The sequence below is a fragment of the Mustela putorius genome, unplaced genomic scaffold (genome assembly GCF_011764305.1).
Source record: "Mustela putorius furo isolate JIRA1106 unplaced genomic scaffold, ASM1176430v1.1 tig00000056_pilon_pilon_pilon, whole genome shotgun sequence".
NCBI lineage: Eukaryota > Metazoa > Chordata > Mammalia > Carnivora > Mustelidae > Mustela > Mustela putorius.
The window spans coordinates 4,274,058-4,407,111 of record NW_025421263.1 but is presented as its reverse complement, the minus strand read 5'-3'; the positions used below and the strand labels follow the sequence as shown (position 1 = coordinate 4,407,111).

At 38.8% G+C, this 133,054-nt stretch overlaps 1 protein-coding gene and 1 pseudogene across 2 annotated transcripts; one reads left to right on the top strand and one right to left on the bottom strand.

Moving 5' to 3' along the window:
• Positions 1-37,229: 37,229 nt before the first annotated feature.
• Positions 37,230-101,916, bottom strand: LOC101686159 (annotated as a pseudogene).
• Positions 101,917-115,522: 13,606 nt separating this feature from the next.
• Positions 115,523-124,037, top strand: FGG (fibrinogen gamma chain). 2 transcript variants are annotated; one of them, XM_004772013.1, is made up of 10 exons: positions 115,523-115,698; positions 115,800-115,844; positions 116,046-116,229; positions 116,336-116,429; positions 118,068-118,198; positions 118,561-118,694; positions 119,624-119,808; positions 121,503-121,780; positions 123,140-123,309; positions 123,818-124,037. In XM_004772013.1, the coding sequence occupies exons 1-10, from the start codon at positions 115,621-115,623 to the stop codon at positions 123,830-123,832; spliced, it is 1,314 nt and encodes a 437-aa protein (XP_004772070.1). In that variant the 5' UTR covers positions 115,523-115,620; the 3' UTR covers positions 123,833-124,037. The 2 variants fall into 2 exon arrangements, with proteins under 2 accessions (XP_004772070.1, XP_004772069.1); XM_004772012.2 differs by lacking the exon at positions 123,818-124,037 and having other exon boundaries at positions 123,140-123,703.
• The last annotated feature ends 9,017 nt before the right edge of the window (positions 124,038-133,054 follow it).

Here is a 133,054-nt window from a genome sequence, read left to right as displayed (position 1 = left end):
ATGAAATGTTGGCCAAGACTGATTCCTATTTTTTAAAGTTGAATCGCTTTAAATGTATTAGTACAAGATGAAGGTGAAGTCTCGAGCCCACATGTACCACACATCCCATTATATCTTGGAAGCAATAATGTCCAACTCTAAGAAAAGAAATACTGCAAAAGAGGGATACATTGTTGCAGGCAGGGAGATCCTGAATAGGGTCAACAATTACAAAAATAACTAAACTTCAGATAATAAAGAATCAAAACATTAATTTTAATATTTAAAAACAATAAAAACATTCTACCAGATACTTAAAAAAATATGTTTCAATATCCTGTTCAAACCAGCATCAAACTAAGCTCATGATATTCACAGTATTAAAATTTGGATCACTGGAAACATGTCAATGCTAGATCAAGGTAAAGCCTCAAACCCACATGTACCATACATCCTGTTACACCTTGGAAGCAAAAATGTCTAACTCTGCTAAAAGAAATAACGTAAGGGAGAGTGTCACCTCCTTGCAGAGATGAAGACTGTGATGGGCATGGCTTTGGGAGGGGTAGGGTAATGTAGTCTTGTCATCAAAAGCACAGACCTGGGAGCTACACTGCCTGGTTGAATCCTGGCTAGACTACCATGACCTTAGGTAAATTATTTCTTCATTGTGTGCTGCACCATCTTCCCAGTATCATTAGGTTATGAGGAGGAACAAGTGAATTAATAAGTGCTGAAAGAACCTCAGTGGGTCAATTAGACTTTTAAAAATAATGCTATTGAATCAACTGATATGGCTCAAAATATGCTAATGAGGTCCGTCTACATGCAGGACATGGTGCTTGGGCTTAGATGCTACCTCCTACAAGGATCTTTAATGTGGCTGATGTGAAATTACCTGGAAGGCTTTATAAAACCAACTCAATGACCCTTGTAGATACCAGCTCTTGTATGTCCTATGTTCACTTTCACTTATTTAATCAATAGTAAGTTGGGAACATATATTATAGCAAGTGTTGGAAATATGAAGAGGTGTGAGACCTCATCTCTGCCTTGGAGGGCCTTCCATGGTAGTTGAAGACAGGCCATATGCAACCAATGATTACCAAAAGGTGGTATGTAACAAGCAATGGCATAGATGGAAACTATGTATGTATGGGTACCGATACACAAATGAGCAGTTATTAGCAAGGTCGTTCTTTTCTCAGTTAAGCATGATTGACTGAACCATTTCCCCTTGAATTGCTGTTTCAATTTTGTACCACTACTCGAGGCTTGATGTTTAGAACTGGTCCACTCCAGTTCTAAAAATTCTATTTCTCTGTGATTTTGTTTTGTTGTCATACTATTGTTTTGTTTAATATTTCGAAAGAGCTTCAAAGCAACTCAAGTGTTAGATCCATACGTTAAATATTTTGTATCACAAGCTCACTTTTCACAGTATATTGGATGTTGGTGCCCCCCCACACCCCTACATCTACATTAATAAACACAATACATAAAAGCTACATACCAAAAAAGTTAACCCACATACCAAAGTCTATATTAGACAAGTCTCTTTTCAATGTAAACACTATGTAGATTATTAAGTTAGCTTTGCATATCTTCAACTGGAGGATGATGCAGATCACTGGTAGGAGAAATGAAAGAGAGCAATTAACATTGATGAATGATTTACAGCATTGATTTTATAAAAAGCTGAAGAGTTTTGTATTTAGCCACAAGAAAATAACCTAAGGACTGAATGCCACTCTACAGGGATTGTCTAAAGTTCATTTCCAAAGATAGAAGAATACAGGGAGTTGGTGTGAAGTATCATTTAAGTTAGAGATTAGGATTCTTTAGAGATTAGAAAAATGAAAAGAACCGCAAAGCAGTGCTCCTGCAACAGTGACCTGTGACGGGGCAGCGTCCGCCTAGTTAGTCAGAATTGCCAATGTCCAATTTCCATTGCAGAAAGGGGTGCGCTTGGCAATGTGTTTTAACAAGCCCTTCAGGTGACTGATGCAAGCTCAAAATTTCTTAAGCACTGCTCTAAAAGAGCTTTGCTGGGAAGAACGTACTTGAAATACTTATCAGAGAGAGTGGGCTTTTATTTCTCACAAAACTGCGAATCTGAATAGCAATCTAACTGACTGAGAGATTATCTCTGGACCTAAACTGGCACGGTGCACCATTCATTGCAAATGTTCCTTGCAAGCCCATTAGATTTCTGCCCCCAAAGAGATGGGAACAAGTGCGTGGCTCAGGCTTCGATATCCTGAGCACTCACTCTCATACCTTGAGAGCTCAGGGCCCCGGAAAGATGGCCAGCTAAGGATTTTAGGAAAGGTAAACATGCTGGAAAAGGGGGATAGAAGAAGGGAAAAAATGGCAGAAGATGGAGTGGTGACCCAAAAAGGGGACTAGGGCAGAAAAAGAAAAAGAGTAAAAAGGAAGCATGGAGATGAAAATATAAGAAGAAAGAGAGGAGATTCATTTAAAGTCAGAGCTGAGTTCAGTGAGAAGCAAGAGAAGAAAGGAATTTAAAGGAATATTCAAGAGAGTCGCTCTAAGGGTTACAGGAATCAGTACATGAAAAGTGCAGCAGTGCTTGGCAAATAGTGAGCACTATAATAAAGGCTGGTTATGACTAGGACTGCAACAAAGAAAAACAAAGTGTAAGAGCAAGAGATAAGAAAACCATGTTCCAGAAGTAATAATAGGAGCAGCCCTTTCTGAGTAAGGTAATGAATCAGATGACCTCTAAGTCTTTCTCAGTTAATGGTTATTACGTGGCTGGTATGTTATATGGCCTTTGTGTGCATGTGCACACGCACACACACACACCACCCACAGTTAACTGGAAAAATACCTGTGATATTTATTCTCATTATTTTTCCAAATTGAACAGGTATTTTACTGGCATATCTAGGCCATTTGTTTCAAAAAGGCATCTTAACTGACATGAAGAATAATTAAAAATATATTAATAGAGTAATGTTTCCACTAATAAAGTCTTTTAAATTTCTGTTTTAAAATGTAACATACCTTAAATTTGACAAAAGCTCATAAAAATAGAAAAATTCTCTGTTTTAGCTGACCTAAACACATATTAGTTAACATCTCTAAACACAATGGGGTGCCTTCTTAATTACTTCCTTTAATATGCTGAGCTTAGTTTCAGAATTCATTAGAGATCAGACTTCCAGAAGAATTTCCTGTTTGTTTTGGCTAAATTACTATCGGTGAATTTTAGAGAAAAAGAATTGTATCAATTGATCATAGATAGTCTTTGGAAAGTATGAAATGAAAATACAAAAAAGGAAATGTATCTGCACAGAACCTAGCTATAGAAACAACAGATGATCAGAGCACATCTCAGAATACACTAGTGAAATCCAACTCTCTCATTGGCTAGTATTAGTAAAGACTGGCAGCATATGGGTTTGTTCAAAGCAACTAGAAACATATTTACTCCTTCCTTCTTAGGTTACCAGATGACTCCAAAGAAAGGATATAATTTTTCTTCAATTTTACTTGCCCAGAAAATAAAGATCTTAAATTGAATGTATTCTAACTTTTAGGATTTCCTGGTGATTGAGCACACCCAGGAAATGAGGTTATACAAAGAAAACCCTAACCCTTTATGAACCAATCTAAGCATGAAGTCACTCAAAAACATTCAGAGAGATGCTTTGTGTGATGTTCCCTGTACTGATAGGAAACATGAGTTTATTAGGAAGAATGACAAAACAGGTTCTTTGTTCTCAGGAAAATTGCAGCACTCTTTGTGTGTGTGTGTGTGTGTGTTGAGGGAGCTGGTGAGTGACTGTATTACTGACCATGTGGTGGCCATATGCTTCTCTGGTTCACGGAATCAGAAATCGCTTTTCGACGTCTACACGTTTCCTAGAATTTGGTTCTTCAAGTATAGATTCCATTATCCAATACTGATAATGGCCATACTATTTTAAAATCATTGTATTCTGGAGTGATGTTTAAAGTTGGCAACCCATGCTACTGGTGTTAGTTAGTCCAACTGATTAGGGAAATTTTTAAATGAGTACTAAATTGGAATTACACAAGATAATTAGTATTTTAGTCCCTAGTACAAATGGCTCTTATCTCAGGCATCCTACAAATAACAAAGGGGGTAGGATGAGAGGGTGAAGATGAACTGGGAGATCTAACAACATCCTTCCAGATCAATGAATATAACGCATCTGCTTAAATATTCGAAGTGTGGGTGGGTTTAGGTGGTGCAGGCTTCAAAATAACTACCTCCTATAGAAAGACAGATGTGAGCATAAATCTGTAACTGTGTCTGACTTACACCACAAGATTAAATTTGATTTAATGTTGCATATTTAAGGAACTATTACATTCTTAGGAAATGTACTTTATTACTTTATTTAAACACTGAATATTCACTGAAGAGTGAGAATATATAAGGCTTGCCTTTTCTGACTAAACACTTCCATTATGATGCAAATTAATTTCTTTGGTGCCAAAAGTTTTGCTTTGTTTTTCTCAAGGAATAAAACTAAAAAAAATTTAGAAACCTGAAAAATGTAAATTTTCCTAAAATACGTTTATTTAATTACTATGAATAACTATTCATAAATGACATTCACAATGTGTGCGAAAAGACAGCTGACTGAATCTTTCCACCTAACACAAAACTTAAAAAGTATAGTTTTAGAAACTAAGACTTTTTTTTAAAGATTTAATTTATTTATTTGACAGACAGAGATCACAAGTAGGCAGAGAGGCAGGCAGAGGGAGAGGAAGGGAAGTAGGCTCCCTGCTGAGCAGAGAGCCCTATGCGATATGAGGCTTGATCCCAGGACACTGGGACCATGATCCGAACCAAAAGCAGAGGCTTAACCCACTGAGCCACCCAGGCACACCTAGAAACTAAGACATCTTAACATAATCTCTTTAATTCTCATAGATTAAATAAAAAATTCTAACTTTTCCTCCAGTAGCTTTTACTTTCCATTCTCAAAAATTTATTCTAATACCAATAAAAAACAGATTCCAAATTATGCACTTTAATAATTCAAAGTATTTTTAAATACCCCAAAACAACTCTCAAAAAGAAGTGGTTTTAATGATTTCCTTTGCTAAAGATATTTTCTTATTGTAAAAGATATTCTGAAAAAAAAAGTATTCTGGGGGCGCCTGGGTGGCTCAGTGGTTTAGGCCTCTGCCTTCGGCTCAGGTCATGATCTCAGGGTCCTGGGATCAAGCCCCACATTGGGCTCCTGCTCAGCGGGTAGCCTGTTTCCCTCTCTCTCTGCCTGCCTCTCTGCCTACTTGTGATCTCTCTCTGTCTATCAAATAAATAAATAAAAATCTTAAAAAAAAAGTATTCTGTTTATTACTAAATACTAGCTTACAAATTGATACTGAAAATCTGTGAAAAAGTGATAAAGGGTCACAAACATTTATTGAGCATTTGCTATGTGCTCAGTGCCCAGAATAAAAGAATGTAAGGACATTAATAGAGGGAGAACAAAACATACTCCTTATCCTTCAAGGAGCTGACGGTGCCAGAAAGTGTCTTCAACAACATTAATACAAGGTAAATAGACACATGCCAAAGCAAAGCAGAAGGGGATTAAAGAATAAAAGTGATGTTTCTGCTTGGGAGAATTAGGGGCAGTTCATAAGGGAAGAATCCCTTGAGCTAAGATTTATAAAGGTAATAGGAGTATCTGGCTGTGAAAAGATGGCCAGGAAGAAGAGCCAAGTTGGTAGAAAGAAATACTGAGATCCAAGACATGGAGCTGGGAAAGCAGAGGTTATATATTGGGAATGGTAAAGTCTAAGCTCTTTAGTGTGGCAAGGAGGCCCTCCATTCCTGACTGAATTTCCCATCCTCAGACTCATCTATTCCTATTTCCTACTTGCAAATTCTCTCTGATCCCTGAGCTTGGAATGCCTTTTCTCTCATTCTCTCCATTACACTGTAGGTAGTCTATTAAGTACGCAATACAATTTTGTCTAAAGAAACAATGTACTTACCTTAATTAAAAAATAATTTATTGTTAAAAAATGCTAACCATCATCTGAGCTTTCAGTAAGTCCTAATCTTTTTGCTGGTGAAGGGTCTTACCTTGGTGTTGATGGTTGCTGAGTAATCACGACAGTGGTTGCTGAAGGTCGGGGTGGTTGTGGCACTTTCTTAAAATAAGATAGCAATGAAGACAGACCACATGGATTGACTCTTCCTTCCACGAACCATTTCTCTGTAGACTGCGATGCTGTTTGATAGCATTTTAGCCACAGTAGAACTTCTTTCAAAATTGGAGTTAGTCCTCTCAAACCCTATCCCTGCTATAGCAACTACATTTATGTAATATTCTAAATCCTTTATTGTCATTTCAACAATCTTCACAGCATCTTCATCAGGAGGAGACTCCATCTCAAAAAACCATTTTCTTTGCTCTTCTATGAGACGCAACTCACCTGTGAAAGTTTGATCATGAGCTTGCAACAATTCAGTACCATCTTCAGGCTCCACATCCAATTCTAGTTCTCTTGCTATTCCCACCTCATCTGCAGTTCTTTCCTCCACTGAAGTCTTGAATTCCTCAAAGTCATCCAGGAGAAGTGTAATCAACTTCTTCCAAAGTCCTCATAACGTTGATATTTTTGACCTCTTCCCATGAATCAAAATGTGCTTACTGGCATCTAAAATGATGTTTACTTTGCCCAGATCCATCAGAGGAGTCACTATCTATGACGGGTATAGCCTTAAGAATTGTATTTCTTCGGGGCACCTGGCTGGCTCAGTGGGTTAAGCCTCTGCCTTTGGCTCAGGTCATGATCTCAGGGTCCTGGGATCAAGCCTGGAATCGGGCTCTCTGCTCAGCAGGGAGCCTGCTTCCCCCTCCTCTCTGCCTGCCTCTCTGCCTACTTGTGATCTCTCTGTCTGTCAAATAAAAAAATAAAATATTTTAAAAAAAAGTATTTCTTAAATGTTAAGACTTGAATGTCTAATACTCCTTGCTCCATGAACTACATAATGAAATTTATGTTAGCAGGCATGAAAACATTAATCTCATTGTTCATCAGATCTCCTAGGTGACCAGATGCATTGTCAATGAGCAATTAAAGGACTTTTTTCTGAATAGTAGGTTTCAATGGCCGGCTTAAAATATTCAGTAAACCATGCTGTAAACAGATGGGCTGTCACCCAGGCTTTGTTGTTCCATTATAGATCCCAGGCAGAGTAAATATAGCATAATTCTTAAGGGTTCCAGGTGTTTCAGAATAGCAAATGAGCATTGGCTTCAACTTAACGTCACTAGTTGCATTAGCCCCTAACAAGAGAGTCAGCCTGTCCTTTGAAGCTTGGAGGCCAGGCACTGACTTCCTCTTTCTAGCTACAAAAGTCTTAGACGGCATCTTCTAATAGAAAGCTGTTTCATTTACACTGAAAATCTATTGTTTAGTGAGGCCACCTTCATGAACGATCTTAACTGGATCTTCTGCAGAACTTGCTGCAGCTTCTCCATCGGCACGTGCCGCTTCATCTTGGACTTCACGTCATGGAGCTGGCTTCTTTCTTTTTACCTCATGAACCAACCTCTGCTAGCTTCCAACATTTCTTCTGCAGCTTTCTCACATTTCTTAGCCTTTATAGAATTGAAGAAAGTTAGGACCTTGCTCTGGATTAGGATTAGGCTTTGGCTTCAAGGGAATGTTGTAGCTGGTTTGATCTTGTACCCAGACAACTCAAACTTTCTCCATATCAGCAATATGGTGATTCATGCATTCACTGGGGTAGCACTTTTAATTTCCTTGAAGAACTTCTCCTTTGCCTTCACAACTTGGCCAACTGTTTGGCACAGGAGACCTAACTTTCAGCTTATCTTGGTTTTCAACATGCCTTCTGCACTAAGCTGAACCATTTCTAGCTTTTGATTTAAAGTGAGAGATAGGCAACTCTTCTTTTCATGATGAACACTTAGAGGCCATTGTAGGGTTATTAACTGGCCTATTTTCAACACTGCTGTGTCTCAGGGACGTGGCGGCCAAGGAGAGGAAGAAAGACAGGGTAATGGCAGTCAGAACATGCACAACATTTATTAAGTTTGTTGTCTTATATGGGCACAGTTTGTGATTCCCCAAAAGCATTACAACAGTAATGTCAAATACCACTGATCACAGATCTTTCTAACAAGTATAACATTAATGAAAAAGTTTGAAATATTGCAAGAATTACCAAAATGTGACAGAGAAACACGGTGAGCAAATGCCCTTGGAAAATGGCACCAACAGACTTGCCACAAATGTGGCAAAAAACGCAATATCTGCAAAGTGTAATAAAGTATAGCACAGTAAAATAAGGTATGCCTGTAAAAGGGAATATTTAAAATATTTGAGGGAGACTTACCAGACTTGGCAACTCTTTGAATTTAGTGACTGTGGAAGGGTCAGGGAATATTGAGTTTTGCAACCTGGATAAGTAAGGAAATGCTAGTATCATTGACATTGATAAGAAAGAAACTAGAAGGTACTGGCTTGGAAGAAGAGAAGGCACTCAAAAGGTATTTGTGTAGTTCTTTGTGCTAAGCACTGGCCCAGGCACTGGACTATAGATATGAAAGACACAATCTAATTTTCTAAGGAACCTCAAGTCTTCGCTCACTCATCAATTTTCTTACTATCCAATTAACACTTTTGAAGCACTAGATATTAGGGCCAAATTAAATAAGAAACCATCCTTGTCTTCAAGGAGTTCCTAGGTTGGTAGGGAAGACAGTCACCTATAAAAATGATCACCAAACTTAAAGTGCTCTAAAAGAAATACACCAGAATGTTTTAGATTTTATCATTTTAAATTTAGAGAGTGGCAGTGGACCAGTCATATGGAATTATTTGTTGGGTAACTAATAGTCTGGCCTGAAGTTGAAGAGTGGTGTTATAACTAGGAATGTTGGTAGATTTGAGGATTATTCACTTGGTTGAGAAGAAGGCCAATGACACTGAGTGGAGGATGGCTAACACCTGCAAACAGTGTATGGCAAAGGGAGGAGGAAAAGGAGCCCCAAAGACAGAATAGCCAGAGTCCTGGACCTGTACAAACAGGGGAAATGCAGAAACACTATAAAGGAGCACAGGAAAATGAAGAACCTCATCTCCTGTGGCTGACCCTACCAAGTGGCAGACTGAAGACAAGTGGGGAGGGGACGCCTGGGTGGCTCAGTCAGTGAAGCTGATGCCTTTGGCTCAGGTCATGATCCCAGGATCCTGAGATCGAGCTCTGCATCGGGTTCCTTGCTTGGCAGGGAGCCTGCTTCTCTCTCAGCCTCTGCCTGCCACTCTGCCTGCCGTGTGCTCTCTCTCTCTCTCTCTGACAAGTAAGTAAGTAAATACATAAATGGAATCTTAAAAAAAAAAAAAAGCAGGATGTATGACAATCTTTGTCTTTAAAAAAAAAAAAAGAAAAGTGGGGAAGAATGATCTTTAATAAGTAATTTATCAAGGATCTAATTTTGCAAAGAAATCCAAGGAATTTGAAGGGTGAGCGGTCTGGCAACTAGACATTGAAGTAGCCTTCAGGAGAGCAGAATTAAGGGAGTGGATATTACTTTATGAGGGTTGTAAGAGCCAATAGATGATAAAGAAGTAGAACCAGTCAGTGAGTGCTTAAAATGGTTTATAGACACTGGGCCCTTCATGGAAGAAATGAAGTGGGATGTTAATTTGAAGGGGTAAGTAGTAGGTTTAACAGTTCTGTTTTTGCTTTTATTTGATATTTGGGACAGAAAAACTCAAGTACTTTTCTAAGTGAGGAAAGGACTAGAAAGGCATTAAAGATGCAAGAGACAGAGTTGGAGATGGGAAAGGACCAAAGGCTTGGGTGGAGCTGTTGTGAACCTTGGAGAAGAGATGAAAAATTCCTTTATCTGAGCGGGCAGGAAGGAGAACAGGGTGGGCATGAACAAGCTTTTGTCAAGTGAAGAGTCTGAGGAAACAAGAACATGAACTGAGGGTGGTAACTGAGTGGTTTTGAGAAGAACAGAGATAGTTTGGGACAGTCACTAGTGGAAATACAACTGGGAGTCAACTAGAGATCACTACAAGTATTGTCAGTCCTGAGGGTGCTGTGGGAATTTTGTGCAGGGTAGTTCTTGGTTGTGCAGGATTGTCATCATGTGCACTGCAGGAAGCTTGGCATCACGGGCTTCCATCGATTCAATGCCAGAATTGCTGCCCTGTCATTGTGATAACCAGAGAAACAGCCCAATTCATTTCCAGATCTCCTGGGTTGAGAATCACTTAGCCCAACACCGCAGCGGGATCAAATCACACTAGTGTATAGCTTTCCCCAGTAACACTTAGGAACCTGAGATCAGAGGTCAGTAGTTTTAAAAGCTTTGACAAAGAGACAGTAAAAGAAAGGCTTCTAGATGATTTTCCTCCATTGGTGGAGAATGTTTCTATCATCCCCAACCCAATCTTGGTAAATCTGGTTCCAGTAAGAGCAATTGCTAAAGACACATAGCACAGTGTACACATAGCACATAGTACAGTTGCACAGAGATTAATTATTGCCAATTCAGGGACATTTTTATAGGCAATGTATGTCTAAACCCTGATCCAAAGCCTGGTTTTATAAGCCTGGCCCTTGGCCCAGAATGTAGGGGTGGGGAGGGACTGGAGTAAAAGTCTCATGTAGGAGGCTAGGCTAAAAGGAAATTCGAGGATTTAGCTTCGTGAGGGAGCTGCTGCTGACGTCTCTGGGCAGAGCACTGCTGTCCCATGCAAACATGGCTCAGGTTGTGGGAGTTTGAAGATATAGCTGCTGATTTTCCCCAATAGTCTTAGCAATACCAACACAGTAGCAAAGTTATCTGCCCAGAGAAAAGACAAGTTAAATGTAGCTAATCAAAATAATTGACAGGAACTGATCCATATAGTACTATTTCAGAGCCAGAATTCAGCTTATTTGGCTGTCTTATGTTCCTTAAGAAATTTTCAGTATGCCTTGCTAACTTCTGTGATCATGACCTCAGCCTTCCCTGGGGAAGGCTAAGCCAATGGGTTTCAACCTCTTCATAGTTGGCCTTACTGTGACCCCATTCTACTGGGTCATGGCCTTCAATTAAGCCTTGCCAGGGTAATTCTTCAGGTTGCAATGCCAGCCCATTTCACACACTCCCACTCATAACACTGATGGTGATCTGTCTTGTTTTGGTCCCTGCCTGCCTTCTCAAAACTCTTGCATAAGCCTTCTAACTGCAATGCCCTCCCTTCTAAACTTGTTTATCAAAGTGTAGTGGCAATGATAAGCTCTAATAACTATTGATATGACATATCCAAATATCTAAAATAGGTCAAAAGTGAAGGTACCTGGGAGGTTCCCTCAGTTAGGTGCCCAACTTTTGGTCTCAGCTCAGGTCTTGATCTCAGGGTTTTGGGCTCAAACCCCATGTTGGGCTCCATGCCGAGCGAGGAGACTACTTAATGCAGAGTCTCACTATTGCTTTTAGTAAGGCCTAAAACACCAATAAACCAAAACAAGAAATGTGTTTAAGGAGGAACATATTCCAAAATCAAATATGACAGAAAAGATAATTTTTTAAAGATTTTATTTATTTATTTGACAGAGAGAGATCACAAGTAGGCAGAGAGGCAGGCAGAGAGAGAGGAAGGGAAGCAGGCTCCCTGCTGAGCAGAGAGCCCCATGCAGGACTCGATCCCAGGACCCTGAGATCATGACCTGAGCCGAAGGCAGCAGCTTAACCCACTGAGCCACCCAGGCACCCCAGAAAAGACAATTCATATAGTAGTAGAAATATCTAGTATACCAACTTTAGCTTTGATTGTTCTGATTGTTGATTTGGGGTGGTAAATAAATTCATCTAATTATATATTATAATCCTCTGATCTTAGACTGTTAAGATATATGAATTTCTAAATGTTTGCTATCAGAAAATGAATGGAACATAACAATGAAATGGTAAACTAATCTGATTAAAAGAAAAAAAATGTTTTCATTAAAAATGTTAATCATTACATAGGAAACAGAACATAGTCATGCCAAACAATACAGATATAATTTAGGGTTTTAAAATGTATATACCATCCCATATTTTTGAATATATTTCTTTTACTCTTTAAAAACTCTTTAGTTTTAAGAAAATTAGACTATTCACATTTTATTTAGAGTTAGCAGTCAAAAGAAACTTGCATTTCATTAGTAAACTTTCTGTGGTATGTGATTCAAAATTAAGATTTTTGACACTGACCGGGCACCTGGGTGGTTCAGTTGGTTAAACTTCTGACTCTTGACCTCGGTTCAGGTCCTGATCTCAGGGTCACGGGATCAAGCCTGGCTCTGGCTCCACTCAGAGCAAAGTCTGCCTCTCCCCATCCCTCTCCCTCTGCTCCTCCCCCTGACCTCTCTCTCTTTTGCTCCCTCTCTCTCTCAAATAAATAAATAACATCCTTAAAAAGAAAAAAAAAATTTGACACTGAGGCAATATCTAAAAGCCTATTACTTCTAAATCAAGTCTTTCCCTAGCTCATGTCACACACCTCTTTCCCATCCCTACATTTAGTGTTTGGATCACCCAATTTAACCTATGTCAAAGCGTCTCCTATTGACCTCTAGATGCTCCAAATCCTGCCAGTTTAACAAGCATACAAAGAGTGCCGATTTAGTAAGACTATTACTTCCTTTTGAAGGATGACAATCATGTACTTTTTTTTTTTTTGGTACTCCTATAATGTGGGCAAAAGTCCCAGAATCAAAATAAAAGCTATTGATCTGCTAATTCAAAATTAACATCCTTAACTACTTACAAGCCCCAGATATAAACATGGCAACCTAATCAATTAAATTGAACCATACCTTATTACTGAATTCCCTTCTGATTGTTCTTCACACAAAACATGCTGGAAGTAATCTTGACTGCTTGAGCAGTTAGATATATTTTTAAATATGGGTAGTAGAAAGGTGCTATGTTATGATGTCTATCTGTATACAAAATGTCACCCTAATAAGCATATATGCTCAAGACCGATCAAGATAACTAGTTAATTTGAAGTATCTTAATCTGATTCTGTAAGGATATTGTGTAGTAGTTGGCGGTGGGAGTGGTAGAGATGGTGAGGGATTCACCAGGCAAACTGTTGCCATTGAAGTGAGTCACCTGGTGGTGAAGGTCATTCTCACTGCTTTGGCCATGTCCAGAGTTTCTCTAATTTAGTTTTTCATATTTAGATATGTCTAATTTAGGCCATAACTAATATTCCATGGGACATATCTATACTAAAAATTATTCACTGTTTTGGGGCACCCTGGGTGGCTCAGTTGGTTAAGTGTCTGCTTTCAGCTCAGGTCATGATATCCAGGTCCTGGAATCGAGCCCCATATCCAGCTCCCAGCTCAGTGGGGGAGTCTGCTTCTTCCTCTGCCTCTCCCCCTACTTGTTCTCTCTCTGTCTCTCTCCCTCTCAAATGAATAAATAAAATCTTAAAGAAATCCTTCACTGCTTATGTGAAATTCAAATTTAACAAGGCATTCCATATTTTATCTGGCAACTCTGCCCTGATTATCTCAAGGTATATTATAAAATTCTAAGAAAATATATTTCGTTCCTTAATATTGGAAACTAGGCATACACCATATAACTGCAACTTGCAAGGAGAGGACAGAAGATTGATGTAAAATCAAAGCAAGGATATTAGGATACTACCTCTAAAAGAGTATACATTTTAGAGGTCAAGGACCTTGGCTAACATGCTCAGTGTTCTATTCCTGTCCACAGCTGATGTTCTAGGGAATAGAAGGTGCTAAATATTTTTTGAGTAAAAATTGGCAGATATAAATGTCTCCATTCATTTTAAGAATGTAAACTCTTCTTTCTTATCATCAGGAATAAACAGCTGTTAATCCATTCCTTTTAGTCACCACAGTTCAAAGAGCTCAAATAAATACAACAGGTAACAGTGAAGGTGAAGTATACAAACTGGCTATGGCTATAATCCAGACAGCCCGCCAAGTACAGACAGAGTGTCAATGGGGTCACTGTAAGATTTCAGATACAGGCATCTTTAACAGGAAGGTGCACACTTGCACTACAAACTCACTTGACAATAGAGATTTATATATAATATATTATATACCATATTATATATAATAGAAATAGAAATATATAATATATATTATTACTAATATATATGTTTATATATATTAGTATATATTATTAGTTATATTTATATATATTTTAGTTATATTTATATTATATATTTATATATATTATTAGTATATATTTATAGTAATATAAATATATTATTACTATATAATTATTAATATATATTCTTGTAATAGATATTATTATATAATATGTACTGTATAATTATATGTATTATATTTAATATATATCATTCTGATATATATATATATTAGTTTTACTAAAGGACAATGATTTTATAGTCTATTTTAAGGCATTTATTTTAAAATATTCTAATTATTCATAGGATTTCAGTAAAGCAATGAGTCAGCGGCATTCTATGTGATTAAAAGGAAAAGAACTAGGATGATCATTCTATGGAGAAGGAGAAGATCCAACAATTTCTAGAGAGGAAAAAAGTAGAAAAAAAATTTGCAAGTGAATAGATATTCTTTAAAGATACATAAATAAAGGAAATATATATGAGTAAGGAAAAGCAGAAATATCGTGATAATAAAGTATTGTCCTATTTAGAGAACATTAGGAAAAAGAAGATTGAAAGGAAGCTCTTGGCAAAAGGCCAACTCATAGAATATGTGCATTAATACACTATAAAACAGGAGTGGATTTTTCCGGCCCAATGTTTAAAATATGTATATTTTTGTAGAAAGTAATTATTATATTGAGAGACATAGCTTTTTCAAGGCACACAGTTTCATTTTTTATGTCAATAAATAAAAACTATATAGCACTGAAAAACCCAACTTAACCAATATAGTACACAAAACCTTATTTAATTGTTTAAATGCAAGTGAAAACTAACTAAATGACTGAATCAAGTTTAGAGACACAAAAAAATGGTATTTATAAGCAAAAAATTGTCCCCATTTGTTGTAACAGGCCAGACGTTCTAAGTGATATGTCAGCAAGCTACTTGGTAGATCTACCAATGGAAAAAACTGAAAAGCTATATTTTAAAAAAAGTTAAAACATGTCAAATGGAATGTGGTGGTTCTGACAAGAAAGTTGCATTGAACAGCTTAGCTGGTCAAAATTAGGTAACCCCTTTGTGGAGGAATCTTAGCACTCTAGGTTGGATAGTCTGTGTGTTTCTTTAGTCCTCTAGGAACGCTTAACCTTTAGGAGACATAAATATATGTTTTCCCTAAAAATTTCCCAATTTTTATGTAAAACCAATAATAAAAATGAAAGCAGGTGACAATGTTAGTTGAATTGTTAGAAAAAAATTCAACTGAGTAAATTTGAAGATCTAATTGGCTTTATTCAGTGATTCATGAACTAAGCATTAGCCCATTTAGCAAGAAAGGAGCTCTGAGGGACTGTACAAAATGGAGGATTTTATAGAAACAAAAAACACAGGACAAAAATGTTAAAAGAATGGATTATTTTAGGCAAGGTTACTTTCCTTTAGGGGAAGGCAGAGGTCTTATCAAGGAGGTTACCTCACTAGCACTGATCAGGAACTTCCATACTGACTGGCTTAAAATTCCACTCCCAGGAAAGGCTGAAACTGCAATTAGATTGGGTATTAACTCTTGGTGGGGTTTAGCAAAAGTGACTCCATTTTGGGCCTATTTGTTTGTTTGTTTCTTTCTTTCTTCCTTTCTTTCTTTCTTTCTTTCCTTCTTTTTTTTTTTTTTTAAATATTTTATTTACTTATTTGACAGAGAGAAACACAGCGAGAGAGGAAACAGAAGCTGGGGGAGAGGGAAAAGCAGGCTTCCTGCTGAGCAGGGAGCCTGATACAAGGCTTGATCCCAGGCCCCTGGGATTATGACATGAGCCCAAGGCAGACATTTAATGACTGAGCCACCGAGGCGCCCCTGTTTCTTTTTTTAATTAATTAATTCAAACACCAACATTTTTACAAAAAAGGTAAGAATCTTAGCCCTGGGCAGAGAGGAGTTTCTGTGAGGCTCACTCTGAGTTTCTATTGTCCTACTCTCCAAGCTCTGCTGGTTGGCTCCTGTGGTTGTCCCAGCAGCTTTGGTCCTAACTCAGTTGCCTTGAAATGATGTTTTTTTGCATCAGGTCCCCACAAAAACAAAGTGCACACTGACTGAAAATGGTTTTGAGTCCCTGAAATGCTAACTTCAAGGGACACTTTGTATTACCTTATTTTTCAGAGTCCTGCCAGGAACTGAAGCTGAGCTGCACATCCCAGAGTCTCAGTTTTTCTCTTCTCTGTGGTCATGAGGGTCTGTGCTGCTGTGTAGTTTTTGTGATTGTGGGGTTTTTGTTTTTATTTTTTGTTTCAAATTTTTATTGAAATTCTGATTAGCAACATATAGTATAATATCACTTTCAGGAGGAGAATTGAGTGATTTATCACTTACATATAACGTCCAGTGCCTATCACAGTAAGTGCCCTCCTTAATATCCATCACCAATTTAGCCCATCCCCCCACTTTCCCTCCAGCAACCCTCAGTTTTTCCTCTACTGTTAAGAGACCCTTATGGTTTATCTCCCTCTCTTCTTTTTTCTTCCTTCCACTATGTTCACTTGTTTTGTTTCTTAAATTCCACATATAAGTGAAATCCTATGGTATCTGTCTTTCTCTGTCTGACTTATTTTGCTTCATATAATACATTCTAGCTCCATCTACATTATTGCAAAGAGCAAGATTTTGTTCTTTGTGGTAGCCTAGTAATATTCCTCTGTGTGTGTGTGTGTGTGTGTACCACATCTTCTTTATCCATTCATCAGTCAGTGGAGACCCCAGGAATAAGTCGCACTTGATTTTGACGAATAATTCTTTCAATGTACATTGGATTCTATTTGCTAGAATCTTGTTGAGAATTTTTGCATTCATGTTAATCAAAGATATTGGCTTATAATTCTCCTTTTTAGTGGGGTCTTTGATTTTGGGATCAAGGTAATGCTGGCCTTGTAAAATGAGTTTGGAAATTTCCCTTCCATTTCTATTTTCCAGAACAGTCTGAGAAGAATAGATATTACCTCTTCTTTAAACTTTTCATAGAATTCCCCTGAGAAGCCATCTGGTCCTGGACTTTTGTTTGTTCGGAGACTTTTGATTACTGACTCAGTTTCTTTGCTGATTATGAGTCTATTCAGATTTTCCATTTCTTCCTATTTCAGTTTTGGTAGTTTATATGCTTCTAAGAATTTGTCCATTTCTTCCAGATGGCCCAATTTCTTAGCACATAATTTTTATAATATTCTCATAATTGTTTGCATTTCTATGGTATTGGTTGTGATCTCTCCTCTTTCATTTGTGATTTTATTTATTTAGGTCCTTTCTCCTTTTCTTTTTGATAAGACTGGCTTATCAGTTTTATCAGGGGTTTATCAATTTTATAATTCAAAGAACCAGCTCCTGGTTTCATTAATCTAGTCTATTGTGTCTTTTGTTTGTTTGATTTTATATAATTTATTTCTGCTCTAATCTTTATTATTTCTTTTTTCAGCTGGATTTAGGCTTTATTTGCTGTTCCTTTTTTAGCTCCATTACACTGTTACGTGTAAGGTTAAGTTGTGCACTTGAAGTCTCAAAGAAGTCTTGCTTCTTGAGGTAGGGCTATATTACCATATACTTCCCTCTTATGACCACTTTTGTGGCATCCCAATGGTTTTGGACTGGGCCTATTGTTTTCTTTTTAAAAAGATATCCACACCATTCTAAATGAATGTACCTATATAATTGCTAAGAAGTTAAATTTCTACAGCTTCAATTAGCAAGAAGTAAGCAGAATATTTCAGTTTTTCTTTTTATGTTGTGGGAATAATAACTCTTTGTTTAGACTCTAAATCCACATCTCATTTTCATGGGAAACCAAAATTTTATAGACAGTCACTAAGGTCAAACAGCATTTAGTTTAATACAGGGAATCATGCAATACAGTTCACCAAGATAAAGGTAAAGAAAAACAAAACCAGTAAGACCTCCTTAAAACGGATTAGCAAGAAAACCATTCCAACAAGCGGGGGAAAAATTCCTCAAGTTTGAATTATCCTTAAAGCACATTTCATAAACATGCAAATATGAAAACTGGGCGAAGTAGCACATAGGCAGTTATAAGGTAAACCCTTTGAATATGTAGGAAGTCCTCACCGTGCACATTTCCAATATGCATGAAATTTGGTTACCAAAATTTAGGTGACTAACACCACTTCCCCAACAATACAGTTCCAATTTCAGTTACCACGATATGTCAACTGAGTATAATTACATCATTAGTATTATTTTCACACACACACATGGCAAAGTGCAGTTGTGTTGCCTCCTTATCTCCCATGACATTTTGCAAAAATGGATCCTTGAGAGACTTGGCCAAGGAAGATGAAAGAGTAGTAAAGAAGCCATAAGTTACAGCAGGGCAAGTAAAACTGAATCAACTGTAAATGGAATTTCAGAAGAGAATGCTGACGGTGAGAAAATTGTCACTGTGGATGTATATGTAGTCAGAGGGGATGAGTGAGGGCAAACTTATCATCATAAATGGAGAAAGTGACGGTGCCTGAAAGATGGAGAAGTCCCAGAGGAAATGATGCCAGCTAAAAGCAAACCTTCACCCAAAAGGCCTTCTCGGAGATATTTCACAACATTTGAAAGTGCTGAGGATAAAATGTTGGAAGCTGCTCCAAACTCAGAGGAGCATAACAAGTCAGAGTAGACTTCTGGATTTATTTTAGCTTCCTGAAGCTGAATCTGTAAAAGGCTGAGAACTTTCCAAGGCTGTCCCTCTCTTTCTGATTCAAATATTCTGTTCCTGACTGTTTTCCGTGACCATGACTACCTTTTGTATACTCTTCCTATCTTCCCTCCAGTGTTAGATCTCCTCCCTACTAGGATAAGATTCTTTTTCTGAACAGTTATCTCTCCAGCCTTCTCCTTTGCACGCCGTAGCCTTGATTTATGCAACAATAACCTTTACATTTGCTTGGATTCTCTTATTAAGAAAGAGAAGAGAGACCAAGTGCAATTGTAGGCTCACCATTTTCACCATGAATCTCAGCTCACAATAGTCCCCACTTTATCCCTGGTTTCCCTTTCCCTGGTCTCAGTTACCCGAAGTCAACCCCACCATCCAGCAGGTGATTCTCCTTCTGATCTGTCTTCAGAAGGTCAATAGTACCTCATGCTACTTCACAATGCCTCTGTCATGCACCTCGTTTCATCACATCACATAGCATTTTATCATCTCACACCATCACAAGGGTGAGTACAATATAGTAAGATTTTTGAGAGAGGCTACATTCACATATTTTATTACAATATAGCATTATTATTGTTGTTGTTAATCTCTTACTGTGCCTAATTTATGAGTTAAAATTTATCACAGGTATGTATGTACAGGAAAAAACACAGTACATAAAAGGATTCAGCACTATTTGCAGTTTCAGCCATCCACTGGGTATCTTAGGACTCTACCCCATGGATAAGGGAAAGACTATTCTATTCAGTATTTTTCATGAACTACACCCCAGGTATGTCACATCCAGGTCTTTTCATGTACTGACCTCAAATAAACCACAGTAGTACTTCCTGCCATAATGTCCTACATACTTGTCATGTCATCTTTATAGATACCAAGAAGAAAGAATAAGTAATGAAAAACAGAAAGAACAACAGCTTTGGCAGAAAATACCAGATAGAGAGAATGAACCTACCTTTTGGATCATCATCTATCTTGGGTAAACTTGATGAAGCCAATGTGCCCAGTGTATAAGTGAGATCTTTGTGAAATTGTTAATATGGAGAGCAACCTGACAAACATTTTCAAGCCAGGAAATGAGAAAAAAAAGATTTTATGAAAAGGAAATTCTGTAGTTATAATTTCTTTTAATTAGAATACTAATTGGTCAGCTCTTTATTCCCACCTTAGAAGCTCGGTTTTTAAAGTTTTAATGGAACTACATGGAGCATATTGCTTTGTCATTCCTTAGTAAAAAAACAAAACCAATACCAAAAAGCAAGAACAAAAACCATATAACCTTCTTCCAACTTCTCTGCTTCTGGGCAAACACTTGTCTCTCAGGAGTTCCTGCTTCTGCTTGCTGTGGGAGAAGAGGAGAGTGGCAATGAACTTTATCTGGTAGTCTGGGCAGTGTAAGTTGCAGCAGCACGAACAAGTACGAACAAGTACGGCCTTGCAGCTGACACTGAAATCAAAGACTCTTTGTTCCTTGTGGATTGATGACTGGTGGCTGCCTCATCGGACGGTCTCCCTGGAAAAGCATTTCCAGCTTCCTCTCCCCGTCTCTGAGAATTGAATCTGGTGTGAGCCACACCTTTTCCCGACTGCCAGGACCTCACAAAGGAGCTTTCTGTGTCAAAACCAATGCCAGCCTCATTTTTTTTTTTTTAATAAGGGTGTGGCAAATCTGGCTCACACACCAAGGTACAGTCAACATGCAGTGTGGCAGGAAATGTGGAGTAGCCATGTCTTAAATTGATTTATATGACTGCATGGGTTCGCAGGATTACATGAGAATGGAGCCATGCTTTTTTCTTCTTTGTTCACAACGCGGAGCACACACCGTGCCTGCAACATACACGCTCTCAGTAAAGGCTGTGTTAAATTTAAGGGCTGTTCTTGTTTGTTGCTTTCCAAGGCTGCCCTTGCAATTACTCTTGATCCTTTTTGGGACCAATGCAAGTGCTATGAGAACGGGAACCAAGGTGCACAGAGTAGGTCGGCAATAACTCTCAGCCGGAATGGCATTCTGTTTGTATTCCAGGATTATTCCGTCTTCAAGCTGCTCCATGCAAGCAAATGGCACCCACACTCTCCTCCCATTCTGTCCAGCCTGTTTAAAACTGCGGATTAGTTCTTCTCGCTCAAGGTTACTAAGGCAAACGTAACTGCCTGCCCTTTGCCACTGATTTTTAATATACAGAGGGTTCACACTTGCCCATGCTTCCTACTATTGCAAGTTCTTGGCAAAACTGAGATCTCTGGCAATACCAGGCTTCACTCATTTTACAAGGTGATCTGGCAAAAAGAGACACAGCCATAGCGGTGCTCTTCCTGGGTACTCACCTACAGGTTCCCACTCAGGATATGTTCTTTCTAAATGTTAAGAAATACACCAAAGCAGAGGCATTTGAATATTTACTCTGATAAACAATCTTTCAAATATTTCCAGATGGGGACTTTCACTAGCTACAAATCAGATTATCCACTTGCCTATTTTTTATGACTTCACAGGTCTATGACTAGCAAATTAGTCATCTTGTCTCTTTATTAAGGAGTGAAAAGGAGGCTTTTTAAAATCAAATAATAAATGTGAATTGTAACCCTTTTAAAAATTAACTTTATACTTATACCATTCATTGGCAGTCCTAGGAACTCCTTATCAGTTTGTGATGGTCCAAATTCCCAGCAACTACATAAAAAATCTGCAGACAGCATTGACTGGTGATACTATCCACTCCTTTTCCATCATGGAACATTTTCCATGACCAAAAGGACTGGATCATTTCAAGTTACAATGATATTACAGATAATCGAAAACTTAGCCATATTGCTAAAATCAAGTTGCCATGAATATCACCAATGAATTCATCAATGTAAAACCTTATATTGTGCTACTTTATATTTTTTTAAGATTTTATTTATTTGACAGACAGAGATCACCAGTAGGCAGAGAGGCAGGCAGAGAGAGAAAGGGGAGGAAGCAGGCTCCCTGCTGAGCAGAGAGCCTGATGCGGGGCTCGATCCCAGGACCCTGGGGATCATGACCTGAGCCGAAGGCAGAGGCTTTAACCCACTGAGCCACCCAGGCGCCCCCCCCCCTTTTTTTTAAACTCTAAGCAATTGTCTTGTCACAATGGAGGACAATTCTGGAAGGTCATAGTCCAGGTGGATTTTAAGGGCAAGTCCAGAAATTCCTCCACAAAATATATTTACACTATGGCTTTTGGTAAAGAGGAAATAACTGGAAGAAACTTATTTTGGTGAAGAGTAAGAATCTCAAAACTTTCACTTGGAGCTAAAAAGGAAAGTAGAAAGAGAAAAATTATTCAAACAGAAATTATTCAGACAGGAAAATAATTATTCATTTTTTCTGGAAAGAGTGAAAGAACTAATTCTCTGATATAAGAAATCCAGTGGATCCCAAACAAAGTAATCCCAAACAAGGTAAGAAGGAAGGGATGGATACCTAGACATAAACATGCTGAAACTGCAGAATACTGAAGGAAAAGAGAAGCCAGAAAAGGACTGCCAAACGAACAGCTGATTTTTGGCAGAAACAGTGGAGTAAACAAGTGCTACAACTTTTGGCCCATAAATATTCCTCATAAAATTACCTTTGAGACATAAGGGAGAAAAACACTCTTTTTTTTTTTTAAGACTTTATTTTTTAGGGCAGTTTTAGGTTCATAGTAAAATTGAGCAAAAGCCCCAGAGATTTTCTCTATATATTTTACCCCCATACATGCACAGCCTTCTCCACTATCAATATCCTGTCCTAGAGTGGTACATTTGTTAAAATCTTCAAACCTACACTGACTGACACATCATTATCATCAAAATTAATAGTTCACGTTAGGGTTCACTCTTGGTGTTGTGCATTTTATGGGTTTGGACAAATATATAATGACATGAATCCACTGTTATGGTATTATATAGAATAGTCTTACCGCCCCCCAAATTCTTTGTACTTTGCCTACTCATCCTGAACCTGCCTCTCCATGAAGCCCTGGTAACCACTGATCTTCTTCCTGTCTCATCGTTTGCCTTTGCCAAATGTCATATACTTGGAATCATACAGTATGTGGCTCTTGCAGACTGGCTTCTTTCACATAGTAATACGCATTTACGTCTTTTCATGGCTTATTAGCTCATTTCTTTTTGGCACTAAATAATATTTCATCGTTTGATATACCATAGCTTATTTATCTATTCACCTATTAAAGGATATCTTGGTTGCTTCCAAGTTTCAGCAACTATGAATAAAAGCTACCATAAATATCTGTGTGCAAGATATTATATGGACTGTAAATTTTCAACTCATTTGGGTAAATATAAAGAAATACAATTGTTGATTCATATGGTAAGAGTATGATTAGTTTGTAAGAAACTGCTACACTCTCTTCTGAAGTGGCTGGACCATTTTGCATTCCCACCTACAATGAACAAGAGTTCCTGCTGCAGACAACCTCACCAGAATTTAGTGTTGTCAGTCTTCTGGATTTGGGCCATTCTATGAGGGGTGTAGTGGTATGTCATTATTTTAACTTGCATTTACTTAGTGACATGATATTGGTCATCGTTTCATATGTTCATTTGCCATTTGTTTATCTTTTTTGGTGTATCTTTTAAAGTCTTTTGGTCATATTTTATTTGGGTTCTTTGCTTTATTGTTGTTAACTTTTAATAGTTCACTGTATATTTCAGATAACAAGCTTATCAGACAAGTTTTTTGCAAATACTTTCTCTCAGTCTGTGTCTTATCTTCTGGTCATCTTGACAGTGTCTTTAACAGAACAGAAATTTTTAAGTACAGCTTATTGATCATTTCTTTCATGGACTGTGCCTTTGATGTTATCATCACCCTACCTAAGGTATCTAAGTTTTCTCCTGTTATCTTCTAGGAGCTTTATACTTTTGTATTTTATGTTTAGGTCAATAGTCTATTTTGTCTTATTTTTTGTGAAGGATATAATGTTCTTCTGTGTCTAGTTCATTTTGTTTGTTTGTTTGTTTGTTTTTCATGTGCATATCCAGTTGTTCCAGCACCATTTATTGGAAAGACTATCTTTTCTCCATTGAATTCTTTGCCCCTTTGTCAAAGATTAGTTGACTCTATTTGTGTGGGCCTATTTCTGGGCTTTCTATTCTGTTTCACTGATCTGTCTATTCTTTCATCGGTACCACACTGTTTTTTTAAATTTTTTTTATTTTTATTTTTTATAAACATATATTTTTATCCCCAGGGGTACAGGTCTGTGAATCACCAGGTTTACACACTTCACAGCACTCACCCAAAGCACATACCCTCCCCAATGTCCATAATCCCACCCCCTTCTCCCAAACCCCCTCCCCCCAGCAACCCTCAGTTTGTTTTGTGAGATTAAGAGTCACTTATAGTTTGTCTCCCTCCCAATCCCATCTTGTTTCATTTCTTCTTCTCCTACCCACTTAAGCCCCCATGTTGCATCACCACTTCCTCATACCAGGGAGATCATATGATAGTTGTCTTTCTCTGCTTGACTTATTTCGCTATACTGTTTTGAATATTGTTGCTTAATAGTAAGTCTTGAAGTTGAAGTCCCCAACTTTGTTTCTTCCTTTCAATATTGCCTTGGTTATTCTGAGTCTTTGGCCTCTCCACATAAACTTTAGAATCGTTTTGCCCCTATCCACAAAATAACTTGCTGGGATTTTGACTGGAACGGTGTTAAATCTATAGATCAAGTTGGGAAGGTCTGAGAGCTTGACAATATTGAGTCTTCCTATCCATCAACATGGAATAGCTCTCCATTTATTTAGCTTTGATTTCTTTCTTCAGACTTCTATAGTTTTCCTTGTATAGATTGTCTTTTTACAAAATGTTGTATTTTATTTTGTTAGACTTACTTGAGTGTTTAACTTTTTTGCATGCTAATATAAATACTAGTTTTTTTTTTTTTTAATTTCAAATTCCACTTGTTCATTGTGGGAGAGAGGAAAGCTATTGGCTTTTTATATTAACCTTGTATCCTGCAATCTTGCTACAAATGCTTCTTAGTTTCAGGAGTTTTTGGTTGATTCTTTCAGATTTTCTATATAGCCTGTCATCTCATCTGTGAACAAAAACAATTTTATTTCATTTTCCCCCAAATGTATACCTTTTATTTCCTTTTCTTGTCCTATTTCATTAGCTAGGACTTTCACTATATTAAAAAGAAGTGGTGAGTCATGACATCCTTGTCTTGTTCTTGATTTTAGCAAAATCTTATAGTTTTTAATAATTCTACTTTTTTAGAGATTAAAAACTCAAATTGCCACCAACAGAACTGCACCAAAAGTTTTTTAATAAAAGTTTGAATTAACTTTTTAATGCAAGTTCTTTTTTACCCTACATGAAAGGATTAGCTAATTTTGTCTTGGTTATGCATCTTAGTTTTATCTAACTTGCTTCCTTACCAAAACTTGATAGTGGTAACTGAAATAGTTCATTCATTCCTGGATGCTTATGTGTTTTCTTATTTTTAATTTTTATTTTAGCTTAATTTTTAAAAAAGATTTTATTTATTTATTTGACAGAGAGATCACAAGTAGACAGAGAGTCAGGCAGAGAGAGAGGGAGAAGCAGACTCCCTGCTGAGCAAAGAGCCTGATGTGGGGCTCGATCCCAGGACCCTGAGATCATGACCTGAGTGGAAGGCAGAGGCTTAACCCACTGAGCCACCCAGGTGCCCTTTAATTTTTTAAAGATTTTATTTATTTTTATTATTTGAGAGGGAGAAAGAGAGAGAGCACAAGCAAATGGGGTAAAGTACAGAGGGAGATGCAGACTCCCCACTGAGCAGGAAGCCTGATGCGGGACTCAGTCCTGGGACTCCAGGATCATGATCTGAACTGAAGACAGGCACTTAACTTACTGAACCACCCAGGTGCCCATGTGTTTTTGTTTTTTTTTTTGAAACAGTATTTTACTGCTTCCCTCTCTCTCTCTCTCTCTCTCTGCCTGCCTCTCTGCCTACTTGTGATCTCTGTCTGTCAAATAAATAAATAAAATCTTTAAAAAAAATAATAATAATTTTTAAAAAAAATTCTAGAACACTAAAACATTCTAGAGCAAACCCTGAAAAAAAAATCGGAGGATGTCTTCTATAATGGTTGCTCCACTTCATACTCCTACTTGCAAGATACAAAAGTGCCTGTCTCAGGATACCTTCATCAACACAGTATGTTATCTTTGGTGATTTGATAAGCAGAAATACATATCTCGTTGTAGTTAAAAACTTTTTCATGGGGGCGCCTGGGTGGCTCAGTGGGTTAAGCCTCTGCCTTCGGCTCAGGTCATGATCTCAGACAAAAAAAAACCCTACAAAACCTACTCCCTTCCCTCGCAAAAAATATGTATAAAAACCCACAAAAATTTCAATGTTCTTCTAAAATAAAGTTTATAAATTACAACATACCCCTAAGATAGAATATTGTATAATGACAGAGTCTAAATAAATTATTGCTACATGCCTCAACACTGATAAATTTCAGAAGATGGGGTGTCTGGGTGGCTCCTGGGTTAAAGCCTCTGCCTTCAGCTCAGGTCATGATCCCAGGGTCGTGGGATCAAGCCCTGCATTGGACTCTCTGCTCAGCAGGGAGACTGCTTCCCTTCCTCTCTCTCTGCCTGTTTCTCTGCCTACTTGTGATCTGTCAAATAAATAAATAAAATCTTTTAAAAAAATTTTCAGAAGATAATTTTGAATGGGGAAAAAAGACGAATTATAGAAGAAAACAAACAGCTTGATTGCACATATATAAAGTTCAAAATTATGTAAAACTACACAATCCATTGGCAAAACTATACAGACAAGCAAGAGAACAATAAACCTAAAATTCAAGTATATAATTAACAACCTGGGAAGAAAGAAGGCATCTTATACCTATTTCTACCTGCTGCTCCCACCACCCCCATCATGTAGGTAGAGGTTAGCAAGGAACTCAGAGCTTTGCAAAATGAAAAAGCATTACTTAAACTGGTTTGCGTTGAATTCCACTGCCTTTCCTTCTGCTTTATTTCCAGAGTACAAAATAATTTTTTCCAAAGAGTGGAGTGGTGATGGAAGTAAAGGATCATATTTATTAATAATTTTCCCATTTCCCTTCTCTCCCCTTGTGTAGGACTATTTAGCCTAAAAACTTCTAGTTATTTTATAAACCAAAGCTGAACCAGAACAGCTACCTTGAAGAGTCAATAGCGTTTTCTTAAAAGCTGCCTCTCTGAACCTTCCAGATTAAAAAAAAAAAAAATCACTTTTTTTTTCAGTTACTTGTACTTACCTACATCTGACAAATCCACTCTTAATTTGTATTAAAACCGTCCAAGGTCCCATTCACAATTAGCATAAACTCCTTGCGGTATGCTTCAATACATGCATTTCTAAATGAAACCTGAATTACATCTTAAAAGAACCCATTTTATATGTGCCAGAATTCTTAAATGTCATTGTGAGATGTAGACTTACAATATAAGTCCATGGTATGGCTTATCACTACACCATAAATTGCTTTTTGTATAGATCCATATTTTCTTCATGTCTACACTTCTTAGAGCCACACTTTTCATGAAGAGTGGTAGCTCTGTATGACAAGGAAGCTGGTTTCTCAGTGCTTCATAGGGTTAGTAATTTATTCAGACTCTTTGGACCTTAAATCTAAGAAAATAAATAGAACTAATATGAGCCAAGCAAAGTAGGCTTCTCCTTTGGATTACAATGCTTTCTAACATTCTTGGGCTCTTGGTGTTTATGATAGTGCCTATCAGTCAACAAAAATTAAAAAAAAAAAATAGAGGAGAATTTCTTCCAACAAGCAGCATAAACCTCAAATAAACCAGTTTGCTGTAAAGCTTAGTAATGCCACAGGAAAAACCAGAACCATGTATTTTTCAAGACTGCATGTTAAAAAAAAAAAAAAAAAAAAGACTGTATGTTTTATTTTCCTTATTGCCATTCTCAGAATGTATCTCAGTTCTCTGAAAGATGCAAAATTAATCCCTTTATGTAACTGAGTAGTGATAGTTAATATTAATGTTACTATTTATTTTAAAAGTCCCTGCACCCACTTCTAAAAAGGTCTGAGGGAGATTACCTATTAACACATAGTTGAAAGACATACTATTATGTTTAAATGCAAAATAAAATAGACTCTGGAAAACATAAAGGAGTTGATGCTATCAAGGACCAGTCATGTTCTGCCTCTTTTGAATGAACCCCAAGCACAAACCGACCTCCTTTCTACAGTCTTAAGTGGAGGCTTTTTGCTCCGGAACTTTTCAGGTACCCACAGGGCTGGTTGCGTTTGTTCAACAGAACCAGCAGGACAGGGACATGGGTTAAGTGGACTTTGGAGCCAAACTACCTGACCTGGAATCATGGCTCTGTACCTTGAGCGAGTTATTAAATGTCACAAATCCTGAGTGTTCTCATCTGGGGTAATAACCGTACTTACCTCATTGAGAATGAAACGAGCTGAGAGTTTGTAAAGTACTTGGAACAGACACACTTGGAACTGGCACACAGTAAGTGTTCGATAACCATCAGCACATGCCTGTGCAAATGCTGCCAAACTCCTGTCAGAAACCTTCCTGGCAACTTGTGCCTCGCGAATTTTCTATCCCCGCCCCTTCTTGTTCTCATTGTTCTCAGATGTGAACCAGAGATTGTGGAGTGTGGTTCATGATTTTTCTCTCGACCCCAAATCTACCATAATCCTGCTGTTTTCAGTGTTCATGTGGATGACCCTGCCAACGTCCTTCAACTCCACACGGGTATCATCAACTCACCCTCTCTTCTGTATTATTGCCTGCGGCTGCTCCACCTTTAAAGTCTTAAGCCACACACCCCACTTTCCTACCACGAACTCCTGTTATCCTTATTGTTCCAAGTATCCCTGCTTATTCACTGGGATTGGGACAGGGCCTATCCCACTCACTCCATGTGTCCGACTTTTCTCCGGTTTTGCCTCCATTGCCATCTTGCTTGGGCTCAGCACTTCAACCTGTCGCTTCAGTAACAGCTTCAGCGTCTCAGTCCTCTTGCTCCATTTTCCTTCTGCAGTACTTACCCAAACGTGGATCAGTCCAGACTTCTTTGCATCTAAAACCACACTAAGGACATCACTCAACCTTGTGTATGGGAGCCACTAACTCATGGTGTCCGTCCTCAGCTCAGCTCTCAGCACACAGCTGGGCAGCCTCCTCTATGCCCCTCACTAGCCCTGCATTTCTTTGCAAACTTCCTGCTCCCCTGCTCTCAGCTCTCATCAGGAGTCACCACGTTCTACCGAAATCACCTCCTAAATATCTCTCATATCTAAAAATCCTGCTTGATTTCTTCTCTCCTTCTCATCAGCTCTATCCATCTCTTATCTTATCTCCCAAATATTCTCCTCTGAGCTACTAAAGTAATCTTCCTAAAAATTCAAGTACCATCATGTTCATACTTCATACCCTTCAATAACTCCCTATTCCTGATGAAGGTCCTACACCATAGCTTGATCCCAAGGCCCCCTGTGACCAGGCTCCTGTTCACCTCTCAACTTCTTTCTGATTCTTCCAGTCTGCACCTTACACAATTACTCATACGTCCTTGAATGTGCCATATTTTCTCAGACTCCCATGCATCGCATAGGTTACCTCCTTTGTAAGGAATGCCCATTTTTCTTCTTCTTCTGGCTGGGTGACTCCTTTTGGTCTGTTAGAGTTCAGTCCAAGTGTCACTTCTGGTCAGCTCTGTTGTAGAGACTTCCCTGGCCCTTCCTCTTTCTGAGCAGGCTGGTTGGGTGTCTCTTTGTTCTTCCACATGTGTTATCTCTATTCAAGTACTTACCATGCTCCTGGCACCAGTAAATGGTTAGTGAATTAACGAATAAGTGAAGGCATCCCATTTCCCTAAAATGATAAAAACTTCTATAGTATTTCATCTTATATGTCCATTTGGAATAGAGGTTTTAAAAACCATGGTGGTTGGGCACCTGGGTGATTCAGTAGGTTAAGCATCACCCCTTAGCTCAGGTCATGATATCAGGGTCCTGGGATTGAGCCCAGAGTCAGTCTTCCCACTCAACGGGGAGTTTGCTTCTCCCTCTGCCTCTCCCCCTTGCTTGTGTTCTCTCTCTAATAAATAAGTAAACTCTTTAAAAACAAAATAAAATTTCCCAACTTTTTTGACTAAGGAATTCAGAAGGACTTTGATTAGTATGACAATCACAGTGTTTTCAGGACTACATATGACTTCTGAAGCTTTATATTTAATGTGTAAAGTTTAGAAACATCTATTTTTTTCCTTTTGGTTTATTCTGTAAAATTAAAATTATCCAAGAGATTTATATTTTTATCAGTGTATTGCCACTGGGAATGCTATCCTGATTCCTAGACTACAGATGATTGGTAAAGTGCAATATTTTAAAAAGTGAAAAACAGCCTGGGTGGCTCAGTCAGTTAAGTGTCCAGCTCAATTTTGTTTCAGGTCATGATCACAGAGTCGTGAAATCGCTCCCTGGTTCAGGCTCTGAGCTCAGCAGAGTCTGCTTGAGATTCTCTACCTCTCCCTAGTCCTCTTTCCCTCCTCACCTTATGAACTCTCTAAAATACAAATAAAATCTTTTTTAAAAAGTGAAGCGAGGGCGCCTGGGTGGCTCAGTTGATTAAGCGACTGCTTTCAGCTCAGGTCATGATCCTGGAGTCCCTGGATCAAGTCCCGCATCGGGCTCCCAGCTCCACAGGGAGTCTGCTTCTCTCTCTGACCTTCTCGCTCATACTCTCTCTCACTGTCTCTTTCTCATATAAATAAAATATTAAAAAAAAATGAAGCGAGATAATATTCAATATAATCTTACAGCCCTGAGAAAAAAATCCTGATGGGATACCATGCAGTCTGTTCATCTGAGTAATCATACACTTGCTCTAGAGTCAACAGATCCAATTCATTGAGAGGGTTAATCATCACTTAATGGGAAAAATCAGGTAATTAGGGTGACCCATTCCCCATTCGTACCCATTAACAATTTTTTTCTTTTTTAGTCATATCAACAATATAGTTAAAGAGGATTGTCAAGACTAACCTCTCAGAAAATCACCTATATCACATAGGCCTGAATGTACCAGATACTATTAAGCAGATTAAGGAGTCTCTCTCACCTTAACCTTGTTTTTGAGATACAATAAGAAAAATGGTTTTAAAGCAGGAAATCTTGAGATAAAGTACAAAAGAAGAAATAATAAACATTAGGTTTACAAATCTGGGGGCCCAAAAAAGAGAGACCTCTGCTTGCGTGTCATGCCTGACCCCCCTCTACCTGGTTTTCCTATTGACCATATACATTGAGCTATTTCTTGTTTGCATTTCTCTTTGCTCCTACCAAGGAGCACTGAGATTTCCTTATCAGAAAGTGTCTTTATATACATGAAAACCAAGCATTACTGTGTCACTAAAAGTTGAATTGCTTTTCTAGTTCTGCCTATGGATTTTCATCAGCACAGGCTGCCATCCAGTCTCTTTCAAGACCAAATGAGTACCTGAAAGAAGTCTGGGTGGATCTAGGGCACAACTATTAGATGCAGACAAAGATGAATTGCCTTTGGTCTGATCTATATGAGAGTCAGAATGGGATCTACCTATCCAATCTGGATGGACAACAATGCACAAGAAAAATCCCACAAAAGTTATCAAAAAGAACATAGACATTGAAAGTTTGTGGATGGAATTAACCAAGAGTTGAAACTAGAGACAAAGTATGTTTTTACATCTTATGGCTTGTAAGATTAAGTTTATGGGATCAAATATCTTGGAATCCTTAGACACTTTTATAGTGAAATATAATACTTACAAAGATTCAAAAACAGACATGTACAGCTCTGATGACTTATCACAAACAATATCCATGTAATCGCCACCAATGTCAAGAAATGGATTGCTGCTTGCACCTGAGAAGATGCCTTCTCTTTCCTAGTCACTGTACCATCCCCAGCAAAGGAAATCACTATCCTGACTTTGATGAAAATCATCTTCTTCCTTTTTTTTTTTTTTACCATTCTTCCAACTAAGCATACATCCCCAAACATTAGTTTATTTTTGCCTGATTTTTAAACTTAATATAAATGGAATTAAAGTACATATTCTCTTGTTCCTGACTTATTTCAATCAACATTATGTTTGTAGGATTCACATGTTGTTGAATGTTAGCTATAATTTGCTCAACTACACGTAGTAAATACTATACAGTAAGTTTTCATTATGTATAGAATATTCTATTGAAATAATATGCTACAACTTGTCTATCAGTTCTATTCTTAGATGTTTTAAAAAGTCAAAGAAGTTTTCATCTCTAACTACATAGACTCTCATTATGGTGAAGATATGGACTTGTGTTTTCATTAAGTTGATTCTTTAAGGGAGAGAAAAAAAGGTTTCTTTTTTAAAATTTATTTTTAATTTATTTTTAGCATAACAGTATTCATTATTTTTTCACGACACCCAGTGCCCCACGCAATCCGTGCCCTCTATAATAAAAAGGTTTCTTAAATCGATGTACATCAGGAAAGGGGTAATTGGAGACGGTTGATTCTGACTGGGCTGGCAGAGATGGAAGGTTAAAGGAGAACCAAAATGATTACTTGCCCCATTTTTTCCAAAGAATAAACATCTGAAGCCCCACTCCAAAACAAATAGCTCTGTCCTCTGTCACTGACAATGGAGTAAGGAGATAATGGCTACATAGGCAGAGAGTGTGTTCTTGGTAAGAAGAAGATGAAGAGCATATGCATGGACACATGCACAAAAGGGCTTCAGTTCTAATTGTTATTCCATTAACTCCTGACACTTGGTTTGATATATTTGCTGTGCGGTGGTCATGAAAGCAAAGATGTTCTATGAATCACAGAATTTATCTTGTTCCTAAAGTGTTGCTAATTTGCACTGGACTGGGATATTGTTCAGAAAATATAAAGCCCCCTCCACTTCTATCTTTTCCTATCTTTGGGCTTGGCCATGAGGTATGCTTTGGCCACTGGGAAATCAATGTGTGATAAGAATAGCAACTCTAAATATGTTTGAATGGTAGACTCATGCTCTTGTGCTCCAGTGATCTGTCAGAAGACCATGCCCTGGTTGGCCTTTCCCCTAGGCCCCAGAATGAAAAATGTGGAGACCTGAACCCACACCAAGGCCAACCAGCTTGCAACTTGGAACAGAGCTGCTCACCCCAGATGAGCCTACACCAGCCCCGCTGAAGTTAACTATGGCAAGAATAAATGTCTGTAATTGGGAGCCACTGTGTGTGGAATAGTTTGCTATTATGGTGGTAAAAAATGTTTTACAGCTGTAGTCAGAGGTGTAAAGTTCAGGCCATTATCACTCCTTAATAGTAATGGACTTGGCCATTTTACCTCATTCTGCATTTGCTCTATGAAACCAGGGATTCAGATTTCAAACTTCTTTTTAGTGTAAATTTTAAATGCCGAGGGGACAATGACCAGATCTTTTTAGAATCTGAAGAAGGGGGTTAGTAGGAGATGGAAACAGCTATCCCTGAGGTCAGTGGAAAGGAGCTAGGATCAGTTAGGGATGTTTTGGGTCCTGGCTATACCAGTTGGGGAAATGTCAGGAGAGACCACACCTGTACTCATGCTGCAGGAAGCTGTTCTGGACTTATTCAGAGAAGTGGGAGATGCTCTACTTTGAGGGGTAATATACAAAGAGTTAGGACATAGGTAAGTTGTGTTTTTTAATAGCTAACTGTTGAGGTCAACAAAGCTATGCCCTAGGACAAATATACATTTAGAGATTAAAAACCGCATGTATGTGGAGAAATGGTAAATTTCATATCCTGCTGGTGGAACTGTAAATTGATCTAAACACTTTGGAGAACTTGGCAGTAATAGGAGGTTACTTTGGAAAATAAGTACATATTAAGTAAAGTTGAACATGCTGTATCTTTTTTTCCTTTCAATGATTTTATTTATTTGAAAGAGGGCAGAGAGAGAGAGAGAGAGAGAGAGAGAGTATGAGAGAGAGAGAGAAAGAGAGGAGTTGGTGAGGGGCAGAGGGAGAGGGAGAAGACTCCCTGATGAGCAGGGAGCCTAATGTAGGGCTTGATCCCAGAACTCCAGGATCATGACCCAAGGTGAAGGCAGACGCCCAACCGGCTGAGCCACGCAGGCACCCGAAGATGCTCATATCTTAATACTCAGTAACTTAGTACTGGATGTGTAGCAGTGGGTCTCAATGGGACTGGTGCCACACAGATGAATCTCACAATCTCACAAATAACACTGAGTAAAGCAAAAGACCTGAATTTCATACCATTTAAACATCATAATACTATGTGTGATTTAGGGTTCCATATGTAGCAAAAATATTTTAAAAATGCATGGTAATGATAAACACCAAATTCAGCAGTTATCTCTGGCAGCAAGGGAGGAGATACAATTGGAGGGGGTAAAACGGGGACTTACGTGCACCTTAAATGTTTTATTTCTTCATGTATAAGGTGGGCATAGAAGGATTTGTTATTATTTATATATTTTCAATGTAAAGAATATATATTATTTTATATCATTTTTGTATATATGAAATATTACACAATAAAAATTTCAACAGAGAGAGGTTTATGAGCTTCTAACATCATGGGGCCATGTTTTGTTCATCTCTCTAAGCTCAGTGCCAAGCAATGTGCCTGGCACAGAGTAGATGCTCAATTAATGTTTGTTGAATAGTCAACCAAACAAAAGTTCATACACTAGTTTTAATTCTTAGACATAAATAGAATGCTTCAGTCCTCCTCGATCATGGTATCCAGTAACACAAACATTTCTATGATATGGCAGGTACTTTTCCAGCATTAAAAGTACAACTGTGGGGGCGCCTGGGTGGCTCAGTGGGTTAAAGCCTCTGCCCTCAGCTCAGGTCATGATCCCAGGGTCCTGGGATTGAGCCCTGCATGGGGCTCTCTGCTCAGCGGGGAGCCTGCTTCCTCTTCTCTCTCTGCCTGCCACTCTGCCTACTTGTGATCTCTCTCTGTCATTAAAAAAAAAAAAAAAAAAAAAAAAGTACAACTGTGAACATAAACAAAACTTTCTTCCCTCAAGGGACTAATTTTGAGTGTGTGTGCGTTGGGGAGGGTGGCAGGGGGAGGACCCAGAGGGGTATTAACAATAAAGAAAATAATTCAGTAAAATAGAAAGAAGGCCAGATGAGATCAGTGCCCTCAAGAAAAATGAGGCTGAGAACGGAAGTGTTCCAAGATTTTAGACAACATTAAACAGGGTAGTCAAGTTCTCTGAGAAAGTGACCTTTGAGCTAGAACTTAGAATGAGGGAGAAAACTGTGAGCAGTTGAGTCAGAGGGAGAAGAAAGTACAAAGACCTTGAGGCAGCCTGGAAAGCAGGCCCAGGCAGTCACACAGACTGAGTGTCTAGGAGGGGTTCCAGGAGGAGGGAGATCAGAGATTGGGCAGAACCTGCTAGACCATTTTCCCTACTTTGGGTTTTACGCTTGGTGAAATTAAAGACTTGGAACAAAGGACATGCATCATCTGGCTTACACGTTTAAAAGATCACTCTATTTGGGGAAGAGATAATAGTAGGAAGTAGAAACTGGGAGACCAGTTAGGACATTATTGCATTAATTGAGGCCCAAGATTATGGTGGCTGGAACCAGGGTGGCAACAGTGGAAATGTAAGTAGTCATATTTTGACATATTTTGAAGACAGATAGCTCTGGCGCAGAGCTATTGGTGATGGACTGTATATGAGGCATGAGAAAAGGAACAGTCAGGGATGACACAAAGGTTTTTGGCTTGAAGTCGCCACTGACTGAGAAGAAAGGGAGCTGGCTGGCTGGGAGTGGGGCCGGGTTCAGTGTGCGACATGTCAAGTTTGAGATGTTTACTGGGCATCCAGATGGAGTTGTTAAGCAAATAATTGGTACGTGAGCTTGAGGGTCAAGAGAGACATACAAGCCAGAGAAATAACTTTGAGAACCATTCGCATATAGTAGTATATAATAAAGCTTAAAGATAGGATGAGACCATCAGGGGAGTGAACGTAACTCAGAAAGAAGGGAGGTCCAGGGACCAGGTGTAAAGGCACTGCAATGTTTAGAAGTTAGGGAGGAAGAGGGAGGTCCAGTCCAAGATGATGGAGGAGCATCAGACAAAGACATAGGAGACATCCACGGAAAGGCAATGCCTTGGTGGCTAGGTTAAGGAAGTATTTAAAGGAGGAGAAGGGTGACTAACAGCGTCCAAGCATCCAATAATGCTCAGGGTCCACGTAAGATGATGACAACAATAGAGCTTTGTATTAAACAAAGTAAGGGTTATAGGAGACCTTGGCAAGGCCAGTTCTGGTGGGGGCTGAAACCCTTCTTATCAAGGGCTCAGGAGAGACAGGAGAAAGGAATAAACAGGAAAGCCAACTTGTCCAAGGCTCTTTTTTTGCCTTATCTGACTTTTAAACAGAAAGGGAATCCATGCATTCCTGACTCAACTGATACAAGTGCATACTGGAATCCAGTAATCTAAACATATATCTTATCTCAAAAGAATAGAACACAAAGCAGCTAGAAAATTCCACTCATGTATGAGAATTAGCTTCATTTTCCACAAATAAAAAGGACTACCATGAGAAACTAAACTAAGGATTCTGGTAGGGGAAGAACTATCTAAGTGGGTGGCCAGCCTTCCTCTAACTTTGTTATTTGAAGTCAAATTAGTCCCCTTTACTTATCAACAAGTCAAATTTCTCCCAATGTAAATTAGTGGTTGGAAACAATTAGCTCAGCCTGAAAAGCCATTTATCTCGGAGAACTTTAACCCCACAGACCAATTCACCTGTCTGATTGATCTAGGATCAGCACAGGTGATTCTCAGACCAGACCAGCCTACTGTTCAAGAATTGCAGAGAGATCTCAGAGATCTCAGGAAAGTTAATGAACAAGATGTGCGGGGGAATGGGGGGGGAGACAGGCCTCTGAGCTCTAGACCTGCAATGCTGAGGGGAACACTATATAAATGACTGGCTCTAGCATATCGTCAGCAAATGGACACTTTGGATGTCCTTCAACCAAAGCCATCAGATCACGTGCTAAAGAGAAAAAAAATAGTAATAATTAAAAATTTTTTCTTCTTACAATATAAGGGTTTGCTAAATTACCATACTATCAGCCAGTGTGGTCCAGTATAACAGAGAGTTAATTTTCTAATAGGGTGCTATTAGCGTTTCAGAAAATCCAGGTTAGAACAATATTCAGAATTCATTAGTAGTAGTCATTACATGGAGGAATGATTTGACAATGAAAAGTTTCTACGGAATAGAGTCAAGTTATTATTACAACTGAGGGAAGTCAAGAGAGTTAAGAAGGCAAATAATTTTCATCACATTTATTGAATCAAATTGTATTCCTTTAATATGGTCTTCTAATTTATATATTCAATTTGTAGAATTGACTATTTAAATAACTAATAGAAACCTTAACATTGCAGAAAACCCTTTTTTGGTTCTGCTCTTTTTTGTTTTTGTTTGTTTATTTTGTTTTTGATGGGGACATCTTTCCCTTGCTCCCCAAACCAAAATGTAATCAGAATTTTTTTTTTTTTTGGCTGGGTACAGTATACTTTATTGATGGTACATGACAAGGTAGGGCTCCCCAAGCCCCTCTCCTTCTTCAGGGGGTCTGGGATGAAAATAGTGGAGGTTGGGAGATTCTCAGTGTTTTGGGGGACAAGTTGGGGCAGGGATTTCCCAGCAGCTGAGGGCCTCTCTCTTCCTCTTGCTCTGGCTGGGACTGGTGGTACAGGAGGCTCCTACTCCTTGGAGGCCATGTGGATCATAAGGTCCACCAGCCGGTTGCTGTAGCCAAATTCATTGTCATATCAGGAAATGAGCTTGACAAAGTGGTCATTGAGAGCAATGCCAGCCCCAGCATCGAAGGTAGAGGAGTGGGTGTCACTGTTGAAATCACAGGAGACAACCTGGTCCTCAGTGTACCCCAGGATGCCCTTGAGGGGGCCCTCTGATGCCTTCTTGATGTCATCATATTTGGCAGCTTTCTCCAGGCAGCAGGTCAGATCCATGACAGACACATTTGGGGTGAGGACACGGAAGGCCATGCCAGTGAGCTTCCCATTCAGCTCAGGGTTGACCTTGCCTACAGCCTTGGGCCGCAACAGTGGAAGCAGGGCTGAAGTTCTGGGCAGCCCCTCGGCCTTCACACCACAGCTTCCCAGAGGGGCTGTCCACAGTCTTCTGGGCAGCAGTGATGGCATGGACGGTGGTCATGAGTCCCTCCACAATGCCAAAGTTGTCATGGATGAGCCAAGCAGTTGGTGGTACAGGAGGCATTGCTGACAATCTTGAGGGAGTTGTCATACTTCTCATGGTTCACACCCATCACGAACATGGGGGCATTAGCAGAAGAAGTGGAGATGATGACCCTCTTGAGCCCCACCCTTCAAGTGAGCCCCAGCCTTCTCCATGGTGGTAAAGACCCCAGTGGACTCCACAACATACTCGCACCAGCATCACCCCATTTGATGTTGGCGGGATCTCGCTCCTGGAAGAAGGAGATGGACTTCCCATTGATGACAAGCTTCCCATTCTCAGCCTTGACTGTGCCGTGGAATTTACTGTGGGTAGAATCATACTGGAACATGTAGACCATATAGTTGAGATCAATGAAAGGGTCATTGATGGCGACAATATCCACTTTACCAGAGTTAAAAGCAGCCCTGCTGACCAGGCGCCCAATACGGCCAAATCCTTCCACTCCGACCTTCACCATCGTGTCTCGGGCATGTGGCTGGCACTGCACCTGAAGATGCGGATGTCTGTCAAACTGGGAAGAGCAGAGAGCCATAATCAGAAATTTTTAGTTACGGCACCTGGATGGCTCAGGCGTTCAACTTCCTCCTTCAGCTCAGGCCGTGATCCCAGGATTCTGGGATAGAGCCCCACGTCGGGCTCCCTGCTTATCAGGAAGCTTCCTTCTTCTCCCTCTTCCCACTCCCCCAGCTTGTGTTCCTGCTCTTGTTTCTCTCTCTGTCAAATAAATAAGACTAAAAACATTTTTTAGTCTTCTTAAACAGAAATCTTTGAACTTGAGCTATAAAACAGAAAAAAGGAACTAACTTTTCTTTCTCTCTGTTCATATACATCATCTAGTGGATTTATTTTATTATTCAATCAAAAACAAGAAAAGATTTATGTGATCTAATAACACAAATTATAGGAAGTGCGTAAAAATCATGCCTTATAAAAACATAGCAAGGAAAGTATTTTAAGAAAACAATCAGGGTTTGGCATACAAACATATCCTATCTGTACATTAAGTACACCTTTGAATGTTACCTGGATCTCCAGCTTTTGACATGATTATGAAAGTTAAAGAAGGCATCAAGAAACAATACTGTGGGAAGTAGTCAAAAGATTGTTACTCTGAAGTTAACTAAGCCTTCATTTTTTAACAACTTTTTTTTTAATCCAAGCTTGCAATATTCAGATGTATTTCACATTATATGAAGAGGATACAAGGGGTGCCTGGTTGGTTCAGCCCATTAAGTATCTGCTTCTACCTCAGGTCATAATCCCAGGGTCCTGGGATGGAGCCCCAAATCAGGCTTCCTGCTCAGCAGGGAGTCAGCTTCTCCCTCTCCCTCTGCTGTTCCCCCTGCTTGTGCTCTGCTCCCCCTGCTTGTGATCTCTCACTCTGTCAAATAAATAAATAAAATCTTAAAAAATAGAGTATACCAACATTCAATGTTTACATGTCTTACAGAAGGGCAAAATGATATGTGTCTATGCACAGTCATTGCGGTATATATATGTACATACATTTATATGTGTGCATGCGTGTGTGGACCCTAAACGTCCATCAGTGGAGAGCTGAATTAAAAGAGTACTAGCTCTATACTATAGAATACTATGTAGCTTTTGGTCAGCTCTAAATGAGCTGATATGAAAAGTGCCCCAAGGTGGTTCAGGAAATAAAGCAAAAATGCAGAAGAACATGTATATTACTCTTTTTGTAAATAAAAAGAAAAGTAATAGTGTTTAGTCTGGGACAGAGAACTGGGTGGTTTTAGGGCAGGAGTGAGAGAAGATGACTTTTAATTGTATACCTCTTATTGAGCTTGATAATAGACATAGTTTCCTTATTCAAGAGGAAAAAACATTTCTTTCAAAGAGTGATCTTTGAAGAGTCAAAATATAAGACTCCGGAAAGATAAATTCCCAGAAATAAACTGGGAGGTCATAAAGGCTCTATATAATATTAATTTTGAGAAATATTGCCAAATTGCTCCCCATAGTGAGTGAATTAATTTATACTCCCACCAGCAATGTCCAAGTGCCTATTATCCTAGACTCCTGGTTAACACAATGTATCCTCACCATTTTTGAAGTTTGCCAACATGGAAAATGGCTCCTCGCAGTTGTCATTTGTCTTGGTATGGGAACGGATCATTGACCTCGCACTTGGACAATGACCTGAAGGAGGAAGGAGCCGGGTCAGGGAGCCTAGAGGGAGCTGTGGCCCTAAGCCATAACAGGGCTGGCAGGGGTGTGGCGGCGGAGATGGCGAGATGGGGCAGGCGCACAGCGACCTGTGCAGGTAGAAGTGACAGGATTTGGCCACGCACAGAATGTGGAGAAGGAGAGAGAGAAGTATCCAGAGTGATCCTCTGGGTTTTGCAATGACGTGGAAGGAGGGATCTGAGAAGTGACAGAAGAGATAAGGGGAAGCCCAGGAACTCATGTGAAGAAGGAACAGGTGCCAGGGTTGAGCAGCCTCAACATGCATGCCTGCAGAATGGCAGAGGCATTTGGATGTACAAGCCTGAGGCTCGGAGGGCAGGTCTAGGCTGGAGAGGACAGTCCTTACATGTATGAGGTTTTACTCCATAAAGTGGGGCAAGGCTTTAGGTGATCATTCACACTGAATCTCCATGTGACACTGCTCGACTGAAACACAAATACTGTAACAATGCGACTTCCTTAAGACTTGATTCAAGGACTTCCATAAATGTAGGTGGGGTTAAGAATGCTAAGGAGGCATCTTCTGGGAAAAAGAATATACACGCTTATTAAAAATAAACCATATCTCCATTTCCATGTTTTTCAATTGTTTTAAAAAACAAAGCATTTTTTTTTCTTTTAAGGAACAGACTTGTAACACATTTGGAAAATGCTAACAAGCATAAACAAAAACTACAATCCCACGACTCAGAGATAATTACTGTTAACATTTTGGTTTTCCCTCTCTGCCATACATGAGTTGTATCATAGATTTAGTTATACATATAATTCTAGGCATAGACTTTAATTTAAACATAATAATGTGAATATTTATGTGCTGGCATCCTTTAAAATGTTATTTTATTTCAAAGTTATTTTTATAATTTATATATATTTTAAAATTAAAAATATATTTTAAACTGTAACCTAACAGTCCCCCATACAAAGGGAACTTTCATTACTTAACTACTATCACTGTGTATAATAATTGAAAGGTTTTTTCTGGATTGCACAAGAAAGACGTCCTTTTTATTTTCAGGAAATGAAATCATTCATCAGGAAAGGACATCTTTCCTGATATCCTTTTCATTTTCATTTCTTTGTTCTGTAATGAGGTTTCCCACTTCCACATGCTTATTGGGTATATGTATTAATGTTATTTTTTTCACTTTATTAATAGTTTTTGAAATCAGTGATTAAAGCTAAAGGAAAATATCCGCTCAGTAATAGCTTGTTTGCAGGTTTCACATGGGTCATCATTACATTTGCCATTTAGTCACTTTCATTAACCACTTACTCTAACTTTGAACTTGAAGTGCTCTGATGAGTATCACCAAAATACCAAAAAGCATATTCCTATTTGTAGCAAATCAGTTCATGGGGCAATGAAGCCCTATTAATCTAAGTTAACTTTTATTCTCTTATCAAAACCATCTCATGGCTATTCCTCTCAGTCACAATAAATTAGCCTATTCTCATTATCTCAATCTAATTAAGACAGCTTTAATTCCTGATCTTTTCAGCCCCATTCTAATATCTTTGAGCAGAAATATAAAAAGGGATGACCTCAAATGTATGAGGCTGTGGTTGAAGCCCTGTTTATGGACCAAAGGACTGGAAACAACTTAAATGTCCATCACAGGAGACTGTCACATCCATAGGACAGAATATAATGTGGCCGTTACAAGGAATGGAGGAAATTAGGAGGAACAAAGCTATAATCTATCAGGTTAAAAAAAGCAAGGTTTAGAATAATGTGACTTGTGCTTGCTTTGGCAGCACATATATGAAACAGAATAATATGGCTTGAGTGAAAAATGGAGGCCCTGTGAGTTACACCAGTGTTGGCATTTTTTTTTAAAGTAATTATATATAAATTTTTGCCTGTGCATAGAGCATAGAAGAATTTACAAGAAAGCATTGACCTTCTGGAGGGTAACTGGGGTCTGGAAGTTGAGATAGGAAGCTGACTTAATTTTCATTTAATTTTCTGTTATACTATTTGATGTCCACATGCCTTATCTTTTTAAAAATTAAAAAACAAACACAGAAATGGAATTATTCATCTCAACCTATGGCAACCACACCTTCTACCTCTTCTTTCCCCCACCTGCATGGGAGAGATCTGCACAGCTTTCTCTGAGCCTCAGACTTGCACCCTCAACCCCGATTACATGGCCTGAGTCAGCCTCCACTTTCCTGAATTAATTCTTCACTAATTATTGCTAATGCCTTTCAGAAACATTATGAGCCTCATGGGAAAGCTTCTGCCTGAACTCCGCACTGCTGATAATCTTAATCTATTCTGTCCACTAACAAATTATATCTTTCTGACTTTTGTTTATCACTCTTGCTTCCTAGTCTTTCCTCTCTGTCATCTCGAGTTTTCCTCACTCATGGAAAACTGCACAGAAGGATCTAAGTCGCTCATGGGACTTTGTGCACAAAGTAGTAATTTACATTTTCAGTATTAACCACCAATCTTGGTTCTGTTGGGTTCAACTACATGGTTTTAATTTTTCTATTTCTTTTAAATCCAGAAGATAAAAATTTGGGGGGAGGGGTGGTGGTATTTCTCTCTGACCAACAGGAGAGAATGTAGCAAATGATTAAGCCAAAGACCTTTCTTAAAGTGTTTTCCAATACACTTATGGGATCAGTCATAATATTTATATATACTCTAGCACTTTGAAATCTCAAGCTGTTTTAACCAGCTGTCATTTTGGTGTCAAACTACGGTCATTTTAATGTGAAACAAAGGTCAACAGAGGGTTTGTCTTATTCTTTTCCTATTAGTGAAATACTTTATAGTTATTGAACTCTGTTTAAACCTCCAAAGCAAGTCCCTATTCCATATCCCTGTTATCTAGGTCACATGGGATTTTATGATTATTCACAAATAAAATATATAGAAATGAAGAAAAGTAACAGTGTCAAATTAATATTTAAAGTATTATCAACAACCCAAAACATAGATAATCAGTGTGGTCTATACAAGTTTGGCACTGATAAGAAACACTTATATCTAAGACTGATATCCAATACATATATAATGTAAATTCAACTTAAAATAAGATGGCAGAGTTGTTTTTTCATTTCTCATTCCAGAAACTACACTGTAAAGATCATTCCAAAATTTTGCTCAACTGATGGCCTTTAAAAATAGACAATTTGTTTCTAAGGCTTATTCTCTCGGTTTATTGTTTAACCCAAAAATAATATTTACCTTTGGCAAATATCTATTTCTGGAACTTTTTACTCTAACCTTAAATTTATTTATTTATTTATTTTGCTTATGTGCATCAGGAAAATGAATTGTATGGAACTACTTTATTATAAGAGTTAGCCAACATAATGAAGAGTAAGTGCTCAGACTTATACATTTTAGTGACAAATGAAGAAAAGTATTTAAGGTATCCAATGAGTTCCCTAAAGGTGAAGTTTAGCCCTTCTGATTGATACAGTCTCCCAATTCATGTTTTTGCTGCCAATTTTACCTAGTTCATTCATCCATTTCTTGTGCTTAAATGTACTGAGCATCTACTAGGAGCCAGGTACCACTCAGTGCTGCCACGTTGGTTTGAATAGTAACAACAGCCCATAATAGAAGTAATAGTGTAGGTAGTAATAGTGCTATGGGGTGGGGGGTATAAAACATGGAAAAGGTGATGGGGAGTGTGGTAGAAGTGGCTGGCTGTTCATATATCCTGGAAAAAGCCATTCAGATAAAGAGCACTCCATCCAGGTAGAGGGAACAGCAAGGACAAAGTCCATGATGTAGAAGCATGCTTGGTGTGGAGTGGCTGGAGTGGAATAAGAGGTGTGTGGTGGGACATAGGTCACAGGGATAGGCAGGGGACAGGTGGGACAGATCATGGGTGTCCACGTGGGCCATTGTAAAGACTTTGGCTTTTACTTTGAGTAGGGGAGCCTTTGGAAAGTTCCAAGGAGAAAAGCAGCATGACCCGATTAAAGTAGGTTTGACAGAATTACTCCAGCTGCTGTTTTGATCACTGTGAACAGGTGAGTGTATGTGTGTGTCTGTGTGTGCACACATCTGTGCTGGGGGCTGTGGCAGGCAGTGGAGGAAGCAGTGAGTGCTGTTAGGGATCTACTGTAAAAATCCAGGCAAGAGAAGCTGATGGATGGATGGCGTGGAATGAGAAATGGTTAGATCCTACATACACTTAGAAGATAGAGTCAAAGCAGTTGGCTCTAGATCAGATATGGCTGATGGAAAATAGGGAGTCGGGGCTGACTCCATGGGTTTCTGGTGTAAGCAACTAGGAAAATGGAATTGCCAACTGAGGGGAGAAGACTGGAAGAGGCGCAAGTCTGGGGAGTGGGTCATATTCAGGAGCCTGTTTTGTTTCTTTTGGAGAGAGAGAGAGAGTACACGAGCATGGCACATGCACCAGGTGGTTGGGAGGGGGCGGTGAGAGGGAGGGCAGGAGAGAGGGAATCTTAAGCAGACTCCATGTCCATCACAGAGCCCCTTGCTGGGCTCGATCACACAACCCTGAGATCATGACCTGAGCCAAAATCAAGAGTTGGATGCTTAACCACTGAGACCCAGGTGCTCCAGGAGCCTGGGTTCTAATACGGTAGGTCGAAGGTGCTAATGAGATATCCAAGAGGAAATGTTGAGTAGGCAGTTGAATATATGAGTACAGTAGCTGAAAAAGGAGGTTGTGGCTGGAAATACATCTTTCAACAATATTTTAAATTGTGAGATAAAAGATCACTTCCAGTATGGGCTTTTAAAAGTTTTTGTGGCATAAACCCCTTTGAAAGTCTGTTAAAAACTTGAGGCTCCTTCTCTGAGTAATATTTTAAATGCATAAAATAAAATATCTTTGTAATATTTTGGTATATATAATTGGTATAAAGAAAAGCAATTATAATGAAACTTAGAATCACAATATTTTGAAAGTTATACTATGGCAATATATTTTTTATTAATATACTACCCAATAAGAACTAACAGTAAGCATAATAACTGCAGTACTTTAAAGAAGTCATGTGCATAAATGTTTCAAGACATCTGTAACAACTGTAATGAGATGAAAATATCTAATTTTTTACTAGAGATAAAGTCATAGATATGGTGGATATTATTGTTCATAATTGCAGGAAATGCAAAGTTTCATTTAGAGGTTAGTGAAAATAAAGAAGAAATGTTTCCCTTTCAAGGTCACTGACACCAGGTCTATGGTGGACTCCAGGTTAAGAATCTCTGTGTGGGGGGAAAAAATACAGCCAGAGAAGTGGGGGACCAAGGAGGATAACCTGGGACTCTCCAACATGAAGTGGCACGAAGAAAAGGAGAGAACTGATAAAGAAAATGGGGAAAAGAAAACCGAGTGGAAGAAGGACCCAGTGATCAACGTCATGATCCTAGGGGGTCCTGGGATGGAGTCCTGCATCCAGCTCCCTGCTCAGTGGGTAGACTGCTTCTCCCTCTGCCCCTCCCCCCGGCTTTGCTCGTACTTTGTTCATACTCCCTCTCGCTATCTCTTTCTCTCTCTCAAATAAGTAAATTAAAAAAAAAAAAAAAAAGTGCAGCTGATGGTTGAGTAAGATGAGAGATGAGGACTCAGGACCTTGAGAAGAGCAGTTCCTGTTCAGGGGTGGGGACAAAAGCCTGACTACTGGGAATTCAGGCGTGAATGAGAAGGTGTGTTCAACAACTGGGCTAAAATAGTTTTGCCATAACATGAATTTTTTAAACTTTGAACTTGTAAGCAAAGGAAGGGGTCAAGGGAGGACTTTTGTTATTGTTGTGTTTATGATGGGAGATATTACAGGCGTTTACGGGCTGTGGACGAATCCAGGAGATAGGGAGAATTGATAACACAAGAGAAAAAGTGACAATTCCCAACTTATTGTCCTTGAACAGTGAGAGGTGACGGTGAGAGGGATGGAATCCAGTGCCCAGGTGCAAGGGCTGTCCTTAGAGGGAGCCTGAATCCTTCATGCTTAAGTTAAAAGGAGGGAAAGCAATTAGTTCTATATAGGTCTTGATAGAATCAAGTTTGAAGAAATGATGGCGGAAGAATGTGGAAATGCTTTTGTCGCCTCCATTTCCTCAGTGAAATACCAAATGGAACCAGTGAGTGAAGAGGGGTATGGAGAGAAGGGGAAAAATAATGATCCAGTCCTGCAGGTGGGTGAACAGGCCAGAGAAACAGTCAGACATGTTGTGCCAACGGGGTGGTGGTCATGAATTAAAGTAAAGCCGGTTGGGGTCTGGCTGCTCAGGTGTGGGCATGGCTGGCAGACAATTTAGTCTCAACCAGAGTTAATACCAATACATTCATCACAAAAAGGTCCTGAACAAAAGATGAGGAGACACACCTGCTTCAATGTACTTTTATGTCTGTAGTTTTTTTAATTAAAAGCAATTCAAACACTGTAAACTCACTGGTATAGTGCGAGCCCTGAAGGTCATGTGCTTGGAACTGGGGCCCAGGTCAGGGGAAACTGTGCATCTAGGGCTCCTGGGGCTGACACTTCCAAGGGTGGGTATGGACCTGAGAAGTTTCATTTCTAATGCAGGGATGCCTGGGCCCGAAGGCCTGGTGCCCACCCAGTACCCTACAGGAGACAATGTATTCTAGCAGGAACAAACACCATACCGTATCCATTTACATGATGGTGAAAATGCCCAGACAATTACTTAAGTCTCAATAACCCTATTTTTATTAACAGATTAAATCAGTATGAAAACTAAAACGACACTGTATAAACCAAGGACCTTGTTCCTGTTTAAATATCCTTAATCGTATTCTTGCATTTGGCAAACAGCCTCCAAGTATGTGCTCCCTTTCAATATCTATTCTTTTATTTACATGTCTGTTTCCATGTTGTTTTAGAATTCCAGCTCCTTGATAAGGAGTTATGTTTGCATTACATTTAGGCACACCCAGTGTTTCCTAGAGCATTCTTCATCTAGAGGACATTAATCACTAGTATTTCCAATATTATAAAAGGTAAATTGAATTTCTAAATGAAATACCTTCCTCGCAGTCACTGAGTTATATTTTGTTAATTAACAGTTCTAATACACTCATAAAATAGCTACTTTATCCACCAGGGCAAGTACTAAGCCACATTTACCATTGGGACAATGAAAGGAAGAGTTTGTAATATATATTCAAATACAGGCTTTAATTAGTAGTTGAAATAATGCAGATACTTCTATCACACGATACCTATCTAGAGTCACAAATGAAGGATGGAAAGGTTGGCCATTAAACTGGGAAGGAAGAAGGTACTGTTTAAGTACACCAGGAAAACAAAAGCCAATACAAATGTAAGTTTTAGATGTATACACACATATAAGTTACTATATGGCAAGGACAAAAATGAACTATTCGACTTTATCAAGATCAAATGCTTTGGTGCAGCAAAGGAAACAGTCAACAAAACCAAAAGACAACCGACAGAATGGGAGAAGATATTTGCAAATGAGATATCAGATAAAGGGTTAGTATCTGAAAATCTATAAATAACTTATAAACTCAATACCCAAAGAATATATAATCCAATCAAGAAATGGGCAGAGAACATGAACAGACGTTTCTGCAAAGAAGACATCCAGATGGCCAACAGACACATGAAAAAGTTCTCAACATCACTCGGCATCAGGGAAATACAAATGAAAACCACAGTGAGATATCACCTCACCCCAGTCAGAATGGCTAAAATTAACAAGTCAGGAAACAAGAGATGTTGGAGAGGATGTGATAAAGGGGAACCCTCCTACACTGTTGGTGGGAATGAAGCCTGGTGAAGCCACTCTGGAAAACAAAATGGAGGTTCCTCAAAAAGTTGAAAATGGAGCTACCCTATGACCCAGCAATTGTACTACTTTACCTTATTTTAGTATTTATTTACCCTAAAGATACAAATGTAGAGATCTGAAGGGGCACGTGCACCCAAATGTTTATAGGAGCAATGTCCACAATAGCCAAACTATGGAAAGAGCCTAGATGACCAGATGTGATATATATATAGAAGATGTGGTGTGTATATATATCTATATATCTATAGATATACACACACAATGTATATACACACACAATTGAATGCTATGCAGCCATCAAAACCCCCAAAATCTTACCACTTGCAACAATGTGGATGGAACTGGAGGGTATTATGCTAAGTAAAATAAGCCAATCAGAGAAAGACAATTATCATATAGTCTCATGACTATATGAGGAATTTGAGAAACAAGGCAGAGGATCATAGGGGAAGGGAGAAAAAAATGAAACAAGATGAAGGCAGAGAGGGAGACAAACCATAAGAGACTCTTATTCTCAGGCAACAAACTGAGGGTTGCTGGGAGAAAGGGGGTGGTAGGGATGGGGTGGCTGGGTGAGTTTATGTACTATGTACTATGGTGAGTGCTGTGAATTGTGCAAGACTGACAAATCACAGTCCTGTACCCCTGAAACAAATAATACACTATAAGTTAATGAAAAAAAATTTAAATTAAAAAAAATATATTATATGTTGTCATGTGCATCCAAAATGAAAAACTAAAGAGATTGGAAAAGTCCTGACCAAAGGCCACAAAATTTCAACATGAAGCTGACTGTTAAAGGGCACTTCGATATTTGCTTAATTAATTTAAAACATATATAGTTTTCATATACTCTCCTTCAGACTCTTTTGGTTGAAAGGTACTTTGGGGACAGGTGGAAAACAATTGCATCCTGAAGCCTCGTTGATGAGATTAATGTTGATTCTCTAAGGGGCAAGAAATCTTGGTTATGGACCAGGATATCCCAATGACCAGGTGACGCGGGCTTAAGTATTTAGAGCTGCAGAGTCTTACTATCTACAGCTTAACATTTCAAGGGGTTCGAGATTAAAAAAAAAAAAAAAAAAAAAGTGTGTGTGTTTTGTGGAGAGAGAGATTGAGAAAGGAGACAGAAAATGTGTGAAGATCTTAATTACTGAATGTCCACGAATGCCATGAGGGTGTTTATTTTACTACTTCAGTTTCCCTACAGATTGGAAGATTTTCAGAATGATCAGTCTCCTACAACATTACGATGTACTCTATAGGAGACATACCTAAAATATGTAGGTAATGATTTATACAGAATGAATAAAAATTTTTTTCAAAAGAAAACAATATGAATTTCATAGAAACAGCTCAAGATAAAAGTGATTAAATGGTCCAATCATTTTATATGCATCGAGTGTACCATACAGTGACGCACAGCATTTCCACTGTCCTGGGGACACATACTGAGTAGCCTTTGCGCAGCCTCACCTTCCTCTAGTGGTGTGGCCTCTGAATCCATGATCTCGAATCTCAATTGAACCTTGGGTGCTGCTCAGAAGAAATCCATCACTGTCCTCCATCAGTCCCCCAGTGTCTCCAGTTGTGCAAAAAGGGCATTTCCGACATTCACTACCCTCACATGTTCCTTTACTCTCTTAGCAGACGAGCTTATTTCCAACTTCAAAGGAAAACAGAAATCTCAGTTGGGAAATCGCTCACCTATGTGCTGCCAAACTAGAAAATCTGCACCTGCTGGTAGATGCTGCCATTTGGCTGGTCTAACTGCCATTCCCAAGTCCCACGTCCCTTGACTTCTCCCACCATGAGGATCAGAGAGCTTTCTCAGCGAACCACACGGTGCTGGCCAATCAGACCGAAGCAGAAGTCCACCTGACGACTTCTGGCAACATCTCCTGATTTAAGGACAAAGCGTAGCCCACACCGCCGCCTCCTCCTTTTCCTGCCTTGATCAGGACATGAGGGGAAAAGGCCAAGATAGCTGCGGTGATGTCAACCCCTGAGTGCTGACATCATTGATAGACAGAGGCCATGCCAGCATTGTTTACCTTAAATTTATCATGGGAGAAAAAAAGAAACCTCTGCTTGGGTGAGGCACTACTAGTGGCCAGGTTTCTGTCATTCAAATTGAAAGCATTCCTAACTGACAAGGAGCTCATTTTTCTGCCGTCCCCCCATCTTGTTCCTTCTTCCTAGAGGTCTCTGTGGACAGCATTCCCCCTCAATACCTTCAACCTTTCTCTCTCCACAAATTGTTCCACATCACTGGTGTTTAACACACTCAAGTCTATCCCATATTAAATACTAAAATGAAACTGCCCCCCACTCTCCCCTCTTCCCCTAGCAACTGCTTTATCTTAGCCTTCCTTTCACTCAACATTCTTCTTACAAGAGCTGTCTATACTCACTATCTCCCACTTCTTTCAGTCATTCCTCAACTGGCCCCATCTGGATTCCCCCTGCTGCTTGACATTAAGTATTTGTGTCAAGGTCACCAACAACATCCTCACTGCAAACTCCAATGGGAATTTTTTCGGTTTTTATCTTATTTGACCCCCTTGTAACATTTGACACCATGACCATTCAATCCTTTCGGAAATACTTTCTTTCCTTGAATTTTTAAGTGTTCTGTCCTGGTTTTTCTTGCCTGTCTGGCAGATCCCTGTAGGTTTTTTTTTTTTTTTTTTTTTTTTGACAGAGAGAGATCACAGTAGGAGAGAGGAAGGGAAGAGATCACAGAGAGAGAGAGGAAGGGAAGCAGGCCCCCTGCTGAGCAGAGAGCCCGATGTGGGACTCGATCCCAGGACCCTGAGATCATGACCTGAGCCGAAGGCAGCGGCCTAACCCACTGAGCCACCCAGGCGCCCCCCCCCCCCCCGTAGGCCTATTTTAAAGGATCCTCCTTTGTAAATCTCCTGCATGTTGATATGAAATGAGCAGAGATGGCTGCCTCCTCAGTCCTTCTCTCCACGACAGCACGGTTGTCTTGAAAAGTCCCACAGACTCCCCTGAACCTGTTTCTTGCCCCACAGTCCTCTTCTGTAAGTGGCAACACCATCCAACCAAGGTCCAAGCTGGAAGGATCCTTCCTGTTCCTCTCTCCCTTATTGCTCAAATCCAGCTAATCATTAAGCCTGGAAATTCCGTCCCCTAAAGGTCCATGATGGGCCCATTCTGCTTAGTCCTGCTAATCATATCCCAGGTTGGGCCTCTCCTGGCATCTGTTTCCAAACACCTCTCCCCCTGCTAACCTGTTCTCTGTGCTGCAGCTCAAGGGAACTTCTTCTAGTTGCTCCCAAACTGCCAACCTCTCTTTTACCTTTGGGATTTCCTGTGTGCTATCTCCTCTGGCCAGAATTTTTTCCCCCAAGGCTAAGTATTGCTACTCGGAGTCTTTGGATTCTGTTGAAGAGGCCACTGTCTTGATATGCAGAGACTAGGCTGGGTGCTCCTGCTGTGTTTCCACAATATTCTACACCCCTTGCCATCACTGCATTTTCTTTTGTTCCAGGAGGACACATTAGATCTCTAGTGACACGTCTCCCCAAACACATTGCTCAATTAGATTGTAATGCCAGGATTTTCATTTTATCTACACCAAGACAACAATTCCTTTTCAAACAGCATTGGCATTCATCAAAAACTGTGGGTTAAATCCCTGGAATATTAAACATCCCCATTTAGTCTGAAGGGCCGTTTACCCTACAGTGAAAAAGGGACATAAATGCTGAAGCAATCATTTTGGCAGTCACCGAAAATATTATTGGGATGGATATATCCTACCTTTAAAAGCAAGGAGTGATCCTCTGTCATCCCTGAAGTATATAAATTGTTTACTGTCTATTGCAATAAAAATTCCAAGAAGGAAATAAACAGAGAATATATGAACAACTAACTAAATCTGTATGGATTGCCCATGATGAAGAGAGTGCCAAATACTTTCAACAGCTTGGACATGAGATCGAAGTATAAAATCTAATTAAACAAAATCTAATTGATTCAGTTAATTTCATCATCAGAGAAGCAGAGGCCAACAAGACCAAAACAATTTAAAAATAAGACCCTTATGCAACAGTATTACAAATAAATTCAGAATTAACAATGTGACATTATTAAAACATCCGGATTATTGCCAGGATTTACTGCAATTAGTTTTCTCTACTTAATATGCATGTGCTTCAGATTATAAAACCAAGAGGTTCATTTGTAAGATGAAGCAAAACATAGACTAACAAACTTTTCACACTTTTCCAACAATCTAACTGCCAACGGAATATAACTTAATATACAAAATTCAGTCCAGATAACTTTTAGAGTGACCTGCCAATTCCTTGATTCTAAGGAGAAAATAATTTTTTTTCTGTTACACAAGCTATGTTCAGATAATATATAAGACCAAACAACCATAACATCATATTTATTGCTGAAAGCAAAATGTAGGGGTACCTGGGTGGCTCAATTATTAAGCGTCTGCCTTTGGCTCAGGTCATGATCCCAGGGTCCTGGAATCAAGCCCCACATCGGGCTTCCTGATCAGCAGGGAGCCTACTTCTCCCTCTCACACTGCCCCCTGCTTGTATTCCCTCTCTCACTGTCTCTCTCTCTGTCAAATAAAAACAAAATATATTTCAGTACAATAATGTAACCTTCCAAAAGAAAAGGCTGTCTATATGTATACCAACATAGACAACACCAAAGAAAAAAAGATAAAGGCTAAAAGTTCAAGAAAAAAATACAAATTTTCTCTTTTATCTATGATGTTTTGATCATTAAGATTATTTGATCTTAAAATACAAATACCAATTGCACTTGGCTGGCAAAAACTGTTATCAACATAACCCTTCTATATATATATATATATATAAAATGCTTCAAGTTCCACATTCATCTGCTTAAGGATTTAAGATCTTTCCCTAAAATCACTATACTATTTGCAGCTAGGACTTCATGTGCCTCTATATACTTTGATCTCTATTATTAAATTTTAAGCTCCCTGAGCGCAGGCTCTGAGTCTTATGTAGGATTGATGTGTTAAACCCCACACAAAATCCCTTTCAAATTAAACAGTCAAAAATATGTATCTGCATTGTCATCTCAGTAAACCGCAACATGTGGGACGATCAGGCTAATGGTGACTCACACCACTGGACCCTTCATCATTTGGGGAAAAATGGTTTCCTTAGACCCAATTAAACTGTCGGAATAGACATTTACACACTAATGCTACACACATTTTAGGGGACACTCAAACGTCAGTCCATCCTTAAGATGTGCTCATGGATGTGGTGACCCACACGTGATGCAGGTGGAGGGTTGGGGGGTGGGTTGTGCAGGCAGAGCCTCCTCGGTGGGCTGGTGGCCAGCCGAGCCACCTGGGTCCCTGCCTGGGAGGGACAGAACCTTTGCAAAATTATGGAGATTCACAAAATAAATGAAGTTTATTTCATCTGAAATATCTGAAAGGAAAACCAATGAATAAATCCCACATCTCATATCGTGGTCCCCTAGCTCTTCGAATCCCCACGGGTCACCCTGGGCGCCTGCCTCCCAGCAACTCTCTGCCGCCCATACCTGCATGACATCCCTTTTCTGGTCAGACTCCACTCCTCTGGCCACAGGAGTTGGCACAGGAACCCAGCTTGGCTCATCCAAAGGGCCTTCTGGATCTTAGAAGAAACCAATTCTGGGAGAAAGGAGCCCTTTTCCTTTATGATCTCAGAATATTTTGGCTCCAAGCCTTTGAGCTGTCAAGCACTTCTTCTCCAGCTTCCCAAAGAAAGCAGTCTTCCTAGTCAACACACGAAAGCAGAGGGAAGAAAGTGAGAGGCCAGGTGAGCCCACACCCCTAAACCTTGTGGCACCTTAACTCTTCTCAAGATTAGATTTTAAGATCCCGTAAATTCCCTTGACTTACTTTCACTAGCTCTTGTAAGGCTTCCATCACTAGAAGCCAGAGTTCTAACTAGAGCAGACACAGATTTGTATTACTATAAGGATTCTTGGAATTTATGGAGTTCAAAATCCTCACATTAAGTATTAGGAAGATGAATTAGTTAGAGAGGTTAAGTACCTTGCCTGATTACAACGAATTTGTAAGGACTTTGGAAACTGTGGCCCTCTCCAGGTTGGATCACTCACTCACTCACACACCAACGTTCCCCAGTACCGCAGTCAGGGTGCAGGGAGGTGGCCCAAGTTCTTGGCAAGCAGAGGCATCAAGCCAGGATTTGGATAAGAAATGAGCATGCTCAGGGTTTGTCTCTTTGGGGGAGCATGGTGGTATGGCCAAGCAATTCCTCTGACACAACAAAGGTAAACTCTCTGGTATATAGTATCCTGCCTGCCTGGTACAATCCTGGCTCCCTAGAACCACTGGTTTTTTTTTTTTTTTTTAATTGAGGTACAGTTGACATATCATATTAAATTAGTTTCAAGCGTACAACAGTGATTCAACAATTCCATACATTATGAAATACTCACCACGATCAGCGAATTTGAATATTATTGACTATATTCCTTCCCTATGCTGTACTTTTCATCCCTGTAACTTCCATATTTTATAACTGGTAAATTTGTACCTCTTAATCTCCTTTGCCCATGTCACTCATCCCTCCCTTCCCCTTTGGCAACTACCCATTTGTTCTCTATATTTATAAGTTTGTTTCTCTCTTTTGTTGTTGTTTATTTGGTCATTTGTTTGTTTAAGATTCCACATATAAGTGAAGTCATATGGTAGATGTCGTGGCCTGGCCCATTTCACTTAGCATAATACCATCTAGCCCCACCATGTTTTCACGGATGGCAAGATTCCATTCTTTTTTAAGGCTGAGTAATAGTCTATTGTGTATATTTACTGCCTCTTTTTCAAATATTCATCAATCACTTGGAACCATTGTCTTTTGATTGATTGTTCTGTTTTCTTTGTCTGTTTCTGACCGAGTGAGATCCAAAACTAGTTCTATGGCTCTCCCAAGATTCTGGGAGCTACTAAGATCCTTCAATAAATCTCTTTCTGCTCCAATGAGCTAGAATTCTGTTTGAAACCAAGAACCTTGACCTAAACAAAATTTGGTACTTGGACATGCAGTGCTGTAATCTCGCATGTGAAACCGGATTGCTGAAGATGGACTTTGAGCTGAGAAGGCACAGATGCTGAAAGCAGAAAGCCGGGAACTTCTTCATATGTGTGATATAAAATGTTGTCAAAATGTCCCATAGTGTACCTCGAAAAGTACACTACACTATGTGCTACTTTCCATTAGAGGAGTAAAAAAAAAAAATTGACGTAGAAGGAAGACACTTAATAGCAGTCCCCAGTATTCCTAAACTCCTTCCCAAATTTAGTACCATTCTGACATGGTTTTTGGCTGCCCCAGAAACTACAAAAAAACCCAGTGTGTTAAACACAGGGGATTTTCTTTTCTCACACTTGAAGATTCAATAACACTGAAGAGAGAGTCAGTCCATGCAGTTTATACATTCAAACTCAGAACCCCAAATCATCAATTAAACAGTTAAATGATGAGTAGAGGCTACGAAGAGAGGGGAGGAAGTCCCATACCATAGAGATAGCTCATTGAGATCACACGGTATTTCGCTCACCTCTATTGCTTCGCGGCTTAAACCATCCTCCCACCTCCTTTTTCTCCCCATCCCGTTCCCTTCCTGTCCCTTTCTCCCTCTGCCGCTCTTTAATAACCTATGACCCTATGGCTATTTGGGCAGGCAGTATTCATTATTCTCCTCGGAGAAGAGAAGAGCCTGGCTTTGGAAGGCTGTGTAAGGTTTTCAACATTAAAAATCATGTGGCAAGACTCAGTGTTAATCGGAAGTTGGAGCAGATCTAGGTTTCCCGAAGCCTGAAGTTATGGCAATTTGTGGAAACTTTGTTAAGAAGAATCATAAACATTAAAAATACAAAATCAGATAGGAAAGTGGGTGAGAAAAAAAATTGCAACCAATTATAAATTCTATGAAGTTGACAAATCCACAAATATCACAAAATCCAGCAAAACAGCATAACATTTTAATAAACTGCCCAGCAGCCTTGTCCAATATGCTACCTCTCTAGGCTGCATATTCTGCTCATCTCTTCAAATGCAAATAATTCTTAAAATCTACTTTTCTATAGAGAAAGTAAGATTTTTCAGTCAGTTCTCAGCACAGTGGGTTGAAATGTATTCTTTGTCATGGACAGTTTTAAAAAAACGCTTTGAGCTTCACCACTCATTTATTGCATGTAAGCTTAAGTTGGGGAAGAAGTTTCTACCATTCATGAGCCCTAACATTTCAGGGCATTTCAATTTTCTTGTGCAAGTTAATCTTAAATACTTTATGACAACCTTCCTTCAGTTGATGATTCACTGTAGTGGGGTAAGTTTTATGCTATTTTGTGGATTTGTGCAAGATTAACAAAATCAACTTGTGCAAGATTAACAAGATTAACTTGTGCAAGTTAATCTTAAATGTTTTATGACAACCTTCCTTCAGTTGATGATTCACTGTAGCGGGGTAAGTTTTAGGCTATTTTGTGGATTTCAGTATTTGCTGTCAAATCGTCAAAGAACTTAAATCTTTCTCCAATGTGTTCATATAATTTACTACTCTTCATTAATTGGATTCAATTTATCCTTTTCTATTTGAAATTTATCTTTCTTAATGAATTACTGCTTTTGATGTGGTCTGAAGATTTGTTACAATTTACTTCTTGATAGAAAAATATCTATTGATCTCATGTAGAAATACACAAAAAACGGTTTTACCTTGGGATGTTATTATAATATAATTTAATATGCTTCATTGTCGACTATAGTCCTGACAGGGGAGAACTTCTAGTTTTGACTGGATGCCAAGGAGAACGGAAACGCCTGCTTACATGCCTAATGAATTTTGTGTTTAATAAATTGTTACACACTTAATGATAGGACAAATTTTCCACGTATGGATTGGCTTCTGAGTGCACATTTTTCAATTTTTTAAAAGATTTTACTTATTTATTTGACACAGTAAAAGAAGGAACATAAGCAGGGGGAGTAGGAGAGAGAGAAACTGAGCCAGGAGCCCCACATGGGGCTTGATCCCAAGACCCTGGGATCATGACCTGAGCCGAAGGCAAACGCTTAACTGACTAAGTCACTCAGGCTCCCCTGGCTGCACATCTTTTAAAAATGTTTCTCCTCCACTGCCCATAGACTTCTGGCACTTGGGACTAAAGGTTGTTCATATGGCGTCCAAACTTTCGGCCCCATCTTCAGTATCATGAAATTAGGTGAGCTGGTGTGGTTGAGGTAGACATACTCCTATAGTGGCCCAGCCAAGAAGGCTGACAATAACACACAGAGCAGCCTAGGAGGCACATAAATACATCTGGAAAATGTTGGCAAAAGGGTAGTTGAGGTAGAAAGAGATAATAGTCTTGTAGACAAAATATCTTACTCCTATCAAATTACAAAAATATCTGACTGTGTGAGCCCAATAGTAGCGCCTTGGAAGAGGCTCAGATAAGTGAGGGGCCCTGGAGGTGAAGCTTCATTAGCGTTATGGTGAATACGCCTCTGCTATTTCCATAACGTGTTTCTCGTTTTAATTTATATCCACTTTTATTGAACTAGAACAGACACATAACATTGTGTAAGTTTAAGGTGAGTAATATGATGATTTCATGTTTGTATATATTGTGAAGTGTTTGCCACAATAAGGTTAGTTAGCACATGGTTGACCTCACATAATTACCATTTTGTTGTTATGGTGAGAAAATTAAAGCTCTACTTTCATAGCAACTTTGGGGTACACAATGCAGTATTGTTAGCTATTGTCACCATGCTATACATTGGCCCCCTGGAATTTATTCATACCGTAACTGAAAGTTTTTAGCCTTTGACCAACATCCCCCCATTTCCCCTGCACTTCAGCCCCTGACAATCACCATTCTATTCTGTTTCTGGGAGTTCAATGTTTTTAGATTTCACATATAAGTCTTTGTCTTTCTCGATCTGAATTACTTCACTTAGTATAATGCCCTCAAGGTCCATTCACGGTGTTTCAAGTGGCAGGATTTCCTTCTTTTTTATGGAGGAATAATAATTCATTGTGTAGATATACCACATTTTCTTTATCCATTCATCTGTTGATGGGCACTTAGATTATTTCTATGTCAAGGCTATTGTAGATAATGCTGCAATGAACATGGTAGGGGGTGTAGATATCTCTTTGAGAGAGGGATTTTATTTTGGAATATATCCCTATAAGTGGGATTGCTGGATCAGGGGTAGTTCTGGTTTTAATTTTTTGAGGAGCATCCACACTACTTTCTAGAGTGGCTGCACCAATTTACATTCCCACCAACATTGCACATTGTTTCTCTGTATCATTTGTTATTTGCTATCTCCTGTCATTTTGATAATATCCATTCTAACAGGTATGAGGTAATATCTCATTGTGGTTTTGATTTGCATTCCCCTGATGTTAGTGATGTTGAGCACTTTTTCATATATTTATCAGCTATTAATGTGTCATCTTTGGGAAAATGTCTATTCAAGTTCTCTGCCCATTTTTTCCATTGGATTGTTTGGGTTTTCTTTTCTACTGAGTTGTAGGAAGTTCCTTATATATTTGGATTAGTATCCCCTCATCAGATAGATGGCTTGCAAATATCTTCCCCCATTCCATAGGTTGCCTTCTCATTTTGTTAATCATTTCTTTGCCGTGCAGAAATTTTTTAGCTTAATGTAGTCCCACTTACTGATTTTGGCTTTGTTTTAATTTTAAGATGTAAGTCTTGCATAGTCAAAATTCAATTCTCCTTCCATTTTTAAATGTTGGTAGAGAAAGAGCAAAGAAGTGGAAATAGAACAGAACTTTTCCCCATGACATGAACATTTCTAGAAAATTCTACTTCTCTTCCTGGGACCCAAAGGAGGGTTCTTACTTTCTCTCCTTTTACCCACTTCTCTCAGCCTCAATTTCTCACTGTGTGAAATGTAGGAATTCAAAGATTTCCAAATGTTATGTCCCAATGAATGAATGAGCTCACTGAGTTATCAGAACTGAAGCCTCGAGAGGCCTGGTGCTATGATCATGGCAGGTCCGAATCATTTGTGAGGGGAAAGCAAAAGCAATGTAGGAAAAAAATCCTGTGTGCCTGGGACATGGCACAGCACAGCCCACCCTGAGACCTGTTTAGAGGGCACTAAGAAAGAAGACACTACTCTGGGAAAATGGGTTCCTAATATGGGGGTAATGGAACACAGGATTGGGGTGATGACATGGGCAGAGTAAACCCAAAATAAACTTTACCAGGTTGCTTTGTTTGGGACTATCCTCTAAATCCATCATTTACCATACACATAATGGGCAAACATACATAGCCATACTTAAAGTCAAGATGTTTTAAAATTTTTGATAAACTTGAAATAAATATTATGAAAAAAGTATATAAACAACAAATGTTTAAAGGTATCCAAATCCTGAAAGGCAAAAGGGCTATAAACATGGCATGACCCTGGGCATACACTGCCAAGTTCAGAAGGGCCAGCTAATGAATATTATAATTGATGAACTGATGACAGTGATAAGAAAGTGAGGGATTCTTACAGCTGTAACTGTAAAAATATGCCTACTTACCCATTCTAGTCCCTGCTTGTGCAATATCTCCTGAAAATATTTCCACGACTGCCCTCTGTTTATGATGTACTGGAAGTCAAAGGACTACTTCTCAAGGACCCTATTAACAAAGTATAGAAATTAACAAATGCATACCTCAAAATATGACACAAGCCTGTATCTGCATACCATGAAGGAAGATATTTTCCTGGATCATGTAATTATCTCTGATTTGTATGATCACTATAAAGAATTTATTATTACAGGTTTTCCCAATTATACCATGCATGGTAACAAAAATAAACACCTCATAAAGTGATAACACTATTAGTCATTTATAAATTAATAACAATACATTTTATCTGAGGAATACAACTCAACACATGTCATTAATAGCTTGAAAGAATCACTAAAATTGTCTTTGTAAAATCCTTTTTTTCCCTGTTTTATTTGACTTATGCCTACCATTTTCTTCATATGACAGATGATTTTAAATGATATTTATACCATGGGGATAGATCAATTTCTCTTGAAAAAATATCCACATCCTGTATGATGTATAGCTATTGGATAGTTTATTATAGAATGAGTCATATACCCTAGTTTGAAACAGAATTCAAGTACAGAAATACGTAATTAGAAATGTTAATTGTTACAATTGTTACAATGTTAAGGATTTAGCAACCACCTTCTTTGAAAGGTGTGGTCATTTGGAAGGTCACTAGAAAGGGTGGAAGTTTAAGGTCTCGTTCTGCCTGTTTTTCTAAAAACCTGCTTGTCCTTCATTAAGTCAGTTCATTAATTTTCCTTTTTAGTAAAATGCAGATCCTATCAGCTTCTGAACTGCTTCATAGAGCTACTATGATGAAACAATATGGCATCAGATGTGAAACATTTTAAGGACAAATACAAGACACAATTATTTTAATGACCAATAATTAAAGTAAACTATTTTTCCCATTATGTTTACTGACAATTTCTAAGTCTAAAGCCAACTTAATGCATCTATTTGACAATCTAATTATGTGACTCAATTGAGCTTCATGGAAACACCATGAAAAATAGACACAGGTACTGTTTTCTTTCTTTTTATTTATTTATTTATTTATTTAAATAGACATATAATGTATTTTTATCCCCAGGGGTACAGGTCTGTGAATCGCCAGGTTTACACATTTCACAGCACTCATCATAGCACATACCCTCCCCAATGTCCATATCCCCACCACCCTCTCTCCCGTCCCTCCTCCCCCCAGCAACCCTATTTTTTGTGATTGAGTCTTTTATGGTTTGTCTCCCTCCCAATCCTATCTTCTTTCATTTTCTTTTCCGACCCCCCAAGCCCCCCACATTGCATCTCCACTTCCTCATATCAGGGAGATCATATGATAGTTGTCTTTCTCTGCTTGACTTATTTCGCTAAGCATAATACCCTCTAGTTCCATCCACATCATCACAAATGGCAAGATTTCATTTCTTTTGATTGCTGCATAGTATTCCATTGTGTATATATACCACTTCTTCCTTATCGATTCATCTGTTGATGGACATTTAGGTTCTTTCCATAGTTTGGCTATTGTGGACATTGCTGCTATAAACATTCAGGTGCACGTGCCCCTTCGGAGCACGTTTGTATCTTTAGGATATATACCCAGTAGTGCAATCGCTGGGTCATAGGGTAGCTCTATTTTCAGTTTTTTGAGGAACCTCCACACTTTTCCAGAGTGGTTGCACCAGCTTGCATTCCCACCAACAGTGTAGGAGGGTTCCCTTCTCTCCGCATCCTTGCCAGCATCTGTCATTTCTTGACTTGTTAATTTTAGCCATTCTGATTGGTGTGAGGTGGTATCTCATTGTGGTTTTGATTTGTATTTCCCTGATGCCGAGTGATGTGGAGCATTACAGGTAACGTTCTCAAGCATCCTTTAATACAAACACCTTACAAACCACAAACTAAAAGTTGGCTTTCAGATGGTAGCTCCACTTGTGGTGAGCAGAGATAGCATCATGTATAGAGGAGTTGAGTCACTCTATTGTACTCTGGAAACTAATGTAACATTATATGTCAACTATACTCAAATTAAAAAAAATTAACAAGAATGAATTTTTAAAAGTTTTAAGGTTGGCTTTCACAATAACCTTTCAGTTTAGGTTCTATATTCACTAATTCTAATTCAGTGAATTAAATATAGCAATTAAACCCTAGCCACTTTTAGAGTATATATTTCTCTGTAGAATGAAATTTCTACACTTTGACACTGCTTCCTGTTTCAGGGTTTTATCAAGCATCTAAAATTTCTCATATAATTCTAAATAACCCCTAACTTTAAATCCTCCCCTTACCACACACTAGTCTACAAAATAAAACACAAGAGTTCTTGGCGTTTGGGGTCGGGGTAGGGGGCTTTATAAAATGAAATGAATAACAGACTGCAAAGATTCTGAAACCAAGAATTCTCTAAAAAGTTTGTCAAAATAAAATATTTGGTCAATATCTTGTTGAGCTATTTTATATAAAAGAGAAAATTCCTAAATAGAAAAGAGTGTCAATAGATTATGACACAGAAAACTGAGCTACTTTATTTTAACATATCTGGGATTATAAGTAATAATACTGTTTTTCTCTTTTAAAAATTTAATACATTATCTGTTTTTATGTTATTTGAGCTGAAATAATTCAGTTACAAAGGTTGTGGATCTTTCTCAATGATTCTACACTAAAACGAAACTCTTGGTCTTAGAGGTTAAAAGTTCAGAAGCTAGAACTGGGCTGTAGGGAGTTCAGAATCTGGCCCTGCCCCTCCTTGGCTGTGTGCCTGCAGACAAATTATTCCACCTCTCTGTGTCTCAGTTTCCTCACTTACAAAACAGAAATACTAATAGATCTACCTAAAAGGGTTGTGATGAGGGCTGAATGAAAACCCAAGCAGAGCACTTGGAACAGTGCCTGGTACATACTTCCTACATTGCCATTGTTTCCCAAACATGTTCCCATCTTTTATTAATGCTTAGTAGGTAAAAGCAATTACTATGTACCAAAATATCTACAAATAATCCAGAATAGTAATATGGTCAAACCTTTGTGAGTGTAACTTTCAGAGGTAAAATGTCCTAAGACATTTTTCAAAGAATTAAACTTGTAAATAGAAAATATATATAAGGCACACCTATGAGAGTGTTGCGGGAATAAATATATGAAGAGGGAAAGAAAGTACCTAAATAAGGTCACATTAATAATCCAGAATTTAATGAGATATTGATCATACTTCATTTTGTTTAATGTGGTCATTCACATTTTAAAAAATAATCTCAAAATGCCTGGAATTAAATTAAATCAATTAAATTGATTTTTAATGTGTGGTTGTAATAGATTTTGACATACTTTATATGTTGATTTTTATTTACTTATTCACTTATTCATTCCTTTTTAAAATTTTTTAATTTATTTTTTAAATTTCTTTTCAGTGTTCCAGAATTCATTGTTTATGTGCCATACCCAGTGCTCCATGCAATACATGCCCTCCTTAATAGCCACTACCAGGCTCACCCAATCTCCCAGCCCCCTCCCCTCCAAACCCCTCAGTTTGTTTCTCAGAGTTCACAGACTCTCATGGTTCATCTCCCCCTCTGATTTCTCCCAAATCACTTCTCCTCTCCATCTCCCAATGTCCTCTGTGTTATTCCTTATGCTCCACAAATAAGTGAAACCATATGATAATTGACTGTCTCTGCTTGACTTATTTCACACAGCATAATCTCTTCCAGTCCCATCCATGTTGATACAAAGTTGGGTATTCATCCTTTCTGATGGAGACATAATACTCCATTGTATATATGGACCACATCTTCCTTATCCATTCGTCCGTTGAAGGGCATCTTGGTTCTTTCTACAGTTTGGCGACTGTGGCCATTGCTGCTATGAACACTGGGATACAGATGGCCCTTCTTTTCACTACATCTGTATCTTTGGGGTAAATACCCAATAATGCAATTGCAGGATCATAGGGTAGCTCTATTTTTAATTTCTTAAGGAATCTCCACACTGCTCTCCAAAGTGGCTGCACCAACTTGCATTCCCACCAACAGTATAAAAGGGTTCCCCTTTCTCCACATCCTCTCCAACAAATGCTGTTTACTGTCTTGTTGATTTTGGCCATTCTAACTGGTGTGAGGTGGTATCTCAGTGTGGTTTTGATTTGAATCTCCCTGATGGCTAGTGATGATGAACATTTTTTCATGTGTCTGTTAGCTATTTGTATGTCTTCTTTGGAGAAGTGTCTGTTCATGTCTTCTGCCCATTTTTTGACGTGATTATCTGTTTTGTGTGTGTTGAGTTTGAGGAGTTCTTTATAGATCTTGGGTATCAGCCCTTTGTCTGTACTGTCATTTGCGAATATCTTCTTCCATTCCTTGGGTTGCCTCTTTGTTTTGTTGACTGTTTCCTTTGCTGTCCAGAAGCTTTTGATCTTGATGAAGTCCCAAAAGTTCATTTCTGCTTTTGTTTCCTTTGCCTTTGGAGACATATCTTGAAAGAAGTTCCTGTGGCCGATGTCAGAGAGGTTACTGCCTATGTTCTCCTCTAGGATTCTGATGGATTCCTGACTCACACTGAGGTCTTTTATCCATTTCGAGTTTATCTTTGTGTATGGTGTAAGAGAATGGTTGAGTTTCATTCTTCTACACATAGCTGTCCAATTTTTCCAGCACCATTTATTGAAGAAACTATCTCTTTTCCACTGTATATTTTTTCCTGCTTTGTCAAAGATTATTTGACCATAAAGTTGAGGGTCCATATCTGGGCTTTCTACTCTGTTCCACTGGTTTATGTGTCTGTTTTTGTGCCAGTACCATGCTGTCTTGGTGATCACAGCTTTGTAGTAAAGCTTGAAATCAGGCAATGTGATGCCTCCAGTTTTGTTTTTCTTTTTCAACATTTCCTTAGCAATTTGGGCTCTCTTATGGTTCCATACAAATTTTAGGATTGTTTGCTCCAGCTCTTTGAAAAATGCTGGCGGAATTGTGATTGGAATGGCATTGGAAGTATAGATTGCTCTAGGCAGTATAGACATTTTAACAATTTTTATTCTTCCAATCCATGAGCATGGAATGGTGTTCCATTTTTTTGTGTCTCCTTTAATTTCTTTCATGAGTGTTCTGTAGTTCCTTGAGTACAGATCCTTTACCTCTTTGGGTTAGGTACATTCCCAGGTATCTTATGGTTCTTGGTGTTATAGTAAATGGAATCGATTCTCTAACTTCCCTTTCTATATTTTCACTGTTCGTATATAAGAAAGCAACTGATTTCTGTATGTTGATTTTGTATCCTTCCACATTACTGAATTGCTATATAAGTTCTAGTAGTTTGGGGGTAGAGTTTTTTGGGTTTTCCATACAAAGTATCATGTCATCTGTGAAGAGAGAGAGTTTGACTTCTTCTTTGTCAATTTGAATACCTTTCTCTTTGTTGTCTGACTGCTGTTGCTAGGACTTCTAATACTATGTTGAACAAGAGTGGCAAGAGTGGGCATCCTTGTCGTGTTCCTGATCTCAAAGGGAAGGCTGTCAGCTTTTCCCCACTGAGGATGATATTCGCTGTGGGTTTTTCATAGATAGATTTCATGAAGTTGAGGAATATTCCCTCTATCTCTATATTTTGAATTGTTTTAATCAGGAACGGATGAGTTATCTTGTCAAATGCTTTTTCTGCATCAATTGAGAGGACCATGTGGTTCCTCTCTCTTCTTTTATTGATTTGTTCTATCACATTGATAGATTTGCAAATGTTGAACAGACCACTATGCTTTGAAACAGAAGTCAACCAAAAAAAAAAAATGTCTGGAAGGAATTCAAACACCTGGAAGCTAAAGACCACCTTGCTTAAGAATGTTTGGATCAACCAGAAAATCAAAGAACTTAAAACAATTCATAGAAACCATGAGAATGAAGACAGTTTGTTACAAAACCTATGGGTTACGGCAAAGATGGTCCTAAGGGGGAAATACATAGCCATCCAAGCCTCCCTCAAAAAAACTGAAAAACCCAGAATACACCAGCTCTCTTTATACCTTAAAGTACTAGAGAATCAACAACAAATTAAGCCAACTCCACAAACAAGAATGGAAATAATCAAGATTAGAGCAAAGCTCAATGAGATAGAAACCAGGGGCACAGTAGAACACATCAACAAAACTAGAAGCTGGTTTTTTGAAAGAATCAGTAAGATCAATAAATCATTGGCCGAACTAATCCAAAAGAAAAGAGAAAGGACCCAAATTAATAAAATTATGAATGAAAAGAGAGAGATCACGACTAATATTGAGGAGATAGAAACAATCATCAGAAATTATTATCAACAGTTATATGCCAGTAAGTTAAGCAACCTACATAAAATGGATGCATTCCTAGAAACCTATAAACTTCCAAAACTGAATCAGGAAGAAATTGACAACCTGAATAGACCAATATGTATTAACAAGATTGAGGCAGTGATCAAAAACCTTCCAACAAACAAGAGCCCAGGAACTGATGGATTCCCTGAGGAATTCTACCCAACTTTCAAAGAAGAAACAATACCTAATCTCCTGAAGCTGTTTCCAAAAATTAGAAACAGAAGGAAAACCTCCAGACTCTTTTTATGAAGCCAGAATTATCCTGATCCCCAAACCAGGTAAAGACCCCACCAAAAAGGAGAATTTCAGACCAGTATCCCTGATGAATATAGATGCCAAGATTCTCAACAAGATCCTAGCTAAGAGTGTCCAACAGTACGTTGAAGAGGTTATCCACCATGACCAGGTGGGACTTACCCAAGGGATGCATAGGTGGTTCAACAATTATTCATTTATTTATTTATTACTTTTCATATAATCTCCATGCCCCATTGGAGCCCAATGTAGGACTTGAACTCATGACCCTTAGATCAAAACCTGAGCTGAGATCAAGACTCATATGCTTAAGGGTGCCTGGGTAGCTCAGTCAACAGCTACACGTCTCCTTCAGGTCAGGTCCAAATCCCAGCGTCAAGTCTAGTGTCAAGCACCCTGCTCAGCAGGGGAGTCAGCTTCTCCCTCTCCCTCCCCTGCTTATGCTCTCTCTCTCCCTCAAATAAATAAATATAATCTTTAAAAAAAAGAGCCAAATGCTTAACTGAATGAGCCATCCAGGCACCCCTGTGTTGATTTTTTTTTTAACTGCTTACAGTATATTTATATTTTTTATTTTTTTTTATTTTTTATTTTTTATAAGCATATATTTTTATCCCCAGGGATACAGGTCTGTGAATCCCCAGGTTTACACACTTCACAGCACTGTGTTGATTTTTTAGCAAAAATAACTCTAAATCCCTGATTCCTTTTCTAGGAAATAACTAGAAATTTTCCAGCAAGAATGGACAAAATATTATTTGTTTTTACTGCTAAGGAACAAAACATGTTAAGTACTTAAAAGTTAAAAATGTAAATACCCATAGCCCTCTAAAAACATTTTAAGAAAACCATATGTGTGATACCCAAGAGCCTAAACATAACATAAATATTAAAGGTGGAACAAGAAAGGAAAGGAATGGAATTGTGGCAAGTTTTGCCACAGGCATACAGGAAAAAGCATGTTTTAGAACTATTGACTATTTCTTTTAAATACACACTATCAAATAGTAGTGACCCCAAATTTATAACCCATTAGAACTTAGCTAGATGGGTCTTTATAATAAATACTTTCATATGTAAGTGATTAAGAATATTCCAACCAATTCTTTAACATTGGAATAAGAAATCTTACATTTTACTTATTCTATTTATATTTATTTCAGCTTATGTTTCATATGTTTCTTCAAATTCTAAAATTTGAAGGTGAACCTCACTATAATTTTCCAAACTAGCATCTTCAAATATGAGCTCTACAGCAAAGGATATGATTTTTTAAAAAGTGAATGGGACAAAGAGGACAAAGAGGTACAAATTTACAGTTATGTTCACAGAGATGAAAGTACAACATAGGGAATGTAGTCCATAATGTTGAAATAATGTTGTACAGTGACCACATTTATGGTGGTGAGCACTGAGTAATGTCTAGAATCGCTGAATCACTATGTTGTACACCTGAAGGTAATATAACACTGTATGTCAGCTATACTTCAGCAATTAAAAATCTATAAATAAATAAATAAACACAGTGAAAACAAGCATCATCACCAGATTCCAGCCAAATACTGTTTGGCTGGAATGACCTAGGCCTGTTGCTTGCTGGCTATCTCCATGATAAAAAAAGGGAGGTTGAGAAGTGTTCAAGGACCAAATGAAATTTTTTTTTCCTCCTAAAATCCAAATCATTAAAAGAGAAGGAAAAGAAAAAAAATATTCATGAATTTACAGTGGATCAATTCCAACATTCCCTTTGTTGTTGTTCTTGATCACAGTCACCTGTTTCAGATGTCAACAACAGCTACACCTAAAGGGCTAGGGCAAGGTTGGGAACAGGATGCATACTAGTCTCAAGAGTGAGAATGTTCTGTCTGTAGCTATTAATTCAACTTTTATATTATCCCAATATTCTATATTCTTTTAATTGTTTATATAAGGGGCACCTGGGTGGCTCATATAATTAAGCATCTGCCTTTAGTTCAGGTCATGATCCCGGGGTCCTGGAATCCAGTCTCACATCAGGCTCCTTGCTCAGCGGGGAGCCTACTTCACCCTCTCCTTCTGCAGCTTCCCCTGCTTGGGCTTGTGTGCTCTCTCTGTCAAACAAATAAATAAAATCTTCAAAAAAAAATGTAGAACTTCCCCCAAAACTAAACTAATAATAGCTTACTGTTGACTGAAAGCCTTACCAGTAACATATACAGCCAATTAACATATATTGTATGTTACATGTCTAATATATTCTCAAAATAGAGATAAATATTATTAAGAAAATTATAAGAAATAGAACATCTGTTTACAGTATTGTACTGTATTCATCAAAAAAGAATCCATGTATAAGTGAACAAGGGCAGTTTAAACAGTGTTCAAAGGTCAACTGTAAAAGGAAGAAAGAGACCTTTTGCTCCTTGAATCCACACTGCTCCACATTCAATTCCTAAAAATTGAGAAGAAAAACAGGATCAATTGTTTTAATACAAAACCTGCTCAATACTTTTAATAAAAAGCTGTTTTTTAAAATGGACTAAAAAGTTAAAGAGTTTTGATCAGGAAGGGATGCTGTACTTTGTCAAATGCTTTTTCAGCATCTATTGAGAGTATCATATGGTTCTTGTTCTTTCTTTTATTCATCCAGATGGCCAACAGACACATGAAAAAGTGCTCCATATCACTCGGCATCAGGGAAATACAAATCAAAACCACAATGAGATATCACCTCACACCAGTCAGAATGGCTAAAATAAACAAGTCAGGAAATGACAGATGCTGGCGAGGATGCGGAGAAAGGGGAACCCTCCTACACTGTTGGTGGGAATGCAAGCTGGTGCAGCCACTCTGGAAAACAGCATGGAGGTTCCTCAAAATGTTGAAAACAGAACTGCCCTACGACCCAGCAATTGCACTATTGGGCATTTACCCTAAAGATACAAACGTAGTGATCCAAAGGGGCACGTGCACCCAAATGTTTATAGCAGCAATGTCCACAATAGCCAAACTATGGAAAGAACCTAGATGTCCATCAACAGATGAATGGATCAAGAAGATGTGGTATATATACACAATGGAATACTATGCAGCCATCAAAAGAAATGAAATCTTGCCATTTGCGACAACATGGATGGAACTAGAGCGTATCATGCTTAGCGAAAATAAGTCAAGCAGAGAAAGACAACTATCATATGATCTCCCTGATATGAGGAAGTGGTGATGCAACATGGGGGCTTAAGTGGGTAGGAGAAGAATAAATGAAACAAGATGGGATTGGGAGGGAGACAAACCATAAGTGACTCTTAATCTCACAAAACAAACTGAGGGTTGCTGGGGGGAGGGGGTTTTGGGAGAAGGGGGTGGGATTATGGACATTGGGGAGGGTATGTGCTTTGGTGAGTGCTGTGAAGTGTGTAAACCTGGTGATTCACAGACCTGTACCCCTGGGGATAAAAATATATGTCTATAAAAAATAAAAAATTATAAAATTAAAAAAAAGTTAAAGAAAGGCAAATATTAAAAATTCCTTTAAAATGAGTAATAGCTTATTTTAACTTGCTATTCATTTATACCACATCACCAACAAAATCACCATAGGCTTCTAAGAACATCCTTGTGAAATGGAAAGATCTTTATTTGCCTCACTAAGTTTCAGGAAAGATGGCCTAATTACAGCTTAATACCATTCATAGTTTGATGTTATAAATGCAGTTGTGTGCTATTTTATACATATCTATATCCATTAAGTATAATCTCTCTCTGAACTAAACAATATCTAAAACACTACTCTGGCTGAAGAAATTGTGCTCTGAGAATAAAGTGGGTGTTAATACGAATTGATCTAGGCAAGGAGATGCATATCAGTGGATAAATAACATACATGCTTTCATTATTTGGTAAATGTAATAGACGTATAGTTTTTTGCAAACAACGGAATTTTCAAGAGAAGCAAAAATCTTGGTTACTATCTTCATGTCACTGAGAACACTCTGAAGGTTTCATACTAACCTATTTAACAATATTATGCAACAAATACAAAGAAACTCTTTAAATTCTCAAAACAAAGATTCTAGAAATATGACAGTGTTATCACACTTTTATCTTTAGCATTTATTTGACCAAACAAAACATCTTGTTCCTGGGAGCATGGACTTATTACAAGAGAAAGGAATCAGAAGTCTGAGAGACCCAGATTTAATTCCCCAGTTTAGCTGTCTTCTCAGGCAAGTTGTCAACCTCTCTGTCTCCCTTTCCTCTTGTGCAACCTGAGTAAGATAACTGCTTGGGGAAGAGAGTTGCAAAGATTATACCTCTGAAGAGCCTACCTCATACACTAGCAATAGTAAACCCTAGTTGGGGCTCCAACAATTTCCGTCCTCTTTTCCCAAATGACCATTCAAAAACCCTCTGCATTTCGAACTGAATTTCTAGCTGCAAACCATTCAAAGTGAAAAATGTTATAGCTGATTCATGTTCTAAAATCTGAAATGGGTCTTTAAAAGCCCCTCATATCTAAATGATCTGAAGCAATATTATTTCAATAAGTTCCATAAAGTTCTCTTAAAATTTGTTATATTTTACAACCCAATTAGCTATGTCTTTAAATATATATAAAAGTGCTGGTTCAAAATCAAGATGCTGGTCAAACAGAAATGTAGCTGAACCCCTTAATTCAGGCATATAGTGTAACAAAACTGCCTGCAGTACAATAAAGTCAGCAAAGTAAACACTGGAAGGAGATAGTCGGCCTTGTTGTCTCTGTTAAACATGTCAAAGTGCTACATCTGAAAATATTTGAAAAATCTGTCTATTTTCCATCTGTTATATTTCTCAGAGGATGACTGAAAGTTCATGTGAAAGTTCACTGTAAGTTCAAATATGTCATATGAGGTCATTTGCAGGGTAAAGGTTCACTGGGAGTTTATTATTATTTTTTTAAAGACTGAAGGGGAAAAAGAATAAATAGACTAATTGAAGCTACTTTATATTGCATTATGATCACTGTGTTTTTAAGCATCATTAGTAGAAAGTATAAATTTTAAAAGGCCATGTGCGTGCTCAATGGCAGTAACAATAATTGTAAGGGAAGTGCCTAAGATAGTACCCTTGGGATTCTTCTTAGAGAAGAGGCTATAGATCAGTTTTTGTTGTTCTACATGTCATTTTAAGTACAATTTACATTGTATTGAATAATTTGTTTAAACCACATATATAAAAAATAGTTCACAGGGGTTCCTGGGTAGCTCAGTCAGTTAACCATCTGCCTTTGGCTCAGGTCACGATCTTAGGGTCCTGGGATGGAGTCCCGCATCCAGCTATCTGTACAATGGGAAGCCTGCTTCTCCCTCTTTCTCTGCTGCTCCGACTTGTGCTTGCTCTCTCTCAAATAAATAAATAAATAAAATTAAAAACAGTACACAGAGACAGAAAAAAGAAACATCAAAATAATAAAGAAATATAGTCTTACTGTAACTGAATAGGTATGGTTTTTAATTTGTAATTGGTTAAGAATGCTGTTTGAGGTATACCATTTGCGGGCTGCTTATATCATAAGCAAGAAGCCAAGAAAAATATGTCATTTGGAACAAAATGACTAAGTCATTGAAAAGAAATCTAAACCAAATGGACATTAGTCAATTTTATCTGAATTGCTGAAGCAAAAATTAAGATTTGCTTTTGGATAAAATCTTCGTATTTTAAAAATGCTTAGAAGAATATAATAATAATTACAATTATAATAATATAATTATAATAATATAATTTTCACAGAAAGCAACAGTGAACATATGTATATATGTTCAAATATATATGAAATTTAGGACATAACTTCTGGGCTCACCAATTTAAAAAATTTTCTTTCTCTAACATACTGAAACATACTAGAGTTCAACAAAGTATTCCAAATATATTGAGTAAAGGTGTATTCCACTCTTTCCCGTCAAATGCATGTCCTCAGCTTCACAATATAACCTGCAGTCTGCACTTTGCTCCTTAAAATGAAAAGCATATTTGTTTCTCTCCAGCATGTGCATATTCTCTTCATGATGTATTGTCAACTGGTTTTAATGGGCCACAGCTTTTATTCACAGCATTAAAATATATACATGTTAGACATATATATGTATCTAATGAAATTAACTTTTTCAGCTGTTAAAGAAGGAAAGGTAGGGCACCTGGGTGGCTCAGTTGGTTAGCATCTGCCTTGGTCATGATCCCAGGGTTCGGGGATAGATCCCAGCATCCGGCTCCCTGCTCAGTGAGGAATTTGCCTCTCCCTCTACTCCTCCCTCCAACACTCGTGTCTGTGTGTGTGTGCGCGCACACGTGCGTGCACAGATACTCTCTTTCTCTCTCTCTCTCTCAAATAAATAAAATCTTAAAAAAAAGAAAGGAAAGAAATTCCGAGTGGAGAGAGGAGAAAATGGTTGAGAAATGACTATAGTGGGGGGAGTAGGGCAGATCAGTGTCTTCCTTGACCATTATTTGACACTCTCTAATCACAGCTTTCCATCTTAGAAGTTATCTTCTTCCTCCCAGTATCTCTGGCTTAGATGGGTAAGAATCTGAACACTCTCTCCACTCTTCTCAAATTTCATCTCACCTTCCTGAGATTCCCTGATTGTCCTGTGGCGGTTCTCTTCCCACTCCAAGCCACCTCATCCTTTCCCAAGACCTCAACTATCACCTCTCTCAGACTGTCAAGGAAAACTTTAAGTCTTTCCCTCACATACCCCCAAGCTGTTTTCAACTGCTGATATGTTCCATGCACACAAAAAACTAAATGAAATGCTACTTCTACCTATGTTACTACCATTATTACTATTATTACTAACACTAGCATCACTGCTACTGCTGCCTCACTGCTATTAATACTACCATTATTACTGTGTCTCCTGAGTACCATTCACTGTGTTTACTGTGTGTCAGGCACTGGATTCAGCCCTTACCAACAGCAACCTAGTATAGTAATCTTTACAACAACCAATAATACCTACTCGTAGGGTATTATTATCCTTATTTTATACTCAAGGAACCCAACAAGACTCAGGACTACATTACTGTAACAGAGAGGTGCAACACATGTTCAAATAAAATTATAGCATGCTTCTACTCTTGTGTTAACACAATTTATCTTTCATTAGTCTCCAAATAGATGATAAACACTGAAGTATAAAACAATAAGATAATGAACATTTTATTGAAAAATTACTGTATTTTTTCATACTGTTCTAAGTGCTTTATTCACTTCCCTTCTGTAATAACCCCATTTTCCTTACTCTACAGATGAGTGAAACTGAGGAACATAGAGGTTGGATAACTTGTCCCATCTCACAGAGCTGGTAAGTGGTAGAACAAGGATTCCAGGCAATGTCTCGAAAGTTTATGCTTTTTAATTGCTATTCTGGGCTAAGGGATATATCCAATAAACTTGTACAAATGCAAAGATCCATGCCCTCAAAGAGTTTACTATCTGGTTGAACAGATAAGAGCAAGATGATAAAATCTAGGAGGTCAGATTTCTGGCACATTAACTATCTGTTTTATAGTTGCAAAGCTGTTACACTGGAAACCAACTATAAGACTTTATAATTCACATAGTCTTCAGAAACCAGAGAAGATTCTATGAGTCCTCAGAATCTACAGAAGAAAACTAGCAAATTTGGATGAACACAAAATGAAGATTAAGGATATTATGGAGTGAAAACTGACCTTGTTGGTTATTGCTGAGATAAGGGAGACATGGAAGAGAACCAAGATCACCTGAGTCTATGTCAGTGGGAGACTGACCACATCACCATCAAAAATATACAAGTCTTGGGGCGCCTGGGTGGCTCAGAGGGTTAAGCCTCTGCCTTCAGCTCAGGTCATGGTCCCAGGGTCCTGGGATCGAGTCCCACATTGGGCTCTCTGCTCAGAAGGAGCCTACTTCTTTCTCTCCCTCTGCCTTTCATTCCCTCTGTTTGTGCTCTCTCTCTCTCTCTCTGGCAAATAAATAAAATCTTTAAAAAATATATATACAAGTCTTAAATAGAGGCTAATGAATTTTTTTTATATTTTTATTTTTTAATTTTTTTAATAAATTTTTTAAAAGTTTTATTTATTTATTTGACAGACAGAGATCACAAGTAGGCAGAGAGAGAGGCAGAGAGAGAGAGAGGAGGAAGCAGGCTCCCTGCTGAGCAGAGAGCCCAATGCGGGACTCAATCCCAGGACCCGGAGATCATGACCTGAGCCGAAGGCAGCAGCTTAACTCACTGAGCCACGCAGGGCCCCAGAGGCTGATGAATTTTGAGGTAAAAATAAAATTATAGATAAAAACAAATTTATGTGGATAAGTCATCTGCTCCCAAGTAAGAGTAACCACTGTAAAAGCAGATGGTCATTCTGAGAAATAAAATACAGAGGTATAAGAGCGAAAGCCTGAGGACATATTTCCCATTGGTGCTACAGCCCTCATGTACTTATTGCTTCTTACTCATCTGGTACCATATGACAGACAAGGAGGAGAAGGAAAAGTTAGAAAGAAGAATATGTAGCACCTGCCTGGCTCTGGAAAAGGATCAGAAAAAGAATGGGAAACAAGGCTAGAAAGACCACTGTCTAATTTGAGAAGGGTCTAGAATCTCATCTAGACAAAGGCCTATGTTCTGTAAGCTTCATACTGGTCAGCTGGCTCATGCTGTAGGAGCTTCTTGGAGTCGAGACCAAGAACTTTCTCCCAACAGAGCCCGGATGGAATGTGGTCCTGGTATTCCAAGGTTCCACTACATTTAGTACACTGAATTCTTAAAGAGAAAGACTCTATTTCTATTTTAGGTACTATTGCATTTTCCTAGGACCGTACCTAGCAAAGTACCAGAATCTGTGACTTCCTCAGATTTTGCAATAGAAATTTACTGTCTCAGTTCTAGAGGCTAGAAGTTTGAAATCAAGGTGTAGACAAGCAGGGCCATGTTGTCTTTGAGCTCAATGGGAGAATCCTTCCTCTCCTTTTGTAGCTTCTGGTATTTTGACAGCAATCTTTGGTGTTCCTTGGTTTGTAGATGCAATCCTGTATTTATGTGCTATTCTGTGTGTCTTTATGTTGTCTTCGCTCTGTGCATGTCTTTCTCTCTGTCCGAATTTCTACCCTTTTTTATAAGAACATCAATCCTATTGAATTAGGCCCACCCTCATGATATCATTTTAACTTGATTATCTCTGTAGAGACCCTATCTCAAAATAAGGTAACATCCTAAGGTCCTGAGGGTTAAGAATTTGAACCTATCTTTGGGGGACACAACTCATAACAGGTACAAAGTTTAGCCTAATAATAAATCAGAGACCATGAAAATAGGAATATTAAATATTGTACATTTTCTTATGGAAGTACAATTTTTAAGGTGCCATAAAGAATTCTCCTGAAACTTAGCTCTGGATCGTAATAAGATAATGATGGCAAGGACATAAATTTTGTGTCTCATAATACAAAAACAGTACATAATGAAAATAAAGAAACAATATAAATTTTAAAAAGAACAATAATGAAGTACAGTTCAATAAACACATAATAAAATTTCTAGAACATAGCTACTATATGCCATGCTATATAAACTTTCCTACTAGTCTGGCATCAAATGTTAATCTATGAATTTTTCATCACTACTCTGAGCACCCCATTCAGTGAGGCAGCCTGTAAAAAAAACAAAAATGACAATTACTATGGTAAGCAAAATTTTCAATACCCACCCAAATATAAAATCAAACTTTATTTTTCAGAAGTATTATCATAAAAGTGGGGGAAAAAAACTTGATGACTTTACATGGATGCCATTTTGTTTTTGTTTGTTTTAATAAAGTAAGCCAATGATGCAGAAAGGCTAGCTTGGAATAACAGAAAAAAAAAAAATACGGGTCTAAGAATCATGGGAGGGGCACTTCAATGTCTCAGTCCGTTAAGCTCAGCCTTTGGCTCAGGTCATGATTCCAGGGTCCTGGGGTAGAGTCCCTTGCTCAGCAGGAAGCCAGCTTTTTCCTTTCCCTCCACTGCTTCCCCCGCTTGTGCGCTCGCTCGCTCTCTCTCTCTCTCTCTCTGTGTCAAATAAATAAATATATAAATAAAATCTTTAAGAATCACAGAAATGTAGGCTAAATGATAAGCTTTAAGCAAAATGGGGTTAATGCATTATCCAGTGCGGTTGTGAGAAATGACTGAGATAAAAACATGTGTAAAAGCACCATGAAAATTGCAAAGTGCTTCAACGGTAGGTTATTATCAGATGTGAAGTGTGACATGAAGTTGTCATTACATTATTTATAGAATAGGAGAGAAAATTTGTAAAGTATGACTATCCTATTTGATAAGTTAATGGACTAAAAGTTATCAATAAATCTATTACCTAAAACTCACTCTTCAAGAATCTAGAAGACCTGAAGCTCTTTATGAAGTTAAGAGCTGTAATCAATATGGGATAATAAAATGCTTTGAGTTTTAGGTGTTTAGCTTGTGTGAATCCAGCTTGTGTGAATACTTAACTCACACTATAACTTTGGGCAAATTATGTAACCCTTTGTATATCAATTTCCTCATCTCTCAAATGCAAACAACAACCTCTGCCTAATAAACAAATGGTAGAATTAAAAAAATTGTGAAGTGCTTATCACATAGTAGGCATTCAACAAATGATGGTTACTTTGTTTCATAAAATGTCTTGAATCTTTGTATAAGACATATTTCTTTAGCTTTAAAACTCTGCACTATTAAAGAAATGCAATTGGTGTACCTAAGTGGCTCAGTTGGTTAAGTGTCTGCCTTCAGCTCAAATCATGATCCTGGCATCCTGGGATCAAGCCCCACATCAGGCTCCATGCTCAGCAGACAGCCTGCTTCTCCCTCTGCCTGCTGCTTCTCCCCTGCTTGTGCTTTTTCTTTCTCTGTGTCAAATAAATAAAATAAAATAAATAAAATGTCTAAAAAAAACCCAAAAGAAATGCAATTATGTTCCATTTAAAATTTAAGATGACCTACCAGACACATATATCTTAATTTCTGAAAAGCTTAAGTAAATTTTACTATCGTGTAGTTAAAGAGTAAAATTATTACTAGTATTATTATTAGACTTACCTTCCAGACACTAATAATTCAAAGCCATTGATTTTCCAACCAAACTATGAGGGGAAAAAACCTACAAAAATTAATTACTTATTTTATAGTGCATCCTTTTATAGGTAGAATCTTCACATAGTATGTGTTTGAGATAAAGTAATTGATTCCCTACTTAATCTAAAGTACAATTCAAGATCACTGCATAGATTCAAATAAAAAAATTATACAAAGAAAAAAACAAAAACCTCTCTTAAAAACGTGGAAGTAGGAATTTTTCTTTGGACAAGATGGAATAACCTGGACCCAATTTATACTACAACATGAAACAACAACAACAACAACAACAAAAAAAACAAAAAAGCAGACAAAAAATATGAAACTATAGTATTCAAGACACTAGACATCAGGCAATGAAGAATAGTGTTCCCAATGAGATGTAAAACAAATGAGATGAGACTATGACTGAGTTTCCAGGCTACACACACTGCCAGGGAAACCTGGCAGATTCCAAGTTGAAATCTGAAAAATCTGTACAGACAGAGAACTCCAGATCTCTGCATAGGGCATCTCTTGAGCACTCAGCTGAGAACCAGCCACGCATGAACCTGAAAAAGCTACGTAGTGTGGCAATAGTGATTGTTCTCATTAGCAGTCTGGAAAAATCATATTATTCATAGGAAAAATCGGTAGAGTATTCAGAAAGACTTGCCTCAATAGTAGGAAATAATTGGGCCTAGACTAGATGTTGCTCTGTTCCTGTTTAACAAATCTTAAAAGCAAGACCAAAAAGGATTACACGATTTCAAAGTAACTTACCATATTATAATAAAATTATTTACAGGAGTACAAAAATATCCAGCAACCATCAAAGTAAGTTTACAATGTCAGACATCCAATCCAAAATTACCAGGCATGCAAAAAATCAGGAGAAGATGATCCACATTGAGAGAAAAATCTGTCCATTAAAATACACCTACATCAGACACAGATGTTAAAATTAGCAAACAAAGACACCGAAACCATTACTATAACTGTATTCCATATGCCAAAAAACACAAAAAACAGATCTCAAGCCCAAACACAAAAATGATCTGAATTTGTACTTCTAAAGAAAACTACAAGCCTGAGATGAATAAAACACAACATAAATAATGCAGAAAAGATTAGTTAACGTTAAGACGTAGCAATAGAAACTATCCAAAAACTTAATAGAAAAAGAATTTTTAAAATGAAGACACCATCAGTGAGCTTCTGAAAACTAAGTGACATAATGTATATAGAATTGGAGTCCCACTAAAGGGAGAGGGTCATGGAAAGTATTTGAAGAAATAAAGGTTAAAAATATTTTCAAGTGTGACAAGACTATAAATTCACAGCTGCAAGAAGATCACAAACACCAAGGAGAAGAAACATGAAGAAAAGGCACATTGTAATATAATTACTCAAAACCAATGTTAAAGAGAAAATCTTAAAAGTAGACAAAGGAGCTGGGGTGCCTGGGTGGCTTAGGCAGTTAAGCATCTGCCTTTGGCTTGGGTATGATCTCAGAGTCTTGGGATCTAGCCCCTCATCAGTCTCCCTGCTCTTTGGGGAGTCTGCTTCCTGCTCTCCCTCTGCCCCCACCCCCACTTGTGCTTGCTCTCTCTCTCAAAATAAATAAAATCTTTTAAAAAAAAAAAAGGAGCAGGGACGCCTGGGTGGCTCAGTTGGTTAAGCAGCTGCCTTCGGCTCAGATCATGATCCCAGCGTCCTGAGATCGAGTCCCACATCGGGCTCCTTGCTCCGCAGGGGAGCCTGCTTCTCCCTCTGCCTCTGCCTGCCACTCTGTCTGCCTGTGCTCGCTTTTGCTCGCACTCTCTCTCTCTGACAAATAAATAAATAAAATCTTTAAAAAAAAAAAAAAACAAAAAAATAAAAATAAAGGAGCAGACAAGAAAACATAACATCTATAAAGATACAAAGATAAGGAAGAAAGAAAAATAACCTGTCAAGCTAGAATTCTATACTCAGGGAAAAATACCTTTCAAAAACACTGGTGAAATAAAGACTTTCCTCAGACATAACAAAAGTGAAAGAATTCACCACCAGCAGACCTGTATTATAACACTCTAAATGTTAAAGAAGTGTCTTGGGCAAGAAAAAAAATTATACTAGTGGGAACACTAATAAACACAAAAGACTAAAGAGTACCAGAAATATTAACTGTATGGATAATTATACAAGATTTTTTTCTTAACATTTAAAGTACTTTAAAAAGTAATTTATTATTATAATGCCAATAAAATATAAATAATAAATAATAACAAAACTAAATAAAAATAGTTATGTATTGTTGCATTTATAATATATATAGAAGTAAAATGTTTAAAAAAGCACAAAAGATAGAAGGGAAGAAATGGAAGCATATGATTGTAAATTTCTTATACTCTATGGGAAGTAGTATAGTCTCACTTGAAAGTGGACTGCTAAGTTTGTTTTTTTTTTTTAAGATTTTATTTATTTTTTTGACAGAGAGAGAGAGACAGCACAGCAGGGGGCACTGCAGAGGGAGAGGGAGAAGCAGGCTACCCGCTAAGCAAGAAGCCCAACATGGGACCATCCTAGGCCCTGGGATCATGACATGAGCCCAAAAAATCAGGCATGCAAAAAATCAGGTTAACCAACTGAGCCACCAGGCACCTCTAGACTGCTAAGTTAAACACGTATAAAAGTGCTAAAGCCACCACTAAGATAAAAAATAAAATTAAAAAAAAGAGTTATAGCTAATAAGCCAACCACTGAGACATAATGGAATCATTAAAAAAAGAAAAACCGTGATTTCACATAAGGCAGAAAAAGAGAAAAATGGGAGCAAAGAGTTAGATGAGACAAATAAGAAACAAATAGCAAGATGACAGGTTTAAAGCTAACTGTATCAATAATCATAGTAAAGTAAGTGGTCTAAATACTTTAATTAAAAGGCATAGATTTTCAGATTATATTTAAAAAGGAAGACTCAAAAGACAGTTGGCATGGCTACTGTAGCATCAGACAGAAAAGATCAGAGCAAAAACTACCACCAGTGATAAAAAAGGTCATTTCATAAGGACACAGAAGTCATTTTACCAGGAAGGCATAATAATTAATTATGTAAGTGTAACTATCATCAATAGAAGTCCACTAGAGGACTAATTATGAAGGAGGGGAGGTAACACCCGCTAGGCGCACTCAGAATGGTTGGGATGGCAAGAAGCAGGAGTAGATAATAGAATATACTTTATAAAAGTTCCCTGCCCCTAAGATTTTCCTGCTGCGGGGAGAGAAGAAACGGACTATTGAGGATGCCTAATTTGTTTATTTATGTTTTAAAGATTTCATTTATTTATTTGACAGAGAGAGAGAGAGCGCACAAGCAGGGAGAGGAAGAAGGAGGCTCCTCCTCCTCGGAGCAGAGTGCTTGATGTGGGGTTCGATCCCAGGACCCTGGGATCATGACCAGAGCCGGAGGCAGATGTTTAACCCACTGAGCCACCCAGGAGCCCCAAGGATGCCTAATTTAAAATATAAAAACTAAAATTTCTGTTAGACACAATATCAGATAATAAACCCAACTCTGCAAAGTGTATTTCACTTTCTGTTTGCACACACAGTAAGACACACACATGTAATGTATTTAGAAAATTAGTTTACATTAAAAACCACAAGACAGGATTTTTAAGAACCTAAATATTACATATGTTTATAATATTTATAAGATTTATACATAAGTATATATATGTGTGTTTGTGTTTTTTGATTTTGGGTTTTTTTTTTTTAAAAAAAAAATCACCTGTGAAGCTCTGCTGTTATGAAAGAATGTATAAATCCTGTCTTGTGTATTTTTTTAATGTAATTCAATTTTTCAAATGTCAAACTAAACCTAAATATTTTTCCAGTTGTAATTCACCAAAGAAATAAGTCAACATAGAAGAAACATCTCATGAACATATCTCATTAACACAACACAATTCAATAGAAATGTATTAGTGCCACCCGGTGGCAAACACACAAAATTTGGTATAATTGAAGAAGCGGTCTTCAAAACAATAAGTAAATAAATAAATAAATAATTCAGTTTTTAACCTACAAATATTCTTCCAAATCCCTTATTATAATAGTACGTCTCTGAAAGCAATTTTAGTGTCTTTTGTATTTAGGATTCCCAAAAACGACACATGGCAGGTGCTCCATGAATGTTACTCTAATGAGCTGAGTGTGCTTATGATTCATTAATACTTAAAGCTAGAAGAATTTATCTTAAAGACACAACCAAAAAACTGAACTAAGTTTTAGATATAAGGATAGCTAAGTTTTAGATATAAGGATAGCTTATTTAACATAATTTAAAGAAGGGGGACACCTGGGTGGCATAGTCAGTTAAGCAACCAACTCTTGGTTTTGGTTCAGGTCATGATCTTGGGGTTGTGGGATCAAGCCCTGTTGGGCTCTGCACTCAGTACAGAGTCCGCTTGGGTCCCTCCCACTCCCTCGCCCTCTGTCCCTTCCCCCGCTCTCTTGCTGTAGCTCTCTCTCAAATAAATAAATAAATCTTTAAAAACTGACATAGCAAAAAATAAATACATATTAAAAACATTGGAACCAACATATATGTTATTTGAAAGTTGGCTTGATCATTTGCACAATATACTAGTATACATGCTGCCATTGAAAATGATATTGTGAGAAAAATTTAATGACATCATTGTTCAAAGTACATTATTTCAAAATATCAGGTATTCATAGTATCATCTCATTTTCATTTGTGATATATATGTTAAGGTTTTTATGTTTAAAGATTTTTTTTTTTTATTTATTTATTTGACAGAGAGAAATCACAAGTAGGCAGAGAGGCAGGCAGAGAGAGAGGAGGAAGCAGGCTCCCTGCTGAGCAGAGAGCCCGATGTGGGACTCGATCCCAGGACCCTGAGATCATGACCTGAGCCGAAGGCAGCGGCTTAACCACTGAGCCACCCAGGCTCCCCAGGTTTTTATGTTTATAATCCATATCATGGTGGTTACCATAGAAGGCATGACAAACAATGCTATCCCCACCATCTGAATCTGGTTCAGATGTAGAGATTGATTTTGATGCCCCCCCCACACACCAAGAGGATACAAAAAAGTTTACTGCTCCCATAATGAGGCTTTCTGGATGAGCAGGAAGGTTCTCAGTCTGGTCCAAAAATGGCTTGAGAGAGTGGGGAAAGGAGACTGGCTTGGATTTTTATTGTAATTAATGGGCAGGGCTGGGATGAGGGTTTCCACATGTGGACTGCAGTGTGTTACATGCATTTTGAACTTGCTAGAGCTAAAGGAGAGGGAGCAACAGGTCTTTCTTATCAGGGCAGAATGGTCTTTCTCTCTTGTTTTTTCTAAGACTTAATTATTTGGGGGGGGTATAAGAAGGAGGGGAAAAAGGAGAGAATCTCCTGCAGACTTCCCACTGATCTCAGGGCCTGAGTGAGGCTCAACCTCACAACCCATGAGGTCATGACCCGAGTGGAAACCAAGAGTCACACACCCAAAGGACTGAGCCACCTGGGTGCCCAGAGATTGATCTCTTTAGAACTTACATTGATCATGTCATTTCCTTTCTTTTGCCTTTCTTTAGCATTTTTTTTTTTTTATATGTGGTCAGGTAAAGTATAAAATTCTAACCATGACCTTCTGAGTCCTCCGCCCTCTGGCTCCTGTCTACCTCTCCAAGGCTCACCTTTCATTATCCTCCAGCCCTTTCTCTCCATCCCACCATTTGGGACTTCTGGTTCCTGCATTCCTTCAGGAATATGCCTTCAGGCCCTGGAATACATGCTGTAGTTTCTTCTACTTGGCACCTTTGCTTTTTTCCAGAACACAAATTATATTCACCCTGAATATCTCAACTTTAAATGTCACTTCCTCTGAAAGACCGTTATTGTCCCCTTCAGCACAGGTGAGGGCCCCCAGCTATAAATCTCGGAGGCTCCCTGAACATTCCCTCTCCTAATATTCATCTTATCTCAAGTAAGATTGCTGGGGCCTCCTAGACACTGTACCAAGTGTTTCCCCTGCATTCTCTTATTTAACCCTCATAATAACCTATATGGATACAAAGAAAAGAAAAGCAGATGCTCAGAGATCATGTAAAATCCTGAAGTCACAAAAGTAGTAAGAGATAATGACAAATACTGGAAATTTCTTGAGCACCCATAGGATACAATGTGCTCAAAATACTAACAAAACCAACATATCAAAGGACACCACTTCATGTTTGGGAGGAGGCAAAGAGGAACAACATAGGTCAATTTCAGTAAGAGCTAGGCAATAAGAGAGAAACTGATTTGAAAAGGGAGGGAAGGTGGAGTCTGCTGGGGGGCAGGAAGAGCTCGGCCCCAAAGGGGACATGGATTTGAGGATCAGTATGAAGGGATCTGGCTTTAGAAGCAGCCTCATGGCAGAGTGTGGACCTGATACAGAGCACAACTTCATTAAGGCAAAGTTGTGCACTTGGTTTATTCTGAACAGGTGAATGGGGGATCTAAGAAGCATTAAATGTGGATCTTCCTTTTGTCTATATAACACAATTATCATCATTCTCTCTCCATATGCAGGGAGAGGCTCCACTACACTTGAGAAGCCTGATGGGACTTGAGACTATGTTACAACAAACAACCTCAATTTCCTAAGACATTAAATAGAGTTACCCAAAGAGTTGGGAATCTGACCAGGAAAAGGTTTATCCATCCAATTTTAGGGGGGAAAATGACTATATAGAAAAATTAACATAGGTAATATAGTCCCCAATCATGCAGAAGGGTCCTCAAGCTATAAAGACTTTTCTGATTACCCTGATTTTGAAGGATTCCCAAGTATTGAGTATAAACCCTGGAGGTTTTAACATAAAGGTGCAGAAGTTATTACACCAACCATTACCAGTTTAATCAATCAACTTCATATTGCATTTTTAAATCATTCAAGTAACAACTACAACAAAGTATTCCACCCTTTTTTAAAAATGAAATATCACAGTTCTATGAAATGGAATTTAAAATTCACTGTGTGCCTTTTGGTATAGTAGATCTTACTAAGCCTCAAATAGGAAAACAATTTATTTCAACTTGCTTCTAATATTTTATTTATTTAAATAAGTATTAGTATCAAATATTATTTATTAAATATTACTATTTTAGTTATATAAATATCAATTTATAAATATAAACCACATATAATTATATATCATATATTAAAATATAAATAGAATAAATAAAATATTAATGAGTTAACATTTAATATTTGATAATTATAAATATGATAAATATTAAATATTATCACAAGTATTAAATAAGTATTAATAAATATTATTTAAATAAATTATTTTAAATTAATTTAAATTAAATTAAATATTAAATATTTTAAAGTTAACAAACTGGCACCTGAAAATACATTCTGTAATGGCCAAAGAAATTTAACCATATGTTAGTAGGTAAAACAAAGGTGATAAACATTATGCCCCATCAGAACGATGTCAGCACCAAGGTCCAGGGTCTTCCCTGGGAAATGATTGTTACTGTGTTTAACCCAGATCAGATCAAAGCTTTTGATTAAAACAAACAAACAAACGAACAAAAAATGCCAATACCATTTTGTTCAATGATTGAAATATGCCTCAGGTAATGCCAGGCCTAAAATAATGTGGATAAGGAACACCTGGGTGGCTCAGTCAGTTAAGCATCTGCCTTGGGCTCAGGTCATGATCTCCTGGTCCGGGGATGGAGCCCTGTGTCTGGCTCCTTGTTCAGTGGGAGACTACTTCTGCTTCTCCCTCTCCCTCTCCCTCTGCTCTTCCTCCCTCTCTTCTCGTGCACTCTCTCTCTCTCAAGTAAAATAAATAAGTATATAAATAAATAATCTTAAAAAATAATGGGGGTAAAAACCACTTTTCTTTCCTTTTTTAAAATTTTATTTTATTATGTTAGTCATCTTTTCCTATAGGTCTGTTCAATCAAGTATTTGGTCACCATTACCCTCATTCTATAATGCTGGTTTATCTGGGCACCCAATTCTAGAATGACAATCATTTACCTCATAGATGCTATCTCACAATCTTCTGGAGTCCAATTTTCCTCCTGAGAGGTTTGCTATCAATCTAATTACTGAGCTTGGTGTGTTGCCTTTTCCCTTACATGTTCTTCTGATCTTAGTTTTGGGTTTTTAGACAGTTGCACTGTGATATAGCTGGTATGGATTTCTTTTTGCTTAATCTCTTTGGGAGTGATTGACTCTCCTTGATTCTGTGAATATATATGCTTCATCAACCTTGAAAATTGCTCTTTGGACATTACTTCGCCCCCCATTCTTTATCTCCCCTTCTTCTAGTGCTCTTAACTGGATAGAGTGTTAGACTTTATAATTCTATCTACATATTTCCAACTTCTGACTTTCCGTCTTTTTGCCCTGGGCTGCATTCTAGATAATTTTCTCAGATCAATTTTCTAGTTCTTTAATCTTCCATTAATTATATCAAACCTGCGATTGAATTGATCCACTGTGTTTTTACTTCAATAATTATATGCTTAATTAATAGAAGTTCACTCAGTTTTTATTCAAGTCCATCTAGACCTCTCAATGTTTCTTGTTCTTGACTCGGGTTTTTTCCCATTTTATTCCTTTAAACATCTTTAACATGTTTATTTCCTTCTATGTCAAATCATTCCGATTTATGATTTCCATAGACATTTACATATGTTTTGAAAGTTTGGACTCCTTTTAGGTTTGATGAGGCTTTATCTGCTTCCAAGGAAGCATCCTGGATTTGCATTTACCTCTGCCAGAGGTTCTGGTAATATTAGCAACCACGAACTCCTATAAGTAAATTACCAAATAAATTACTCGGATAGTAGTTTTTCCAAACTGAAGAAGTAGTATATATTGGAACACCAACAGGGGAGAAGGCAGATCCATGATCACAGATTCTTAGGGGAGATGTTGTTCCCCCACAATGAACCCCAGCTGAGACAGAAAGGTTTCCTTGCAATTCTTCCTTCCTTAAAAAACAAACAAACAAAGAAACAAAGAAATAAAGTCTCTGTTTTTGAGAACCAACATGTCCACTTCCTTCAGGTACCATTTTATTTATCAGCCCACCACTGTCGTTTTGAAGGAGCTGCTAAGTGTACAATGAAAAATATTGCTCTCAAAAACACCTGTTAGTTCTCAGTTCAGTCCTAATCCTGACTGCATTTCCACAGCCACTCTTTATTTTAATTATATATTTTTTTGTGTTCCAAAATTCACTGTTTATGCACGACACCCAGTGCTCCATGTAATACGTGCCCTCCTTAATACGCACCACAAGCCTCACCCAACCTCCTACCTTCCTCCCCTCCAAAACCCTTAATTTGTTTCTCAGAGTCCACAGTTTGTGGTTTGTCTCCCCCTCTGATATCCCCCAACTCACTTCTCCTCTCTTTCTCCCAATGTTATTCCTTATAGTCCACAAGTATGTGAATTCACAGCCACTCTTGATGTCCCATCTCCATGACCCACCCGCCATCTTTCATTAGACTCAGGAATTACACTATGACCAGGGATGTGGGTAGAGGGAGTGTGTCTCGTTCTGTCACCTAGCAGGGAACCAAGTGCCCCAGGAATGAATGGGGTGCTACATGAATTCAGGAGGTACAGAGGAAGAATTTCCACTAGACGTTGTACCATCTGTGGCTAAGCAGAGAGAGAAACAGGGAGGGTGTGTGTGTTAGGTTAAAACGAACGGCACTGAAAAACAGCTGCACGCTTTCTACAAAACAAGTGTTTTTCACTCCAAAATCGACTCTCAGCTCCTCTGCCTAACTCACTCCAGTTAGCTGTTTTGATCAGATCCGTTTACTGCAAGCCTTCTGTGGACAGGCCCCACGAGAGACAGAAACAATGCATTCACAGGAAAAAGATAGAATCCCCAGCTGACAAGGAGCCCATGGTGTGGGCAGAGGCAAACAGAGGATCACAGCATGTCTCCCTTCTAGCTATATTATCAGTTCCCCAGGGCCGGCCCAGATGTTTACTGCCCTGTGTATCCCCAGCCCACAGCACACACGGCTACCTTGTAGTGCTCAGTAAAGCAACAGAAGTATGAAGTGGAACCTTCAAACCTCTTACAACCCACAATCTAACCCCCAAAGGTTAAAGATGAATTCCTTTCTGTACTGCTGTTGGCTTAGATATACCAAGGGGATACCACTGTAGCAGCTAATGGCTATCAGAGAATTTCTGCTTCCTCCACTCCAGGCCCCAGAGATTAAAAACTATGTGGGTTCTTGAGAAAGTCCTTTTGATACCCCTAAGAATTTCTGCTGTTACTGCGCACTTGGAAGAAAGGCTTTTGAAATGATTGACACTTTGAAGCCACATGTGTTCAACTACAATCCAGAGGAAGGAAGGATGGAAGGCTGGAGGAAGAAAGGGAAGAAAAGACCTTTCCAAAGGTCCACATTCATGCTTTTAATGGTGTCTGGACATTTCTTCCCACTCTTCACATCTGTGATAGCAGATCCTTGCAGAGTTTCCTTCTATAAATATTTTGCAAAAAAATATTTTAAACTTTTATTCATGAAGAGCTTACTTTTGATTATACATGCTAAAACAAGAAACACATGTGATATATGAGTAGACTCCTACATATTTCCCTGTTGGAATAAAGAAATTAATATGCACTGAAAAAGCTGTTCTGTTTCTGGCACTTTTCACACAATCTTTCATTTAGTTTTCCAAAGAACCCTGTAAAGGAGGTATTAAAACCCTCATTGTATAATCAAGGATCCTGAACCAAGGAAAGGTTGAGTGAAGCTTAGTAGTGAAACGTGTGCAAGACAAGACACTTGGCTTCTCTGAGTTTCTTCATCTTTGAGACAGGACACTGACAATATCTGTTTCATAGTGTTGTTGCAAATACATAATCTCTTCTTATTCTTGCAAAGTGATTTAACAAATTTGAAAGGTCCTTGAGCAATTTATTTCCAGTAAAGAGTCATGCTTCCCATCAAGTTAAAGTTAAGAATATGGGTGCCTGGGTGACTCAGCCTGTTAAGCATCTTCCTTCAGCTTGGGTCATAGTCCTGGAGCCCCAGGAGCAAGTCCCACATCGGGCTCCCTGCTCCATGGGAAGTCTGCTTCTCCCTCTGCCCTTAACCCCACTTGTGCTCTGTCTCTCTAATAAATAAGTGAAATCTTAAAAAAAAAAATAAGAAGAATAAGAATAAATTTACTAATAGGGGCGCCTGGGTGGCTCAGCCGGTTAAGCATTAAGCATCTGCCTTCAGCTCAGGTCGTGATCCCAGGATCCTGGGATTGAGCTCTGCATTGGACTCTCTGCTCAGCAGGGAGTCTCCTTGTCCCTCTCCCTCTGCCCCTCCACCCATTTGTGCTTGCATTCTCTTCTAATAAATAAGTAAAATCTTTTAAAAAAATTACAGCACGTTTTTCACCACGTGGGGACCATTAAGGCTGAAGTCTGCCTCATGCTAATGTTACGTCATATTTAAAACCCACCAACAGTTATGATGGCAAATTCACTCACAGAAGTTACTTTTTTGATAGTATAAAAAGAAACTCTTCCTTAGAATGAAGAAACAGATGAATAAAAATACATTATCTACACAGAAATGAGCCACCTCTGAAAGGTCATCTGCACAGTAGTCATCACCAGTCATAACTCGGAGCCCGGGCGACCGCACATTTAGTAAGACCACATGAGGGGGCCAGCGGCTCAAGGAAGATAAAGCTAATGAGCAGATATCTCTCTTCTGTTTACACTTAAACAGTCGATTGATTTTTTTGTGTGTTCCAGACAGCCAGTGTCGATATGACAAATATCCAGGGACCTGCAAAAGTGTTTGTATTTCAGAAGTAGGATCATATGTCTTTCACATTTCACAGGGAGCTGAACCCAGATGGTACCAAGCAAACAGTGCCAATGAAAAGCATGATGTTTGCCTGAAACATGCAGCTTTTCAAACTGAAGGGCTTGTGAAAGAATTTACTCATGTCAATTCCCTTCCTGTTGTGACACAGTCTGCATGGCTTGCAGCAAAGTCTACCAGCTGGAATCTAAACAAGGGTAAGAGTAGAAAGGTAGGTAATGACTAGTACTAAAGAACCGTATCCAATTTCAGTGTGAACCTCCATGTCCAAAGCAGGGTCCAGAGCCATTTGAGACACTGCCTTCATTCATTAGTCAATACATCTTTAACACCATATGCATAAAGTAGTTTATAAACACAAACAGATAACCAATCAAGGCAGCTACAGAGCAGATTTATACCGTAACACAGATCAGAAAGGGATTTCTAGTGCTCAGTCCTAAGAGTTACACCAAAATCTAATGAGACCACAGTAGGCCATCATAAATGTTCTTTGCATGATACAAGGGCTTCTTGCTTCAGGACGTATCACATAAATGTCAAGAACCTCCCACTATGTCTTCTCCAGGGACAACAGCTATTTTCAAATCAACACCAGTTTCCCTGGCTATCTTGTCAAGGGCAGAAGCACACTCCAGAGGACAGTGCCCCCAGCAGAAGACATGGCCATCACTCCCTTGTGAGACTAACCACCAGCCTACACCCAACAATCCCCCTTCCTTTTTTTTTTTTTTTTTGCTTTTAGAGTCAAGTACACAAAAGGCAATGGCATCCCTGTACAATAGCTAAGTAGTGCAGCCACTACTGGTGTTCACGCCCGTCGGATGCATGGCTAATAACCAATGTCAACAGATTTAAGAGTTGAGTCCTAATAAAAATATCTGTAGGCTGTTAAAGGAAAGTTTAGTTTTAATCTTCAAAATTATCTGGATTTTCTAAATAATCCTCCAGAGAGGACTGATCTAATCGATTAACTTTCAGACTCTAATTAATTTCATCTCCGATGGTGTCTGGTTGAGACAGTCCACATGGAACCCCACTAAGAGGTTAAAACTAGAGATTTCAGATTCTAGAATTCTAGAGTAGATGAGACTCTAGTGAGCACCTAATCCAGTGAGTCTTACCTTTTTAAGATAGTCTTTGGGGAATCTGAAAAAAATTATGGATCCTCTCTTTAGGGAGAAAAACTGTTTTTGCTTCTAATTTTAGGGACATCTCAGATTCCCTAAAATCCATCCTTGGTCACCAGATTGGAAAATCTTGACCTAATCCAACCACCTCATTTACAGAATAAGAAATTAGGGTACAGAGAGGCTCAGTGACTGGTCCAGGGTCATGCAGCTTATTAATGACAGAGGCAGGATCAAGACCTGCTCTTCCCCCTCCTTGTCCGCCATCATCTGTGGTGTCACACTCTACATGGATTTGTGTGTATGGTTAATGGTATGGGTCATTAGACAATACCTGCAAAGCTCTGAATGCTCTGCTCAGCCACTTCTATTAACTGGCCAAAGAATGATTATTAACTGTACATAATTAGAATGTATAACCACTAGTCCTCTTTCTAACCAAGCACATTTTTTTTTTTTTTCTGTTTTCACTTTCCTCTACCTACTCAGGTACATCTGAACTCAGTCCCTTTCGCCTCCCTGACCCCACCAACACTTTCTTAAAAGTCCTTCCTCCCTGGGCTCTGGTGACACTGTACTAACCAGGTTCTTCCCCTGCCTCCTCCCTTCCCTTCACCCCCCCCTTTGTCTCCACAAGCTCTCCTCTTTCCTTCTTCCTAGCTTGATCCCTATTCTCCCTCGTATCCATTCCCTTCCCTTCTACAGAAATCCCCATTCTGCCTCATAACCATTCCCATCCTTTCTACAGAAATCCTTCTCAGTCATAGCTTCAACTGTTGCTTTTTTTCTTCTTGTTTTAGGATCTTATTTATGTATTTGAGAGAGAGCAGGAGGGAGGGACAGAGAGAGAGAGGGAGAAGACGACTACCCCCTGAGCAGGGAGACTGATTCAATGTGGGGGCTTGATCCCAGGACCCTGAGATCATGACCTGAGCCAAAAGCAGACGTTTAACTGGCTGAGCCATCCAGGCGCCCCTGAGCTGTTATTTCTATTGAAAGAAACTCTCTCTCCCCCCAAGTCTTCCTCTTTCCACCCTCTCATCTAAGATGCATTAGTGTCATTGGCTTTGTTTGTCCAGGGTATCTGGCTCTATGTCTGCCACACAGCAAGACTTCAGTGGAGTAACTGACATTTCATGATTCCAGAGTAAAAGATAATATACAAATATTTATATTTACCACCAGTACCTGGGGTTTATAAGTTTTGGCAAGTCTGACATCTTGCTTTTTGCTTTACTTTCTCTGGGTAACTAAATTTTCAAAAGGGGATATAGCTCCTCCTGGTGGATAATAATCATATTTTAAAATGCAGACCTCCGGGGGTACCTGGGCCATTCAGTGGGTTAAGGATCCAGCACTTGCTCTCAGCTCAGGTCTTGATCTCAGGGTCATGAGTTCAAGCCCACGCTGGGCTCCACATTGGCATGGAGTCCACTTTAAAAAAAAAAATAAATAAATTCAGACCTCCTAACTCTTAATGTATTCTGAAATGGATCAACAATAAAATTAAAGTGTACATAATAAGTACATGCAGACTATTAATCATTCAAAGCTCTTCAGCTTAAAGATCTTAAACAACAATAAGGGACTTCTTTTAAATCAGAGATCCATTTTTAAGAATTAAAAGAGAGATATTCAGTAACGTCATTTCCAGTTACCTTGGTATCCAACTGCAAAAGGCTTTCTTGGTTAGCCCAGTAAATAAATCACAGCACTCTGAACATGAGACCAGAGTCTTGGGTTTGGTTCCAGTATGGTAAGCAGCTTTTATGGTGCCACAGCTATAAACCTCACCCTGACTCCAGGAAGATGCTCTAATAAGATTTGTCTTGTGCCACCAAAGACGCAAAGTGAGGAGAGCAAACAACCAGTACAGTCTTAACTCTCTGACTGGAAATCAACCCAAACATGCTGGTGGGTTAACAGTGGCTATATTTTAAAATATTCTTTCATCTAATGACTACTGCCTTCTCTCCTTAGAACCACATCAACGTGACTAATAAAGCCTCTCAAATGTCGAGTTGTTTAATTATTTACGTTTAGTGACTATATCAAAGTTATATATAGTTATAGCTGTAGATAGAAATATACAGATACTTTTCTTTATGTCTTCTCATTCTTAAAATCTGACACACTGCTGAATATAGGAAATTAAGATGATTTAATGATATTTTTCAAATTACCTTTTTAGTTAAAAAAAATACCTTTTATAGTGAATATCCTTTATATATGGAGCCATGGCATCTGCATAAAATCAGGAACATAGCCCAGGTCCTAAAAATATAACAATAAGGGGCACCTGGGTAGCTCAGTGGGTTGAGCCTCTGCCTTCGGCTCAGGTCATGATCTCGGTGTCCTGGGATCGAGCCCCACATTGGGCTCTCTGCTCGGCAAGGAACTTGCTTTCCCCCCTCTCTCTGCCTGCTTGTGATCTCTCTCTCTCAAATAAATAAATAAATAAAGTTTAAAAATATAACAATAAATGTGTTATCCACTCTAAAGTGTATTTATTTGGGTGCCTGGGTGGCTCAGTCAGTGAAGTGTCTGCCTTTGGCTCAGGTCATGATCCTGAGATCCTGGGATCAACTCCAGAATTGGGCTCCCCATACTCAGTGGGGAGCCTGCTTTTCCTTCTCCCTCTGCCTGCCACTCCCCCTGTCTGTGCTCTCGCTCGCTCGCTCTCTGTCAAATAAATAAATAAAAATCTTTTAAAAAATAAATAAAACGTATTTAGTTAACTCAAAGGTAACAGTGCAGACTAATCAATCTTTTAGTTACTTACAAGGTTTCATTAAACATTAATAGCAATATTTATGTTATCTGGAAAGAACCAATGCCATGTGATTTTTAAAATATAACCAATCAATGGAAAGGTCTAACATTATGTTCCATAGAAACTGGACTTTCATTATCCCCAAAGTGGTAAAATGAGGATCAAACAAAACTTACCACTTCTCTTTGTGATCTCTTAGGAGTTTTAAATCCTAAGTTTTATTAAAACCTAAAGTTCTCAACACTATCCATGCCCTGACCATTCATTACTAAAATCCTACACTAATTCTCAGGGGAAGGCAATGGTGTCTCCTTTGCTTGAGAGAGTATAGAAACAGATGCAAGAAACCAAAAGGGTAGATTGGAGTAAGAGTTATCATAGGTGATGAAGTTATTTCAAAGTACTCATTTGCAGTCAAATTACACTTTAAAGCACAAATTAGGTAATTAGTTGTGTTCCTATGGGTTTATTTTTAAAATTAATTCTGCCAAGCCGAAGCAGCTATTTACATAAGCTAAATATCACAAAGTTGATGACAGAGCTATATTAAGACTTTTGCTATTCTCTAACAAGCTAAATAATTTGAATGGTTTTCTTGTCTAAATGGAAATTCTGTTGGGACACAGTCCATGCTTCAGGCCAATTTCTAGGCCTTAAATATTAAAATAAAAAAATCGAATCCACTAGAACTAACAAATATTTCAAAGTTAGGACTAAGATATTTATCATGTACTATCTGTGACAGCATAATGTTAATAAAGCTTTTTACAAGTATAATTTTGGTGCTACCAAAAGGCTTGGATATCTCATCACTTATGTAACCATTTCATTTTTGTTAGGCATTTAGGTTTTTAGATTTTTGCGTATATTGTAAATGAGGCCACATTATCGATCTGGGGGAACAAAGCTCTTGCAGAGTTAGCTGTAATTCCTTAAGATATTTCTGCCTGTAAGTGACAGCAACTAATCAAGTTACTATTTTTCTAATAATGAGAAGGCCTAACACTGTAAAGCTTTATAATAAGTCACTTATAAAGACATTGTCTTGTGTAATATCTTTTAAATTATGGTTACACGGTTATTAAAATGACCATCTCTGAGAGATAACCAAAACCCAAACAACCCAGCTTCTCTCCATATAGTAGCTGAGGAACTAGAAGTAAAGCACAAAGTATGTATAATTTACTTTAAAAAAAATTAATAATAATTTAATGAAAATTGAAAAATGCATGAGTATAATCTTATTTCCTTTACATTACCCAAATACCAAATCTGTAGATACACACTCGTGCATTTTGGGGATATTGCCCCGGAAATCCCTTCTACCTTACTGAGCTTTTCTTGCCATTGTACTTTACATTCAAGCCTTGCCATATTGGGGTGACAATCCACTCATAGTCTCGCTAACTGAAGGACAAGTAAATTCTCATACGGCAAAAGAAAAGACAAGTAAATCGAAGAATATCTATGGCAAAGATTTTCCCATGTCCCAGTGCTCTCGACTTTATTTCCTTCAAATGGCAAGGATTCTTTCTAAAAGAAATTATATATTAGCAATTCACTGGGTGCAAAATCCTATTTGCTATTCTAAGCTCATAAACAATTTAGGCAAAAACCAACTCTGCCCCTCACAGCTTTTGGTGTGTTGTAAAGAGAAGACAAAGAGGAAGTCTGTTCTTACCAAGCCTCTAGGTTTCCACCTTCTTCCATTCTGAAATAATGTATTGTCTTCAAGTTACTCCCTTATTAAAAACCTCATTCCAAGGCAGTGCCCAAAGTACAAAACAAGACATAAAAGTCTAAAGAAAAATACTACCCTAAAATGTTTCATCCTCCTAAGCATTGTTATGTTGAAAGGTATGGGCTTTGTCTTAATGTGGCGTCCCTCCTCTCCAGCACTGTACCGAATGGGCACTTAGCAAAATTTGATTGAATTAATGTTTGAATGACTAAGAAAAACATTTCAAAACAACTCTTCTAAAAGTTTCTTCACATCACATCCTTCATTTTTCATACCCACAGGTTAGGTAAGCTTCTAATTTCTTATTAACTGCCATAGAATCCTTTATTCTGTCATGTTGAAATTCCTACAACCTACTTTAAAGATTCCATGTAAAGCCTTTTCACAGGTGGGGACTTTTTCCACCAGACAGAGACCTTGGCACAGCAAAGCCTTATGTCAATACATAAAATAAGCAGAGTTAATTAAGAATTATTTATTAATTACTGAGATACTTATACTTTTTTCCCCTATACTGCAAGAAAGATGGATGGATTTTATAACCCTAAAAGAGTAAACTCAGATATGATGTAATATATGTACGGAAAACCCATTAAAATAAATGAAGAAATTGCTGAAAGATAAATGGTTCTATAATTAATTCTGTGTGATTTCTCCAGGACCCGTGAGCTCAGAAAAGGCACCAGCAACTGCTTTGAGATGAGGAGCAGTACCATCTGTTGAAACATTGGGTGTCAGTCTCCAATTGAGCCATTCTATAGACCACACACAGAACAGAATCTTTTCATCAGTGATTTCAGAGAAGGAAGAAAAATCTCACTTTGTGATTTCATGTCAAGATGCTTAGTAGAAGTGTGAAACTCAAACAGGGCACCAGTGGTTGTATTTGTGATCGTGGGAATATTGTGGTAACGGAGAAAAGGAAGACAAGAACAAATGGATGCCACAACAATCAGACAAAGCCGGCACTGTGGCTGACAGATAATTCAAATGACCACTGTAGGCTTCACGAACAATGTAAAATCCAAGACAGAGATGTAGACAGCATTGTATATTAGTGTCACGTATTTTTAAATGTTTCCTTGTTCAGATTCTTCAGTCATATCTGCCTGTGTTTCAGTAGCCCAAGAGCAGACAGAGAGGCTCATGAAATCTGCTTTCTTGAGAAAAGTCATCTGAACAAGTGTAAGACACAGTAGAAAATTTCCAGAAGGAACAGAACTGCCTGTCAGTCTGCCTTCCATTCAGTGATGGGAGCTGCAAAGAGCCCAAAGCCCAAAGAGATGGTGCAAGGATGACCTTCTCCCAAAGGCTGTGAGGTGTCCTCACTCAGGTCACCTTCTGTGGGATCAGAGTTGGAACCAACTTTGCCCCCTCAAACTGTGAGCCTGAGGGCTACTGAAGAATTAAATGAATGAATGTAATTGTACACTGTGTTAATCAGAACTTTTTTTTTAAAAAAAAAGTAGATAGAGTTGAGAAGATAGAAATAATCATCTCATTTTTCTAAAGTTTATCTTTACCAAAAAAAAGTTCTCATTCCTTGCTGAGAGTCTCGGGTTTTAAACAAAGGTAAACTACATGTTGAATTTGGTATAAGTCTGGAAATAAATAAAGATCAGTAAAAATTATTCTGGATCCAGGAAATAGGTAGTATTCTGTTTTGTATTCCCAAAGCCCAACACTATGTTCAAGAAATATTTGCTGATGAGTAAATGTTTAACTAAAATAATGCAAATTATGTTGCTATTACAGAATTCCTGATGAATATATATGAGACTAAGAGCTATTCCCAAAGAGTAAACCTATGTGCAATTGATAAATAACTGATACACTGTGTGTGAGAGGCACTGTACCCGGCAAAGATGAATAAAACCTGGTCTTGTGGGTACTTACAAGGCCGTTAGGCTTAACGGGAAAAATATGGCCAACTTCAATGAAGAAGCCCTTTCTTCAAATGTAACGTTCCATGGTCAAGCACACTGTTGTCTTCCTCAGTTTAGGCCAATTTTAACCTTGTTGAGGCCTCATACGTTGGGATAATCTCACCCCACGTGGTGCACTGAGCTCAATCACTCAGGAACCCACCCATGGAGGGGCGGGACTTCTGGGGCGGGGCTTCCCGGAGGCGGGGCTTCCCTTCTGGTTGGGGTTTGCACTTAGGAAAAGCTCAAAAGATTACCTGGGTTCCTCAAGTCCTTCTGAACCTGCATGATTATTGAGGAGGGGCTAGAAAGCCAGGGAAAGGGTACATCACAACCAAAGCAGGACTGCTTAGGAACTCCCAGGGAGGTTCTGAAGTCGCCTTATTTTACCTAGCAGTCCCTCCTAGTCCATAACTTTTAAATCTGAGCGACAAGAATCCAGAAGTGTGCCTGGGATGCAGGGTCCCCTCAACTCACAACCTTCTGTGTCCTAGAGGCCTCAAAGCTAACTCAGTCTCAAGAATATGGCCTATACCTTTGGAGTTGCAAGGAAAACTAACTCAAAGATGAAAAAAAATAATCAGTATGCTATCTGACTTCCTAGTGTCTTCTAACTGCATTAGGGGCAGACTTTTTGTCCTCAAACAGTTTGCATTGTATACACCTAAAGCTGGCCTACCTACACTGTAACTCAGGAGACTGAGTTTCCTGAAGATAAGGGCATGTCATATTTCCTTTTGAATCTCTATGTTCTGTCAATGTGTGCTGAACTAGAATAGATAGATAGAACTCACAGGGCAGGACCAGATAGCTTCGCCCCACATAATTACTTGGATTACCAGTATGTGGTTAAGCAGTTGAATCTGTGCACAACGTTTTGCCAAAGACTGAGGTAATAAAAATATATATTGCCTTCTTAGGTACAGCAGGGCCAAAGGACATGCAAAAATTATGCAGGAACAATAGGATGTCAGACAATCACTTTCATTATCAATACCACTAATTACTAATTTTCTGAGTGCATTATGTTATGAACACTGAAATCATTGACTCTGAAAAGTCTGTTATAGTAGACTATATACAGTATCTTCAGTAATATTAGTGCCCTATGTAAATGTGTGGCTTTATAGCTTACAAAACACATTCACACACAGAAGTTATCCAAACTGCTTGTTTTCTAGCTTCCTTATAGCCAAATGCTTTATATACCCCTATATTTTGCCTCATACTCACAACAAACCTTCAAGCTATTATATTTTGTCCATACCACAAATGTGGAAAACGGAACTTCTGAGACGTCCATACTATTTGTGAGTATGTAACCAGGGTTTGCTCCCAGGTCTAACTACAAAGCCCAAGTTCTTTCCAGCATACAAAATGGCCTTACAATATGATCTTCACTTTAGCCCTGTGATCCAAATATTATAAATATTACCCTTCAGACTCATTCATTCAATAAACATTTGTCAATAACCTTCCATGTGATGTCTGTGCCTCCAACAAAATTCATATGTTGAATCCTAATGCCCAGTGTGATGGTATTAAGTGGGGCTCCTGGGAGTGTTTAGGACATGAATGGGATTAGTACCCTTATAAAAAAGACCCTGCAGAGTTTCCTAGCCCCCTCCAGAAGGTGAGGACACAACAAGAAGTCTACGACCCGGGAGATGGCCTTCACTCCACTATAACAGCACTTTGGTCTCAGACTATCAAAATCTCTGCCCGCTTGGGAGTTTCCATTCTGGGAAGGGGATGGAAGGAGGGGGAAAAAAGAAAAAATGCCCCACAAATATCTGTCAGCTGGCAAGAGCTGTGGAGAAAGATAATGCAAGGTAAGGGGTTAGGAAGTACCAGGAAGGAAAGGGTTGAAAGTGACTATTGGATGTCAAGTGGTCAAGGGTAGGGGTCTTTGATAAGATGATATTTGAGTGAGCAGAGGCCTAAAGGAAGTGAAGGAACCAGCTGGTGGGTTGTCTGGGAAAAGGAATGTTTCCAATGGAGAGACTAGTAAGTGCAAAGTCCCCCAGACAGAGATGTGCTTGGTATGTTGGACTAACAGCTGGAAGATCAGTGTGCCAGCAGGGCCAGTGGGCAAGTGGTGGGGCGCAAGGAAGAGATGAAGCCAGAAAAGAATCTGAGACTAAGTTACACATTTAGGTCACTGTAAGGACTTCAGATTTTACTCCAAATTCGAGAAGCCATTGGACATTGGACAGTTTTCTTCCAACAGAGGACATGACTGACTTGCAGGATTACTCTGAGGAGAACACACAGCAGAAGGGCAAGGGAAAAACCAGGGAGATGAGGTAGGAGGCCGTTACTACAGTCCGATTCAAGAGACAGTAGTTTAGAGGAGAGTGAAGGTGGAAGACAGGTTGGACAGCAAAGGTGTTGGCCTGAGTGTAGAAAGACAGGGTTGTCGTTGGCTAAGATGAATGAGACTGGGGGAGCATCAGATTTGGGGGTGAAGATCAAGAGTTCACCTTTAAACATATTATCTCTGAGATGCCTCTTCCAGAAGATGTCAAAGAAAACAAGTGGATATGGGAATACGGATTTCAGAAGAGGACAAGTCCATGTTGGAGGCGGACGTGTGGAGCCTATATCAAAGTATCGATGTTAAATATCATAGAGGAGAGTGCCTAAAGAGTGAGTCCAGGGGCACCTGGGTGGCTCAGTGCTTGGGCATCTACCTTCAGCTCGGGTTATGATCTCAGGGTTCTGGGATCAAGCCCAGCATCAGGCTTCCTGCTCAGGGGGAAGCCTGCTTCTCCCTCTCCCATTCCTCCTCTGTCTTCCTGATCTCACTCTCTCTCTCTATCAAATAAGTAAATGAAATCTTTTTTAAAAATTAAAAAAAAAAAAAAGACTGAGTCCAAGCGGAGGACTGTAGCACTGTAAATCTTAGGTTTTAGAGATGAAGAGGGACAGTCAAGGAGACTGAGAAGGAGTGGGCAGGGAGGAAGGAGGAAAACTTCAGGAGACTTCAAGAAAAAAGTATTTAAGGAGAGAGTGATCAATTTGCTCCAATACCGCTGACAGGTCCAGGAAGATGAGGGCCGACTGACCACTGATTTTTTAGCACTCACTGGTTAGTGGAAGGAGGTTATTAGTTCCAGCTCTCCTGAAGTGAGATAAACAAGGTTCCAAGAGATTACATAAATTGAACAATCAAGGTCACATAGCTAATTAGCTTTAGAACTGGGCCCAGAACCTATTGAACACAGCCCTTCAGAAGTTGGCCCTGTTTCTTTTTATTTTTTTTTTTAAGATTTTATTTATTTACTTGACAGAGGTCGCAAGTAAGCAGAGAGGCAGAGAGAGAGAGAGAGAGAGAGAGAAGCAGGCTCCCTGCTGAGTAGAGAGCCTAATGTGGGGCTCAATCCCAGGGCCCCGGGATCATGACCTGAGCCGAAAGCAGAGGCTTTAACCCACTAAGCCACCCAGGCACCCCCAGAAGTTGGCCCTGTTTCTTGAATAGGAGAGCAGGCTCTTCAATAATGTATTATGATCTCATGCTTCTCTTGGTAACTGTGATTCAGGTGGGGGGACTCTTAAAGAACATTAACTGTAAACAAAAGGAAATAAACATCAATAGAATTTGGGGGCATGATGACAAACAATGGTTTGGTATTTCATGCCAGAGACAATGGCCCTCAAATCAAACGGTATAGGTATAGACGCTACAACTAGGGCATGCCCAAGTGTCAAAACACATTTCAATGCAAAAAAAGGTGCATCCCCACCCCTCACCCCCTCCCCCCCTCAAATGACTTCTCTGTTCATTGTATTTCACTAGGTGATTCCATGTAAATAAATAAATAAATAACCCCAGGCCTGATTACCCTATGTTAATGCGTATGGTTAGTCCAGGTTTGAATAATGAGGATCTCTTGATTTCCTCCTTATAAAGTAGTCCAAAAAGGGAGAGAGGGAGAACACAGTTGTACTTTGAATAAATGGAACAAATCTTTGGGCAGGGTCGGGGAGACAAAGGCACAAGAAAGCCCTAAACCATGGAGGTACAAAAGCACGGTTTTAAGTCCCCACTCCTAACCTCAAATCCCTAGCCACCAAAAACCGAGCCCACTGTGTTGTCCCCGTCCGCCGAAAGATTTCCATTTCCAACGGGAGGAAGAACAGGGAATGGACGGACGGAAAGGAGGCACAAGGCTCCGAACATTAAAGCTACTCGGGGTGGGCCGGGAGGGAGGGACCCACTAGCAAGGGCAGGCAGGGAAAGGCAGGCGGGCAGGCACTTCTCCACGGAGAGGCTGAGCAAAGGCGGGCGCCGGCTCACTCTCCGGAGAGGGGAAACGTCGGTGCGAACCTCGGACGCGTGGTGGAGCAAAGGGCCAAGTGTCAGCGCTCGGACGGCGGGCCCTACACCTGCGGCCTCCCTGCAGGGTTGCGGCCGACGCCTCGCCCCTCCCGTCCCGTTCTTCCGAGAACGCAGGGCACAAAGCGCGGGGTGGACAGGGTGCCCGAGATCAGCGGGAGTAAGCGCGGGGCGCAGGCTGCGGCTCGTTTACCTGATGTCCTGGAGTCTCCCCGGAAGGTGGAGGCACAGCCCCCGGATCCGGCCCGTCACCGCGCCGGCTTCGGCCTGGGTGCCCAGGGGCGGTGGCACCCGCGCGCCGAGCCCCGGGTCTGAGGCCCCCGCCGCTTGCCACCCCGGGCTCGGGCGATTTCAACAAGCCCAACCACAAAACACGGTTTAGGCTTGCTGGCCAGACTCCTCTTCTCTTCTTGGAGTTTGTGCCAATGATGTAAAGATCCTTCCCGCACTTCCCGCCCCCTTCCAAATTCTGAGTTTGAGAAGGAAAAATCCAACAAGACAAAGATACGGCTTCCCTTCCAAGGAGCTAGAGAACTGTACCCAGGCCAGCTTTGTTTCTCCAGCCAGCTCCGTGAAGAAGCTGGTTTTCCTGTACTTACCAGTGCCCTCTGAGCAAGGCCTGCTGGGAACACAGGTTCGCAGCAAACATTCTTAAGAAGTATGGAGGGAAGCAAGAAGTAGCGGAGAGTGTTTACAAGCTAGTTAATTTTTGGCGGACAGAAAGAGGAGCCAGTCTCCTTTTTATACTTAATATTTGAGCCATTTTGTTTCCATTAATGCACTTATCATTCTTCCAAGTCCCATGGTGCTGGCTCGCCTCCCAGATTGAATTTAACAAAGCAAAAGCTTAAGTTAGGAGTAAAATTTTATAATAAAAGGAAGAAAACAGAAACCAGCTCTTTCTTTGTTATTGAATAACTAATATAAAGTTTATGGATCTGAGAAGTTACGTGACTAAGAGTAAAATAGTTAACATTCGTGGAGTTCTTACCATTTACCAGAAACTGTTCTAAGAGCTTTATTCACGTTCTAACAAAAATAGGTTCTTATAAGATGCTGTAAATGTTTTATATTTATTAGCACATTGAAGAAAACAACCCCATGTGATGGATAATATAATTATCCCCATTTTAAGGTTGAGGAAATTGAGACATAGAGAAGGTCGCACAGCTAGAAGGAAACTGTAAAACTGGAATTGGAACCCAAGTAATCTGGCTCCGGTGTCCATACTCTCAGTTGTTATGTTATGTTGCCTCTGGTAGAAAAAAATTAACCATGATCTCCTTTAATCCTCACAACAAACCCAACCAGGTGGGTTCTGTTGTTGTCTCCCTCTGACAAACAAGAGACTTAGGCCCAGAGACGCTAAAGAATTGGCTAGATAACAGAGCTAATGAGTGGTGCAGGAGAGTCAGTCTAATACTTAAATAACCACAGGAAGGGAGATGCTCTTTTTGTACATTCAACCATACAGGGGGGAAGGAATTACTAAGGAAGTGTGTGAATCTTTTTTTTTTTTTTTTTAAGATTGATTGGTTGATTGATTGATGATTTGACAGACAGAGATCACAAGTAGGCAGAGAAGCAGGCTGAGAGAGAGAGAGAGAGAGAAAGAGGAGGAGGAAGCAGGCTTCCCGCCAAGGAGAGAGCCCGATGTAGGGCTCGATCCCAGCACCCTGGGATCTTACCTGAGCTGAAGGTAGAGGCTTTAACCCACTGAGCCACCCAGGCGCCCCAGAAGTGTGTGAATCTTTTATTACCTTCCAATACTGAGCGCCTGGGCTTTGGGCTCAGACTTTCTGCGTCCTTTTTAGGACTAACTCAGCTTCATTGTCTTTCCAAGTCGCTCCACCATTGCAAAGGTCAAGAGCAAAGGCGTCCTTGACCAGACTCAGAGGAAGACTATTAGCCATTTTGCCTACAGCGGGGACAACTCTTCCCTGAGGAAGGATAGCATATTTAAAGTACTTACACGCTGCAAGCTTTCATCCTATTTGTGGCCAGGCCTCCGGGACACTTTGGGAAGGGACAGTTATGGGCATTGGTACTCCAAACCCTACCTGGGAAACAATGTCAACTTCTGCAGGGGAACAAGAGTAATCAAAGGGGAGGCACAGAGAATGTGTAATGCAATGCCATCCCCATATGAACAACTTGATTTCTCTGAGTCTTTGAAGTTCATTTCTTTCTCCCTTTGGAGGCAAGGCCTATCTTGCCTAAGAGGGATCTGGGGTGGGTGGCTGAAGAGAAGACCACGAGGTGGGAGTGAGACACAGCAAGCTTTATTCAGGCAACACGTTGACTGGTTTGCATTTGGGAAGCAGGGAAGGGCGTCCAACACAGTACAGGACCATTTGGTTGCTATGACAGCCTAGAGGCTTCTGCCCTTCTGCCCAGACAATAGGAAGGTTAGGGAGCTCTTGAGGGAGAGGATGAGAGGAGAGGGGACTTACAGGTCTAGGTGAGGCTGCTCAGCAGCCTATCTGGGAGTTTCTGATCAGGGAACTCCCAAGGGCAGCCACAAAGTAGACATCTTGAATAGCTAGAAGGTTTATCTTAACTGTGGTTAGCAGATGTTGGATGCAGTTTCTTGGCATAGGCAAAGCAGGCCAGTTCTAAATATGTTTTAAAATATGTTTATTTGGGCTGTATTTAAAACAACTGAATAATTTCTTGAGAGAGAGAGAAAAAACACACAAGCGGGGCTTGGGGGAGGGGCAGAGCAAGAGGAAGAGAGAGACTCTTAAGCAGGCTCCACACCAGTGTGGAGCCCAATGTGCGGTGCAAACTCACAACCCTGAGAGCCTTACCTGAGCAGAAATCAAGAGTCAGACATTTGGGGGGCGTGGGTGGCTCGGTGGGTTAAACCTCTGCCTTCAGCTCAGGTCATGATCCAGGGTCCTAGGATCGAGCCCCACATCAAGCCCCACATCGAGCCCCACATCGGGCTGTCTTTTCAGCAGGGAGCTTGCTTCCCCCTCTCTTTCTGCCTGCTGCTCTGCCTACTTGTGATCTCTCTCTCTCTCTCTGTCTGTCAAATAAATACATTAATTAAATAAGTCATAAAAATATAAGATGCTTAACCGACTGAGCCACCCAGGCGCCCCACAACTGAGTATGTTTTAAATATGAAAATTCAACTTTGGAGCCCACAGGCTTTTGAGTTCTTGGATCCCACAGTCTGTTTGAAAAAAATCAGCAACCTGTGGGGTGAGCATACCGGGTCCATCTTTGGCTTATTTATGGAACATGGTAAAACAAGGATGGTAGGAAGTAGAGCCAAGCGCACATCTAGAATCCACAGCTCTGCCAGACCCAGACTGACACCAAACAGTCTTCCGGGCACGTTGCCCATCCAAATTCTGAGTTCAGTGTTCTGACCTGAGATCCCACTTTGAATGCTGGTGAGGGACATGGGCTGATGCCCGATTCGTACCTTATCATCCCTTCATCATCAGAAAAGCAGAAAAATCTAACATTCAGACCACAAATTACACACATACAAAAGGAACGGGTTGGGAGGATATCTTTACCTACAAGAATGTATGAGACAGTTTGAGTGAATAGATAGATGATACACCCATACAAGCATTGTCTATTGCCGCCTGGTGGGGGACATAGTTTCACCGGCAGGTGGCTCTGTTGCCTTGCATATCGGAGAGGATCGCTCTTCCAACATAGAGCCTTAAAATAAAGTTTTATTTCCAAGTTCCTTATATTCCGGCCACTAGCTCTAGTAAACAGTATGTAATCCGGGATATTTATAATGACGTATGCTGTATTAAGCCTATTCACTACTCAATCCAACAGACTTGCCCAAGGCCCTCAGGAAATACAACACAATGAGGAGACTAATTTCATCAAATATGCTAATAAACAAAAACAATTTACTAGACACTCCACCTGCCGCTGGCGCCATAGAACATGAAATCAGTGAAACGGATACTCCACTACTCGTTCTGTATTACGGGACATGTTCTCCAACAGCCAAGATTCTCTTTCTTATATTGTTGATTATCCTTTACCTCAAAAGCATTCTGAGGCCCAGACAAACAGGTGAACTGAAGTGTGCGGGATTTCATTCTAGAGATCGGAAAGTCTGACACGTCTGTAGGATTGGGGTGTGAGGCGGGGATAGCGATTTTCTTCCCTTTTCTGTTCTGTTAGCCTGAAGTTCAGGCCCAACTTCTATCCTCAAGCCCCTTATTTTCACACCATATTTTCTTCTTGAAACTCTTCATCATCTCTCATTGACGCAACATCGAGTCTCATTCCCAAAGCTCTGTCTCCAGCATTCTGAAGCCACCACCTAATAGAGGCCTCACTACTCTCAGACTTAAAATGTGGGAGATTGGATTCATGTCTCTCCCCTAAAGCAGGTCCTCCGTCTCATTTTCCTCCATTTATGTCAGTGGTCACCGTCTGTCTGTTCCTCAGAGTGACGATCTTTAGCCTTTACCTTCCCATCTCTCCCTCCCACCTCAATCCTTCCCTGAGTCTTTTCTATGGTATTTTTGGAAAGCGCTTGAATCTCTCCAAGTTGTTTCTTGAACATCATCTCTGTGCAAGGACTTCCAAGGTGTGTCAAGGCATTGGACTTGGTGCCAGCCTACCGTCCATTCTTCTGGCAGCACTGAGGCAATATTCATGAAGCAATACCTATCGATCAATCAAATTACCGAAGCCTAATTTTGAACTTAAATAGAAGAAACTCATACTTTTTTTTTTTATGATTCTTTTTGCATCGAGAAATTATTCCAGTGGGGCTTTGGTAGAAAACACAACAAAGAGGTATTATATGAGCTTTGAGATTGCTGAGCAGACCTCAGACCACCTTATGGAAAGCAGGTGTGATTACTCCTCAGTACAGGGGGTGACACTGTTCTATGTTCCTACACAGAGCAATGAGCTAGGGAAGCTTGTTAATAAAATGTACATTCACTGGGGTCCACATCTGGATACTCTGTTCAGTAGATCTGGACAAGGGTTAGGAATCTGCACTTTTTAAAGAAAATACAACAAAAATTTGAGGAGCATTTTAACCCACTAAGCCACCCAGGCGCCCCTTTGAGGAGCATTTTAAAGAAATCATCATGTAGAAGAAACTCTAGAGTACTTAATACAGAAATAAAATGCTGTCCTGATATCATTAAATTGCTTTATACAAGTACTCTTCAATTAGTCTTAATTCATGCTATTTGATTCCATCGTTCTCTCTCAATAGCTGACCGTTTGCTAAAATTCTACCTTTAGAAGTTCATATCTTCAGTTTCTAGTTTTATTTCAGGTTTAAATTTCCATCTTGGTAGAAGCAACACTTCAGTCTGGTTCAGTTATTGACTCCCTACCACATATGTGTTTATCAGAGCCTGTTCTGGGGTGAACAGGAAATAGGTTGGGATTCCTGAAAGGAGAAAGAAGGTACTGGAACACACCCAACGAGGGTAAGGTACAGATCTGATATGACTCTTCACAGTGTGCAGAGATGGGGCACTCTGAGGTAAACTGTGCTTGACGTGTGGGGTGGGGTGGGAAACCCAGACCCTGCAAAGGTTTCTGAACCATTGGTTATGACCCCTCTTATTGGTGCTAGCTTGGGGCATAGTTGGGTAAGCTAAAGTGTGGGCTAAAGTGTGGGACCAGAACAAACAAGCCTAAAAGAAGGGGCAGGTAAAGGTCCTTTGGCTTTCTTTACCATGCACACGAACCCTACACTTGTATGCGGTAGACATTTTTCTTAAGTGAGTGCAAATGCTTGATAGAACTCCCACACACCATGCTTTGTAAATTCCTGTCTTCCCACGTCCTAGTATTTTATTTAACTTTGTTAAGGTTGTACTGCTGCTCAGAGCCCCCGAGCAGGTTCTAGGCCAGTAGGAGTAGCTCAGATGCCTGTGTAGCCTTCTCTTCTTTTACTTCATAGATTGGATAAGGAGAAACGGTGACCAGTGGCCCCTGGAAATTCTTCCCGGTGTTTTGGCACTGGCATTTGTCCAACCTGTTTTATGGCAGATCATTCTAACTTGGACTGGTTTTCAAGTGTTATATAGTTTTGCTTTTGTTTTCCAAACATAAAACACATGTGAAGTCTCCTTTGGTCAAAAAGTCACAGAGAATGTCTTCTGCCTTATGCCACCTCAGATGGGGTCATAGAAGGACCACTGTGGTTTGTCCAGAGGACACCATTGCTATTTCTGAATGAGCCTGTGGTATCTGATTGCCTGGCTACATCCGCAAACACATTGTGCTCTGGGACAGATGCTTTTGAGGCTGGGGTAATTTGTCTTTTCTTTTCCTGACTAATTTTCTAAACCCCTTAATATGCATATGCTCTCCCTCATACTCCACTTTAATATTATGGATTAAACATGTATTTATTGAGGAAGTGCATTAAGTGCTGCAGATAACAGCAGATCAAAATCTGTACCTTCGTGGGACTTAACATAAATTTATTATAATTAATTTATTATTACATGACTTAATATTGTTTTAAAACTTTAAGGGATTGTGATAACTTACTCCAATTTAGAAGATCCGGTTGATAAGCTACATTGGGCATATTTTTGTGGATAAGCTTAAATACAAGGCTGAGAAGTTTGTATTTTCTTGGATGAGGGTAGGGAGACCTAGAAGGTTCTCGATGAAGACAATGACATGATCGGAGTTCCATCGCAGGATACCAGACGTGGCAGTAGGATGTCGATGGACTTTATCATGCTTCACAGGGTCCCTCTACTTTATTCTCACTCTGACACATTCCTGGGCTGGGCAAATCTCTCACAACCCCAAATCAAAAAATGACAGATGTTAGCTTTGAACCATTCACCCCGCAAATACCTAGGGCCTGCAGGGGGCAATGATGAGCAAGCCAGCAGCTTTGCAACCCCCTCCACCCTAATCCCAGCAAACCTGGCCTTATCTTAGAGGGCTTCCCCAGTCGCCCTATCCCAGCTAGCCCTGGCTCAGCCTCTCTCATTCCCTTGCTCTTTGTTTTTCTTCACAGCCTTTGTCATCAATCGATATTGTATAATATATTGTTTATCGCCTCTTTCTCTCCACTAGAGTGTAAACTTCTTGAGAGCAGAGACTGTATTTTGTTCATTGTATTGAACAAGGAGGGCCTGGCAAATAGCCCATGCTCGACAAACATTTAGGCTGAGCAGCCTGTGGAGGAACATGGCGGGACAGTGGGCATTAACTGTTTAACCAAATTTGGGGTGCATATTTGATTAAGCATTACTTTGAGAATTTTCCTAGGATGATGCTATCCAGTACCTGTGTCAGAGCCGGAGGCAGCTTACCATATCGGGAAGATAGGAGGAGTGCAGGGACAGGGCCTTCCATACCCATAATGAGATGACGCAGTGTTCAATATTCATGAAGTGCTGGTGGGGAAATTCACCTAAAAAAAGCACACTGGGTGAGATTCAGAAGTATTGATATGAGAATATCAGATAGCTTTCCAACCCAGAGGGAGGCATGATTAAGCAATTGGTTTCCTGGATCTTGGTAAATGGAATTTCCTCTGTGCTGTTTATAAAAGATGAAAACACAATGTTCTGAATGTTGACTGATTTTGTTTCATTGTGGATGAGCTTGTCCTAGTTAGCTCTGAAGGGAGGTAATTTTTCAGTAACCTACTGGCACAGTAATTATCAACCACAAATGAGGTCTTCCTTGCAAAACATTCAGTAAATATTTGGGCTTTTGCAAATCGTATCTTTGTTTATCAAGCAGAGGTCACTGTTCCACCACTCAAGGTAAAGCATACATAATAATCTATGTTTAAAGAAGAGGAATGTATGTCACCTTTCGTGGAAGAAGCCAGGTCCTTCAAAATGTCAATACAAAGTTATCCTTTATAGACAATGTATTCTCTATGGGCTTAACTTTGAATTGAAAGGACTATAGTGCAATCCAATTCAGGTAGTAAAATAACCCAAGTAGTTAGAATTTAAAACAAAGACACAAGTCTAATCAGTATTTTATTTGCTCTCATTCGAGATTGAAGGTCAGAGCAAATGCAGGCATTAAACAAGGTCAAGATGAATCATTCCATTTCTCTGAGAGAATTTCCTGTTCTTCCTACATCCCTTTCTTCTTTAGGAATATATAATTTTTTTCTACAAAGATAATTTATTTGACAAAATGACCAAAGTTCTCCTCAAACATAATGCTGTCCCTTTCACGATAGGCTGGTATCTCTATTCAGAGGCTTAAAATTTCCTGTCTCTCTAAAGTATATTTTTGTGAATGTTACTTGGCCTCTTTGTCATTTTTTTTTAAAACCATACTCATTTGCTCTTGCTATATTCTGCTGATCATTTAGTGAGAAGAAATGTTTAATAAGGTAAGGGATCTCAAATGGTAGATTACATGAGGATAGAAAGGAACAAACCAGTAATAGAGACCAATTTGACACTTCAATTTAACATTGATTTGTCTCAATTCAGGGCAGTCTCAGAACATTTCTTAAAGTCTAGCAGTATTAAAAACAGCTTCTTCTTGGCCATATTTGGCTCTAAACACAATTTTGATTGGGATAATCCTTCTTTTTCTAAATTGCTTAATTTTCTAAAATCTCATCTATAGCACTTTTGAACACCCCAGCCCCTGGGCCAGATGTCCTAATTGATGCCTGTGATGTAGCTTGATGGAGTTATGAAGCTCAAAACCCAACCTGTGGCTGCCGCCCAGCCCCCAGTGAGAACTCCATATTGCGTGTTCCATGTTGTTTTTCTGACTCTGATTTACCTAGTGAAACTAAAAGCACATTGTTCAGAGCCTATCAAGAAAACATTTTCATTTTCACTTTTCCTGGGCTATTTTTATGAACAAAGCAAATATACTAACTGACAAGGTTGTTTCCCTTAATGGGATATTTTTACTTTTGGCTGGATTGATTTTCAACATGTCAACAGGTCATTTTCTTTCTGCCTACTTTGAGGAAATCCAGTTCTGAGGAGTGAGGCTATAAATTTAGCTTGTACCTAAAAATAGTTTATTTATTATAAAAATAGAAATATCATTGTTAGCACTGATTTGGGTTTTCTTGGACCGCCTAATGGATGTATCTTCCTTTAATCTACAGAGAGAATTCAATTCATCAAGTTTTATTGAACTTGAATCTCGTAGCCAGCATTGAAATAAAGGCTTCCATCTAAAATTGGGCTGAAAATTCAAACATCATAAAACAATAAAAATCCAGCTTTAAGAAAGACTATAGAAGACCATCTAGCCAACTTTGTCTCTAACTCAGAGAAGAGAGGCAGATTAGATAGATAAGATAGAGGTAAATACATGTTCATACCATACAGTGTATCCTTAGATATATGTGCACACACATTATTTTTTTTAATTCATAAACTTCACTAGGAACTCATTCCATCAGTGCATAACTTTGATTCTCATAATAATATCTTGTACCCTAATATCACCTTCAGTTCTTCTTAAGAAGAGCTTCATGATTCTACTTAGAGTCATGGTTAAGAGCTCAAGTCTTGGGCTCATAGGATTGAATTTCTGTTCTGGCACAGTGACCTTGAGTAGGCCATCACAACTTCTCAAAGATTCCCTTTGCTCATTTAGAAGGTGCAGATAATATCTACCTCCTCAGCTTGTTATGAGGATCAAATGAGAGACTATCCACAATGGCAACAGATAAACCAGGGCATGACATCAAGCGTAAAGAAGATGGTTAATATCTGTGGCTCTCTCTCTTTTTTTTTTTATTTTTTATTCCTGAAGTTCTATATCATTGTCACCAGGTCAAAAAGTCTTAAATTAACTCTAAATAATCAAATTCAAATTCAGCAAACTATTTTGGGGCAGAGATGAACAAAACAGACTAGGGTTTCATAGAGTAAATTATCAGTATATGAAGATAATTAGCAGTAGATGTTGTACTTTCAAATCAGAACACAAACAGTTGGGTGATAGGCAGTTTGGGAGATTATTATTTCAATAAACAGACCCATTGACCTCCGAACTAAATGAAATGATAATTTTGGCTTAAACACTGCATAAGCTATTTTCTCAGAAAATGGACATAGAAGTAGAAGAAATATGACCTAACAAATACTCTTCTTTCCTGGAATTCATTAATCATTTATAATTTATCAGAGAAAAAAGTGGCCCAAATGTGGAAGAGAACAACTAGTTAAAATTTAACAAACTTAAGAGATACCAGATGGAATGCAGGGCCAATGTAGGCCACTAAGTCGCTGTTGCTCATTTTCTCCCAAAGAGCATCTTATCTAATAAAATTTTGATTGAGAATGTGGCAAAAAGCAAGTCCTTTCTCTAAAAGTATGATTATGCATTTCAGATCCAAGGCAAGTCAGTAAAAGCCAGACATACAAATACTATACTTCTAAAGTTGGATGTGATACAAGGCACCTGGGTCACTCAGTTGGTTAAGCGTCTGACACTTGATTTCAGCTCAGGTCTTGATCTCAGGGTCGTGAGTTCAAGCCCCACATTAGGCTCCACACCCATGTGGAGCCCAACTTAAGAAAAAATGGATAAGATAGAATGTCTAATTTCCTCAACTTAAGTGCCTATCAACCTTGTGCATGTGAAATTTTATGTGTGTGTGTGTGTGTATAGATGTAACATTTAACACAAAGTTATGAATTGTTACCTTGAATTCAACAAAGCAACACTTTATGGTCTTAAGTGAAGAGAACTGTGGTGACTACATGCTCTGTGGGACTCTCTGTATGAACTGTCTTTCTGATAGGAAGTACACCTTCTCATAAGGCATGCAGTCCGGTCCATTCGATTTCATCTTTGAATGGTGGAATTAATTTTGGTGAAATTTCCATCTAAATTAGACAACCAGATGCATTCTTCCTCAGGGAGCATTACAGAATCAAAATGCAGTTAGTTATAATGGATCATTTATTAAAGAAAACTTTCTAAAGCCTGAACAACAAAGCTTGTTCCCTATGAGCCAAATCTACCAATAATGGTCAATCTTAGAATTTTATGAAATGAAGTACTTATTTTTACAAGTTCCAATTTCACTTGAAAACATTTGGTAATTCATAAACTTGGAGATGTTAAGTGACTTGTACAAAGTAACATACCTCTTGAGTTGTAGAGATGGGATTTAAACCCTGGCAGATGGACTCCGGATTTCTTAACAACTACCTATGTTTATTCTCCTCAATCAGGCTACCCTCTCCTTAGAAGGCAATTCTTTTATCATTTTTTATATTTAAATTTTTAAGACTCAAGAAATAGTTATTAATACAACCAATAAATAATTGTGAATGATTGTTAATTACTTGTTTTAATTGTATGTACTTTGGGGAAGTAACATGTACATAGATTCAAAATTCTAAAGATACCGAATATACAGAAAAAAAGAAGACCTTTTCCCCAACTTTGTCCTTCCTGTTTCTACCCCACACCTCTGTAGACTCTAGTATGTAATCTTGAAATGATATTTAGTGTATAAGCTAACATGTATGTGTATAGATTGTGTTGTTTTCTGTATTCTGTCTTTTGTGTATAGCTTTTTGTTTTGTTTGGCTAGGAAGGTTTTTTATGTAGTCAAAATTCAACAATCTTTTCTGGGGTTTTGTGTCACATTTAAATAGACCTTCCATACTCAAGTATTATGAATGATTTCTCTCATTATTTTTCTAGTATTTTTATATTTAAATAATTATTTAATCTGGGATTAAGAAAAGATTTTATTATTTACTTGAGAGAGAGAGAGCACAAGTGGGGTGAGGGGCAGAGGGAGAAGTGGACTCCCCGCTGAGCAGGGAGCCCAATGTTGTGCTCAGTCCTCGGACCCCAGGATCATGACCTGAGCCGAAGAAGGCAGACACTTAACCAACTGAGTCTCCCAGGCGCCCACTAATCTGGAATTTGTTTTTGGCTTAAGAAGCTAGGCACGCATGACACTTGATTTTTTTCCCAGATAGCTTCCCAATTGTCCTAACAGTAGGCTAATGCCATAATTGAAAAATTATAAAGGCTCACTCTCACTTAGCCCAGTTCAATTCAATGTCATCAAATCATTACTGAGTGTTAAATATTGCTATGATCAGTGCAGTACACATGAAATTAAGTTTGCAATCTAATAAGGCGGCCACAGCATGTATATACACAACAGAAAATTGCTCTAAGTGCTCTAAGTGCTATGAAAGAGGGGGCCATCAGAGGGGGGCTGAAGGTTATGTAGGATTTTGACAGCCTGGGATGCAGGAGTCTGTATGAAGTCAATCTAGGCAGACAGTGACATATAATAGGAAGAACACTATGTGAGAAGTAGGACTGGATGGTGCATCCTACCAGGAGGTTATACAATTCGGTCTGGCTGGACTAGAGGGTATAGGAAATAGAATCAGGAGAGAAAAGGCAGCAAAGGTAGGAAGGACATTTCTTATGTTTACATGATGGGAGATAGGGTTGTCATTAAAGGTATTTGAGCAGGTGAATGTCAGGATCTGAGCTACATTTATAGGAAGAGGCATCTGTCAACAGTGTGATGAATGGTTTGGAACCAGAAGTAACTGGAATGTTGGAAGGGGAGTCAGTGAACAAGCATTCTACACAAGCAGTGTAGACAAGAATTAAGGAGGCCTCCTCTAGGGTGTTGACCATGAAAATGAAAGTGGGAAGAAAGTAGCAGTGACAGTGGAGAAGAATTTTAGTAGCAAGTTTTGACAACTAATTAGATGAGTAGATAAGGAGGATGAAGAGGATGGGCTGGGGGTATGGTGATGTGATTGGCAACTACCTGTAAGCCAGAGAGAGGACAGCCATTGAGAGGGAAAGAAAAGGCAACACACTTGATTTTGTTATATTCACTTTGTTACAATGGTTATGGATTATTTACCAAGTAGGAACACTGGCCTCTGTTTTAAGTCAAAATGAAAACTTCTTTGTAAGGATTAAATAGCGAAGTGTTAGTATTTCTTCTAATCTAGATGTATTTCTCCCATTAATATATTTAATTAAAATTTGCAGTTAGCTTGGTTTCAGAGGGCCAAAGGAGGGATAGGAGAGGAAGATAAACATGTCTTCCCAATATACAAGGAAACTCTAGGGGCAGGCAAAAAGGGACAGCCCTCCTTAATACCTCATTTTGCCCTTTTCCTCCAGCTATGCTTCTAGTCACATGTACGGAATGTGGCATTTCCTAACCCCTATATCCAGCTTTTCCTCTGAGGGAATAAGATGGATCCTCGGGGGGAAACAGAGTAGGTTCCCGTTCCCCTCTGTGGCAGATGTGACGCCGCACCAGCTAGTTCTTCCAGCAAAGGGAAGAGCAGAGCTTCACCCCCCCACACAAAATGGAGAGCCCGGGTTGGTGGTCAGCGGGGGGGGAGGGGGGGAGCTGGTCAAAAGGTACAAACTTCCAGTTATAAAACACGTCCTGGGGATATAATGCACTGCATGGTGATATACCATGGTGAAATAACCCTGCACTGCATATTTGAAAGTGGCTGAGAGAGTAGATTTTGAAAACTCTCCATTCAAGGTGGGGGGGGGGAGTATTTTGTAACTAGTGCGAATATTAACTAGACTTATAATGGTGATCATTTTGCAATATATACAAATGTCAAATCAGCAAGTTGTCCCCCTGAAATGAATGTAATGTTATCTATCAATTACATCGCAACTGAAACAACAAAAACAACAAAACAAAAACAAAGTAAATGGTAAACACAGAGGGGCCGGAATATATTCCCAAGTCACTCATTCATTCTTGGGAATATTGCCCAATTGGGACCTGCTGCTTCCACCAGGCAGGCAGTCTCCTTCTGCCACAACCACAGGTTAAAAATAGGTTTATCACCTCCTCCCTTGGCCAAGAAAGGACTTGCCCTGAGTTAGATCATGGTACCAGGCTTCCTCTTCAGATTGGGGCGGGTTTGTTCTCCTCGAGGTCAGCCCTCTGTGTTTGCTCTCAGCACCTACTGGAAGAGGTTGCAACAGGCAGCCCCCTCACCCCTCCCCTCGCCCAGCAAGAGCTAAGGCTTCACCAATCTTTGCAGGTGAATGTGTGCTTCAGGGGAGAAAGTTTGAGCTGAGCCAAAAAGGAAGAGTTTACGCCCTGTGTGCCAAAGCTGCGAACCTGACTGAGCGTGGGGTGGGAGCCAGGATGAGGAAAAAGACGGGAAAGACCTCCCCGCCTTGCCGGAAAGACAGCCCCGTGATCAGCCCCAGCCACTGGCTGTGCTGGCCATCCTTGGAGCTTACATAAAGGGACAAGGGAACCCCAGAGGCCACAGCGCTGACAGGACAGGGCTCGGAGCACCGGGCACCCAGACACCATGACTTGGTCCTTGAACCCCCAGGGTTTAATTCTCTACTTCTATTCTCTTGTACTGCTCCCCGCGACGTGCCTGGCAGTAAGTGCACTGTTTCCAGAACATGGTTGTGTTACGCGGACAGCTGAAAAGTAAGAAAAGCTGTGCTACACTAGTGACATCTCTTTGTTTTTCTCCTCCAGTACGTTGCTACCAGAGACAACTGCTGCATCTTAGATGAAAGATTTGTAAGTAGTTTTCATGTTTCTCACTGTGTGTGAAGTGGGGAGGGTCAGAGGGAGAGAAGAGATTCTCTCATAAGTATCATTGGGCATTTTAAACTTTTTATTTAAAAAACATCATCTAGGTTTTACCTGTTTTTATGCTAGACTTTATGCTAACTTCTTTTAAAATCAAGATTTCTAATCACTCTCTTGTTGTATTCTCAGGGTAGTTATTGCCCAACTACCTGTGGAATTGCAGATTTCCTGTCCACTTACCAAACCGGTGTAGACAATGATCTACGGAGTTTGGAAGACCACTTCGCAGGAATTGAAAACAAAACAGCAGAAGCCAAAGAACTGATCAAGTCAATCCAAGTCACCTATAATCCCAACGAGCCACCAAAGCCAAGTGAGAAACGAAATACAGCTGAGACAATGCTTTGTGCTGTCCTTTTGCTGTGTATCAGTGCTTCCATTTGCTTACATCTTCTTCTGTCTCTGATCCCATGTTACAGACAGGATTGTGAGTGCCACTAAGGAGTCCAAGAAAATGATGGAAGAAATTATAAAATACGAGGCATTGGTTGGATCACACGAATCAAATATTCGGTAAGCATTTTTGTTTTCATTTAATCTCCATAGTGGGCTTAGTTGTTATTCAATATTCCAAGCTTCAGTGGAATTAACCTTTTTATTTTTCCCCTCTTATGAAATCCAACTGGCATTGTGCCGAACCATCCTGAACACAGTAGAAGTGGGAGTTTTTAGTGCACTATGAACTGCACCGGGTTATAACTGATTTTTAGTGATCATATGGGAGAAATGTGTTCTATATGTCTCCAAATGCTGTTCTGACCAGAATTATCAAAAGGGTCAACCATCACCCATCTCGGATTTACAACATAAATTTAAACTGATGGGAATTTGGTTGTTGAAAATGAATTTTTTTTTACTAAAAATGCCAACAAATAAGTGGCGGATAAATTAGTAAGCAGAGGTAGAGGGATGATCTTGGCTCCAATCCTATATTACACTGGAGGCAGAGCAGCAAAAAACCTGTTTTAAGAAACCAAGTGTAACAAATATTGTAAGGCAAGTGTCAATCATGACACATTGAACCTGCAGTCGTGTATTCTCTTCTCTTCATTTAAAAGTAAAATGTCTCTGCTAATAACTTCCTAGGACTCACAGACTTTCTGAACATAGGGTCTCAGATACAGTTTAGTTTCTTACTCAATTTTACCCCCTCGGTTGTTCTCAAAGTAGCATAGGAAATAGAGTTAAATGGTGGCTGAAGTGACCCAGAAGGGATCTAGCTTCTCATTGGTATCAGAGGCCATTAGTTTTGTGGTTATTATCAGCACTATAATTTGCATTATTACTGTCCGGCATTGAAGTTCAAGGACACTATTGTGCAGAAACTTTTTAAGGGTTGGGAGAGAAAAAAGTGGTCAAATAGTTTGTCTGTCCTTCTTTACTTTAGAGAAAGATACAACAGTCCGTGCATTATAAGTGGTTTTCTGTCATTGCTGAGTATCTACAGGCAACTCTGTGAGAAATCATAAAAACAGATTTGTACTTCCCTCAGACTCTTTCCAAAGCTATGTAAATGGAAACATTAAAAAAAAAGAGAAAGTGTCTTTTCTATTTTATGTAAAATAATGCCCCAGATATGTGTCCCATGTAAGTCACAGACTGAAGTCCATAAATCGACCCTCAGTAGATCCTCAGTGAGAAGGAACAGCTTCAGCCCCTGTGAGTTACTGAGCAGAACCTTTCCTTCCCTATGAATGCTCTGACCTAAGAAATCCAGGTGGTCTTCCTATTAACCAGGTTCCTCACTCAGTAGGTTGTTCTCTGCTACCCTTTTTGCAGGAGAGTTAAAAACCTGGATGACCACAGCACCTGAGTTGGTTAAGCAGCCCACTCTTGATCTCTGTTCAGACCTTGATCTCACGGTCGTGAGTTCAAACTCCATGTTGGGCTCCATGCTGGGCGTGGAGTCTACTTTAAAAAAAAAAAAAAATCAGGATGATTTCTTAAGATGACATCATTCACTGACAAGGACTTGCTTATTTTCTTTCCCCCAAAGCTTAGAGCTTCAATTCAGTAACATAATTTTATAATTTTTCCAAGAATGAATTTATCGGGAAGTACTTCTTGAGAACATAAAGTATTTTGAATAAAGAAAATACAGAATTACTGCTCTGAAAGGAATAACTCCCTTATCTTATTTTCTGTTTGTAGATTTTTACAGGAAATATATAATTCAAATAACCAAAAGATCAATAACCTGAAACAGAAGGTAGCCCAGCTTGAAGCAAAGTGTCAGGAACCTTGCAGAGACACAGTACAAATACATGATACAACTGGGAAAGGTAAGTGAAACATTTATATTGGGGTGATTCTTATCACAGCAAATATGCAAAGCAGAGGAGGATGTATAGGAATGTATAGGACTAATCTGGAAAGTGTTAATAGGAATATACAGGAATAATGTGGAAAATGGTTAGCCAGTAAGTCTAAAGTGCTCACTTGCTTAGAATTTTCTTGAGCAGCTAAAACTAGTTTGAAAGGAATGATGATGTGAGAGCTAAGAAAATGTTTTTGGGGGACGTGAATAGTTTGCAACACTGTGAAAAGCTCATCGTGAAGACTGGAACAGTCTAACAGGGATTTCAAAGCACAGTACAACATTCTTCTCCTTCTCCTTCGTCTCCTCCTTCTCTGCCTTCTTCAGATTGTCAAGACATTGCCAATAAGGGAGCCAAGGAGAGTGGGCTTTACTTTATCAAACCTCTGAAAGCTAACCAGCAGTTCTTAGTCTACTGTGAAATTGATGGATCTGGAAATGGATGGACAGTGCTGCAGAAGGTATCCCCCCCCTCCCCGTGCATATATAATAACACTCAGATCAACATCTGCCATATGCCAGATACTTTTATAAGCACCTTGTGAACATGAACTCAATTAGTTCTTACAATGTCTCCACTTTCCAATGAGGTACAATCATTACCTCTAGAGAGGAGGAAACTTAGTCACAAGAGGGTCAACAACTTGCCCAAGTTCACATAATAAGTAACACAGTTAGGACTGGAATCCAGGCAGTCTGGTTCCAGTCTGTGCTTTTGACTCAATAGTGTATTGGCACTGATATTGTAGATTCATGAGAGCACATCATCACAGTAGCAGAATGACAAAGAACCAAAAGAGACCTCTTGATTCAGGTAGCTCAAGATCTAAGGTTGCCCATCACAAGAAGATAAAGTCCCTGAGAGGATACAGTTGGGCTATTCCAAGACCAGTGTCCTCTTGCCTCTGCCAGAGCCAGTCACCCATTGCAGATCTTCTAACCATGTTGATCTTTGATCACTGTTACAACTAATCCTGCAGGGGGCGCTCAGAGAGAGTGAGTGACAGAAGTGCTGTTCCACATACACAGATGGAGCAATGGGCTGACCTTTCCACCATCAGTAAAAAAATCAGCAATACCAAGTTGGGGTTCTGAAGTCCTCTAAGTGCCTTTTTAAAACTACCACTGATTTAGAATTTTCTATGTACCAGACACTCCTTCCAGTATTTCTCTTAATTCTCTGGTGTAATCCTGCAACAATAAGAAATAGGCACCATTATTCTTTAATTTTACTGATGAGGAAACTAAGGCAACTTGCCCAAGTTCACTTAGTAAATAGTGGAATCACATCACGTTTTGATGTCCATATTTCAAAACGGTATTTATAGCATCTTCTTTATGTGCACTGATAATCCAATCTCTCCTTTTGTCCATGCGATTGTGTACTTAGAGGCTTGATGGCAGTCTGGATTTCAAGAAAAATTGGATTCAATACAAAGAAGGATTTGGACATCTGTCTCCGACTGGAAACACAGAATTTTGGCTGGGAAATGAGAAGATTCATTTGATAAGCACACAGTCGGTCATACCATATGCATTAAGAATACAGTTGGAGGACTGGGATGGCAGAACCAGGTACTATTTAGAAAGGGCTTGCTTTTTTTGTTGTAAACGCTGTCTGGAATGTGCACTCTCCAGTGTTCAATAGGCCGAGAGAAAGACAGTCTGACAAATGCAAGAGCACATCCAACCGTTTTCCCCAGGAGTCAGTTTGGATCTTGGGCAATTCAAAGAGATAGTCCCCATCCAGGATGGAGAATGTTTTGGTGTAATCTACTTACCCTGGAAACATACAGAATAATAGCTAATATTTACTGAGAACTTAATAAGTACCAGGCATTGAGCATGAAATTATAACTTAATCTAATCCAGTAACTATTTCATGAGGAAGGTACTATTATTAATCTCATTTTAGAGATTAGCCTTCCCAAGGTCACGTTGCTGGTAAATGGTAAAACTTGGATTTAAACTCACATAGTTGACCCTACAGCCTATCCTTTTAATGGTATTCTGGTTGAAAAGTGAATCCAGACTTTTCTAATTTCCTGGTGTTTTAATGACAGTTCATTGAGTCAGTCCAATGAGCTACCCTAAAATTAAATCAGCTAGCTCCTTTGGTGAGATAAAGTCCCCTCTATGCTCATAGTAACCTGGAAGATTTGAGCATAGAATTCCTCATTAAAATGCAGGGGAAAAAATTAATAATTTTGATATATTTATGAAATAATGAAATGTATTGTCTCCAAACTTGTATTTTTAATTTTTTTTTTAATCAGGAAGTTCCATAGACAGCAGACCTTCCTCTATGAGTACACCTTCCAATTTCCAAGTACTGGAGATTAGGGAGGAAGCAAAATATTTTCTGAAAATTTCTATTCATACACCAAAGCCCTGCACTCCATAGAATTCTGGCCTTTACTCACAACTTTTCCCAGGAAAGAATCGCTCTCTGATCCTACAGCTTATATTTTGTGGGCCACACAGGGACCATTTCTTCAGTGTGATGCTGTAGGAAGCCCTCCTTCTTGTCACTATCACTCTGCTTTGGGAAAGAAAAATCCCTTTCAGACCTCATCCTTCAATGTACCACGAGAGGCTAACACAGCTGCAGCTCCTTCAAGTTTGGTGCATTAATTAATGATCACTCAGCGCCCTTTGCTGTGGTTTATGATAACTGCGTGCAATGCTAAATGCTCAGGGAAAGGTGGAAAATACGAAACAGTCAGATTCATCCACACACCTGGATTTGATATTAGGATTCTATAGGCAAAAGGTATAGGCTAATGTTCTTAATTTTCACTGGGATGCCCTGAAAACTTGTAGACCAATTCTTCTAGATGCTTCTATACCGATTGTGGTATTTTTGTTTGTCTTTAAGATTTTTTTAAAGGTTTTATTTATTTATTTGACAGACAGAGGTCACAAGCAGGCAGAGAAGCAGGCAGATAGAGAAGGAACCAAGCTCCCTACTAAGCAGAGAGCCTGATGTAGGGTTGGATCCCAGAACCCTGGGATCATGACCTGAGCCAAAGGCAGAGGCTTTAACCCACTGAGCTACCCAGGCACCCCTGATTGTGATGTTGATGAGCTCTGAACTGGTTCACACATCCATCACCTTTTGCCAGATTTGCATAAAATTTGATTCAGTGAGCACATTTCAGACTTAAGAAACAAAGTTAAAACTTCCAAACACTTTTTCTATGGAAAAGGGAACTTCTGAGATCCCTAATGAGGGTCAAGATATGATGTCTCTATTCTCTTCTTTATAGTACTGCAGACTATGCCATGTTCAAGGTGGGACCTGAAGCTGACAAATACCGCCTGACATATGCTTACTTTATTGGTGGAGATGCTGGAGATGCCTTTGATGGCTATGATTTTGGCGATGACCCTAGTGATAAATTTTTCACATCCCACAATGGCATGCAGTTCAGTACTTGGGACAACGACAATGATAAGTACGAAGGAAACTGTGCCGAACAAGACGGATCTGGTTGGTGGATGAACAAGTGTCATGCTGGACACCTCAACGGAGTTTATTACCAAGGTATGGCTTTCTTCCTTACATATGTGAATTAGTAAATAGTCTGTATCTTTATAAAAGGTAAAAAATAATATTAGAAAGTGAGAAATAATTAGTGAAAAAGTTGGGGGCTTACTACATAGTTTTTCATTTTAAACCAAAATTGGATTCTAAACTTCCACAGAAATTGACCTCTCTAGAAGAGATCTACCACGTTGGGTTATGCTATCTCTTCTAGACGTTTAGACATATGTGTGATCTGTGTGGACTAAGATTATCATATTTGTGCTTGTTAACACCAAGCCTGGTGCATCTTCCCATGAGCTACATGATAGATATAACCAGCGGACAGTGAGCAGGTGTCTGAAGGAACAGAGTTAAGAGCAGGGAAGTAATGATAAGGGCATGGTTCCATGGAAGCTTGAAAGAAAAGGAGTCCAGCCTGAAAAGTGTAGGCACTTATTTTAGAATGGGGGTAACAAACTGTAGTTTGCTCCAAGGCAAGAATATTTCCAAACACTAAACTTAATGACAAACGATTATTACAACCCAACATTTGTGTGTTGAGGAAGCTCTACTGATTCTAAAAGATCCATTAAGATAAGCAATCTTACCTTCTCAGTGTACTGTGCTAGCCAATAGATGATTCATAATCCTCTTAAAAGTTATTTAAATTTACCTTTTATTTTCACAGCATTCTTTTTTTTTTTTTTTTTTAAGGAAACCTAACATATTTTTGCACCTACAGACCATGTAATTAAAAGACACCCTCAGGGTAGGTTTGATCCACATGACTCAGAATAGCATTGTTGATAGGCTGTGGTACACTCCAGTATTGGACTCAGACAATCCTTTACAAAATTACATAAGATGTCATGCCCAAGGACAAGAAGAAGGCAAATCAATGTGGTCTTCACTGTATAATGGAGATGTAAAGTAACTTTCCAGAACTGTTTTCTAAAGTCCTAATACTTTTCAGTGAGATTGTGTTTTTAGATGACTTGAGGTCATCTGGTCAGCAATTGTGACTTCTGCCATTCTAACTTGCTTGTGGAAAGATGGTCCATAATAGCTGATTCCAGGATGGCTAAGCTCAGGAAGAGAGACTGATTGGGGCAATTTGGGGTTCTAGCCCTGTTATTAGGGAATACATTTAGTATGGATGTGACCACGAAGTACAATATAGATATAAGAGGTTGATTCGTAATAAATGTATTTCAATTGTAAATCACGATTTTAGGAATCATTAGGGGTTTTTCAGATAGTAGGTAACTATAAATTTGATGTAAGTGACAGCGTATTTTTTAATAAGCCATACTTTATAAACTTTCTGAGGCAAGGAAATTCAATAGCAATTATATGTATATCTACAATTTGTTTTAGGTGGCACTTACTCAAAATCATCTACTCCTAATGGTTATGATAATGGCATTATTTGGGCTACTTGGCAATCCCGATGGTATTCCATGAAGAAAACCACCATGAAGATAATCCCATTCAACAGATTAGCCATTGGAGAAGGACAGCAGCACCACCTAGGGGGATCCAAACAGGTTGGACCAGAACACCATGTTGAAATAGAATATGACTAAATCACTTTACCCTGAGAATTAAACTGTTAATTTCTGTTAGTCCACAAAGTTTCAGAAACTTTTCTGAAAGTTTTATTTTCTCTTACTATATTTATTAATTTTAAGTCTTTTATTAAGAGTATTTAGCTTTAGATGGAAACTAAAACTCACTTTGGATTATACTCCCAAATAACTGAACTCAGAGTTGTTTAAAATTTATGTAAGAAGATAACATTTTAGCTTATTTCTTAAATATATAATAATAAAACTGTTGCCATATTTTGCATTTTATTAACATGTCATTTTGTCTTGGAGATTTGTTTGTATTATTGCTTATATATTTTAGTTTATACTAATAAAATCAGAGTAAATTCTAGCATTTCAAATGTCCAAGTATTTTTTCCATGTTTATTGCCCCCATATCACTCATGTTTAATTCTTTTTTTTAAGCAGAAAGGATTATATCTTTTTATTTTTGTTTTGGTCATAGGCTGGAGACATCTAAAAGACCATTTCAAAAGTGATCTTTTTTTAAAGGACTTTATCTGAACAGAGAAATATAATATTTTTCCTTTGGGACAATGGACTTACAAAGCCTCACTTCATTTTAAGAGTAAAAAGAACCCATATTGAAAACTTCACTAACAGTTTTATGCTGGTGATAATTTATCTACATTCCATTTCAATAAACACTTTGTTTCCTAAAACCAGAAACATGGTATGTTTTATTGATCATTAAAAACCATCATTTTCCTTCAAATCAGTAATTCCAGTTGGGCAATCATCAGGAATTGCTGAGTTTTAGTTTATGATGAACCTTATTCTTGACTCTGAGGGAGTTATGAAGAAAATGGAATTCATGGCCTTTCTCTTCCGGGAGTATAAGACAAATACAGGAGAATACAGTTTAGACCTTAGAGACAAAATTTGGTATAAGAACATAAACACAAGACACAATCACATACCAAGGTTCATGGTACCCAAAGTAAAACTGGACCTAGAATGTTGTCTGAGGATTCTGTCAAAAAAACCTTTTAGCTCCAGACCCCTGTAGCCAGATGTGAGCATTCTGAGAGGATCGCACGCAATTCAGAACAGTAAACTTAAGGGAATGATCTGTTCTGTCTCTCACTGGTAACTAATGAAGTGAGTGGAATGGAACCATAACTTATTCTGAATCCAGGGATATTGAGATCTGAGCAGCCAGAGAAAGGAATTGTCAACTTTCTGTAAGGAATAGCAAAGTCTATGTAGTTGGCAGAAAGTGAACCATGTAAAGTAACTGACTGATTTCATGAGAGAAGGATCTCGTTGTTTTATAGTCCTCAGCTTTGGCTTTGGATTATCTTCCTCTCCACAGTTTCTTTTTTTCCCCATACTAAATGTATTCCCTAAGGATTATCTTCCTTTCCACAGTTTTTAATTCTCTCACCTCCTTGTTGTCATGAGTCCTGATTTTAAAATACCCTAATAAAGAGTTAAAAGCATTAAATCAACTTCTAGGTATACAACCAAATATCTGTGAGGGCCTGAGATGAACACTGATTCACTGTGTGTAACACTCATTCATTTATATATGCATGGAGCATTCATTCAACTAACACTTACTGAAGGCCTTCATTGCACTAACCACCATGCTGGTTAGTGGGGATGTTGTACATAGTACTATCCACCTTCCTCCTTCCTTCCTCCCAAACTGGTTAGAAATATCTATCCAGTTCTCATGTTCCAAACAACCTAGCCCCTCATCTTCCAGTCTTCCTTATTCTTCCTTCCCCATATCATCAAGCCTGCCAAACCCAGCTGCTAAATATTTATTATATTCTTCTCCTTCTCTATTATCCACTGCCACCATTTTTGGGAGGACATACAGCATCTCCTGTCAGGATAATGGCGGTCATCTCCTTCCTGTCGTCCATGTTGCCTTCAACCTTGCCTGCTCCCACCTTGTCATACTTCAAACCATTTTTAAACTCAGAATGCATACAGTCTCCCTTTGTCAATCTATAAAATCCTCTGGTTGAGCAATCTGGTCAAGTAAGAAGAGTTGTATTAGTATTCACAACTTTTTTTGGTGATAATATCACTTCAGTGATTTATCCCAAGAAAATTATTTTTGAAAAAGAAAACATCTATGTACAGAAATCTAGATAGCCATATGTCTAATAAGTGAAAAATTTAGAAAATGTATAACAGTGGAAGAATGGACAAACAAGATGATTAGTACAACAGAATCGAATGCAGTGATTACCTAATGAGTAAAATATCTCTATATGAACATGGAAACATTTAGAAAATAATAAGTGAAATTTTAGGATGAAAAACAACTTTACAGTGATAATTATGTAAAAAGTATCTATGAATATACATTTTGAGCAAAATGCAATCTTGACATGTATACATTCTTTGTACACATTGATTTTGCCCAACAAATCTAATGTAAAATTTAATACTAAGCCACAAAATTAATATAAAGAAATCCAAAAATTGCTGATTTTTCCCATGATCACTTGTCCAGTGCTTACTAAAATATCAATTACAAAATTTCTTTCAAAAACATTTTGGAGCTCCCTGTTTTTATGCGTGTCCTGATTACATATTTGGTCTACATGTTGGATAATTCAGCATTGATTGCTAGAGGGAGACTGACTGGCAGAGAGGAGCGTCTGACTTTTCTTTATATACCTCTGTATTGTTTGATTTGCTATAATGAGTACATATTAAATTTGAAGTTAATTTAAAATTTTTTGACTCACTCTAACCAATGTAAACTAGCCAAGGTATTTATGGTTGATATCTTTGGTTTATTCAGTTGATAAGCGTGAAAAACAAAGTACACACTTAACCCAGGAGAAAATATACTTCCCTGATAATTTCTTTTTTTAAGATCTTATTTATTTGAGAGGGAGAAAGAGGGAGAGAGAGAGAAGGAGAGAGAGGCAGCACAAGTTGGGAGAGGGGCAGAGGTCGAGGGAGAAGCAGGCTTCCCCTAGAGCAGGGAACCCCTCACCCGAACACAGGCTCCATACTAGGACTCTGGGATCTGGACCCGAGCCAAAGGCAGATGCTTAACCATCAACTGGCCCCTCAGATGCCCCTTCCTGATGATTTCTTAACATTTTGATGTAGCTCCAAAAGAGTGCAGAAAAAGAGTTAAAGACAGTAAAAGGAGATAAAGTAGATGGATAATAACAAGTTGTTAATAAAGAGACTAAGAATATGAAAAAGACGTTTTATACATCTGTGTGTGTGTGTGTGTGTGTGTGTTGTGCATGTGTGTCTCCCTCGGAGGCAGCGGTTGAGTTAATCATAATCCTGGTAACACCATTCTTATTCATTTGTGCTGGGTTACTCTCTTGAGTGATTGATTCTTTTTTATTGAAATTTCCTTTTCTTCTTTCTATCTCCTTAATAAAAATCATTTCAAAAGATTTGATGTGTTTATTTGTATGCATTCTTATAAATCATAAATCGATCTATTGTGTTATGTATTTTTAAGTAATATAAAAGTCATTGTATTATAAATGAGTATTATCTGGCTGGTTCCCGAATTCTTTGTTACTGGTCTGTGTTAAGATAGGTAGAAAAATTGAGGATTAGCATGTAGAAACATTTTTTCCTATATTGTTTTTTTTTTAATTATATTCATTGAAATGTAATTTTATGTCTTCAGAATCTAATAATAAATATTAGGGCCTACATTTGATACATCCTTATTTTTTTTAATTTCACTTTTCTAGTGATTATTTCTATTTTATTTTATGATCTATAGGTCTATAATTGTTTAGAAATTTAACAAAAGTGGTTCTTTACCACAAATAGTTTGAGAAACATTGCTAAGGTCTTCAATGTACTTACTACTTTTTTCATTCAACACTGTGTTAAGATCTGCCCACAATCTGAGTACGTTATAACTTCCTTGATTTTCTTTTGAGTCCAAGGGTTAGAAAGTGACTATTACTTTAAAAAAAGAAACTGGATATTACTTGGTTCAAAGCTTATGATTTTTAAAACTATTTTTAATTAGTATCTAAATTTATTGCATTGTGATTAGAGAAGATAATCCTGATATTGGTTCTTTTGTTTTCTTTCTCTCTCTCTTTTTTTAAAGATTTTATTGTTAAGTAATCTCTACACCCAACATAGGGCTTGAACTTAAAACCCCAAGATCAAGAGTTGTATGCTCTTCCAACTGAGCCAGCCAGGTGACCCTTGATATTGGTTCTTGAGAGAGAGATTTCACAAGATATTCTAGGACAGAGGAATTATCAGAAATAATCGATCTCATAAAAGTGTACATAAATCATAATCACTCTCCAACAATGGTCTATATACCAGAAGACAATTAATATTTGTCCTTTAAGAAGGAAAACAAAGAAACTAAAGATAGTGATAAACGTAGGATTTGTTCCAAATGGCCCTTTAGTCATGGCACCTTACAAGTACTGATAGTAGGCTTGACCGCTGACTTGTGGAACACTCCTCCGTATCAGGTTTGAAAGACTTTTGGGAAGGCTAGCTGGCACGATTTCAAGCTCTTGCTTATTTCTCTTTAATTGGGAAATATCTGAAGGTACAAAAGAGATAAATTCTGGATCATGACATTTAATCGGGTTTACAACTGGGTCAAAAATGTGTTTCCCAAATCCAAAATCCAGTACTCTTGGCCCTCACTCTCATTTCCTAGGTCCTTAGCAAGATTTCCCTTTCCTGGCAACTTCAAACGCACAAAACGACCGCAGGTAGACGAGAAACCTCCCTAAATAAATCTAAATGCTGACTTCCCCTAAATAAACACAGTAGGACAGATTCCACTCTGTGATGAAAGTGGCCTCTTTCAAATGCTCGGGGGCAAATAGTTAAAGTGTGACTTTAAAAAATCTGACCTAACTTTAAGATTAGACCTTGGACTGACAATGTTTTCCTTCCAATTTGCTTTCCTTACATCACAAAGCTGTGGTAAGAGTCAAATGAGAAAACATATGAAACTGCTTTGGAAATAAAAACAAAAAGAAATTGTTTTCTTTTGCTGTTAAGATTGGCATTGCTGCATGAGATCTGAAACCAATGTCAGTTAAGTTTGGCAATATAATTTTAAAACTTTAATAATTTTTGCCTGTATGTTTTAATAACATTTTTATTTTATTTGGGGGGGCAGGGAAGCTATAAAGATACTACAAAAAATTCCCTATACCTGTCACCCAGTTTCCTCTCCTGCTAATACCTTATACCACCATGGTTTATTTGTCAAGACCAAGGAACCGACTCTAGTAGTTACTGTTCCCTCACCGACACACTTTATTCCCTTTCACCAGGGTAAAACCAATGTCTTTTTTCTGTTCCAGGATCCTACCCAGGATACGATATTACATTTAGTTGCCACATCTTCTTTGTCAACTTCTGTAATAGTTTCTTAGTCTGTCCTCATTTTTCATGACACTGACAGTTGAAAGGCATATATTCTGGTACACTGGTCAAATATTTTATAATATATCCTCCAATTGGGGCTTCTCTCCTGCTATTCTCAATAATTTTTTGTTTAATTAAACAAAATTTTACCCAAATGCATTCTTCAAACTGCCTTGGTTTTGTTATGGAATGACCCATTTAAAAGAGGCCCCAGGAGCGCCTGGGTGACTCAGTTGGTTAAGTGTCTGACTGGGTTTCAACTCAGGGTCATGAGATGGAGCCCTAATTCAGGCTCTATGCTCAGCAGAGAGTCTGCTTGAGATTCTCTCCCTCTGCCCCGCCCTCACTTGCACCAGATCTCTCAAAAAAAAAAAAAAAAAAAAAAAAAAAAAAGAAAAGAAAGAAAGAAATTTTTTAAAAAATTTCCAATAAGAGGGGCGCTCTGCTCAGCAGGGAGCCTGCTTCCTCCTCTCTCTCTGCCTGCCCCTCTGCCTACTTGTGATCTCTGTCTGTCAAATAAATAAATAAAATCTTTAAAAAAATTTTCCAATAAGAATCACAAAGAATTAACTTTATTTTGATAATTAAATTCACTTACACTTTTAATATAATTTTTTGCTCTGAAAAGTCTGTTACTTAAAAATGATCTTTCTCCAGATCTTAATATACCATTATTAAATTAGTACCAACTGATATATCTTGTTTGCTAATCTTTAATAGAACCACAGTGAAACCAGCAGAGAAGAGAGCCAGATTTAATGGACTTAAGGTATATGATGTTAGAATGAATCCACATTGTTGATATTAACACATCAATTGATTATTCATCTATATAATGGTTTTACTTTTCAAAACTAACATTTATAATTCAATGCATGTTCAAAACAAACAATTTTATCAATTTAGTAAAGCACATTGTAAGAAAAATTAATTTATCTTGAAAATGAATTATTTAATTGATGACATGGTTAGAAAAATGACAAGTAAAGCAGTGGGAAAAACTCAGAGATCTCATTGAACTCATCTTTCTCCTTCTTCCCCCGTTTCTTCTTCTCTCTCTGTTTCTCTAACACATACACACATAGACACAAGTCACATACACACATACTCAGAACTACTTAGTGGAAACTTGATTAAAATTGCTGAAGTTGAGGCACCTGGTAGCTCAGTTGGTAGAGCATCCAGCTCTTGATCTTGGGGTTGTTGAGTTCAAGCCCATGTTGGCATGTAGCCTATTTAAAAAAAAAAAAAAAAAAGAAAAGAAAAAAGTGCTTAAGCAGAAGACCATGAAAATAATGCATCAGGACGAAGAGAGAGAGAGAGAGAGAGAGAGAACTATTAATGTATTATTGGAACATTACAGAATTTGATTTTAAAATTACTGAAAAATTATTCTATTAAATGGCTATTAATTTGGAGACCATTCAATTATAGCAAAGTAGATTTATTTCCTGCATAAGAAAATTAAGGAGAAATGCAGTGTGACAGAAACAAACAAGATCAAGAAAAGGCCCCCCACTCAGTTTTGTAAATCCAGCTCAGAATCGTTTCTGTATGTTTAAAGAAAGTCCCATCTTTTCTCTGGAACTGTAACTTCCAGGGAAACCATCTGGAACCATCAGGGTACTAATGAGTTCTGAATGTAAATGTCCCATTAGTTACTCTTACATATATCATCAACAACTCATTCACCTTTCACAGTCAACAGCTTGGTTAAAAGCCAACTTTTGCAACACCCTTGAAATAAATACAGGAGACCAACAGAGAAAGTCAGATACACAAAGTTAAGTAGCCTTGCCATTGTTTCCCAGTGAAACCCTTATAAATTAGTCTCTGTTGTAAAATCTGAGACAGAGGCCCCAAAAGATACCCTAAGTCTCTAAATTTTCAGAATTTAGGTGTTTCAAATTTTAGGAAATTAATTTTAGTACTTTCTAATTATGCATTTAATATTGTTTTGATGAAATATGGCCTGTCAAAGCACCCTTATCTTCTTGTTATTAGGACAATAACAAAATTGCAGATTCATATAGATCTATGCTGGAAGACATAATGAATATTTTCCAGAAATATCTTGCATAATTACAATTATAGAATTTCTGTTCTTTTATATACATTTATATACCATTTCAGTCCTGCCAGATATTACGGCATAGCAACCAGATAATTTTAATTTGTTAGATAATTTTAATTTGTGGAATATTTTATTAACTTCAAAAGGACAAATAAATGAAACATCCTTCTCATTAGAGCTAAAAAAAATTAGGTTATAGTAATCTCTGGGAAAAATACAATACTCTACAGATGTCATGGTTTTTTTTTTTTAAAGGATTTTATTTATTTATTGACAGAGAGAGATCACAAGTAGGCAAAGAGACAGGCAGAGAGAGAGGAGGAAGCAGGCTCATTGCTGAACAGAGAGCCTGATGCGGGACTCCATCCCAGAACCCTGAGATCATGACCTGAGCTGAAGGTAGAGGCTGAAGCCACTGAGCCACCCAGGCACCTCAGAGGTTGTGGTTTAAGAAACTGGAGATTTCTCAGACTTTTCTCCCCATTTTTATATTTGTAAAAGTATCCTTGCTATCATGTGTTTTTAAAAAAATGATACACATTGTAGTATTTGTCACCTGTTCATTTGCATGGCTTCCTGGCTAAATAAAACCTGCTTCTTCATAGCTTATAATACAGCTTGCTCATAGGGTTAGGGGGCCCAGCTGGTCAGTGCTCCATCCTACAGTGTTGAGCCAAAAGAAAGCCCCACGAAAGTGTCTGGTTATGGAATTCTGGCACTGGAGAGAGAGCATGGGAACTTTCAATTTTGTGGCACTGGGACATTCTAGGAACAGTAAAAGTGACCATTTCTGGGTCTCCTCATGTGTATATCATGGAACAGCAAGGCAAACAGCTAAAGGTGGTACCTTGGAAATGCCTTGATGTGGCACCAGAGCTGAGGCAGTCAGTCAAATGAATGTTTTCTGTTCAAACTGTTTTCCATTAACTTACTTTCAATTAGATTATGTTCAACTGAATCACCTGAAGCCCCCTGGGTTACTGTCTGGAAACATCTTCCATATACTGTGTTCACTTCCCGAGAGGAAACTTCCTGTGAGCAGACAAAATCATCTGAAGAGGTCAAGCCTCAAGTTTCTATGCATGCCTGGCATTTTGCCAGTTTAGTAGACACTGTGGGTTGAGTATCACTCAACTCCCCATGGAATCACTACCTTCCAGAACCTGAATGGACTCTAGGGTTCTCTCTGAGTTTTACAACTGCCTCTAGAAATCCAAGAAAGCAAGATCAGGAGTGAGCTTGATCAAAGAGCCTTCCAGAAAGCAAGCAGTGAAGGAGGGTGCTGCTTTGTACGCAGCTTTCATCCATTTATAGCAAGCTTCCCATCCCTACAATGCCTGAGGAGGCAGTTGGTCAACTCCACACTCATGTTTTCTTGCTCAGTGAGGACCCATGCCTTTTGGGACAACATAAAGATCAATAAAATGTGTCAGTTCCCAAGTCTGTGATCTAGTGAAGCAGATGGACAACACTCCTATAATGGTAAATGCCATGAGTGGTACCTGGTCGAAAGAATTATGGAAGGACAAGAGATGGCTTTTAATGGAGGGATGGAATCAGGTATGATGTAAAGTGTCTAGCAAAGTGCCTGGTACTGGGAAAACTCTCAATAAATATTAGCTATTACTATTATCAGAATTGACTTCATGTAGGAAGCAGAATTTGAGTCAAGGTAGGTTCACCAGGCAAATTATAAGATGCCCAGTTAAATATGCATTTCGGATAAACAACAAATATTTTTTAGTCTAAGTATGCCCCATATATTGCATGGGACATACTTAGACTAAAATATATTTGTTGTTTATCCAAAATTCAAATTTAACTGGGCACCCTGGATTTTTGTTTGCTAGATCTAGACAAGGAAAATTTTCATATGAAGATGAAGAGCAGGGAAGGTAAACTGGCATGTCCAAATGCACAGACACTGTTTTTCATGGCACTTTCTGTTCTCTAATAAATGTTAACATTTACTGAGTATTTACTATGTGGCAATCACTGATCTGAGGGCTTTACAAGGATTAACTCATTTACTCTTCATAAAAACATGTAATTTGTCCAAATGCCAGATTTGGGAAGTGGTGTACCTGAGATTATGAACCTAAAATGCTTGGCTCCAGGGGCTACTGTCTTAACAATTTTGGGTAGAGGAAAGGAATCTGTTCAAGGTAACGTCAAGAAAGACTTCAGGGTCAGCCTATCACCACAGTCATTTTTTTAAAGAGTTGTTTCTTTATTTAAGAGTTT

Excerpts from the sequence above, each read along its gene's own strand:
- FGG (XM_004772012.2), top strand. The coding sequence starts at position 115,621 with ATGACTTGGTCCTTGAACCCCCAGGGTTTAATTCTCTACTTCTATTCT. Across the intron at positions 118,199-118,560 it reads ACATGATACAACTGGGAAAG|ATTGTCAAGACATTGCCAAT; the intron begins GTAAGTGAAACA and ends TGCCTTCTTCAG. Across the intron at positions 119,809-121,502 it reads GACTGGGATGGCAGAACCAG|TACTGCAGACTATGCCATGT; the intron begins GTACTATTTAGA and ends TCTTCTTTATAG.